Here is a 144,179-nt window from a genome sequence, read left to right on the forward strand (position 1 = left end):
GTGTATTCCTAACATACAGTGACAGTCTAACTGAACAGAAGTTTGCAGTGTTATTGTCTTTCTGAATAGGGGACAACAGGTCACAACAAGCCTCACCATGCATGTGTTATTTTTAACTTCATGTTTGGTTTTTTTTGGGTTTTTTTTTTTTGGTTTTCAACTAGATCATATGACTGAACTGTTATAAAACTCACCAATGCTGTGGTTAATATAGACTTTTTTTTCATTACCAAATCCGTTTTAAAAAGGCATTTTATGCATGAAGAATTGCTCAACAAGACATCACACTGACATTCAAAAACCCCAACTTAGGCTTTGACTAAATTTCCTCTTTGCAATGAACTTTGTATACAAAGAACTGCTTGTAATCGGAGCCCCTCCCTGCAAACCTCACTGTAGAGTGATCTGCTGAAAGCATTTAGTTTAGTACTGCTGTGACGTAACAGCGCTGTATCATTTCTGTGGTCATCTTTTTTTTTTTTTTTACCTAAGATAGAGATATAAGTATCATTAACTCATTACAAGGATGTTAGTCACTGTCCAGTTATGTAAATGGAATAAATGTTTTTCTCCCTCCCTCTTTTGGTTAATTTCTCCCCCGTTTAGTCATGGGAACAATAAGACTAGATATGTTTAACAATCACAATCACATCCCTAGATCTTAAAGTGGTTAACTATCTATTTTTATCTTATACTTGTGGAGCAACTTCTGGTTAACTCTGAGGATGCTTTTTTTTGGGTGGAAATAAAAAAATTTTTAAAAAAAGATAGAAAAGGAACAGTAACCCTAAAAAAAAGTCCATCCTATGGGGGAAACATGAGCAGTTAATGATGGTTCACGTGGTATTTCTGAAAGCATTGATGCCCCAAGCTGTTGTTCCAGATTTCATTGGTCCAGCCATAATAGCCTCTTCAGTCAGAGTTACATATCCAGCTTTAACACTCATTTAATAATGTAAAACAGATGCTTCAGCTGCTATTTGGCTCTGCTGAAAAAGATGTTGTGGGGTTTTTTTCTCACTGAGTAATATTTAATAAAAAAATGTTGCTGTGGTATAATCGACCAACTGCAGTACTTGCAGTACTGACACTATCCAAAAGCCTCTTCTTTCCCCGAAGGAATCATTGATTAGAAGATATGTAAGAACTACTTCTGCCTTATACCCGTCTTATTCATATGAGATATAGGGAAAGTTATGTTGTCTTAAGCTGCATGTTGTAAGATATACTTAAATACAGACAAAGGGCCCTGTATGCAGAGTTTTTTGTTAGAATTGATTAATTTAAAACAAATCAGACAACTACTTTCTTCTAATAGATTGCATTATCACTGTTGAAACACATTCCAGCCTTGCATTGCAACAAATCATGAATAATTTCCCGTCTCAGTTTCACAGTCAAGCCTGCTGCCCTGTCCTACCATGACCCCGTCCTTCTTAACCCAACAGTCCGATGCGCTCTTACATAATTTATGCCTTCCTTCCTCTTTTGCACCCAGCCCATCCTCACCTCCTATTTTTACATCAGTTTTACAATCCATTTTTATCTGGCAGCCTATAATTGTACTATTAAAGAATCTGTGGCTTTAGGCCACATCCTGTGATTGCAGAGTAACAGAGAGCTTCTGTTGACTTGTCAGCCGCTGAGCCTCTATGACAACACCACTCCCCAAAGCCCCCAACCCCCACCAGACCTTCACACACACACATAGGCATTCACATTGATGAAGAGGAAACAAGTCATTCATGTGTCAGACAATGTCAGACAGTAACCTGCCTCAATGAATCATACTTCAGACCTCTCCCTTTCTCATGGGGTTAGAGTTATGCTTCGATAGCTATCTATTTAATTGGGTTTGTTTGGTGGTTTTTAGTTTGTTTACTATAAAGGGGGAAGGGGTTGGGGGGTATTTCTGTGAAGTATTTCTGTGAGGTTTGTTTTTGGAGCCCATACTTCAGCTTTCAAAAAATGACTTAATGCTGCTGCAGGTAGTGGCCAAGTTCTCAGCGTATGTTTTTCCATTCTGGAGCCTTCCATTACACACACAGACACACACACACACACAAAGTACAAGTAATGTCTTGTCAATACCTTCTAAAATCCACAGCAAGTACAAACTAACTAAACTATAGTATTAAGTAGATCCAAATTGTTAGGATCAGTTGTCTACACTGTGCAATGTACACTAATGTTTCATACCTTAATGCGGTTAAAGATTCTTTTCATTTGGGGTGATATAATGTGCGTATAGTTGAGTATTGATATAGATGCATGAAAATCAGCAGCTAATAGCTTGTGTGACTATCAGCTTTAACCTTTGCTTTCTGCAGCCAGTTGCAGGACTGTAGCACTCCACCTCGTCCCCTGGCAGTCGTAAGGAGAGCGGATGTTGTAAGTAACATGCAAGGCTGCACAAGTATGGACAGACAGAAATACTCAGGATCTAGGTCTGGCATGTTTCCCAGCCACTGTGTAGAAGTCACCCCATCTGCCTGGGGGAAAAATAGAAGATGTAGTGTCCATTACTTTCCCTCAAACTTTCTTAAATGATCTGGATGATATGCCTCGGTCTTTGTGAAGAAACAGAACTGTTACTGCAATGAACCAGACTTACTAAAATATGCTAAATCCTGGTTCATGAGATGCCCCCCAGACCGCTTTCACTCCTTTGTGGTCTTATATTGGAGACTGTGATGTGGTTCAAGTTTAGCTGAGTCTAAACAGTGAAATGGCATTTTATCCAATTTTACTTTAATGAAGTGAGACAGACCTCACAGTTTTGCAACAGAAGAGGGGACATCTTCTGTTGGGACATCCAAATAGGCAGGTAACATCAGGACCGCAGACTGTTTACACTGAAGTCTGATGTTTTACAGTAAATATAATGCAAACAGCCAATCACATCTCAGAAAAATATTAGAACAGAGCATTAAGACCTGCATCTTTGCTCACTTTTGTTCAATCACTTGCTCCAAGTTAACTTTTGATGACTTTGAGCTGTCCTGATGTTGGATTTTATTTATTCTGTTGGTTCCTGTGACATTTTTTTCTGATGTCTTTCTTTTTTTAAATTTTTTTATTCTATTTTATTTTAATTCGAAGCAGACTGCTTCCCTGTGATTGACAGCCCAATAGAATTTTGGGCAGCTTTCCATTGAGCTTGTCTACAAACACAATGGCAATCATATTGTCATAATAAATATTATAAGTGATAGGATTAGCAGCAGTGCACTTAGGCCGGAATTCTTTGTCTGCTTTCTACATAACTTGACTTGGCTGACACGTATTTCCTCAGGGAGATCTAGTTTGCAGATGTATGACTCACAGCCAAGATGGAAACTGTTGCAAACTTCTTTAGTTCATCATTCTTAGTGATGGAAGACCAACTTAAAACAACTAAGCTCAGATTCTTGCTTGCAGCCAAAATATTTCTCTCCCTCCTGATGAGGTTTTTCTGTAACTGGGGTGTGTTTTTTTTCCCCCTACTGTATCTCAAATGCATCTTATGTAACAGCCAATTGTATTTCTATTTTCATGCTCACTATGCAGTTTGCAGAAATTATTATTCTTTTTTCTTCTCTTCATTCCTAACAAAAGACTATCTCTGAAAGCCATTGCAGTTTTCTTTGTAAGGAGGAACAAAAGTACTGCAGTGGTTGCAGCTGTGTGACAGGCTTAAGAATATAAAAAGAAACACATGAACACAGATGCATGCTTTTTATTGTATTTTGTTTAATGAAATGTTAACTCAATCTGCTGTAGTAATAGTGAATCCCTTTGTTTTTCAGATGTAGGTGTAATTTGTCATACAACAAAGAAAACACATCGCGATGTATATTCTAAATGTTGAGCGAACATAGGATGCTCAAATAGCAGGTCACAAATGGAAAACAGGAAAAGCTTAAACATGGTCTGGTTAGCGTGAAAATGTTGCATAACCAAATGATTGCACCAGAGTAACGGAAAATGGATAAATCCCTCGACCTTGGAGCACACCTGCAGATGCAGCTCAGTACACCTAATCCGTGTCTATTGATTAGTCTGTGTGGGCTATATTTGTATGTGTGTCATAGGTGCTGTCAGACTGAGTGTTTACACTTTTATGATTGGTTCAGGAAATGTAAGGGATTAGGTTTGTGTCATAATAATAACACTAAACCTCTCAAGAGTCAATCAACAGTTAATAAATGAGGGTGCATAAAAGATAAAATGCATGAACGGTGCCATGTCAATATGTCAGTCATGACAGAGACTTGTTACAGTTTCAAAGACACAAAGGTTATTATGGTAAATCTTATCCATGTGGTCACTTTTGCAGTTCATGTCAAAGGATGAAACACTTCTTTTTTGTTCATCTTTGTATTTTCTTTATTCTTGTGCTTTATTTTTATGGCTCAAAGTGTGACACAGTGTATTTTAAGCCAAAGTATATATACATGCACAAACCTGTCTCATTTTTAGATACATCAAGCTACAGGTTTAGACCATTTGGCTTCAGAACAGCTTTTCTTCCTGGTGGAATAGATTCGACAAGGTGTTGGAAACGTTCCTCTGAGGTTTTGGTCCATATTGACGTGATAACATCAAACTGTTGCTGCAGATTTGTCATCGACACATCCACCATGAGAATCCACTGCATCCACTGCGTCCTGAAGGTTTTTTGGTTCTATTTGGTAACAGTGAAGGCCAGTAGAATACAGTGAAATCCCTGCAATCTTCAGAAAAGATTTATTTAGATGATGTGAGCTTTGTGACACTGCGTTATCCTGTTGGCAGTAGTCAACGGGAGATGGGTACAATGTGGTCATAAAAGGATGCATTTAGAGCATTTTTTTTAGCTTAATTGAGCATACCTCAGTTGTAACTAGTAAATATCTGAGACACCGTTGCCTTTCTATCATCTATCATCCATTCTGATGTGTGACATCAAGAAGGCACTTTCACCCAGAAAGATGCTGCTCAAAGAACATGTTCTCTTTTTCGTACCGTTCTCTTTAAACTCTTGAGATCATTGATTGTAAAGATCCCAGGATGTTAGCAGTCTCTGAAGAACTCTGACCTCATCAGACATATGAGCAGCGACGTTTTTTTTCACCTAAACGCATGTTTTAGTTTTCCAGCACTCTACGTTTGGACTATGACTCTACGACGGAAACGATTGGTTTTAGAGAATTTTTTCTACTTCGAAATTTCCCAGGAGAGGGACTCCATGATTGGTCATCTTCTCTAGGTTGTGCACGTTCACAAGAAGAAAGCCACACCCCCTTCACCGCTCAGTAACTACTCCTAGCAGTTGACCAATCGGACGCAGCCTGCAGGGAAGACATAGGGCGGAGCTTTCTCTGTTAGCTTGTTTCTGGCAGAGGCTGATCTGAGAGGATCAATATAAAATGAAGGAAGGGGTTTGTGAAAAGTGCTTGATTATTTCTTGCCCTTCTGGACTTGCATATTAAAATAAATTAGACTAAAATGTGCATACTAGAGCCACTTTGATTTCAAAATTCTCCATAGAGTTTCTATTGGAGGCAGCTCAGGGTTTCAGAAAGGCCAACCCAGTGCCCCTATGCTTTTCTTCTTCCGCCTTGTAATCGTATTTAGTGCCATTGAAAAAGTACATGAACAGAAGAGATGTTATACTGAAATGTTGTGTGTTACAAGAACTAATCTAGAATCAATCTGAGCATCAATGGTTTCATCAGATAAGTGCAAAATACCTTTGACAAGGACATCAGTGTAACTCTGTATCATTTGAGACTTTGCTAGTCTAGATGGTCCTTTTGGTATTGGTTTATGTCAAGTTCTTCATAAAAAAAACTGGGAAGCTGGCTGGTCTGACCGCAGCACACATTTCCATTGCATGGTCCATCCCAGATGTTACGGAAGTCGATGCCCCCTCTAGGTAGGTTGACATAATGCCTATTTTTGCAAAGTAAAGTGTAATTGGTGTTGTGAACTCATAAATCTAGTTTGTTTTAGTGCTGACAAATGGTTTCTCAAAATAGATCTTTCCTCTCTGTGTGTCTTTTTCAGTAATTGATCATTACTGTTTATGCAATTTGATGTGTACTGCTATAAGATTCAGGGTTTTATTGTAGAGATGTGCCTTTTACCATTTCATAATTTCTCTTTGCCCTGCACCTGCCCAGACCTCCAATACAACTCTGCATCATGTCTTCTGCAAAAACACCAATCTTTGTAATTGTGGGGTGTATCACACTGAGTACAGGGAACTGCTCAAATCATTTGTGGGAGGGTACTGAAACAATCACCTCATATTGAAGACAAACAAAACAAAAGACATTATTATGTGGATTTTTGGAGAAACGGGGATCAACAAAGCAACGTTTATATTCTGGGAGAAGAGATGAAGGTGGTGGAGGAATAATGATCAAACAAGAAGTGCAACATGTAAGAACTTAAAGTAATCTAATGGATTTGACTGATATTTAGTTAAACAATAACATGATCATTTCATTTCATGGATGACATTTATATAAACATCACTTTTATCATTAATAGTTTGTTACTTTCACATATTCATCCAATCCTGCGATAGACCCATTATTTTTCCCCACCTCGCTGCCGATTATTGATGAAATCGGTTCATTTCTCATTCTCATTTTCTGCTGTAAATAAAATCTGAACTAACAAGATTATCAGATCATTGAATTGTGTTTTTATTTACATTTCATAGAAATGTTTTATTTATATCTGGGATGGTCAAAAATGTACTTACTGAATCCATTTCATAGCTATCTCTTTATTTATTTGGAATTTGTTGTAAGTTTCTATGTTGATAAAAGGAAAATTCAGGAGGAATTTCAGCCTGTGTCTTCCTGCAAGTGAACGGCCTAAATCCTTCTGCCTCAATGCTCCGTTGATTCTGCTTCAGTTCTTCTGTATGATCCCAGCAGCACTCTCAAGATAATCCAACGCCACATGGCAGCAGAGGATCGCTGAGTAGTCTGGATTTATCAGACAGGGTTAAGAGGTGTCAAGGAGCAGTCCGCATTTCACAGGGAGCAATCAGGAGGTGCAGTAGTAATCTGATACATCAAATACTGCCTCACTTTACAGTCGAATGGAAATAACTAAACAAGTTGATTCGTGAGCCTGAGCCAAGTTTTCCATCATCACTTCTTTTCTTGTGTTTAGTCCAGATGCTGTTTATCCGCAGCATCCAGCCTCCTGGCTTTGTTATGTTTCTGGGAATTAGAACAAAATGAGAGAGAGAAAAGGGGGATATTTTTACACATACAAACACACACACATAGACACACACACATTTCTACGCTCTTTCACAATAAGTGGAATATATTCAGGAGAAATGGGGTGTTGCATTATTCAAGGTGTATCATAAGGTATAAAAAAAACTGTGTTTACAATCACTACTACAGGCTAAGAGAGCAGATGAAGTGCTGCAGATGTTTAAGTGATTCATAAAATTAACTAACAGAAAAGAAAATGACAGTCTTTTACAAGCTGAGGAGGTATGAGAGAAGACTGAAGTCAGACCCAGACAAGCTCATGGTCACATGAAATAATGTGTGTGGGTGTGAGGGTCATCTTTTCACAGTCATGGAGTATCATTCCTCTGATAATGCCTGTCATTTTTTCCAGTTTCTTTTTATATCAACCACTTAGCCTCTTTTCTGCAGAAAAGGAGAAGTTTTACTTGAATATCATCACAAGAGTCGCAGGAGCTTTGTAGATCAGTTAGGGAACAAAGCTTTACTGTATGGGAAACTATGTTTATTACAGAAATTGTTTATCTTTATTTTTATTTTAAATGATGAAACAAGCAGACAAAGTTGTGATTTTAAACAACCTTTCGCAAGAACTGCACTCAAACAAACGAGTATTTCAGTGGTTGGTGTAAAACAATGGAATGCACTTAAAAGCGATTTTAAAAGTTGTTCAAATCCTTCTTAATTTAAATTGAAATATAAAGAGTACATTCTAAAACTGTATGCAAAAAACTGATTTAAAAAAAAAAAAAAAAAAATGTATTTCATACCTGTGTTTCATCCTTAGTGTTTGCCCTAGATGATGCCATCCAATTGGTTTACTTTGAAATGAGGATGGGGTAGGGTTTATAAGATTAATTCTTCTTCCTACGCCAACTTTCTTTTCTTTTCTTTACTTTTTTACATGAAGTGTAACAATGGTTGTGTAGTAGTTGTAACTCTGGAGTATATTTTCTGTTATTGTTTTTTGGATTTGCTAATATATTATGAAAAAGAAAAGAGAATAAAAAATGTTGACATGAAATAAAATTGTACAAAAGTCACACATTTGATCATTATTATTATTAGGTCTAGGTTATGTGTATGTTTTTACTGATGGTTTGTGTGAGAAGTTGTATCATGTTTTCAGCTAAAAGAAAAGATACATGTGATGAAACACATGAACCAGGACAGGAGTCAAACAAGATTAATGACAATGAGTTGGGTAGGATGAGCTTTGGTGACATCATGTACTTTATAATTTCAGTTGTTTCACTTCCCCAGTCTGCATGACACACACACACACTCATAGTCCCAGTTCACCACAGAGTCAGGAAGCTCATTACGGCGAATGAAGGAGCACTGTGAGGCAGAGGGGGAGGAAACTAGTGTAATAGCTGGTGGAGAGTGTGCAACTGCTACCACCTGACTGGAAACTACACAAAGAAGTCTGGAAAGCTTCAGGCAGGAAGCAACAATGTCCGTTAACCTAAATCATGACACAAAATAGCAAAAATAATTTGAGGGATGTGCAGAAAATTACCTGATATTTGCGTTTTTGTGTGTAATTAGTCTCAATAAGCGGATATCAGGAGGTTTTCCTTTGAAAAAAAAAAAAAAAAAAAAAAAGCAGAATTATTTGCTTCTTTTTTCTTGACATGTTAAGAAATCAATCAATTTTAGTATTTGGTCCTTCACCTTTTGATCAAATTGGTCAAATAGGTTAAAGGTGACCATTATTGTGAAAACATAACAGTAAAGCAAATGAGCATCGAGTGGCTTTTAGCCAAAGATATATATATATATCTATATATCTATATCTATATATCTATCTATATCTATATATCTATCTATCTATATATATATATATATATATATATATATATATATATATATATATATATATATATATATATATATATATATATATATATATATATATATATATGTATATATATACATAATCTATGTATAACATAATCTAAGAAAATTAGAGTAAACCATACACGTGTTCTTCTCCATTAAAACAGCATGTTTCATTAGCAGTACTGTGGGAATGCACTGGCCTGTAATCCGATAAAGTCTGTGGGCTTTTAGTTGATAACAATCCTATTAGTGAAGTGCATTATTTTAGCCTAAAGTTACTTTACTTGCCACATTCATCATTTTAAGTGTTTTGTTTTGGACAACTTGCCATGCTCCCTCTCTCCTTTCTTTGCCTCAAGGGCTTCACTTAAATCTCTGTTTTTCTATGAGATAAAGGTAGTTCAGTGCTGAAACGAGTTCCTTTTACAATGTACAATATTAATACAAGCCAACGGATTAATTAAATGAAATGTGTTGTGAAGAAAAAAGAAAAAACTAAAAAGGTTACTTTGAATAAACCCAAGCTGGTCGAATGTATCTTTATGATGCAACACATTTCAACTGAAAATCCAGAAAATGTCCTTCTGGGCATGAATTATCATTTAACCAAGTAAATAAAGAGATTCTATATCATTTAACCTCATCAAACAAAAGAACATTAAGGAGCTGAAATGCCCATTCTGCATCAGATGGGTCTGAGTGAGTGTATGAACTAAAGCAGCATAAATAAAAGCAATATTGTGACGCTTTAATGTTCATCTTTATTTTTCAATTTGGTTCTGCCCACAGCTTTCATAGGAAAAAAAAAGCAAGTCTAAAATGTTGCCTCTAAAGCTTCGCACCACCCCACCAGTAGTAAGTGTACAACATACTGAAATAACATGAGAAGATAAAGTGGTCAAGATTTAATTGAAGGTGTTGATATGGTTACTTTCATGGCAACCCCATCGGCGGTGATAATACTCTCTGAAGAGTTTTGATAGTAAATGATGCATAAGGGGGGGGGGGTTCAATTTAGCTTCAGTATGGATGAAATAGATTAAACCTTTTCATCGCAATTTGTCAGACCAATAAAGTTCTTTGTCATATATACAGCAAATACCTTTGCAACATTTATGCAGCACAAAGCTCTTCTATATATAAAGTAGACTTGTTCTGATTAGACCCCTGGGAAAAGACACACTGTTAGATTCAACTTCCTTCCTCTGTTGCTGTTTTTAAAATCCCTGTCTACCAGCAGTCATGATTGCATCCGCTTAAACCACAAGGTATAAGATTTTAAAGTACGCATGTGGACGGTTGTGTGCCACGTGAATCCCTCCCATTTCCTTTCATATTTTCACAACAGTGCCATTGGAAAAAAAAAAAAAAGTAAACCCTGGGCTGATAAGAGAGATGATGAATCCAGCTTCGCAAATCATGTAGCAAAACAATACAAATGCGGAGGATGTTCCATTAATAATTCTTTTAGTTTTCATCACATATTGTATGAGAGTCTATTAATGTCAAACCAGAGATACGCTGAATGAAGTCCATACAGCTGAGGGCACAGCAGATAAAAGTCTCTCCACAGCAGCTGGGATTGAAAGGTCCGCTGAGTCAGCAAGGGCAGCTGGAGATATGTGATGTTTCTTTTGTAAACATGCCAAGAGTTGAAAGGATAGACTGATCTGAGACTTGTGGATTAATGAAAGCTTAAGCCTCTTGCCTGCTGTACCACTACATGGGGGATGAGAAAAAAAAAAAGCCCAGATGAATCCACCATGACAGGATGGTGAAGGTTTCTGACCGCATAATTGACTACTTTTCCTTCTACTGTGGAAACAAAAACTTGGAATACAAAATAAGTGGGAAAAATGCTATCTTAGGTAAACTTTGTAATAATATTCCTAAGCTATTCTCTTATGATAGGTAATACAATTGTAGAGTATATTGATATTAACTATGATGTCATGGCCCAGGTAAACAGTATAATAATATGTTGTCTCTCTTTGCTAGTAATCACTCAACCTTCAATTAATAATGTGATTTTAATTTGCATAACATTACTTTGAATGTTGCAGAGAACTGTGGGACGACATTATCTCCTCTCACTTCCTGATGGGTGGTTCAGGAAGATAATGAAGCATGAATACTCCCCTGCTAAAGTTGACCAACTTTTATGATAGTTGTTAGAAGTGTTGGTATTCAGTTCATTTTATTTGATGCTTTCTTGAAAAAATAACCAAAATAAAAAATCAGTGCTGGAGTGTTTTTTCCTCACACCTCTTCCCTGAATAGTTATTATCAAGTTCTGTTGTTTTATTTCCTAGCTTTCATATTTGTGTATGATCTTCATTTATTCTTGTTTTGCCTTCACTTTGACACACCCGTTGTAGTCATAGTGTTTGTTTGGTTTTACTTTGTATCTTTGCTTGTCACTTCTAAAGGGAACTGAGGGCTAACTGCCTGTTAGCAATACAGTAAAACATTGTAAAATAATAATATTAATTCTACAAAAAAGACTGTAGATCTTGTTATCATGTGCTGACTGTAAAGGGGATGAAAAGCTGTCAGCCACACCTGAAACAGCAGGATGTGGGAGATGTGGGAAGGAAATGTGTCATGTGACCACTAAATTTGAAAACAATGACAGATGCTGTGATATTTTTTTCACAGATGACAGAAAGGAAGGAAACTTGAACAAAAGAATTTGGCAAAGTGACTTGGCTCAAAAGTGAGGCTATTGAAAAGCATAAAAAAAAAAGAACAAGCGTGGGCTTTCCCGACAAAGAAATGGTCAAGTGTGGAGCTAACTGAGAGGAAACACTTGTGGAAAAAGAAACTGTGTCTGTCAAAACAGATGGCAGCTGGTTAAGAAGATTAGTTACTACTAGTGCTCAGCACTACTTCAGACTGTTTACCCCCCCCTTCCCCCCAAAACACAGAGACTCACAAACACAAAACCCTCACAGACCTCCAACTACATCCTCTCATCTTCCTCCAGACACCCCAGTAACTCAACCTCAGGTAACATTCACTGGTTCTTTTAGACAACAGGACAGCTGGGATCAAGACAAGAGTCATGTTCTTGTGCGAGCGTTTCAAACACGACACCGCTCCGTCCCCACTGCTGGCAGAGTGTGAAATTAAAGCTGTCATTTTGTTTGTGTGGAAGCTCAAAGCTTCATAGAACAACTTGGACCAGCATTTTGTGGCTCTGAACATCCTTTCCAATTCAGATGAATAAGAGCAGCGTGGTATGCTTACAGATACAAGCACTTAGATTATCATACAAGTTGAAGATAAACTAAAACATTATCTCTCCATGGTCTTATTACAAGTATACATACAGTAAGTTAACAGCAAGAAGGCTGAAATCTGCTTTCTTATAGGCAAGGTTAGATTAATGGTTAAAACAAAGGATGCACAGATACCACATTTATTTTAAACTGAGTATACGACTGCATTTAAGTATGTGCCAATACCGCGTACTGATATGAGTACTAATACAATCCATTACAGTTTATTGGTAAGTAGTGTGCCAGAATGCCAGCTGCACAACTGGAGCCGTTCCATCCATGCATTTTTCTTAACCGCTTTGTCCAATTCAGTGTCGTGGGGAAGCTGGAAGCACTCCCAACAATCACTGTGGCACTGAGGCAGAGTACACCCTGGACAGGTCACCAGTCCACTACTGGAGCGGTTACTTGTATGATATAGGAAAGGGGTCATGTTGGGGTTATCCTGTAAACGTAAGGCATGAAAGCAGAAACTTCTTTTGTTTCAGAAGTTTATTTTGGGGGATTCAGTTCACTGCTGAGACAAGGCCCCTATATGCCCAAAGTCAGCTTCTTTTGCTGACATGATGCCAAATCTGAATGATTGAAATCAATGTAGAGCATCAGTTACCTTTTGTTACTGAAAGTAACTGAGTTATTGAATAAATTACAGCATCATTTATTCTTAATTACTCTGGAAAGCAATTATTCTATTTATTGTGTACTCATGTATTGTTTTAAAACTGAAATATCAGATATGACTAACGAATAAAATGGAAAGTCAGCTAAATAATATGCTGGGGTTCACCGTTGTGACAAGGCACCTTCATGCCCAAAATCAGCTTCTCCCACTGAGATAATGAAATATTGTAGATTTTGTGTTTGTAATATGGCTTAAGTAATAGTGTTTTTGTATATTTTTTATTGTATTAAAAAGGTCATGTATAATTTCCACTGCTCAATTTCTTTGCATAAACTTGTTTATTTTGACAGTCCTAGTTTCCTCATTGGTATTGCATTGTTTAGTACTGGAACACCAAGTACACACGTGGTAGGAACGTGCCAATACTGCAATATCAGGTATTGGTTGATTTGATTACCTTCCTAGTTAAAACCGTAAAAAAAAAGAGAAGTATTCAACACTAAAATAACAGCTCTTTGGAAAGGACACTAAAAGTAAGGTGTAGAGTTACAATGTAAGAAAACAAAGAAAATTCACACTCACTGTTCACAGTTTTTTGCTGTGTCAAGCTATTAATTAATTAACTAACTATTTATTAACTATTCCACTGTTTACTGCAACTATTTACTAGCTGTTAATTAATTAACAGCTATTAATCATGATCAGACAAGCTTTGTATTTCACACAATGATGTCAAAGTAGTACTGATAATCATCTATTTAAAATTGTTATTATCCCCCCCCCCCCCCCCCCCCCCCCCCCTCCCGCTAAGGCATTGGTCATGTGTTTGGTGGTGTAAGTCTGTCTGTCTGTCTGTTAGCAACACCACTCCAGAGGTTATGGATGGGTTTTGATTAAATTTTCAGGAAACTTTAGAAATGAAATAAGGAACAAGTACTTACTTTTCAGAGGTGATTCGGATTACCGCCTGGATCCAGGAGTTTTTTAAAGGATGCTTTACTAAAGCAGACAGGGATCGTTGTGGGGCCTAAGCTTCAGTTTGGTTTTGTAAACTTGTCATAAATGTAACATGTCTGTATGTCAAACCTTGGACAAGCTGGTTTGAACCTTGAATTTCCCCTCGGGGATGAATAAAGTATCTTTGATTGATTTGATTTAGTTCAATGACTTGATGGAGGTCTGTGCTCTCTGAGTGCTTCTAGTTATCATTTAACTATTTATTTTCCATCCTTTAGATCACCTTGGTTATCTTGTTAACCATTTATTTTTCTTTTCTTTTTATTATTCTCTTAATTATTTTAGTTCATCTTAATCTTCTAATGGATGCCAATAGTATGTTTACCATGTAACAACGTGGAGCCTTACAAAGCAGACATTTCAGTCCTCTGTATTTACTCTACATATTTTTGCACTGACTACAAAGAATTTAAATGTCCTGCAAGAACGTACATATTTGGCACTAATACATGTATAATGTCAGTGATGGAACCTGCAGTGATGGACCATTTGATTTCACGAGAGTTGCACTGAGGCAAATGCTTTTATCATAAACCTGTTTTATTTCTATTAACCTTTTAGAGTCTGAGTTCCCCCGACTGGAATTTGACAACAGATGGTGCTAAACTGTTCCAAAATGGCCATTTGGAGACCTCATCTGAACTGTCTATCCCTAAACCTCTTTTGTACTGCTTCACTTTATCAGAGTTAGTTTTTGCAGAGAGAAGGCTCACATTGCTTTACAATCTGGATGACTCTTTTGTTTAGTTTGTTTTTATTTTCGTTTGTGCTATGTGCCATCTTCACCAGTAACATGACTGGTATTAACACATCTTAACAAATGCCTCTTGCATTTGCAGGGATACTATATTGCTATTTCATTATGAGGCAGAGGCCTAAAGAGTAGGCATGGCAAGCTCATGGTTAAAGTTATTTTTAATAAAGGAAATTTTAACCACATAAAACTTCGGGCTGTAGTTCAGTCATCTTTCAACTAGGATGGATTCCAGGCTTCACCTGACTACATGCTTAAGTATCCTTGGGCAAGACACTAAACCCTGCATTTCTCCCCAATATGCCTATTGGGGTATGAGCGTGTGTGTGAATGAATGATTTTGAATTGTAGTGTAAAGTGCTTTAAGTGGTTGGTATGACTGGAAAAAGCACTATAAGTACAAGTTCCTTTATCGTATCACAACACCGCAATGGGAATTCTGACAGTAAAAGCTGCAGATGATATGATTAAAATAAGCATAACCATCAATGAATTCATGGGGGGAAAAAAATCGTACACACCACACATTCTTCTTCATCAGTTGGTTGGTTTATTTATCATTAGCAATGACACCAAATGTACTCTACTGTTTTCACTTGCTATCATAGGAGATGCATTTTGAGTTGTAAACAGTGAAAATGATAAAATGCATTTCAGAAAACTCCTTACAAGCAGTGTATGACCAGGGAGAAGAGCAAATTGTAACTGTTCTTGCTCACCTTTTTTTCTTTTTTTTCTTATTTTTTATCTTTTTTAAACAATACATGTTATCTTATAGCTTTGAGACTCTCATATGTACATAGATACAACTGGGTCCCACATTCATCACCAGCAGAGACCTATTGGCTTCTTGTTTTTTGTTTGTTTTTAATGTGTTATCACATACTTTTCTTAAAGAATTATATTTACAACCATGCCCCCATCCCTCCCCCAGCTGCCTGCTGCCAGGGGTTAACACACAGTTAGAATCACTTGCTTTAAATTCATTAAACTACTTATGCTTCTTGAAAGTTTAAGTTGTAAGTCAACCTTATAGCTTTAAGTATTTTTCTCTTAACAAATAACAGTAATACAGCTTGAGCTCTCAAGCTATTCTGTCTTCCCCATTAAAAATTCAAAGATACCCAAATAAATGAACAAACCAAATATGATAATAAAATAAAATAAGTAATTAAAAAAATATTGCACTTAAAGTTCAGGACAGCACTGGACCTGTTTGGTGGCTAAGAGTGAATTGAGAGCTGTTCAGCTGAGTGCTCTGAAGGACATGGAGGTGTGTCTGCAGAAGCATCCGGCGAATTAATCTAAATAAACATGCAAAACTTTGTACACAAGAAGCTTTTTTTTTCGTTCTCTGACTATGAAATGAGCAACCTCTCAGGTGTTGCCCTGCAGAACATTGGAGTGGAAGCTGAAACCCTAAAGCGTTAAAAAAAAAAAAAAAAAAAAGAGAGAAACTGAGTGTGTAAAAAAAACCATAAACAGTGGAGAAGATATACCAAGCTGCAACCTGTTATAGCAATGTCCTGAGAATGCTTCCTGATTAGTTCAGAATGAGCTACAATGTTAAAGGAGATGTCGTTTTCGCCTTGATTTTCCGTTCCATGTTGCAAACAGTCTTTGGAGGCAGGAAGCAAGTCGTCTTTTTTTCCACCTCTGTCTTGGAACATATTTAGTATCTTTGAATGTGTGAGCGACACAAATCTGCGTTTCATCACAGCTCCAGTCCATCTGTAAGCCATACTCTTTTGTTCTTTGCCCATCTCTGTCTCTGTCGTCAACCCTGCAGAAGCTGTCCAATCTTGAATGAGGCGAAAGTATAGAAGCTTTGAATGGATGCAGGGTTTAACAGATGCATGAAGAAACGCAGCCACAGCGGCCACTATAATTCAAACACCCCCCCCATCTTCAAAGCTTGGAGTCTGAAAAAAAGGCGTGAAGAGACGGGACTTCTGCGTCGTACCGAAAGCATTGAAGTTGCTTCACAGAGGAGAACATGGTGGAGCAGAAGGAGGGGGGTTAAAAGTGGGAGTCTCAAAAGGAAGGAAGGGGGGAAAGTGACAAAACAGTACCGGACTGTCTTCACGTCTGCAGGGTTTTTGGTGCAACCCCTCCTTTTCTCCAGTACAACTGGATAAACATACAAACTAATGCATCTTATTGACTTACACACAAAAAGAAACAAAACAACAGTGATGAGACAAACGTCCAGCTCCTGCTGCAGCCCCTTCTCTGGGCTTCTGCAATTTTAGTAACACTCATCCATTCATCCACACATCCAGCTTGTAACTGTAAACTACATTCCTTTGCAGTGCCAAAGCTTTGCTGCGTCCTCACACACCAAAACAACAACAAAAAAAACAACAAAATAATGGTGAGTAGGATGACACACACACATACACTCTAATAAACACACACTCAAAAAATGAAAAAGGCAAACAATGAAGCTCACGTCTCACACACACTGTTTGTTTTTTCAAGTCTGCCCCTTGTTTCTTTCATCATCTCTTTCTTATGCTCTTCCTCGTCTCTTATGATGAAGATGAAGTGGAAGTGGTGCTAGCCTTTTTTTGGTTGATTAAGTCCAAGTAGAGTTCCGAGCGCAGGAATCGGGGGTATGAATCCTTCTCCATCAGCCCATATATCCGCCTCTGTGCTAAGTCAAAGCAGGAGCGTGTCACATTCTGCAGGTTGTCCTTAGTGTGATCTCTTGTGTATGAATCCAGATTCACCTGCAGGGAGGAGGGAGAAAAAAAAGCATAACTGTGAGGGAGGAAAGAATGCAAAATGCATGTTTTTCTCTTCATGTACAAGGCTGCGTTTTCAATTGCACTCGCTCTTACCTCTTTACAAGACTGGATAGCGATGTATTCTGCAAAGATCTTCTTGGCTTTTGAGGCCATCTTGGACTGCGACTTGATTTTTTTGTATTCCTCACATGCTAGCCAGAATTCCAGATTCTCCTCGCTGAACTCCGTGCGCAGGAAAGCTCTGAAGGCTGCCAGACCATCTGAGGGAGAGCAGAGAGAAGGAGAAGAATAAACAAAGAGCAGAGTTGACTAAAGAGCCATGGCAACCTCACAGTAAGCCCTCCTTGGAGTTTCAGTGCCTAAATATAGCTCTCAGACTGCTTTTTGAGTCATGTGGTTGCAATAAAGTAAGGCACAAAAAAAAAAAAAAAAAAAAAAAAAAAAGCCTCAACACTCTTGGCACTTATCAAAGTGCAATGCCTCCTCTAAGTGACATCACCTCTGTGATTCTTTAATATTTAGCATATCGGATGCACTGACCCAATGCACTCAGTGAACAAAGACATGGCTGTTTTGTGTGAAGGAAAAACAGACTATCTTTGGCAGTCTAGTTTTTTTTTCAAGTTTCAGATCAGTTAATGATTTGAGGAAGAGGGCATCCAGGAGAAAGAATAGCAGGAAACCGTGTCCACCCACAGCTCATGTCTGCACCTTTCCGTTCCCATGAATCACCCACGCCGATAAGCTGAGCCAGTGCAGGCAGTCATCTCTTACCTCATTCTGGTAAGCAGTAATGAGGTAAGAGGTGGAAGGGAGGAAATTAGATGAAGGAGAATGAAGAGGCCAACAAAGATGAATGTGAAACAGATGTGCTGGCTATGTCTCAACCTTCTGCTCTGGAAAGGAATTGGGAGCACACTAGAGTTGTGAGATACAAAAATAGCACCAGTTTAGTTTCACCTGGTCTTGTAAATCATGAACTTTGTCCGTTGGGATTAGTAAAATGTGCTGCAAGCTGCCAATTCACATGAGCAGTATGAGTGTGTGTGTTTGTGTGTGTGTGTGTGTGTGTGTGTGTGTGTGTGTGTGTGTGTGTGTGTGTGTGTGTGTGTGTGTGTGTGTGTAATCCATATATTTTTACATACATATTTTCTGTGCTCACAACCTTTCCAGAGCTACTCGAATAGGCATTGTTCAACTGGTTCTTGTGTATGCAAAGCACGGAGAGGAGGGGGGGGGGGGGGGGAGGGCAAATAATGAAAAAGGAATTTGAAAGAAACTTACATTTGTGTGATAGAAGCTTGTCGAGTGAGTCCCCCCATTTCAGTGCTTCCTCTGGGGTGGGCCTGCAGATGAAAGCAGAGCGGTTCTTTAACAAGCCCATTTCAGCCAAGTTTCTCATTGTGTGACCCATCCGCAGGATTTAATCTATGCTGGGTAGGTGAGAGGAGATGTAGACGATGCCTCTCTGCTGTTTCCCTCCACTCTAGTCTGACACATTCAGTTCTGCCTTATGAATAGTTGAAACACTGGGAGCCATGAGTCAGTATGCTCCACAGTGGTGGGGGTTGGCTTTTATATTCCCTCTCAATGCGAAGTGGAAGGCGGTAGGAGGAGGAGCTTCAACCAGCCAATCAGGATGTGTTGTTGAGTTTTGGGGCCCTCCTACCACCAATGCTTGCTGTCTGCCCCCTGCTGCCTTTAATTCTTGCAATGAATGCCTCTTTACAGGACTGTATAACCCTCATCACAATCCACATCTTGAGCTTCAACTGTGCAATTTAGTTTGTAATTGTGGGAAAATTGTGTTGTTATTCTGTTATGATGATGATGATTTTGAAAACTTTTCTGGAATTTCAGCAATAACATTGGACTGAAACTCGAGTGTCTTTGGGCAAACAGCACACATTTTGTGTAACAAAAACTCTTTCTTAGCCAAAATGAAAAGAAGACATGACTAAAACTCTTTACATCCTTAAATGGATGAACTATATGAACAATTTACACAAACAAATTGCAACTTGCTTTGAATGCTATTCAATATATTTGTTATTTTAAAAAGGGTAATCACAGATTTTTCTCAACACATGATCCCATCATTTTCTGTTTACACATTCTCACATTCATTTCATGAATGCCACATTACAGGCACACTCCCAACTCTCACACTACCCACATGTCTGTCTGTCTTTCAACACAGGGTCATCACCAGTTATGGTGAGATCCACAAAACAGTCTCGCACTCAACGCCCACATGCACATGCTGTCAGGAAGTGGCCACTTACTTGACTGACTTCATAGATTTGTCTAACTTGCCGGCTGGATTGCTTCCTGGGGACTCATTCCTCCTCCGCAGGAAAGCCAGCCGATTCTTCATGTCTTTGGCCCTGAGTGGAGGTAAAGAAGAAAAGGAAGATAGGGGAGAATGGAGAGAATGGGGAGAGAGAGAGAGAGAGAGGAGGGGGAGGGGGTTGGGGTAACGCAAGGGAGGACAAGGATGAAAGAGTTGATGGAGTGCAGAAAGAAAGAATACAAAAAGAGACAAAGATAGAAAGTGTCAAGTCTCCAAGTCCAGAGTCCACAAATGATAAAGTCCCAGGCATGGTCACAATAAAGCTTTGCAACGCTGTAAATCCACATCAAGTCAAACCAGTAAACGGCAGAAAAGAGGAACGTAAATGTGTTTACATTCTAGTCTTCAACCGGTTATGTTGATGGGGCCTGAATTTTCCAAAAGGTGAATCTCCTTTTCCCCGCTTCCAGTCAGCGCCTCTCTTGTCAATCTAATATCTGGCACAGTAGAAGTGTCCCTGTCAGGTTCCTCGGCAGGGACTACGCGAGTGTGGCAGAGAAGTAGGAGAGAGACTCAGTCCTCACTCTTCTGTTTCATCACGCCGTTCACCATGTGCCTGCGGGGCTTGCTGAGAGGGAGCTGACCCAGGGCAGAGGCAACAGGGCACAGTGACATCCCCACTCCTCTGTGACTTTCCTTCCAGAATCAGCATCCAAAATCTTCCTGACCACCCATCTCACCTGCCTCACCTTTTCCCCCCACCAGCTCACGCACGGAGGCACCCTCCTGCACATGCGTCACATTGAAACTCACATAAGGTAATACACACGCCCGTGGTACCCTTGGGGTCCAACAGGATTCTGCGCAGTCCCATAATCCCATGGCATGTGTCCTGGCTTTTCCCGACCTGGAGCACGTGCTGCCTCTTTGGGATGTGACCTCACTCAACACCCATTTCCTGAGTCCTTGCTTTTGATTTCCACTGTGGATTGACTGGCCCGCTAATAATGCAGCACCGCACTATGCGCTAGCTGGGCCTAATCACTGCAAGCTGTCCCAACCCACAGGCCTCGGGAGAGCATGTTCACCCCAAATTAAGAAACAGAGCTCCCAATTATAGACACGTCATTCAAACATGCACACAGAAGAATGGAGCTGCAGATTAGCACAAATACTGTACATGTGTACGCATGGACATCAATGAAAGAACATCCACACATCCATTTCAAAGAGCTCCTCTGCACCTGTGCCAACTCCTGCCCACTTGACTGGTGCTTTCATGCCAGTCCCAGCTGTTAGAAAACTCCACCAGGGTGTGTAAGGGTATATGAAGGGAAAATGGGAGGAGGTAATTTATGCATGCATAAAAGTGAGGTGGTGTCACCCCAGACAGAGAAAACAGTCTAGTGTTGAGGTGAGTTTTTTCAGACTTATAAGGAGGCAGTAGAGGTAGAAACATGCCCGCACACAAGACACAACATGAATCTATGAGCTGTTGCAAGAGCAGCTGAAGAGCACCTTTCACACCAGGAAGAGTGAGACTTTCTGTGAGCAAATGTGGATGTGTTTGGGCTTGGGAGCGTCACTGAGCTGGCATGCATTACTTTTTAAACCCCCCCCCCTCTGAAAATATTACCAGTGTGAAGTTTCCTGATTCGTTACTTAAAGTTGTGTATGCTCACTGGAAAAATAATATGGCGCGGCAATTTTCTTCAGGTAACAAAAGAAATGGACATTTCTAGGAATATCTTAACCTCTGCACACCGTCAGATGACTCATCCAATGATCGAAATTACACAAGTGCCCTGCATTTAAACAGCCTGAACTCCAGAAGCTTTATAGCAGAAGAAATGTAGGCCTCTAATTCAGAAAAACAACAGGGTGCGCTAATGCAAAATCACTGAGAATAGCTCATACTTGCAAGCCTGAAGGGTATAAATACTTTTATAAAAACTCTCATGCTGTTAAATAAACTCATGACACCAGAAGAGGATTTATTAGATAATTCTATTTTTAGGCAGGTCTTGAGGCAATTAAGATGGGAGCAGTTCGGACTAAAAGACAGCCTCTGTCTTGCCAGAGCATGTGAGTTTTAAAAAAAAAAGAAAAAAAGAAAACAAGACTTATATTTTATGAGGACTGGAAAGTATGCTCCTGGCCTGACAAAAGATGCTTTATTATTTATGCCTGGTTTTAAACAAGCTTAGCCCATGTGACAATGCTGTCATAACAACAGACACTTTTAGGAAGATATATGTTTCTCTCCTGCCACCATGTGGTTGCCAATGGATACTGCAAACAGCAAGCAAGCAAACCTACATCACTCTATAAGTTATCTTTCCCATCTATGTTTCGACTTAAACACTATGCAGGTAGTATTCTTGTAAACAGTAAAGGCATACATTGATGTTTCTTTTCATTTGACACATGCTGCATTTTTTATTTTTTTTTGCAGTGAACTAAACCATTTGAAGAAGGGCCGTAAAGTCTCGTTCCTTAGCGTGTTCACATACTAAACTCGTGCCAAGCAGTCATGAAGAAGACTTCAGGTTTCTTTCACATGCAAAGGTTGATGTTTCAAATGGTTGTAAAACCAACTAACTAAAGACAAAATCCTTAATACAGTTAACCTCTTCCTCTCGTAGTGTCCATTTAATTTTAGATTTAAGTGTTTGTTTTTTTTTTTTTTATTCCATTGAGCCTAAGTTTCCTTAGTTTGGCTTCACCACTTAAAAGCTGTTTTAAATATAGAATGTTTTGCATGTAAACACTTCATAAAACAGCCGATAGCCAAACAGATTAAGAACAGAAGAAAAAGGGAATGCTGCAGAGTCACATGCAGCAATTGTCATGCCAACAAGGTCTGCTATATTTCAACATAAACACAAGAAAGACCAGGTGTACCTTTTTGTTGGTGTGTGTGTATGTGTTTTTCTTTTCTTTTTCATATCTTTAAGAGCTCTCTGTGCTTTTGCTCTTTAGGTGCTAAAATGTCTTCTCACTTCATGTTCTCCTCTATTTATAGTTGCTACTTTATTCCACCTTCCTGCATAGTGTCAGCTCCTGCAACTTTCCCCCAGTCCTAATACCATTACCATGTATCGCCTTCCACTTGACTCAATACAACCCTTAAATATAACTTGATCCTCTAAGAGGTTAACCCATGTTCTGTCAAAGATTATCAAATTAGGGTGATCTTTGATCTTCGGTAACAAGCCAGACATTTCCACTCCGCTGCTCAACAAGTATTGCAGCAGAGCATAGTATCCACACACTCCTGACTGACTGCTTGCATCAATACATAAAAGAACACTCAACGTGCTTGACCGAAGGACCAAGAGGTCTTTTGCTCTGCAATTATCTGCAGCTTTCCATGCTCTTTATTCCCTCTTTGCTTGGCTCACATTAGTCGCTCTAATGGTGCCCCTTTGGCTATTCCTGGTGTTCTGAAAAGTAGGCCGCACTCTCAGGGAAAGGCAGCATATGAGGAGGGCAGCAGACAGACATAACGCAGATCACATTGCACCATACGCACACAACTTCATCCCACATATCTCTTCGCTACCTGAGGCTTTATGTCTCACTACAATCAGAGATGAGGGGTCCAGCAAAACAACCCAAGATGAGCAGCATTCAAGCCTGTTGTTAGTCTCTCGGCCACTTTATTGACAGAAGGCCATGTGTTTGTGAAGTGAATGCAGGACATGACACATAAATAACCCTGTGCTGGTGCGAGCCTGTTTGTGTATTTGTGTTTGCAAGAAAGGGTCCGTTTTTGTGTCAGAGTTTGTTACACTGCATAAACTATTTGCAAGCATTTGAACTGAGATTTCCTCACAGACTAAACAGCTGATGAATCCATTCGTAAAAAAGAAAAGAAAAAACCACAAACACTACAGCAGCATGACGTCCAAGACAAAGCTTGAAAGTGCTTCATTACCAAGTCAGTCACTGCGAAATATTCCTAGAACAATGACAAGGGGAACTGTCCTAAATTTTGTCCATAAATATAAAGCCATTACGTCCACAGACTCCGTCAATCAAGACTAAAAAAAGAAAGACCTCTATTTCTGAGCAAACTCACCTTCCTAGCTGCAAAAACCACATGAGCAATCCTATTCTTGAAATCCAGGGTGTGTATAATAAGAAAAAAGGGACAGCCTCGAGTTATAAGTTAAAGCTACTTCTTCCAAAATAGTTTCAGAACCTCAGCCTCGCGGGGGGGGACTCTGCTCCCTCACTGCGACTGTCAAATGCAATCCAAGCAGAGGCCAGATAGCCTCACACAACCCAAAGAGCAACTATTCCGGCAAGACATGAAGTATTCCCCACAAACACCCCCTTTGTTCAAACATCAGATGAATCCACACACAGATTAGTCCACTGCTTTGCTCTTACCTTTCAAGGTATTTTTCTGAGAAATCAACCATATTGTGAAACATGGGTGCCGGCGTGAATGCAGCATGTGCTGCATGGAAGCATGTGACAGGAGTGGCGGTGGTCAGGACCCAGAGGTTTGTTTGGCAATCGCATTCCTCTAACCCCCGAGAGGATCTGGTGGTGCTTTATATAGTCCAGGGGGTCTGGAGAGGGTGGACCCTGGAATCACCCAATCAACATTGAGTGTTTAGAGCATAGATTCCTTCTTCTGAGGCCTGGAAGGTTTTAGTTGAGATAAAGTTTGTTGGTTTTTTTTTTAGCAAACAATTTTAAAGTGTAATGATTTTTTTTTCTCCTTTCCAAAGAAGCAAATAGTGTCTGAGCCTTAAAAAAAAAGTTTGGACAGGATCTGTGGCTGTTGGCATGGTACTACAGTCAGAGCAGGATTGGCAAAATAAACTTGAGAATCTGATGACTGAATTTCAATAGGTTTTGACAGAAAAAGCATCTAATCCATCTGATTAGGCTCAGGCTCTGTTGAATTCATGTTATTCACTGGATAAAACTTGTAAAAGTGCAGCAATGGCTGAAAATGTTTCATTTTAGAAATACCTTTAGAGGATGGCTACCTAATGACTCATGTCATATATAATCACTCAGTCATTGCGTGGGGGTGGGGGTCATGAACACCAACTTGTGTTGGGGGGGGGCCTTATTGCTCAATAAGTTTGAGAGACACTGCTTTGTACAGGATCAATAAATATGTGTTCTAAACTGAACATTAATTTTACAGCTTAGATCTCCACAGCCTGGAAAATGTGGAGTTCTCATATGAGCAAATGCTTCAAGGGGTTCAAAAGTGAACACAGTCAGGACACATTTATTACCTTTAAAATGATCATTTACCATGCATAACTTTTGCACAGAAAGAGCCAGATAAATATCCTGGCAGCTAACACAATTCCATCAGTCCGACTGAAATTACATCCATTATAGTCAAAACTTTACGGGCTTCCTGATCCGGTGAGACTTGACAAAATATATGACCAGACTTAAAAGTAATGTGTCATTTGATATGCTGCAAATTAAGTCAATACCTTTCTTCATAAATTCCCCTGGGGCCCCAGTTAATGTGATGTAGGTTTATAGCTTTACCGTACTTGTTGCTGAACACTTGGGCTGACTAATAAAGGGAGATAATGGATGGGGGGGCTGAGACAGAGATCATGTAGACAATCCCAGGAAAACAGCTGCGCCAGATCCAAAAAACTAAATGCAGGAAGTAAAATGTGTGCGTGTGTGGGGACAACGGGGTGTAAGAAAATATGAGAAGGTGCACTAAGTTAGGAAAAAGAAAAAGATGTGGAAGAATCCACAGGAAAGAGAGGATCAAAGTGAATAATGCATGAGTGCAGAGAAATCTATGAACAGCCACGCTGCAGTGAGGACATGGTTTTAAAAAGAAACAGATGCAGCAGCAAAATATGTTTAAATTTATGCTAAAGACCAACAGCAACCAAATCTGCATAATATGCTGTTGGTTCTTTAGAGGCAGCAAAAGCAAGACTGAGCAGCCAAGGCATGGACTCTAAAAGACCTCTGAAGGTGCCCTGTGGTATCTCGCACCAAGATGTCAGCAGCAAATACGTAAAATCCAGTGTGCTAGTTAGACCAACTTCTAATCAGACCTCTCCTGGCAAGACTAAAGCTACCTCTTTTCGAACCAGTGCTGATAAGCTGTTCTGGTGAATTCTGCTTCAAAAGGTTTAAAACCCAATCGACCGACCCATTTCTCTTTATGAAACTATAGTTACCTTCTTTCTAAGAGTCTTCTGGAAACAAAAGCCTTGAAAGCAGAGACTGAATCTGGATTGCACCTCTTCAAAGTGAAATGGTTTGCACTAATGTAAAGGTTAGTTCCAATCTGCACTCTAAGCCAGAATGCAAAGCATGAAAGCGAAGGAGTTGAGTAGAAATCTATACTGTGGCTACTGGTTACAGCCAGAGGTCAGGGAGTACATTCTTAAAACTATAAATGGCTGCATCGCAGCATGATTTCATCAGAATAGAATACATTTCTTTAACAGACGGATGTCCATCTTCTTGTTCCCATGGCTCCTTCTATATGTTCCGTATCAGTCTCCTACATCTGGAGGAAATAATTTCATTTCCTCATGCTTGGCTGAAAAGCCTGAGATTTCTTGTACCAACATATTGAGCTTCTATTCCTCTGAGTTACACAAAAAGATATTGTGTTGTGAGCATGTTTATTTCTGTGACTTATTATCACTGAGCAAAAAAAGAAATATATATATATGTATCACCTGGTTTACAACGCAGCATAATAAAAAACTGTCGGGAAACTGAAGAAAAATACAGCGCAATGAAACAAGCCACATAAAACAACAGCCTCATGAAATTGAGAATTCAATGGAAACAAGACTCAATGTGTGAACATAACCAGTTCCCACATTGCTTTAAATCCTGATGCATGAATCCCAGTATATTGACTTTCAATGACAGAGGAAAATATGAATCTATGACAGAGAGACACTTTATGAACACAATAAAGAGACAAAACTATATTCTCTTCCATGTATGCCATCAAATGTCACAACTATGACTTGTGTCACTTGGGACAGATGTGAATGTGCACTTGGAAGACTATCAGGTATTCACAAAAAAACGAGGAAGACAGAAAGAACATCCAATAGACTTGCAAATCCAGAAAGTTGCTTTATATTTTAGATAAAACTTCTGTCAAATGAACGCAGAAGCAAGAGTTTTACTTCAGCTCTTGCTGATATCTACCAAGGAGTACTGGGATAAAACAGAATAGTTAAAGGAATTATTTCATTTTATATTATTTTAGGCATTTAGTGGAAATACTGAGAAAAAACTCTTTTGGTCTATCAAGTCAAGTTTGGATGACAACAGCAAGCTCTCTGGTAATGCTTAAAGCTGAGATGTTTTCACAGCTACTGGATCAACCAATCTTATTGTATTTTGGGATGCAACATATCCTCTCTACATACAGATGAAAACATTACTTCCCTTAAACCTGTCCATCACCTGCTAACTTTGGGTTAATTTAATGTCAGTTATCTTAAAATGTTAAGTTTACTCATGACATTCATACTTTAATGTTTAAACTTTCATTTTTGCCATTTTGACTATATCCACCCATCATCTAGACCTGCTTATTCCAATGCAGGGTCACACATGGCCGTAGCCTATCCCAGCTGCTATCAGGTGAGAGGTAGTCTACACTTTCTGCCATGGAGCAGTGGAGGTGAGGACCCAAACACAGACAGGAGACAAGAGGCAAAAAGTACAAAGTAGGTGGAATGATGAGACGCTCAATTTAATTAACCAAAGGACAATATGGGGACTACAAACAATGCAGCAAATGAAGACTGAAACCAGGCAGTATATATACACAGAAAGCATAACAGGACACAGGTGGGTTGAGAAAACTAAATGAAACCAGGTGAACTAATGAACAGGAAGGGGAAGCTAAACAAATACCCAACAAAGAAACTACAAAATAAAACAGGAAACCAGAACTTAAGACCACACAAAACCCTACAAAACGACCCTTTTCGACAGGATTGCCAGTTTAGGGTCAACACACAAACAACCTATTTTCAAAATAGATTTTAAGCTTACCAGTAACTCTTACTTTTTGTTTTATTTTTCTAACTTTAATTTCATTAAGCTCCCAAATTCTGATAGTTAAACGAGCTGCTCTTACTACTGTTTCTTTCATATGGTTTCCATTGTACACATCTAAAGTGTATAAAAAATCCAAACAAATTACTGCACATTTGTTTGGACGAATCAAAGAGCAGACAAATATCTGCTGCTATCATGTAAATAAGTGTTTGTGAATCAATGCTTATCACCACAAACTCTGCAGAGAAGAGGAGCAAAGTGTGGCCATGACAGATCATTCCTGCTGCGCTTTGTGTTCTGCACAGGATCAAACTTTTCTTTCTGTTTGATGTCACTAATATATAGATAATGTGTTTCAATACAGTTTTAAATCCATGACTTAACATAACACAATTTCCTCACATGACAGACTTGAAACACTCCTAAAATAAAGAACACGTTTAATCTTTTAAATTAATTCTATACATGGTGAATGCCTGTTTTATCACATAAAGTGACCAAAGACAGCGTAGTCCCGACTCTCGTAAAAAGAAACACTGTGGAATTTTAATCGCTTAATCTGCTATTTAACTAAACAGCACAAAGAACAGTCTGAACAGGAGGACAGGCGACCAGCAGGCCTGTGGACCACCACTGTTCTACAGCCCATAATGCAAACAAAAAGAAGGTGTTTTCATCTGTACAGGGAGGAGAGGGAACAGCTGATGAATCACTGAGGCATTGAACGACAAATCAGTCACACACAAATACGCTCAGAGACACATACCTCACCCCTCTGAGAATGGGAGACACATATGGTGCCACACACCACAGCAGCACACCCACCATTTACCGCCTCATTAAGAAGATGAAGACCAGTAGCACCTGATTAGCTTTAAAGCCTGTAAGTGTGCTGGAGGCATGTCGCAAAACCATCAAGGCCAAAGAATGAACACAGAGATGTCATTTAAAGAGACTAATATTGTGTAAACATGTTCTATGATTTTTAGTCCATTAATCCAATCACATCTGTGGAAACATATTATTAAAGTCTTGATGTCTCAATAGAAATTGCTATAAAACACACAATCTACCATCTGCTTGGACAAAACACATCATTTTCAAATTGATCTTTAAATTAACACAGCCATAAAGCTAATGGCGGAACATGATCAGGGCTGTCATAACTCTGAGTTTCTTATCCTACACCTGATTTAATTCCTCACATATGAACCAAGGTTTTTTTTAAGTTGTAAATATCTTCAAAGCTTTCAGTAAATGAAAGTGAAAATGACCCCAGAAAGCAAACAAAACTTAGAGAGTCGTTTGTGATTCGTGAGGACTTACAGGTTCTTGGATTTCTTCTTCTTTGTTCCGTCAGGGCCGACCTCGCAGCTACAGGGGGATCCGGCGCTCAGCTGAGGGGACAGGAAGCAGAGGACACACTGCATCATCCAGCCTCCACAATCAAACAGGACCCCGAGGGTTCCTGTAGATAATTCAACTAGCTTCTAGTTGACTTTTAAACTAGTTAATCCTTGGAGTGTCCAGTTGAGATAGACTGAGAGAAGCCCACATACAGCAAGCCACCAAAATGACTAATCCACAGCAGCAGTCCACATTGTAAATTCCACAAAGTTCTCTGAGATGCGTGTCTGGTGTCTTGCGCAATAAAAACGGAGTGTGTGCACAGTGGATGGTGTCTGTAAACGGCGTAAAACAAAGTCAGGAAAATCTGTGAGACTGAGAAAAAGAGCGTGAAAGACTACAGCTGTTGTTTCTGTTGGCCTCCAGCTGTGCCCCAGGCTTGAATTGTTGAGCCAAGACCCCAGGTTTCACATTACAATTTCTGCCAACCCACCATTTTGATTGGTCAAGAGGAAAAGGGAAGTTGCTTCAGGGTGGGGAAAGGGTCAATCTGCACTAATCTGATGGACTGAAGCTGCCCCATTGTTTGTGTATGTGCATGTGTTTGTGTTTCTGTGTGCACGTGTGTGTGCGTGTCTGTGTGTGTGTGTGTGTGTGTGTGTGTGTGTGTGTGTGTGTGTGTGTGTGTGTGTGTGTGTGTGTGTGTGTGTGTGTGTGTGTGTGTGTTTGGGGGGGGGGGCTCTAAATAATGAGCCATTGTATTACAGAAACACAGAGTTGAATTTGAGCTAGATACTGACCACAGCTGGTAACACATGGTTTGTGTTTTCCATCACTGTGGGACCCAATCTGAGATTCAGCCTTGAGGGTGAGGACTAATTTTTCAAGTGAGAACATGCCGGTGTTGTTAAAGAGTAAAAATTAGTCTCAACTAAAAACACTGACAACCGTTGGGCTAGTTAAGGAAACAGCCTGAATTCCTCCAGGAGTGCAGCAGAAACACATTAACTATCAATATATCTCCCACGAATTGCCTTATTAGTCATTAGAAATCAATCATTCAGACTTCTAGCTTCCTAGCTAACCTTTAGCAGAAGTTACTTTCATAGCGAATACAAAAGACACACATTTAGAGAAATGTCCCTTTAAAGGAATAGCTTGGCTTTCACTTAAACAAGCAACCTTTTCAATAAAAGTTACAGTAAGTCAAATAACTGTTGCTGCAAAGCTTAAAACCTGAAACTGTACAACATGAACAGGTTTCTAGCAAGTATTAAAACAGAATAAGCTTGCTAGAGGTGTTTAATGGTCACACTCTATTTGTGGGACTATTAATTATTGTATGCAAATAAAGATGTTAAGCTGTCTTAGTACACATTTCCTGCATTATGCATCAAGGTTTGAGACATAGTAAAAAAAAAAGACAGCTGTTCAAATGAATTCCCCTAAGCTATGCTTTTGCATTATAGTTCAACTTAAGAAGACATTTGAATACATTTGCAAGTGTGAAAATCACAAAGGAATAAAAACATTACGATTTTTCATTCTATGAAAACCTGTTTTTTTTCCTTTTTAATTTGCGTCTTTGTGACATGATTTATTGTGCATCAGGTGAATAAAATGGTTGTAATGAGCCTGTTTTTTTTTTTTAAAACTTCATTTTCTTCCCACAGTTCCTTTTTGTTAATGAATTCCCTGCTTTATTAGGATTTGCTGCCTGGGTTCAGCACAGTTTCAAAATGCAATGTTTTACTGCAGGCTTATCAAACTATTCACTAACTTTTAAATCATGAAAACAATCTTCTTTGCCATGGTTGTTATGGTAAAAAAAAAATAAAATCTGTAATTATGTTGTAAGTCTGGTCCAATCCTATGTTTGGATTGTTATTTAGATCTTCCCTGGTTTCTGTCACCAGGACTGAAACTGCTCATGCTGGAGTTGTTAATTAGACCTTCCTGAATGGTGATGTGGGGGTGAATACAATGTGTTAATGTCTTTTTAACCTCCAATTTGATACTTAAGCTTGTAGTTCGTACATGAAATCCCTCCTACTGTCTGTGACTGGACATTGTATGATAAAAGTGATACCAACAGAGAGCCAGTGTCTGCTGTACTGTTCCATTCCATCACTCACTGAGAATGCCGTGTAGGAAATGTACAGAGGTGAAACCCCCCAGCTTTTTGACTGAATTCACAGTCGGCTGTGAGAGTTGAATGAGTGCAAGATATGTAGGTGACTTCTAAAAATAGGATAAGTATAGCAGCAAAATATATTTAGAGCTGCTGTTTGATGAGTACAAAGACCTGTGGTTGCCGTGACTGTTTTCTATATCTCTAGGGTCCAACAACTGGGAGCCTACTGTACTTGTGAGATCCAACTATTTGGAAACCAAAATGTTGATTAATACAGCAGTTTGTATCACGTATTGTGCACCGTATACACAGTTTTTTTTCTCTACAATCACACATCAATCAACATATAAATCACAGATCTATCCATGGAAGAGGAGCAGGGTTAGATTAAAGCAGATAAAACCCTCTAAAAGAAAAAGTACAACTGCAGTCCTCAAGTTCCACCATCCTGCAGACTTCTGAAGTTTCCCCAATTTGAAAATACCTGACTCAAATTAATGGCTCAATGGAGGACTTGTGCCTAGATTGTCAGAAATCCATTTTATTTGAATCGTGTGTGGCGCAGCAAGGAAAAATCCAATACCTGCACAGTAGTGGGTCTTGAGGACCAAGGTCGAGGATCACAACCCTATAAAGCTAAATGTATCATATTTGATTACTTAAATCCTTGTTGTACACCATGTGATACTGGTCACCTGCGCCCTGATGGATACCAGAAAGCAGAAGATTACACTACAATAAACTGAACCTATCATAAGGTAATAAACGGTAAAAATATCAAACAATAATTTGTTAATTGTTTTCAGATTTTGTTAAATCACCAAATTAACACTTAAGATAAAAAAAAGACTTTTCTGCCAAGTTGTTCTAAGGTTGGACTTATAGGGTTAAAAGACACCAACTATACCCCCCGAGATACAATCGCCAACCGACATTGATTAACTCACAAGTTGACGAGATAACTAAAATCTAATCACGAATCTCAGGAAAATCCCATTCCCTATTTCTCTCCTAGCCAGACACCCCCTTGAAACTAAACAAAAGTATTGGAAAAAGGTGCAGACTTTGTCCTCTCAGCAAAGATATCTGCTCAGCCTTGACAACAAGGTTCCAGCTGAATGAGATCCACATGGCTACATAAACAGGGATAGTGCGAGGGCTGTGGATACAGGTTTGCAAACTGTAGAAATTAATCAGCATTTGTCAAACTGGTCATCACATCTGTTAAGGTGCTAACATGGTCATGTTATGGAGCTCTATGATAAAACAGTGAAACGGAAAAACAAAAGATCAGAGCTAGACAAACAGACAAGATCAGACAAACAAAAATCTTTAACAAAAGCTGAAAAGCCTAAAGATAAAAGGCATTTCTTTCTGCCCTCCTGCCTTTCTGGCACAGATACACACAGTGCCAGACTTCCTGTCCACAACTGACAACAGAACCACAAGTCAACACATAAGGGTGTGCCTTGCTAATTCAATCAGAGAAAATGCTTTAAATGATGTCCCCGCAATAAAAAGAACTTCTAGCTTAAATTTAATTGATTTTACAAGGGTGAAATACAGTACATAGTACATTAATTAAATTCTACCTAAAAGGGTTAATTTTGGACGTAAACAAATCATTACATGCCTACATGTATATATATATATATATATATATATATATATATATATATATATATATATATATATATATATATATATATATATATATATATATATATATATATATATATATATATATATACATATATATATATATATATATATACATATATATATATATATATATACATATATATATATATACATATATATATGTATATATATATATATATATACACATATATATATATACATATATATATATATATATATATATATATATATATATATATATATATACATATATATATATATATACATATATATATATACATATATATATACATATATATATATATATATATATATATATATATATATATATATATATATATATATATATATATATATATACATATATATATATATATATATATATATATATATATATGTATATATACACGTATGTATATAAAATACATTGAAGCTCCATCCAGGTGTCTTCTAGAATAACATATTTTCCTCATCAAACAGTGGTACTTAAAGTGATTTTCCAACACATCTGAGAATTGCCGTCAATATAAAAAGTTGAGCAAAAAAAAGAAAGAAAAGAAAAGAAAAACACACATTTTTACTATTGATATATTTGCTTAGGAAATAAGCCAGTATTATCTGTGAGTGAAAACGATTGAGTCTGCCCTTGCAGCATCTGTGTCACCCCCACCCCCATCGCTCCCCTGTCAGCAATAAAGGCAATCGACTTTGCTTTTCCGTTCAATGTATTTGTCTGTTTTTTCCTTTTTGAAAACAACATCAATTTTATTTATAAATAAAGTAATAGAAACTGATATTTTAAGGACACATCAATGAGTTAATTGTGAAAAGCTCTGTAGCTTTCCATTTAGATCTGTACAACTGCATATAAACTTCGTGAAATTTTTGTTTAACGGGCTTATTCTTACATTTTTATCTGTGTTTTTTCTGGCAGTGAAACCCAGCCCTCACCCCTAACACATACAAGAGACTTGCGCGCACACACACACACACACACACACACACCCACACACACACACACCCACACAGCATGGCAATGGTCAGCAAAGTCTAAAGAAATTTGGAGAGTCTCTTCTAAAAATAACTATGGTATGTGTGTGTAACTCATATGCCTCATTGAAAACAGCAAGAGAGCAGAGAATCTGCCAAAGACCACAGGATGATATAAGCCCCCGAGGCACGAGATGCAGATGTTGACACAGTGTTAAGGACTGCTGGATAGCTGTGCACATACAGATATAGATTTGACCAGTTACATGTGTGAGGTGCACATGCTTTTGAAGACATGCAGGCATGTGTGACAGACATCATATTGATGGACACATCAATCACAGCGCTACAAAGGGTAAATGAAAACATTTGTAGACACACGTGCACACAACAGGCATCTTAAGTCAACATTTAAGGAGATTATGCGTCGATGTGGGGAACACTTGAATTAATTTCCTTCACAGGAGAGGCCAAAAGTGTCTCTCCATTTCAACAAACTGTGCGTTATTCAGTCACACTGCACTAACAAACACAACTAAACAATATTCGAAACACAGATTAAGAAACATTCTTGACCCAGTCAGTCCAGACTCCAAATCCTCCACCAGCCTAAAACCTGAGGTGCATAAATGAATCTGGTCTTTGTGTATTTTAACGTCTCACCAAATCCTGCTGCTTTTCTTCATCAGCCCTCCCTCAGGGTGCTTCCTTCCTTTTTATTCGCCCACTTCTTTGTTTATTTGAAAACAAATTGACAAGCTGGCGTCTGAACAATGTTACGGAGACCCAGACAATCTACGATTGAATTTGGAGGGGCCTTAGATTGGTGTAACTTGTTGAAGCCCAGTTTCCTGGCATTGTGTGGCTCTGCTGCTTGTGTTTGTGTGTTTTAATACATTCAGACTGATGTACTGACATCTTTCAAACCACTGTCATGACCATACAAAAGACTTGATGCAAATCAGCTTTGAAACTAATACAAATTTTGACGATAAATACTGTAAAATATTTAAACATTACAGTGTTTTCAGGCTACTGTAACTTTCCCATCAATACCTTGCACACAACCCAGTGTCAACAGATGAAATTATCTCTAAAATCAGTTTAAAGTTAACTTTTCTAAGTGTACATACACATGTAATAGCTACTTATTATCTGCTGGCATCTTATAGGTTCAGGGAGGTTATATTTCATTTAAAATTTTGTCCATTAAAGTCTTTGTGATAGTTGTATCTGCAAGAAGAAAGACTGTTGTGCAAATTCACACTTCACAAAAACTAGTTCAAAGTTCAGTGTACATTTATCAAAACTGAACTGGTTCATGTTCATAGTTCACCGTCCCAAAATGAACAAGTTCAAATTCATATTCTTACTTTTTATTAACCAGTCTCACAATAAACATCACACAAAAGGACATTTCAGCAGAGGGGAAAAACTGCAGCTTACAAATATTCAGCAACAACCTGCCTACATGTGCCTACAAATAATTACAAAATGGAAGCAGCAGCTGTGTGACAAAATCAGGTATAAAAGCACCACTGTAGACGAAGACCAGACTTAATAGCAGTGTGTGACACAGGTGAGGACAGTCAGTGAGCATGCAGCTGTCTGCTCTGAGGTTAAAACAAAAGACTAACTGTGTTTTCTTACTTTCTGCTGTGTAAAAGCCATCTCTTTGTTTGTTTTGGAACATCCCATTCTGTCAGTGTCTGCTAGTTTTCTGTGGACGTGTTGCTGCATAGTAGTACACATGCCTGTAGTTGTCCCAATCGAGCTGTATTAGCTATACATTCAGGATTTATGCATGTAATTGGAGGAGAATTCATTGTAATCTCTGTCAGAGTGCAGCCCTGTGGGTTAGCCATGAGAAAAAGCATTCATCAGCCTTGTTTGTTTAAAAATGAATGGAAAATAATGAATGTCACTCATGATGTGCTTTTTTTTTTATTGTATTCATGGTCAGCGCTTCGTCTTTCACTGCAGTCTTCTGTTTAATTTTCTTCCTTTTGAGAGAAGATCAGAAGTTGGTTCATCAAAGATTTAAGTCATATATTTAACAAAGTATCAATGTCATAAAATGCATAATAAATGCAAGAAATGATTCACATTGTTGCTTCCATTTAGTTTCCTAAATAAAACTCCATAATTTTCAGTCAGGACTGTGTGTCTGATACAAACTTTGTATGAAACATGAGATTCATATCTGCATGCTGTCACAAACACAACATGAAAATGCTAATTATGAGAGCTCCTTTTCCCCTCTATTAATACATTTTAAACTCCCATTTACTTTTTTAATAAGAAAAAAAAAATTTCCAGGAATTTATTTGACCATAAGCAGGAGATAAAAAAAAAAAAAAAAAAAGACATTGAGCAAAAGATGAAATATGAAACAGAGTTAAATTCTGAGGACTGCGGGATAAACATTAACAGCTTCTTGCAGCTAAGAGAGAGAGAGAGAGAGCGCAAGAATACTTTACAGGTAAACCAGCTTGATCTATTTGTTTTGTTTTGTTCTTTCCATATTAAATCACTCTTTCATTTCTCAAAAACCAGTTCATTAAGGAAAGCTGATTATTCATGTTGCTTCTTTTGTAAAGAAATAAATCATAAGATTGGCTAATACATCCCAAATGCTGCTGAAAAACCTGAATCTGATGTAATATATAGCCTTAAACTGGACAAAAACATGCCTCACTCTAATAAACCTGGAAAAATGATCATTTGGATTTGATGGTTCTGTTTTGAAAAATTCTGCAGCTTTTACATTTGTATGTCCAGTATTTAATCTAAAAATAACAAGGCACAGTATGCCACTTCGCAGGTTATGCCCTTGCGGTGTTTTGTATTTCTGAGCCAGATAACTGAAAGAAAATAAGAAACAGAAGACAAAAACCAGATCTGACTCCCTCCGAGGAGGAGCTGGAGAAAAAATAGACACTTTATATGAGCCAGAAGATGCTCATTTAAATTTAGAAAAAGAAAAAAAAAAGATTTAAAATAAAGGGGAAAACTCATGTGAGAGACGAAGACATGGGAAAAAGGACAACAGAACTACTTAGCAGGGGGAGTGTTAGATTATCAGCGAATCTTTCGCAAGGCTTCACTAAATATATTCAAAAAGATGATCCTTCTTTTTCCTCTTGTCCAACATTTTCCCACAAGTCTTTTTAAAGATTGTTTGATATCAAAAGCCCTGAAAAACATTCCTCGTGTGTTTTTGCCACTATATTTTCTTTCATGTGTTATTACATAACTGCTTAAGTGCCTCAGTGCTTTTTTTTCTTCTGATTGTTTGAAAAGTGACAGGAAATATTTGTCAAACTTCCTTTACAAATAAAAGGAAACTCAGGAATGGAATGAACTATATTGTGGCTGAATGATTTTGTAATGATTGCGTATGAATGCTTATTTTAAAAAATGTGCAACACAGAACTGGATGACTGATATGATCTCAAAGCCACACAGCACAGCAACTACACAGTTTAAGAATTTCTGCTGAAATGAACCATAACATAGAGGCAGGATGCCGACTCATTCCTGCTCAGACTGGATGAAATAGGTGCATTGTTTGCACGTCTGTGTGCTCAAATGAGGATGTGGGATTTTAATAGAGAAAGAGAGAGCACACAGACTGTGCGTGTATTCAGTGCTGAATCTGACTTCCCTCTGCCTCCTGTTTTTCAGCACCTCTGAGGAGATAGCTGTTTCCCGCCTAAGTACTTCCCATGTTACAGGATGTTAACAAACAATGTTGGATGAACGTCATTTCTGTGAACAGCTCTGACAAGCTGTCAGGTTGCCCTTCTAGTGTTACCATTAAAACGTTACAGACATTTCTGACCAGCGGTGACCTTTCGGATGGAATTTTAAATAACCACAAATTTACAAACTAGAACTTATGCACAGATCACCAAAAAGGAAAACCACGGTGGGGGGGGGGGGGGGGGGGGGGTATTCTGAATTTGCTTCAGGTACACTGAGGCATTCTATGAAAACGGATTCATTAACTCAGCTGTTTGCAGGTGAGTTCAATTTCTGTCAGTGAAAAAAAAATTGGTACTATCTATTCCCCGATTTTCCGCTAACAAACAGCAAAACCACACGTCACATCATATATCTCATAAAAAGTACAGAAAATAGACTTTAGGGGGCCAAGGTTTTATTATGGATATGATGCTGTCTGGTAAAATCAATATGAAGTCTGATGAGAGATAAAGCCTTGGCTATACCTTAACAGATTCTCAGACCTTCACAGGCAAGGTTGGATTATCCAGTGGGCATTAGGGGCATGGGCCCAGGGTCACCTGGGGCCCAAGGTAAAGGAAAAACATCTTCTAATCAGAGGCTCTGCTTGCCAATAGGTGTATTGCAAAAGCCTGATTGTAACACATTAACAATACAAGCAGCACATCCCATCTTTCATCCACCACATGGGAGGACTTAATTCAGTAAATGAGGGACAATGTGAAAGCTATAATAGAGAGGTGACATCACCACGCAGGATGTCATAGAGCAGATGCAAGAGAGACAGTTATGTATTAAAGTAAGGACACAGGTTAATGAGAAGAGAATGATGAAGAGATCTTCAGACAGACAGGCAGACACAAATGCAGCCACTGAAGGGTGGAAGAGCAGAAAATGACCAAAGAATTCCCTACAGAGAGGACGATGGAGACAGAAGCCCTTACAGATGGGGCTGAGGGGCTACAGCTGTATGTTTGTAGACTGTCAGAGTCAAAAAGATCAACAAGTCTCTGGCAGCTTTGCATTATTTCCCATTTAAATGTAATATCACATAAGTTTTAGTTAAGCTGGATTATGCCGTTTCCACAACAGGAGAGACGTGGTGAGGAACGATTGACAGACAGAGACAGAGGTGCAGCCGTGGAAAGTTAAGGAGCGAAAGTACACCAGGACACGGGAGAGGAGGACAGAGACTAGAGCTGCAGGAGACAGACAGGTGAGTTGGACAGAGACAGGAAAGAAACAACAGGTATTTCCAAAAGCCAGTAAGTTTCACCACAACGTCTGGTGTCTTGATATGTTTGCCACCGGCTGAGAAGTGTCATTTTACAATAACGTGGAGTAAAGCTGGGATGATGGACTGTGTACATGATGTCCTTTGGGTTGGCATTTGGGCAGGGGGGTGTTCAACATTTTGCACTCTGCATTTTTTTTTCTTTTTTTTTTTTTTTTTTTGCATGGCCAGCAGGGGAAGTCTGCATCATTATTTTCTGCATCAATACTTTGACTTTCATCCTTTGAGATTAGCTTTTAAAAGTTCAGCAGTCTGACTGTGATAATGCACACTTGCAGATGATGGAGGACTGAAATAAGCAGGAAAAAAATGTTACGAGCTTCATGCTGTCATACTAGGAGCTAAATGGGATTGAGGATAGATTTGTCACCTAAAACCATGACGCACACTTCTTGAATGTTATTTCAGGACAAAAAATGCACTTCATGACATGTTTCATTTGATTTTTTCCTAAAAACCAAACATATCCGATACACATTTATATAAAATGTGATATAATACTTTTCAAAGTGCTGCTGAGAGAGTCAAAGGATTCAGGGTTCGGACATCCATGTAGACAGTACATTACTGCCAACACACTCCCTCACAGCTGTCAATACAGAGGTAGAAGAAGACATCTGCTATTGTCTTTTTTGCCTTTACTCATTTCTACCTTCCAAACAGATGTGCTGTTGTGTTGTGTGTCTTTCCTGCCATGTCCACTGTCCTTTCCACAGGCAGATGGATTTTCCTCTTCAATCACCTCTGTTGTTGTCTTGCAGTCATAGCATCAGTTTTAGCCCCCCATCCAGCCTCTGTACCTTACAAACAAGACACCAATACACAACAAGGGTCCTTCTTTACAGGACCAGTGTGAAAAGGGATAATTTGACAAATGACACGCCCCTTCTCATTGCAGCAACATGCTGATCAGAATCATCCAGCTGGACACACAGTAAAAAAGGAAAAGACTGATAGACAGACTTGGGGTAGAAATGGCCTCCAAGCTTCCCATTTCCCAATTTAAGGGAGCATCCACATGATGATCTGTGATGGATAACCACATATAAGTGTAGTGGTTTGATGTCCTCCAGTTCTCTTAACCTGCCATTTTTCTTAGGCAAGTTGATGAACCTTTAAGTTGCTCCTGATCTGTCACATCCATGTGACAGAAAAAAAAAATCACTTTTGCTTACTTACATCATGTACAGGTCGGCCAGTGCATCAGTGGAAAGGCATTCCTCACATTTCCCTGCAGCCTAGTGAGTGAACATGTATGTGAAAGATAAGCATCGCACTGGCCAGGTTGCTTTAATCCCCTGCAGACAGCTCTGCAGGCCTGAACACTTGGAGTAAAATGTTAATGATAACTGCTTTAAGAGGTTTGGATATGTGAGTGTGACTTTTGGTCAAAGAACGGCTGTGTGGATTTTGTTTCTATTTGATAAAACTTTATATTTAGGATGATAAGAAAGATTGCCATGAATAAGATTCCAACCAGGGCAGCTGAAAAGTGATGTTGTTCAGACACCAGCTCATATAAGGGTTGCGCTTCACCTCCCAAAGAACAGAAACACGTTACAGTAATGGAATATCTAACCTTGGTGTTGACCTCAATTTGTGCACTGGCAGACAAGATTAAAGCATCTGCTCTCAGTGATTTTAAAGTCTTAAATTCCAGTCATTGCTGGCTTTGTTATGTAAGGAAACCAAAAGCCTTAAGGGTTTTAAACTCCAGGAATACAGAGAAAGTAAAAAAAATTTTAATGTTTTTTTTATTTTAACAGTGTTGATTTAATGAAAGAATTCATTTGGGTAGCAGGTTAAATGGTTTTTATGGTTGATCACCTGAACAACAGCATTGCATGAACTAACGCAGAACAACTGTTTGCTTTTGTGGCGCCGGCAGCAAAAAGCCTCGATCCAGGCAGAAAAAGACGAAGTGAAAATTAATTATTTCATAACACACACGAAGATTGAACTGCGATTTCCGTGTTTACACCTCCAGGGCTGCTTGTTCCCTTGACCCTGTTCCCATCTTGTGAGGACAGCATGTGTGCTCCCATCATCCCACCAGCACAGTTCACCCTGCCTCCTGCCTCCTGGGGAGTGTAAGCAAGAGTGTGCTTCTCCGTGTGCAGCCACACACTTACATGTGTCTATAATTTAAACCTAGCAAAGGCTGGGGGCTCATGTAGACCACTTAGCTGGCATGCAGACGAAGTACGTCAAGTTCCCGTTCTTTCACTGTGTGTACCTCTGATTTTATTTTATATGTGTTTTCAACCCAAAGAGAACACAATAATCCAAATACACTGAGTTCTTTAAAATTACATCTTCACACATAACACATGCTGAATATTTTCGAAATGACATCCTAAAATAGGAACAGGTTGTTGACTTCAGGTTCAGAGCTTTGTGAGTGTTTATAAAGGGAGCTCTCTCAAAATCTGAGTAGTTACTTATTTTAATCAGTTATGTAAGCGACTATAAACGGTATTTCCGTTTGAAATTGTCTGAGAAGATAAGGCTTTTATTAAAATTGTACTTGTAATAATTGTAAAGAATGTTCCCACTGGTATCGTAGCTGTGCTAAATACTAATAATATTTGTGTTACTGATTTAGGGCATTTGGAATTTTATTGCGCACACAGAAACATCCTGTGAGGCTTTAACCAGCCTAACATGATATTTATTTGATCAAACTTAGATTCAGAGCAGGTTGTGCATCATCTTACTTCCTCGGTGCCTTTTAACATCTAAACGCTACTAGCTTGTGCTTCTGCACGTGTGTTTGAACATGCTAACGGCCGTCTTCTGTATTCACTTTTATACAAGCATTTCCTGACTCAGCCAAGGTACTGCTGTAGCAACAAGGGTTGTAAACACATCCATTCCATGACAGAGCTATGAAACAAGAGGCCTTCTGGTTCATCTCTGGGATTAGCGCAACGTCACAAGGCGGCTGTTTTATTCCAGGGGGGGTGAATGACCCAAGAGCATACACTCTGGAGTGCTAAGGTAGGCAGGAAGGATAGGCTTGCTGAAAAAAGCTCAGCTGCTAAGTGCTTTGACATGAAGGCGTCATGTCTTACGAAAGAAAGGCATCATCAAAACCTTGAAGAGCGTTTATTTTGAAAGGTCACAGAGGAAATATAGATCACTGGCAGTAATAATAATGCACAAAGCTACTGCCCGCTGCATGCGATGTGTCATGTTTACGGTCATTATTTATATGGTTAAAAAAGTTGCTAATGATGACTCAGAGTTTCCAGGTTTGTCTTTCTCCTTGTACGATCATCATGAGGGAAAGAACTCCTGCACTAATTTGGTCAAATGTCATATAGTGTTAGAAAATATGAGGCAGTTTCCAGTAAAATGGATAGTGTTACAGTGCTTGAACCATGGACCTGAGCGTGCTTAATCCAGGGTCTGAATGTTGCTGCACTGCTCAACTGGGACACAAGCAGGATCAAATTATTTTCTTGAATTCATTTCAAAGGAAGCCATTACAGCTAATTCACATTGTGTCATAGCAATATTAGACATAATTGATGGAAACAGTACAGTATGTTCCCACACTCTTTTGCATGCAGCTCACAGCAGACACTGAAGCTCATTAAAACCACAGAGTAATCACAAACAGCAAAACAATTAATACAAATAAACACAGGGAATGCTAGCTTCATTAGCTTGGGGATTAGCTAGCCTTTATGGTGGGGATTTGTTAGAAAGTAAAAGCTCACATGCTCCCCAGTGAGTGTTTGAGAGAGAGAAAAAAGCATGAGAAAGCTGCAGGTATAAAACCTGAATCTTTGTGGTTAGGGCTGTGGGAACTTCAGTGGGAATATGGATTAGTGTGGGAAACTCTTGTGCGATCACAAAGTGAATTTCACCAAGAGAAATTGGATTTAATTCAAGAGTGAAAAATAGTTTTTCTTCACTCTAGAAAAATGTCCTAAATAATTCTACTGGTGCAGATGTCATTTATAGTATTAAAATAAAGCAATGTACCTGTGGGGGAAAAAAAAAATCATTAACAATAACAAGTGAATTTCTCCGCTCTGAGATTAAATGTAGTCTAAATCTAAGTTTAGACTATTAAAACATATGGTATAGACTAAATGTGTATGTCTAATTTACACAAATAGAAGCAAATTATCACACTTTATAACATCTCATTTGACAGGTATTGTCACTGATGTAAAATGAATTTTCAATGTTTTAGCTCCACTTTACAGTAATCAATGACATATGGAGCCATATTATCCCATGTACCTAAGCGTAGATAGATTTTCATCCAAATATGTTTGCAAAATTAAATAAGACTTTTAGAAAATCTGCTAAATATAATGCTAATAACAGTTCATGCACTAATGTTAAACAGTATAGTTTAATGAAGATAAATTGTAGGAAGTGCAAACAACTGAAAAGCAAGAAAGAAACAATAAGGTCTTGTAGCCTGCCTGGTCACAGACCTACAAGAGGGTGTCCCATGTAAATGAGAGCTTTAAAAATATAAAATATAACAGGAGGTTTGAGGAAGCAATGAACTGATAATTAAAACTAAAGTCATTATGTAATTTTAAAAGTAAAGCATAATTTCTAAGAACCAAAACTTGACATTTTTTCATCAACAACTGTTTATTTTTAAAAACACTGCACTGTATGACTTTAATCACTGCTGTACAAACACTCAGACATACCTAAAAACCTAGCTTTAAGACAAATCACATTTTATTTGTGTTTCTTCAGTAACATTGCCTGATTACCTTTGAAGAGTCATCACATCTGGTGGTTTAATGACGTTTATATCCTCCTCATAAAATATTTGAAGAGCAAAATATCATGTACACAGGCACCAGGAAGGGTAGATTACACTGAGTCTTTGTTTAGATTTGATTGTAAATTTTTGGGGTGACACCCATTGGGAGAAATTTTAAGGGGGGCATGTGCCTCCTTGACCACCTCTCTGGCCTTGGCCTTGAACAAGAGGCACATAAAAGGGGAAAAAATATTTAAATTAAAATAATGAAGAGGTTGGTGACAGAGTGAAGTCAAAATTGGGATTTTGGAACAACTAATAAAACATCAAAGGGCCTTTAAAGATTTGACAGCTGACAGTGACAGCTAAACTCCATTATTTGGGCAGATAAAAGTGTTGCATATCAACTTCATAATAGCTCTTAAAAGCCTGTCTCTTGTTAAAGGTAGGGAGCAAAATATAAGCTGTTTGGATATCAAATGCCTAAACTATTCAATGTATAGTATCAGGCAAAAGTTTGAACACACTTTTCTATTTAATCTAACAAGAAAGTGCATCTAAACCTTTGACATGTACAGTAATTAAGTACTGCATGGAATGTCAAATAACAATGGTAAAAGTAAGCTCAAAGCAGATTCTAACTACTGTACAGAGTTAATATAAAGGAGAGAAATAATGGGAATGGGCCTGGAAACTTGTAGGCAATGCACAAGCTTCTCTGATTTCACAACAGCTGACAAGAACCCTTTCCTGAGTGATATAGTTGTGTCTTACACAAGATCTTTCTCCATTACGGGCAGTCTTACATACCGTACAAACGGCTACCCTGTATAGCGCGCCGGAAACCACGTAAGTGCATCATTACAAATTGAAACGGAAAAGTAAACATAGTAAACTGGAAAACATGACATTCAGTCCAATAACTTTTTTGTTACTAGTTTGGTGATTGGATGTTGTACTGACTTGTCTGAACATTTGTCCAGTTCCCTCAGTAAATATTTACATGTCACTTGTTTAGCATTTCGCTGGATGTATCTAGTTGGGCTGTATTTTCCGTGGATTTGAACTCTGAAGCCCTTTTGTCCCACACAGGCCAATTTGTAATTGTCCAGTCAAATAAAAGAAAACTCTCATGTTTACCTGCATGTGAACTTAATGAATCACAGTGCTGACAGATGATTCATGGTGATTAGCTCTGTGGTATCCATTTCATATGGTGACAAAACTCTTGAAAGCAGATTGGCATTCACTGATTCTACGTATCCCAAAGTGTTTCTATGAATCTCCAATGTTGTTTATTCAGAGGAAAACAAACTATTTTTAGTTCTGGTCATGTGCACTGACCCATGTGAGGTAGGCTTACTATTTTGATATCAACAAGTACCACACCGATTGAATACCATAACCCTTTAGCTATAATTAGATAACCATGCACTTTAAGGCCTGAGAAAAGGTGAAAGGTTAGCATGAAAAGGCTTGTCCTTGAAGGCAGCTGATGGCCTTCTTAACATGTTGAATAGTTTTTTGAACAGGCCTTTAAAGATGACTATATAGTACATAACATTAACAAAAGGTTTTTTTTGGTTTTTTTTGGACATGAGCCTAAAGCATCAAGTTGAAGTTCCTGTTAGAGTTTGCTCTGCTTATCACAATGCAGTATTTAGAGGTCAAAGTAAAAGGAGATACACCACATCGAAGCTGCATCACTAAAAGCATGTTGTTTGAAGCTCATCAGTGTGTATTTAGCCTTATGTATGTTTTCCACTTCGAAACGGTAGATTTAAAAGGCAAACCATACATTTTAGATAAATAAATGTTCCCTTATAGCAACCCACATAATAATCAAGTCCATTTTTATACGAAAACAAGCCTAAGAGGTCAACCCAAAAAAAAAAATCATAATTAATGTACTGTTTGTATGGTTGTTTGCTCTATTTACTAATTTTTCCATGTTCCTGACTCGGCTGAATTTTTTTTTTTACTAAGATTCAAGTTTAATAATTTATTTTATATATTATATAATATAGTAATAATTTATTCAGCAGTCTCCAGGTTTGTTTAACACAGAAATAACAGACTGGCTAATTGTGCATGAGGATCGGATCTTAAATATTCTTTAGGTCAAACGACGGAGTGTATTTCGTTTTGCTTTGACAAAGTCCAGTAAGGTGTTACCACTGAATCAGTAATGCAGAAAGCAAAGGTTTAATTCTCTATGCCACAGTATAACGTTGACACAGTGTAGGAATGTAATCACAGCCATCAGTAAACACATTAAAACTGCCCCCCTAACCTCAACATCAGCAAAGACAGCTGATATTTATCCAGATTTCAAACAAGCAGTTAAACCCCATAAACAAAATGTTTGGTTGGCCTGGTGAAGAAAAAACACATGGTCAGATTCATCCACGCAAATCAGCTGCAACAACGTCTGAAACTAGGAAACTGACTGTGTGATGTCTGGTAAAAGATTAAGCTTTTTGAAGATTTATCCACCTTGACGAAATCTTGGATATATGATCTGACTGGAAGCAACAAGCAGGGGTTTAGTGTGTGTTGCCATTTATGGCATGTCTTCTCATCTTGTAATAGAAATCAGATTTTAACGTTTCCAGTGTGGTTTTCAGTTACTTAGCACATTATTCTGGAAACAGTTTGGAGCATTTAAAAGATTAATAAAAGGCAGATTTCAAATTATTTTCCAAACATTAAAAACAATATATTGCATTGTCAATTTTATTAAGTAAAACATTATAATATACAGAATATGTTCTATATCACAGATGAGTTTATCTTAAAGATTTGGGTTAATAATACATATTGCTATATGACAACATTGTAATTATATCACTAAATATTATAAATGTCAGTGCTGAGTAATTTCCAGCAATGAAATTCTTTGTGAACTAATAACTTTTATCAAATATATGCTTGATTTGACACAATTTTGTCGCTGATTTGGAGCAGCAATAGCTTTAAGCAGAGGCAAACAGAAAGCTCATAATCAAACAATATGACATTACTCTTCATGAGCTCCTTTCTAACTGCTTTTAGCTCTCCTTTCATTTCATGATAAGCCTCTAAAAACATCAAGTGAGAGGAAATAGAGCAGAGCAGAAAGAGGGGCAGAATCAAAGCTGCTGCTGTTTAAAGGCCATGTAAACATTGCCTGGCAAGACAATAAATTAGGTGACAGCAGAAGCTTCAGATACTGAAGAAGTGGCAGACTTATCCACCAGCTAACTGAGTCATGATTCCTGATATTGTTACTGGTAAAAAAGAAATTCAAGTCTAGACTAATGAGTAATGTTTTACAACAACTGATGCTTTGTAATTCCCCCGCAAAAACGGTCAAACATTTATTATATGATTGAAAAGGCCAAAATAAAGTAACTGACTGAAAATATGTTTTGAAAATTTCAAGTAAAGTTGGGTCCTTTCTAAATAGAAACCAGCAGGTTGTCATTTTGTGCTTAACTGGGTCAGATTTTTTTTTCTTTTTTTAAAGAACATATGATCAAAACATTCTTGAATATTGTTTCCAATCTCTGAGACAACTTTTACTGGAATAAAATTGCAGCTAATAAATTTTATTAATTCCCACTGCAAAGTCTTCAAACTGAAAAAAAAAAAAAGCTTTCAACACAACATTACAACATTATTTTTTACACACATGTCAGCACAGGAATCACTACATGGGTGACCTAAAAAAGTTTTTCTTTGTAAAGGGTCATCCACAAGCACATAGACTTACACTCACGCATCACCTCATCTCAATATGTCACAAGATTTAAGAACGTAAGGGGGGGTTGCTGACAAATCATTTTAAATAGTGGAAACAAAAGGCTGAAAGGAACTGTGTCCATGACGCCAATAGGTAGTAAAATTACCCTTGAATCTGCCAAGACCAACAGGCTCCAGTCCTGTCTGCTGCATTCCTCTGCTGCACTAAGCACACACACTGCCATTTAAGGCTGCCGAGCGTGCTGACAGACATGTGGAGGAAGATAAAGAGAGGCAGCACTTCTGATAGTCTATGATGATAGAACAAATGCTTGATTACTACTGTCAGTCGTCTGTCAAGGAGTCTGCTGGAAGCCAGTTCAGCTCTTATATTACTGTCTTGCACTTTTATGTGTTTTTTCTCTCTGTGTTTGGCTGCACTCTCCTTCCCTGCTTGTTAAATAAAATCATATTGAAGACATATAAATGCAGGTGGAAGAAGTCAACGCAGCGCTGATAATTTGTTTGCATTCCAGCGAGAACGTGAAGACCCTAAGGAGTATTACTGCACAGCTAATGAGAAAACAAGACACAGTATGATTTCATAAATTTCATTTCTCAACAACAGCCAAGAGAAAACAGTAATGAGGGACGGTTGGACTGCTATGATGTGATGTATGCTTCCCTCTGCTGGACAGTTACAACGATTACCACCTGCATGGCAACTGGCTGGAGTGGTTGCAGCACAAAACCACTTCTGTCATTTGAGAATATAGATATATTGAAATAATTTAGAATGAGGTTTCCTAATTTTTCTTTCATTTTTGCAAATCAAATAAATATGCAACTCAGGAAAAGCATAAATATAAAATTAACCCTCCGCAACAGTGAAGTCTTTATAAACATATTCTAATCTGTTTCCACTTTTCAAATAAAAAACTGAACATTGTAAAGCAAGAATAATCTTGTTCAATCAAATTAGCGTAATGACCATGCTATTTATGGTAAATGAGACCGCCGTCCATCTGCAAACACGGACTGAAATGTACATTATCACAAATAGACATATTACTAGTTAATTAGCATCTTTATTTAGTGTCCTCATTTCAATGCAGCACTGTGCTATGAATTGTTGACGGCGTCGCTGACTGAGAGAACAAGATGAAGCTTTGTGATAAGTGCTGATTGAGTTTAAATTTGGATCCTTTACTTTGGATTCCACTAATGATGCACAAGTAATTTGACTTTGTTCTACGCATTCTGTGTTAAGATCGTCAACAATGTGACTATGTAGTGCAGTGAAAACAGAGAGCTTTTTGCATTAATATCTTAACACCATTATCCTACAATGCATGCACTGTGACAAAGATGCATCTTATCAAACATTTAAACCTCTCATGTCGCATGTTAACCACTCTGTACTGCACCACATGAATGCACCACTGAATGTCTTTGCACGTTACACCTGCAACAGAATTTAAGTTGCTAAACAGAGATAACATTAAAATGTATGTATCTACTCAGTATGCATAGTGCTTTGGACACCTTAGTTCAGGGATGTATCAGGGATGGTCCTTGAGGGTCACTGTCCTGTCCTGGCTTCCATTAAAAATATCCAACAGCCAATAAAGTCCTGCTGATTCTTTTGAGTCAGGTGTGTTTGAACAGAAATACATGGAAAACCTGCAGGATTGTGGCCCTTGAGGACCAGAGCTGGCCACCCCTGCCTTTATCTACAAGAGTATATGTGTACTTCCACTGTTTTACCACTTGGTGTCACCATTTTTACACAACCTAGTTCTTCAGTAGTTCATGAGCAGTTCCCATTAAGTTGGGGTAAAAACAGAGAACTATAAAGCAGAACAGTGAAGCAGCTTACCTTCCTCCCAGAGAACAGCATACACAGCTGATGCATGGAGCCTCCATTCTTGGTCAGCTCTTTCTTCAGGGTTTTGGGCGATGGAAGCGTCCAGCCTCCCTTGTGGTGCGCCCCCCCGGCCTCCAGGCAGTTGATGGCATTGTCAGAGGTGAAACAGGTTTGACGGGGGTCCTGCAGGAGGCTGCCCTCGCTGTGTGTGCGCCGGCGGAGGGAGTTCTGCACGCTGAGCCCCCCTCCTCCATGCTTCTCGCACGTGGCACCCTCCACCATGCTGCGGCGCTTGCTATCACTTCGCTGCAGGTAAGCATCATCGCTGTCATCTTCATCGTCCTCATCCTCGGACTCTTCATCCTCATCCTCGTCATACTCTTCTTCATCAGTGTTGGGCGAGGAGAGGGCGTCGGCGCTGAAGGAGCGATCGAGCCGCAGCTCGGGGATGACAAATGAGGATGAGGAGGACGACGGGGGGGCGTTGGTGTCAGGCGGCTCTGAGGTGTTGTCCTCGTCGGTGTTTGACACTATCAGGTTTAAGTTGGCCTCCTCTTCATTTTTCTTTCCTTCATCTTCTCCATCTCTATCCCTTCCCTCACTTCCCATGCTCTTTCTGCTGGATCCATCTCCCTCTTCTTCAATCTTGTCTTCCTCGTACTTTCTCTCTTTCCAGATGTCCATCTCTTGTCCTTCTATACTCTTGGAATCCTCCCCTTCCGTGGAAGGAGGTGGTGTGGGAGGCACCTTGTGTCGCTCCTCAGATCCCACCAGACCTCCAAGGGGCATGTAGACATCATCTAAAGGGGTGAGTGGCTCTGAGGGGTGAGGACTCCCCAGTGTCCGGGGCTCTGAGGGGCTGGAAGGATAGAGGCTGCTGTCTTCACCTTCTGGGCTGTGCGTGGGCATGTGTAGGCATACACCTCCCCGATCTCCCACTCCACCCAGCTCACAAGAAGGGGCATCCACCTTAGGCTCCAACATCTATGAGAAGCAACAGAAAGAAGACAGAGGGAGTAAAGAAAATGTCCGATCCATTGGATGCTGCCTGTATATATACAACAACTCAAATTCATTTTGCTGCCATGAGTAAATTTACTTATGGTGGCCCATCAATATCCAGCGACTGAATTTGGTTTTGAAATACGCCTTTCATGCTACACAATAAGATCGAACTGTAATGTCAGGGTCGAGCAAGACAAAATTAATGTCTCTTTGAGAAGGTCACAATGTCAGTTTAAGTGATGATCGTCCTGCCGTGACCAAGAGACTGATGGTAGCATGCAGCTTATCATGACCTGCTAGCTCTGCCTGGAGGGGATGAAGACAAACATCCCGGATACACCCGTGGTGTCACGGAAAGAGTAAAAGCAAAACAAATTTGATATTCTAGTCTTCAAGCTGAGCTTCCACAGTGTCATAACATGACATGCAATACGACATCTTATCAAGCTATTTTGGGGAGAAAGAAATGGCAGAAAGCACTCAGTGATAATCAGAGCCAGTGACTTCATATTGTTATAAATTACTGTTCTGTTCTCTGATGCTGCTGGCTACCGTGCTACACTGGAGCATGAGGCAGTGATTCACTCAAACTAAGCTGGTAATAAGGCTTTAGACACTTTGGAAAAATAAAATAAAAAAGAAAACAAAGCTCCTCTAAAAATGTATGACTATGTTCTGATTTCTGCACATCTCCTCCTGAGTATCACAAATCATTTGAAAATATTATGCTCAAACTCTTCTTCAGCTCAAATTGTTGCATTATTACAAGACTTCCTTTTTCCCCTCATTTAACAAATGCAAAATCCAATGCCTGTCCTTTCCCTTTGCCCAGAGCAGTCTATATGTATTACCTCCTGAAATCTACTAGTTTAAAATGCTACTTTAACCTCCTTCAGATCGGAATCTAGCTCACAGAGTCCTCTATGGATCATTACAAATGCATTTTGATACAGCTAACATCAGTCAAACCCATAGAGTTCCTTTGAAATTTGACAGATGGGTTGCAAAAATTGGAAAAAGTAAGGCTGAATTAAAGAAGAATTAAATGAATCGGGTTTGGTTTTGACAGAAAAAATATATACTCCCGATGCTCCATTTGAACAATTGCTATTGTATGAACTTTTTCAGCTCTGGACTGTCACATTCACAGGCAATATTATGAACAACAGAGCTATGTAGCATGCACTAATGGTGCTCCAAGCACTTAAAAACCAGAAGGCACGCACTAAGATTTTATACAGAGCTGAGGCACCAATTTTATCAGTGAAGTGACTGAAAAACACGACAGAAAAAGTTGGTTGAGGGCGTTTTAAAATATTTGAGTTTCATCACAGGAAGTTCCACAAATAAAAGAAAAAGCTATTCTTTGACGGTATTATTAAAAATACTGCCGTGAACATTTGTGAAATCACAAGCTCTCAGCCACGTTTATAATATCAGTTCTGCGTTCTTTTGGTCTGCAAGGAGTCTTGTGAAGGGCCTCATTGTGCCGGACAAGTTAACCCACAATGACGAGCTGCAGTCACAAGATGCTTTGCTTTAATTGGAGATAATGTTGCCCCTTCTCAGGCAGCTCTCATGATATTTCACAAGCTGTTTGCATACTTTGGAAGCTCAAAATAGTCCACTCCAAATACCACTTGCCAAGTTGTAGCCCCCTCTAAACGTCCAACCTGTATATTGCATACTATTATGCAACAAATTTTCTTCCCATTTTTATTTGGCATTAGCAAAAAAAAAAAAATCTTTCTTTAAACTTGTGTCTACTGATTCCTGAATAAAACTGTGGCTGATCCAGTCCTGCGCCCCAAACAAAAAGGTTTTAAATTTTGCTTTTGATAACAAAAAAACTCCTGGATGTACGTATCAAACAGAGAGGATCCAATCCCTTCTGCATCAGTCACAATATTAAGAGCAGGATACATTCGCTTACAAATCAGGCTAAAGATTTGCATAAGTGGGTACCATGCCCTTTCACCAACTCAATATGTGACCTTCATGGATGCAGATAGAGGGATTACAGAATCTGGGTTTGGGACCTTATAATAACATCGTCTTATTTGTAGAGAAGAGTGAAGGGGAATGAGAGGCACCTTAACCATAGCTCTATTCAAATCCTCAGGGTGTTAAATCATTCTGGAATGGGTTTTCTTTCCACTCCTAGCAGCAAAGTGGCTCTCATTTGGTGCATTAGTTAAGAAGACACATGATTTTCTTTGCCTACTGAGTAACAAAGACACTTTTGTGTAAGTAGGAAGGTAGTTGTGTGTTGCTGTTTTTCTTTCATTCAAACTCATTTAGCTTCATCTTTGAGACTATAGTTTGCATTTTTCAGGAGTTCTAGACGACATCTTTGTCTTCTCTGTTGCCCTCTCACTTAATAGTTATAATTTAGAATTTAGAAACCAACACTGGTTTGGTTATGGCAAACAAAACTGGGCAATAAACCTGTTCGTTTGGGCAATGAACCTGTTCATTTAGCAAGGAAAACTTCCTGGTGTGACATGTTTCATTTAGGTGAGTCTCCAGAAGGTCTTGACAAAGTGTTTATAAGGAGTAAGACTGGCCACAAATAAGCCACGGCAGACCTTCTGCTCTTTTGTTCTGCTGTTGTCTGTTTGATTTAATAATGTAGCCACTGAGTAGCCCCTTGAAGTGAGTACACTGATGCAGGGCACTATAAAACAAACATGACTCTTATGGATATATAAACCGCCTCAAGGCAGTGTTCCTGCATAAATGGCTCAGAGTAGTGTTACAACCAGGACATCAATGCTTCTCTCTATATTTGAGAGATATTTTTAGAATGAAATGAACTTTCAGAAAAGTAGCCATGGGGAAAGTGAAAGTAAAGCCTTGATGGTTTTTTTTTTTTTTTTTTTTATCCCTTTCATTCCCTCCTTACTTTTCCTCTCCTCTTTTATGTTGGTCCATGTCAGAATAGTTATTTGCTGAATCTGATAGTAAATTGATGGTTTTGTCATAGTTTGGCTTCAAATGATATGTCACTCAACACAAGTTCATATACAAGCAACCATCATGTGGGATTTTGCCTGTGTGCCTTTTTGACCCTATCTTGCTTTCTCCGTTATACACAGACAGACCCCTCTCTATTGAGGACATGGTTGGAGACACAATGGAGCCACCTGTCCTGTCAGATACCCTTGTTTATTCTCATATACTCTCCAGAGTACACACCACATGCAAACACAAACAACACAAAGCAACTTCACATGAACTCGGTGAAAAGAATAAACCCGTCCTCATGTCTTTTTCTGAAGATACAGTAAATGAATAGAAGCAAGCTAAAGTGCAATGGGCCATGTGGGGTGTAACAGTGCTTTGTGTCTATGCATGTATTCATGTTTGTGCATTTTCAATGAAAGGCTTGCTCAAAGTCACCAGCGATTGAACAGAGTACATTATCTGCCACTGCCTCAATTAAACCAGGAAACAAAAGCAGCAGTAATACGGCAGAGAGGCTGGTTGGAGGGTAAGAGAGTGAATAGCTGGGGGAGAAAAAGTGGATAAGACAAGCAGAAGGGAGGAAGGAGAGTTGGTGAATGGCAGTGACACAGAAATGAGATGAGTAAGTGGCAGAGGGTGAGAGGAGGGGAGATGAGATTAGCACACAACATGGTCAGAAGAACAAACAACAACAAAGAGGAAGAATTATGCTGCAACTCCATGAGCTGTGACCTTGATGGATAAGGTTAGACATCGTGCCATTCGTTACATTTAATGACTGAAGCCAGCCATGCTGACACTGACATTTGCCCGACATGAGTAAATAATCCCCAAGACATTTCACTTATTGTTATTCCATACATAGAGACACATTATAGAGATTTTTTTGGACCAAATCTGGCAATGAACAAGAAAACATTCAGAGAAGCAAACAAAACTGAGGTACTTCTGACTTATGTAATTATGCAGTGGGATAAAGTTTTTTTTTATGTAAGACAAAAGTCTACTAAGTCCATGATTTTACCCCAAACTAAAATAGCAACTACTTAAGAGTACCGTGAAATTCAACTTTGGCCGTCATCTGATTTTTCTATTTGCTCCATTACATAAGCATATGGCAGAATATAAAGGGCCTAAATTGCTGTTGAACTGATTAATATCACCATTTATCCCAGACATTTGTGGTATTTGCAAGCCTTTTCATTTTTTTGATTTCTAGTTTACAATCAGATCACAGTTCACTGACTTGTGGAATATCATCATAATTACTGACATTTCCATGAACCTTCAGTATGCAGATGCAACATTACACCAATAATAACACAGAAGACATGTGGGACCGGTTTTTAGGCTGGTTCCATACTTTAATGTTAAACCTAGACTAAAATGCATGTTGCAGCTGACTTAACTCACTTGCACAGTCTTGGTTTAAATACATCCTAGTTTTATCTTATTCTGCTTTTAATTATACCAGTAGCAAGAGGGATGATTGGAACTAATCTAAAACTTAGTTGATTCTTAACCGATCCTTCAAAGGAGCAGCTTTAACTCCTGCTTAGAAATGTTTGTTGGGGAGTAGGGACTTTCTGGATTATTTAAACAAAGACAGATATGAACCACAAGACTGCCTGCAAACAGGATGAATCCACTGATTCATTTTGAATAAATAACTTTTAAAGGCTGCCTTTGTATATATTTAGCAATAACTAATAAGAATTACACACTAATTAGCATTTACGTGTGCAACATATTGTTTGCTTTTTGGTTGTTTTCTTATTTTTATTGCATTTATGTAGAATATAAAAAATGTGTTACTGAAGTGCTGAATAAGTGTCATTTAGTTTGTAGCCACTGACATACATGCATGTTGTTTATTTTTTGATCTCTGTTCCAACTTCATATTCAATTCAGTTATCAGAATTTATTTTTATTTAATCGTCTTCTTTCAGATATTCTTATTATTGCTGATTAAACTTGTTAGCCCTTTTTCCTTTCTAAATAGGATTTTCAGGTTCTTCCAAAAAGTCTAAAAGGCAGGCGTTGTTTTAGAGAAAATATACTGGAGTATTAATATGAGAAGTGTGACCTAGATATTACCGATTTACCTGATGTTGTTGTGGTTACATTTCTATTTCTGTTGTATTCACAGCAACTTTCCAATAGTTTTTTTCTTCTTTTTTTGTCAGCTTCAGTTTTGTGGTTTTTAGTTAACTATGTGGTATAGAGCATCTTGCTTTAATAACATTTTTTCATTTTCATTTTTTTAACCTCTGCCATTGATTAATTTTCTTACTCATACAACTACATGGTGTCTTTGACTCCATTCCAGGTTTTCATTATCACCAGGTTTACTTTTCTACAGTCACGTTACACGGCTGCAACGGAACGCAGCTACAACAGTACATGGTTATAAAGGTACGCGGCTATGACAGTATACAGCTGCAACAGAACGCAGCTATCACAGTATGCAGCTGCAATGGCAAATGGCGGTAAGGGTATGCAGTTGCAGCAGTACACGGTTGCAACAGTGCGTAGCTGCAGCAGTATACAGCTGCAACAGTACACGGCTGCAGCAGTGTGAAGCTGCAACATAACACGGCTGCAACGGTACATGGCTGCAATGTTACGCAGCGTCATCAGATTAAAAAGTTGTATGGTGGGGCTTTTTAGTCTCGTGACGCTAGGCAGTGATGTCTTCAAAAATGCACTTAACAGATGTCACTGTGCTTTTAAATGCATCCAGAACATGGATTTTTAAGGTCAGAAAGTTGAGTAATGTGTCTTTAAACTGAGTTAAGGAAAGTTACCTAAATGTGCTGGTTTACCTGGTACAGATTAAGGCTGGGTCCTGGCTTCCTCTTAGCCCTGACAAGAAGCATGTTTTGGGCCGAAAACTCTGAAGAAATAATGAGTAGTACCAGGTTTATGCCTAAATGTGAAGAAAACTAAAAACAATATGTGGTCTACATATTTTATTTAACTGAAATGTTGTGTATTTTTCTTTTCCTAAACTTCAGACCCTAACTAGTAATGTATATAAAATGTTGACTTTACTGCAAGCTTGATGGCAGCTTCTGGGGCACATCATATTTCCTAAATTTGGATCTGTTGAGCTTAATTTCGTTTTAGTTTAGAAAAAAGAAACGCAAACCAAAACCCAGAAAAGAAACGTTGTATATGCAGATCTGTCTTTTCCCTTGGTGCACAAAGGGAATTCCACATAGGTTTATTTTTAAAGCTAAATGGGCTGCAGAGGGAAAACAGCCTTGACATTATTTCCTGCATTCTGTCACCCAGGGATAATCATGTGACCTCTGTCCCATGGTTACCATAGCGACAGGAGACCCATCCCAGGGGAGCAGCTGTGTTGTGTGTTCTCCAAAAGCTAAAGGTGTACCTATGAACTTTGTCATTATAGCTTCCCCAAACCCTTCCCACTCCTCAATTACAAAGTGTCATCTTTCATCTGTATCTCTCTCCTTCTCCTTCCTTCGTTCCTCTAATTTCCTGTGTCCTTCTTCTTTTTAGGTTATGCATGATATTAAAGAGCATTAAAGTCACCCTCTGCTTTATCCTACTTAGTCTAATAAATGACAGTTAGTGGTTTGATGTACCTGATATTAGACTTGCCAAAGCCATCTACAAGTTCAATAAGTCCAAATCATTTGCATCAAGTGCTGTCCAGAAATAAACAAGAGGACCTGATCTGTCTTCATTGCCACTCCCTGTCACTGATTCTTCTCTTTTCTTCCCACAGACTCACTGGTGGTTCTCTGTAACTCCACCTAATTGGTGTAAATCCAAACCATCAGCCTTCATGAGTTGCTTTAACTCTGTTTTACACAGCGTGATCCCACTGATTTCTGCCGAGGATGTTTATATAGCCCAGAGGAAAAATATCAAATGAACACTGTGATGAAAAAAAATTAAAAATGAGCTAAAACAAGCTAACTTATTTTGTTCCAGAATTCATCATATCAACACGGTGATAATGCTGAGAGACACAGCACCTTCTTCTTATTTGAAATTATCAATTAGTTTGTTGCATTGAGGTCACATCCATCAATCTAGGATACATCAAGATTTTGTTGTGTTGTTTTGTTGTTTGTGAGACAGAAAATTTAGATTTTATCATTATCATTTATGCTTAATCAAATATAAGTATACAATACAATTTCAAAATATTATTTAAAAGTATTTCATCTTTACATATTTGGGATCAAAAGCACTTTATTAATCATTGAGTAAAATGATTATATTAATGATTATTCTAATTGATAATGCGTTCATTCAGTCGTTTTCTATACCGCTTACTTCAATTCAGGGACACGGGGAAGCTGAAGCCGACCCCAGCAATTAGCAGGTGAGAGGCAGGTTACACCCTGGACAGGTCACCAGTCCATTACAGCGCCCTGATTGATAATTCTAATATTTATGATGATAATTAATGGTAAATGGACTGTACTAATACAGCGCTGTTCCAGTTATGTTGACCACTCAAAGCACCCTCACATTCATCCATTCACACACACTCATACCCCGACAGACACATTGGGGGCCAAGGGTTCAGTGTTTTGCCTAAGATGTTGTCAGGAGAAGTCTGGAATCAATCCCTCAACCTTCCAGATGATAGACAACTCCTCTTTCTGCTGGGCTACAGCCACATCAAAATTATTCATTCTTATTAATAATCATATGTTTAATACTTTTAGTTAAGCACTAGTTAAACAACTTTTATTTATCTACTGTCAGTCATGTTTAACATTTATAGCTGTAGCAAACAGAAGTGAACCACTGTCTTAACCCTGAAGTCTAAGGTTAAACCAGTTACGACTGGACCAAAGATCCTGATCTTACTTCCTTTTACATAACACAGCAGCAGCAAAGTCAAACTGCGAGCAGATTTTATCTTGTAGGGAAAAAAAAACTTGAACAAAAACAGCAAATCTAATTTATAAATCTATCTTGGGAATAAAGAAGATTCAGCGAATTATTCATGGTCCCTGGTCGGAAGAAGCACACACTCCTCCTGTGTCCTGTGATACTTACACCATCATAAGAAAACATTTAGACCAAAGTCACTGCCAGAACCTGCAAGCTTGATTCTTTGGAAAACTGTTATTGCCAACCCCTTGGGGATGTGATGCTACTGTTATCTCCCTAAAGAGCGACAGCAAACTTGTTTGTGAACCATGTTATTTTCCACCAAATATAGTCATACACACAAGTTGTTTATTTGCCTTAAGTGAAATCATATGTTCCAGTCCACGTCACAGGTTGTTACATAAACTCACACACACTTACACGTACATGATTTATTTTCCACATTCCTCCAATCACATGTTCTGTCTAGTGTGGGGGGAGATGTGCATGTGCCTCATGCAGTCTTTAATATGATAACAATCCAGCTGTTTGCTGCTAATAGGAAGCATTCTATTTGACGCTCCTCAGGTGTCTATATGAGGGTCTTCTAAATATATATTAGGACTGTTTTGAAATGTGCTGTACTGATCAAAGAAAGGCCTGAATATTTAAGAGCTATTATTGCTTTGTGTAACACCAAGCCCTCTTTAAAGGCCCCAACCATAGAAGTGATCGATCTCTGAATGGCCCTATTATAAGCACTGCAATGCACCAGCCTCTCCTGCCCTCGATTTTACCCAGACTGATGAGATGGTAATAGTTACTTATCTGTAGCTGTGATCAGACTGAAAGGAAAGAAAACCAGACCATGAAAAGAGGAGCAAAGGAGCAAATGTAAAAGGTAGAGCAGATCAAAGAGGTGCACACCGGAACATAGAACTCTGAATACTGAATGACTCTAGAGACGATTGCATCGATATGGCTGGCACAGGCAAAAATATCTGTCAATACAGCTCTAGTATTCAAATGTGACTGCAGATTTATTTTCAAGTGTGTTAGACAGCATTGTGAAGAAACAAAAATAAAAACAAATAAAGCTTAAAGTATGTTTTAATAGTCATAATAATATGGATATACAATTTAAGTACGTCCTCCCAGTACCACATCTTCAGAACTGCAGGATCCTTTGGAACCAGCAAAGACTTCAGTCCTGGAGATGTCAATTAATCAGCATAAGTTTCTCTCGTTATACTTTCATAAGATTAGTGGGAATAGTTGATCAAAGAAGAATAATAAGAGAATTAGCCTAAGCTAAAAACACTATTTGCATGGTATCTACAATTTTAGGTAACTATGTTCAAATACAATGTCACTGTTAAATAAAATAAAATGAAATAAAACCTATGAGGTGTACTTCCAGGTGTTTTTGTGTTTAAGTACTGTAATTTAGTGATGATAAAAGATGGGATTTTATTTAATCATTTTATAATGAAATGTGAATTCTTCTCACATAAGTTGTGTAGTTGATGGCTTGAAAAGATTAAGAAAATACAGACAAAATATTACACAATTGTTTCTCTAATAAATTGTCATTTAATCTTTAAAATAAAGGTTTTTCTACTTACTTTAATGACTAAAAGCTGATGTTCTGCAAGCGCAGGGCTCTTAATGTGACTTCAGGTGTAACCTAATGCAGAGTAAATGCCTAAAAGCCTGGGTAAAATGAATAATTAATCAAACATAAAACATAAGTGGCATAAGTCACAAGAAAAACTTTTACTAAAATGACTGGAAATTTTGTTTAAATTTCATTGTCAATCTAAATTGTGTGGTGTTCATCATTTCTTACTTTAATGTTAATTAATTTCATTTATGTGAATTATTGAATAAAAAGTCTGTAAAGGTCCGGAGAGTGTGAACAGTGATGGACAAGATGCACAAACTAAGCTCCAGCTACAATTTAAATACCTAATCATGTTTAATTAAAGCTTTAAACAGGCATGTTTATTGCTCACTTCTACTTCTTGTTTTTTTAATTTTTGACTTTTTTGTCAGCTTCTGTGTCAAAAAGATTTTCTCACTACCTGTTTGCATCCTTAAGACAATCATAGTACCACGATAGAAACATCATCAACACATACAGGCTCTGCTCAGACTTGTAATCAACACAAAATCCAGTCTGACTTAAAAGCATAATCCTCTAACAATTATACGCCCTATATGCCCTGTGGCCCAATATAGCTATTACATATTTTATGAGAGACTGGACAGGAACCCGTGCCTAGTCACTGTATTGTAATCAAATCAGTTTAAGAATAGCAAGACTCACTGCAAAGCCTACAGATCTTTGGAAGAATCACAGAAACCAGGCACAGTCCATGAGAGCCAGAGAGGGCAAAAAAGATGGGGTTGGTTTGCAAAGCCTTTATTGATAGGAGCTGAGGATTCAGAGACAAAATGTCATTGACGTAGCTTGCCCCATGACGCCAGGCAGCTGAAGACAATGTGACCACTGAGGAGGACTGGAAAGGCCTTCACAGAAAGCGAGGAAGGGAAGTGTGTGCGCACTTGTGGGGGCATAAATCAGTTTAAACAGTCACATTGTCAGGATTTGCCTCCCATGTGGCAACGAGAAGCATAATGCAAGTCATTACTTTTTAATAGGAGGATTTTAGGCTCGGCTTTGGTTGAGGAAAGTCTCCTTGAAATGATCTAGGTGAAAGTGATGTCCTCTGGACTGATGTTTGTGTGATAAAGATTTTATAAGTCATAAGTTTTGTATTTCCTCCTACTGCTTTTCGAACACATAGATTGCTTGTTTTTTTTTTTTTTGTTTGTTTTTTTTTTATTTTCGTGTGATCTTTCAATTTTGTTTGCTTTTGTTGTTTTGCTGTTATGTTTATTTCATAATTTAAACTACTTGTTCAAAACAAAGCTGTCGTCATCATTTGTTTCTGTCTTTCAGCATGTCTGAGTGAAGGTTGTAATGTGTGTGACACTGTTTCTGAGGTTATAAGAAGAGATGTCCGATGTTAACATTGAAATGCAATATCGGAAATGATCTGTATCGTTTTTTACTTTTTTATTGTTATAACTTTTACACATCATGCACATATTAAATGTCAAACTCTTTATTGAAGTCTCCTCTAACTTAAAATGACAAAATATAAGAGATTTCATGTAAAGTTTTCCAGATATTTTTGTTTGTTTAGCACAACTTGCTCCAAAAATATCAGTATCGGTTGATATCGGTTTCAGAAATTACGAGTTGGACAAAATCGGTTAATCGGATATCGGTAAAAAAAAGCTAATATCAAACCTTTCTAGCTTGTGAAATACAGAACATAATTTGTTGAAGCCAGGAACCGTGAAACCAGCTGATAAGTCACATTCATGTGTGTTTGTATGTGTACACATATCCAGAGATGGGCAACCAACACTGTTTACTATTGATCTCATACAACGGTAAGACTGAGGAAGAAAGGAGAGATTTGTTTCTGCAAACTCTCTTTATCTAGATTAAAACCTTCTACATTTAACACCTTTACACCAGTTTAATGTAAATTCAATTCCAGCTCAAACAACCATTTACTCAACGTATTGATCATCTAGCTGGATATCAACAGGCACCAGCACAAACCGCAAACCCTGCAGCTAATTCTCTCTTACTTGCTTTTTCCATCTAAGAGGAGAATAACCCCACAACTCACCTAATGAGGAAAAAGCGAAAAGCAATTTTCTCAGTGTGCTTCCTGTTGTTTTTCCCTTGTGGTCCCTCGGTTTGCTCTCTCCTCATGTTTGTATCACTTTCAGCTTGGCTCTTACATGGTTTAGAGTACGTCTTCTTAATGGCCATCTTCCTATCATCCTCCTTTCTCAGTCTGCCCTTCTTTCCTCACAGTACAACTCCCCAAACATGTGGAAGGGAAAGTCATTGGCACATAGTCATCCAGGTATGACTGAAATATAAGTCTCTTGCTGAAAAATAAAATACTGCCCATAACTCTGTTTTATTGAGAGGGAGCTGACGTTAAAAGGACAATGATGCTGAAGAGTTATTAAAGCTGGAAGAGGATAAAGGGATGAGGGGCTGAAGTGCAGGCAAATAAAAAATAGGAAAACAATGACAGAAAATGAGAAAAAATTGAACCAATAGCAAACCACAAGGCGCAGAAGTTGCAGCACACAGCAATGACAAACACTTTTCATATGAGTCTGTCATAAGGATGCCCAGTGATAAATGGGCCTTTATTGCTTTTTCCTATCTTTCTTCTCATCTCAGATTCTTCTTTCTCCTTCCTCTGTCCATTTTTAAACCACTCCTTGCCTTCCAGCAGTGCAACCATCACAGCAACTCTAAATAACTGCACGAATCCTATAAAATCTTCTTTTTCCTTCAGTCTATTTTCCTGAGACTATTGTGTAGATTTCTCGCAAAACAGGAATGATGCTCAGAATGAATTCAAAATAAAGTGAGAGTATTAAAAACCCCTACCTGGCAAGAGGAAGCAGTTCTAGGTCACAATCCACTAAAGACAGATAGAGGCTCTCCACACATCCCCATAAAAGTGGCCTACTTCCGCTGTCAAGCTGGTGTATGAGTGTTTGTGGCTGGCTAGCTGAGCTGGTATGTGTGATTCTGTCAGTGCGGGCAAGGCCAACTGAACTGTGCAGAGATACGGAAAGAGACTCAGAGAGAGAGATAGAGAGAGAATGCCCAAGAGGCAAAGAAGGTAGACTCCCAAGCTGCACAAACAAGTGAGAAGGAAGAGGAGAGAGGGAGAAGGGGGAGGAGACAGAGATAATGAGAAGAGACTAACAAGCAATGAAAGAGGAGAGAAACATGTGGCGTGTATGTCCACCCCGGACAAACTAACTGCTCCGTAATGTTCTCTATAATTGCACGTGTTTGCCTGCAAATATTGTTCAACGTATGTGTGCACGTATCGTCTCAATTTGTGCCTCTATTAACTCCAGTCCCCCCCCCCCCCCCCACCCTGCACTTCTTTGTGAAGACATTAAGGCACTACAGCAAAGTCCCACAGGATGCACAAAGAACACAATAGACACATAGCCAGTGTAAACACAGAAACAAATGCATGTAGCATGAAAACATACACATAATGCAGCTGCACTCATAGAATAACCCCATGTAAAACAGGAATTATGTCATATTGCAAAAACTTCCTTTTAATTTCTATAGCTGCTGAGCTCACACCCCCACAGCAGCCAGTCTATAATGAGGTTGGCAACACTTTCATGAATTCCTCCTCTCTGTCATTTTAATCTGTTTTAACAAACTAACTATGCACCTTAAATACATTTCTCTGGTCATTATCGGACATAATAATACATGTCTTATTGTACAGTGCCTGAAACTCTTAATTATGTATTTAAATAAAAATCAAAGGTCTTTGTGCCACAAAACAATCCAAAGTGTCACACTTCTGTACTATTTTACACAGTAGCAAATAGTACATAGGATGTTACAGTAGCATAGCTGTAACTGATTGATATGTATTGTGCCATTGTTTGTCTCTACACACTCTTTTGTTGAATTTAAATGGATATGTTTGGACTCAACAACTGCTCTGACTCATTGCCTGCCTCATTGTATTAGACATGAATGATGTGAATGGACCTTTTTTTTGTTTGAGTCTTGATGAAAAAATATGATGAAATTATTTAACCATCAAGATTAACTGGAAGAGCTCAGCCAATCTTCATCTAGGCTAGGCTACTGTCAACCTTTTATAGACATAATGGAGATATTACTTTTCTATACATGCAAATGTTTTTGCAAACTTACCAAAGCTAACATTTCCCAACATAGAGTACTCATTTCCCCATAATGAGTAAACAAATTAAACTAGTGTGTCTAATGCAGCAATACTGGAAGCGGGACACTTTATGGACACTTTATAACTCCAGTCACTTAAATAAGTCATCTCACGTCACTTCATCTATTGCACTGCCAGTTTGTTCGGATGCTACTTTACATATCTGCATATATATATATATATATATATATATATATATATATATATATATATATATATATATATATATATATATATATATATATATATATACATATATATATATATATATATATATATATATATATATATATATATATATATATATATATATATATATAAGTAACATATATATATATGTTACTTTTTTATGTTGCACCTTATCACAGACACGTTCCTAGTCTGAATTGTGTTCACAGATAATGACAATAAAAGTTTTTCTGATTATGATTCTAATTCAGTTCATAAATTAAATATTAAAGACATATTTTACTTTAAAAGTTACCATATGTGCATAAGAATAAACACTTAATTGTTGAATGACATTTCGATCCAGTGACAACCTCTGTGTCTGGAAGTGGAAGTGCCAAAAACCTTTCTTGAATTAAATCTTGAGGCAGACAGTAAAAGCAGATTAATCTCAATGGATCATTGTCAAAAATCCAAACTTAGCAGCAAAAATAATAAAGCCTGTCACTGCTTTGAGTAAAGGATCAATGCTGTGGTCAATACAGCGCCAAATGGAAGTGCTTCATGCTCTGTGGTTCTCACAGATTGCCCATCAAATCTGACTCCATGGCTTGAGGCTGTGACGGCCACACTTAAGGCTTTAAAACCCTCGTCCATTAACCAGTGGGTGATGTCACAGTGATTCAACTTTCATGTACAGTCTGTGACCAAGATCAAAATTATTAAAAAGTACCGCAAAAGCAATTTATTGCAGCGTAGTTCAAGAAGTATCTGTCCACAATGTTACTTTTTTGAAATTGTTGAATCACTTCAATTCAGTGTGATCTGTACATTTACTAAAAGTCATCTCAGGGCACATTAAATACAAAAGAAACTCAGTCAGCCCCTTTAGGGGAGCATTCAGTAACAGGGCAGGGCTACAAGTCGGTACTAGTTCCAAAGTCTAACTTTCAGACGGCTGGCATGTTCAAACTGAGACAAAGTTGTTTCTTAACTGGAACCAAAACAAAAGAAGTTTTTATAGATTACCTAAACAAAGATAAGAAGGCTGGGTTCACGGCAGATCAAAGATGAAGAAAGTGAAGATAGAATACCACAACAGTAATTCCTCTGCAAAAGCAGGCTCTGAGTTGGACTCAGACCTGTGCTGACCACAGCCAGGACCTCCTCCTTTACCTGGGAGTCATACAGATGTTACAACTTACTACAAAGTTTTGGTCTCTTGTGTTGCTTAAATACATTTTGCTAGACTGATAAATAAAAATTTCTTTGAAAGGTCCCATGTGACATCTGTTTCAAATATGTTGCAAATATAAGGTAAGCCTTATATGAAGCTATTATTCAAACTGTTTTAGAGAAACAATTACACCACGGTGGCTAACTGAACCTCATTATACTATCTGATCCACATCCGCTCTCTAATCTCTCTGTCACCTGAGGCTAAAATTCTTGTCAGGAGCAGGGCTTTTCTGCCTTTTCTCTGTGTGACAAGGAATATTTGACACTGAAAGAAAGAACACACCTCTGCTGTCTCTTCACACTTTGCTCAAGTCAACAACTATCCATCACAGACAAAACAGTTCAAAGACAGTTTCATACAGTATGTGACACTTCAACGCTAGTTACTGTGGGAAGAAAAGACACGTGAGCTGCAAAAAGGAATGAAGGTTTTACATGTTCTCTAATGACAAAGACATGGATTCATTTAAAGCATAAAAGCAGCTGTTAGCCCCTCTCCCCCTTAAAACTACATGTGCAAAAGAATGAATTAAAAATAAATCGGAAAAACGTTGGAAACAAAAGACAGAGACAGAAATATCCGGTTGCTAATTTCAAGATTTCCCTTAAAACCTCTTAGGATCAAATATGACAACCCTCACAGGACACAAGTAAAATGTGCTTAAAACATACGTAACTCCAAAACAGTAAAATAACATCACATGTAAAGATTAGAAAATCAAATTTAACATCCATGTACACTTGATAAATCCAACCTCTTTTTCAGAAAAGCAGCAAAAGTCCCTTTAAAAGAAGCCTTTGGTCTCAATACAATACTATAAAAAAGGTAATATATATTACCTTAGACACCGGCATCTGTGCTTGCGTTTTTGACTGAGTCTGTGTGTATGTGCTGTGATTTTTGTGTGCCCCAGAGTGCGGCGAAGAAAAGCACAGTTTATCCACTCATGAAAACACTGGAGCATGTGTGGAGGCTATTCCAGTGCTTTTTGGTTTCCTGTGCGTTTTTTTTAAGATGTGTCAGTGTTTCTTTTCTTGTCCTTGTCCGGTTTGTTGTCTGTGCTGCTGCTGCTGCAGTCCCGGCTCCTGACCCAGCTCGGTGGTAACGTGCATGCCAACGTGTGTGCGAAAGACAGTGAGAGGAAAGAGGTGGGTGGGAGAAAAGGGGGGGAATTGGTGAAAGAGAGGGGGAAGACAGATGGAATCGGGGAGGAGAGGCAGAGTTGTGAGCTTGAAAGGAGGAGTTGTGAAAATGTGATGTACGAAAAGCGTAGAGGGGGATGACGGAAAAGCTCAGTAGCAACTAACTCTTGGGAGTCCAAAGCAACCGGCGTCCTTCATTCCCTCCCTCTTTCTACCAGTCTGCCTTTCTATCTCTTCCCCCTCTTTCTTTCCCAACGTGCTATTTTTAGAACTTGCTCTGTCGCAAATCAAAGACCCGATTCAAAACCTATCAAAGAGCAAGATGTTAAGGGCCATGTCTTTCACACCTAATGAGACACACATAGACACACACCGTCCCGGTCTATTAAACTGACCATGTGTCTGCCTCAGACCTGTAGAGAGCAAGCTATTCATCAGGCCTTATCTAATCATATCATGTGCTAATAAATAAAGGGCTTCATAAATAGCTGTTTCAAACACTGTCAATTACACTGCACAGACGGCTGTTTCTCTCTTCATCTGCAGCTGAAGGTATTCTAGAAAAAAAAAAAAAACACAACCAGATGATGCATAAAGTAATAAGTGACATTTAAAAGTAGAATATCAACTTAGAGCAAACTGAACTGTTTGCTTTCTTTGCCTGCTTATTTTTTTTCTACTCTCATTATTGCTTGGCAAAATGTTTAAGTTTCTCAGCGTTATAGTTGTCAATCAAACACTGTTTTCAAACACTTAATGAAAAATGTCCTCATATCAAAAAGAGCCCTTTAAAGTGGGAATTAAACTCTTATCCCAGCTCCATTACATGCTCTGTGGAGCAGATGCCATTTTTCAGGGTGAAGAATGTGCATAATTAAAAGTGAGGGGGGGAAAGGATTTCATGCTCCGCATTACCTTCTTAGGAAGCTACGAAGCTCTTATCTATCCTACCTTCTGTGCTGATGCATTGCCATTATATAACCCAGTTATGAATAGTTAAAGGTGAGCTAAAATAAAGCCAAACACAATTTCATCGCAGGAAAATCATTAATTCTGAAAGAAAGTGAGAGGGAACGGCTCCAACAGTACAATCCACAATGATTAACATCATGCAGACTGGTATGTGTGTGTGTGTGTGTACAATGATTGTACATGTGTGTGATGAACACAGAGGTAAGTAAAGTTCATGATTAAAGAAAAACAAAGGCACAGAGGCACACTGCTAGTGAGGGTGGAAAAGATGCTCAAAAGAAGCAAAAGTGATGAAAGACAAAGTAAGATAAAAAAAAGTTTTAATGTTGGATTCGAATAAAAGTCTCAACTAGGCAGCATTATAAACGCTTGTGAGTGAAGTAATTAATAAATGAGAAATATTTCCTCGTTGGCTTAGTGAAATTAGAGAACCCTAAAGTGTTTTAAAAACTATTATATAGCTGTTTCCTAAATTTGCCCAAAAAAAAAAAAAAAAAAAAAAATTATTCAAGAAGTTTGACACGGAGCCAGACTGACTCAGGAATTTAATTGTAAAACCGAGATTTATGCATTTGATATTAGTGAACATACAAGCATCTGTTTGCAGAAAAGCAAACCTCATCAGGGAGGTTCAAGCACAAATGCAGTCCCTGTAGCTGAACATTTACTCTGTGCAAGCACTTGCTTCCTTCCTTCACAGGATTCTAGATGAAGCAAATGACACAACTCTCCCTGGTGTCCTCACAACTAATATAAAGTCGAGATTAATCTGGTTCTTTTCAGTGGATTTTTTTTTATCACAATTTCTCACATTTTAAGACTCATACTGGGAATTACTAATCATCCTGAATATTTCAGAACTTGACAATTTAAAAAAAAAACAAAAAAAAAACATTGTTTAGGAGGCAGGAACTTAATGAATAAAACACCATAGACAAGTTACTATATTACATAAAATATTACAGAGATGTTCCTCACATCTGCACCATTTCAGTGAACCAGTTGTAAAACCTGGATGTCAAGACAACACACCCCAGAAATAACATGCGGTGTGACTGGTGTGTGAGTGTGCATTTGTGTGTGAACAGTGGTGATGAGCAAGAAGACAAATGGAATCCATCCATGACTAATAAGAGGCAAAGAAGGGAAACTTTGTTTTGTTGGATAAGAATCAGAGTTTTACTGAGTTTTGTTTATAAATACTGTAAATTTCATTTTAATTTAAACGTCGCTTTACATGATGTGTTTAAAAAAAAAAAGGTACTTGTGAGTGTGGCCGCATGTCTCATCTCGTAACTATCTTCACTGGATAGCCCTTAAAAAGTCATGAATAAAAAAACACACTCCTCCAGTTGCTTGTTAACTTGCTCCTCACGTTCTCCTGTGTCACTCACTGCTTCACATTGTAACCCAGAGGAAACACCTGTCTCCTCTCAACTAAATCCACTTCCATATCTGGACTAATGTCACCCGACTTTTCTGATATACCTCCTCTACAATCTTCAACATCCTCTGACAATCCACCCTCCCTGGAAATCCCTCTTCTTGCCACTTCTTTTGTCCAGTTTCCAGATTTTTTCTTCTTCTAATGACATTATCTGAACAAGCATAGCGTGTCAAGATATGCCGAGTTTTCTGCTAATAGCTCTTTTGGGATTACCTCGTTGGGACAAAACTACTCTTCGATGTCTGTCAAACTGCGTGCTCTTAGAAATATTTCCACCAAGCGAATCCATAGAAACACAGTTCAGGACAATATTTCATTTAACCTCAAATCTATTCAGTTTGCCAGACAGAATCCAGATAAGATTTTTTTTAAAAATTCAAGTTCTACGTGCAAACTTCTGCCGCATTATTTGATGAACGTTGCTCACGTGGAACACTTTATACAGATTAAAGAAGCACAGCAGAAAGATTAGCTGACATGTGTCAATCAGAGTAATAAATGTAGCAAAACTGGGAGAAAGACGGGCAGAAAATGCCTCAGCATGACAAGCTGATGCTGTCAAGATGCTGCCAGTGTCAGTTTTCCTCAAATATCTTCGATGACAAGACTGAAAGGTGAGATTTTTTTTGTCTCTTCCAGAGAATCTCAAACTGATTCAGAGCAATCAGTTTATTTTTTACTTGTTATTTTTTTTGCTGATGCTTAAAATACTGTGTTTCCCAATGGTGAGATAGGCTGCTCAACAGTTGCACATTCTTATCTGTCCCCAAGCTTGATTTATCTTTTTCTGAGCACATACGTGCTCGCTTGAGGTGGACTGATGTGGTGGTCTGGGGGAAATGAGAAACGACCACCACATTCTTTCATTTCATCATGAATCAATGGTTTGACATATTGGGAGAAAAAGTACCAAAGAGAGTAAATGAAAGTGTGTCTTCGCCACACCGCATCAGTAGGTCTCCCAGTAGAAATGCTGCATCATAACCAGTGCTGCAGCTAAAACTGATTCTCATAAATGTGAAATGAGAAGAGAACAAGCTGCCCTCAAACCTCAACAGACTGACTTTGTTCATGAGCAGCGTCCATCTTTTATAATGTTCACGAGCACGCCGTACGCACAGATGTTAAAAATATGGCAAATATGGCAACGAGCAAATAGTTTGCTTTCTTCTGACTCGGAGAAAAACGACAAACATTACACATCAAAAGCTGCCTGTCTGGAAGTGTGGTTGTGATTTTTGAAATGGCCAGCCCTGCTTAACTTCCAATTTGAGTGCTTGTATGTGAGTGTGTATGTGCAGCTGTGCAAATTTATTTTTCCAGCAGCTTAGTGGCTGATGATGCCCAGACGAGAAAACACCGGAAGCTTTTCAGCGAAGGAGCTCAGACTCTTAATGGCTTTGGAGCATGCTCCATAGGGCCAAATGTTTATAGGATAAAAACTCAAATGGAATAGTTCAAATACATATTTTAAGTGACTACATGACTGCTCACTGTGTTGGACTGGTTAAATGTTAGCTGAAGTGTGCCAGTTGCTGGGCATTTTTAGCTGTTCTTAGCACCACATCAGTGTAAATTAACACAATTAACCTTGTGTTTGGAATGTAATATCACTGATTGTGATCTGATTGTGTGAAATATTAGATTTTTTTATTTTTATTTTGTTGAAGTTGATATTAGAAAGCAGTCAGACATAACAGCAATACAGCAAGATGTTTATGTTTTCATATTATTCAGAGGTTAAAAAATATTTGTATTATATGAGTTCTTCAAATGTTGCATCAGTTTCACTTATCTTTATCCAAGGTCTGTCTCCTTTATTCAGAAGGGTCCATGTTAGATAAAAATATAATTATTGTATTAACCAAAACAGGTATTTCACATACACTTAGACATGTTACTCTCTCTCACACTGGACTAAATCAAATTTTTGCGATGTACAGTATGTATGTTCAGTGAGACTCAAACTGGTCGCATGTCTTTTTGAATGCTCCACAGTTCAGGTCAGGATCTTTGGACCACAAGTAACAGGATAAGTTAGTACACAGAGGGGTAAATAATGTCAAAACATACAGACTTGTAAAGCTGTCTAATCCATTGTTCAACCTGGCACTACTTTGTTGCCAGCTAAACTGATTATCACTTGTTTTGGTTTGTGGAAAAAACTGAAAAAAGCCCAGCACCAACAACACAGAACATAAATTCACCTATCAGAGTAGAGCATTCTTCTGTCAATAAATTGATTCCTTTCCTGTGCTTGTATACCCAGACAAGGACAGTTGTCCAAGTAAATTTAGCTAATAAAGCAACATGTAACTACTGCTCAGCTTAACATGTAAACATACTGAGGGATACTGATGGTTTACAATGTTTTGTTCAGTTAAAGAACAAATGTGTTGTGTGTCTATTATCAAACACAACTTTCATGGCATGTTGGTCCTATGTAGCAACTGGTTGAGAAGTATGTTTGGTAATATTTGTCTGTATCGATGTGTTAATTAGCTAAATGTGGCTAATCAGAGACGGTCTGGGTGTAACTGTTTTTCTGAGACTTTTCCAGCTAATATTTATTACAGCGGTCAAACCATAATTAACACACCATTTTCTCTGCTATTCTATTTATAATTTCACAATTTTCTGTGCCAGGCTGACAGATGAGTGTTTAAACCAGATTGGCAGCAGCTGTTCAAGATGAGGTTATTCATCAAAACCCTATGCCTCAAATCTTCTGTATGACATCTGCTAGCGCTAAAAGAGGCTTCCCACCAACATAAACAGGCAAACCCTCATCATGCTCCACTTCTATGGTGACGAGAAGATTAGTGGCAGTTCAAGTTAAAATGGGAGCATGTCCAAATATTTTCAAAGAGATGCAGTCACACTGCTAAGGGATGGAAAAAGCAGGGCATCTGCTGACAACACTGTAAAGGTATAAACCCATTTTCTGTAAAAAAAAAAAAAAAAAAAAAAAAAAACATGAATGAAAAACATAACAAGAGTCAGTCGGTGTATTTTTCTTTTCGAGGGGATTCTGCTTCCTCTGCACTAACTCTCGTGTGAGGTGCATACTTCAGCTAAGTGTGGATTTACTCAGCTTTGTGTACTAAGAGCAGAAATACAGTATGTGGCACAAGGAAAATGTGTGAATCAGTGGGCAATTTTTCTAAAACTCCTTCGCAGCAGTTCTTACTCACTGGCAGAAATACGTAACATACATCAAGTATATAATCTCATCAAGAAATAGGGTCTGGTTTTGGGACAGCAGTAACAATGAAGCAGAAATTAAGTTTGTCAAGTACTAACAGAGGAATAATGTCAGCTTCATAGAACAGCTCCTAGTACATGTAAAACTCTAAGTTACACAAAGTAATGACTCAGGGGGGAAAGGCAGTTACACTGCTTATTGTGTTTTTGGTGTATAAAATGAAATTGCACATGTCTGCAGTTATCAAGAAAAAGATTGTCTGCATTTTAATGCAAATCAAACATTAAATCTTGCTTTTATGTTTAGCTTAAGAAGATCTTTTTAAGAGGAAGGATATGACCCCCATGTGTCTGCCCATGTCTATCTATGTGTGCCCTCTTTTCTCTTAGCCAAATTTAAGTTACCCACACAAACTTTTTTGCTTGCAAAAGCTTCATCATTTTATACGGTCTTTCTCCTCTAATAGCCTATACTTGATACAAGCGATTTGCTTATAATTAAGCACACTTGAAAGTGAATGAATATAAACCATTTGCCTCTAAGGTCCTCTGGAAAAATGCAATCAAATGTGAACTAATTTGTCAAGATGTAAAATGTTATGATTAAGCGTGCATTTCCTTGCCTTCGGGACAGCTTTTAGATTTCCATTTATAGTTACAGGAGACTGCAAGAAAGAGTCTAATAACGGTACAAAGAGCAGAAATAATATGACTGTGCATGAGATGTTTGAGATTTTATCAACTGCAGCTTATTAATGAAAACAATGTTTGCTCATGAAGATAAAGTGTCTTGCATTTTTGTATGATTTTATAAGAATGCATGTCAATACCAGGCTACCTGAACCAAAGGAAAACAGTTAGTGTTTTATTTCTTATGTAAATAAGCAAACAGCAGCATTTTGACTTCTACATGACAAATTTTAATACATATTTGACTAATTATATTTGGAGCTTCTATTTTGCCTGTAGGTTTTGTAATTATTAACTTTGGTGATGTAGCAGATTGTAGATGAGGTGAGTTTGTGGCCAAAACTTGCCAACATGGTTGTTTTCCCATTTCTTTTTCTCCCTTATCTTCTGCTGCCCAAGTTTTCAAAACTGGACAGTGAGATGTAGAAACTTCACTTAGACTAAATCACTCTCACTGTGTAAACATTGTGAAAATGCCTTTAAAAAGCAAGAGACCATTTGTTTTAATCAGACTTTTGGTTAAATGTGCCTCATTTAACCTGTTTGATTGCACTGTGAGATTAACATTAGTGATCGAAGAAACATGTTCTTTTTACTTTTACTCAGTTCACTGCAGCGACTGAAAAGACGTGTGTTGTTTTGTTTTTTAGTCATTTTTACAGTTGAATTCTCAATCGGTGCAAAAATAAATGGCTGCTCATTTTGATTTCTCTTCTTTTGCAGGCTCATTTTACAAAGCTTCAGGTATACACTGACTTAAAGAGAGACAACAACGTGTATAATTTAACAGAGTAAGAAAGGACCAAGTCCCTGTTTTGTACCTCTTGCACATGACTAGAGTCAGCACATGGTTTTATATCTGTTTGTTAAAAACAAAACATCTAAAGTTGAAAATTGTTTAAAATTATGGCACAGATTCTTTAAAAAAAAAAAAAAAACTAAACAACATAAAATGATAAAAACTACACAAGTAATAAAATGGTTTCTGTAGCATGTTTGTGCTGAAACAAAAACTGGTTTGTCAATAGTTTGCGTAAATAGCATTGGCTTACGTGACCCGGCATGCTTCCTAAGTTGTTTGGTTATTGATCAAGCTGAGCACTGCAGTGTGTGTATAAATGTTTTCATTCATTTAGCTGTGTGTGCCTAACTGACACAGATCATGGGTGGTCACAAAGAGAGAATGCAACATGTACATCTCATGATCTTTGTCAATGTCAAACACTGCAAAATATACAGACAATTTTGCAAGGAAACTTTATAGCAGTGAAATATCATCTGAAAGCTTATCTATGAAACTGTGTTTAAAAGGTAACATCTGCTAAATTCCTGAGCAAAGTTCGTGTAGTTTAACTCAGTGTAGGTCAAATATTGCAGAAATGTTTTGGATAATCAGGTTCCCTTAATCTTTGGAGATTAAGCAAAAGTGCAATAAAGCACTTTAAATAATATGTATAGAAATGGGTATAAATACACACATATTCAGAGTGAAAAGGATGAAAGACATTTGGCTTTTCTTTCTCTCTTTCATGCACTGATGACGTGAAGCCCTAATGTACAACAGGTGTGCCATCTACACAAGGCTATTTATCCCTTTTAATCACCTTTCGGTTAAACTCAAATGAACTGGGAAGTGAACGGGACGTGTCTGTGCCTCATTCAAATTTGAAGAAGTATAGAGTGAAGATAAGGGAAACCGTTAACAATTAAACAAGCAAAAAATGGGAATGGAGTTCAAAAAAATGAAGGGGAAAAAATACACCTTACTTTAAACAAATATACACTCAGTTCAGGCAAGATTATATCAATTTTTCATAACAATAAAACTGATTTATAGGGCATAAATAGATCTATTTGGTCCAAAATTATAACAGATTGTGAATCTCTCTATTTAAAAATTAAAAAATAAGTAAGTAGGAAATCTGAAAGAAAAAAATAATAGTTTTCAGTAAATTTGTATGATGAAGTGCAACAAAAAAAAAAAAAAAGAAAAGAGAATGACCAGGCTGGGCCACTGTAAACTCCCTCAAACATCCTCGACAACTATCCTTATTTTGGGCCAGGTGAAACCAAGTGAGCACTCCTTTACGATGCAAACTTAAAGGGGCTTTTATTTAACACACATATATCTATCTCACCCCACACAGTGCAAAGAATCTGAGCAAGCTAACCACAACATGTGTACAGTTCACCCAAAAGCTAACACCATGTAGCCATCAGAGAGGAAATAAAACCAGTCAAATGTTGACTTTTTTGTTTTTTTAATTAGCTTGATCCAGAAAAGGTTCCCTTGTGACCAATACTATCACAAAGAGAGGTAACAATAAGAAGAAAATGTGAAGAAATGCAGGTAAAATTTTAGAAAATCATTACTATTTTTACCACTGAAACTGAGTTTAAAGACTAAAAACAGGCTAAATAGACAAGCAAAATAAATAGACAACACTTTCATATCCGATTATGATACAGTTTATGTAGACTGGTAGTCAGAGACAACTAAATACTAAAGGTGGTAAATGTCTTCTCAATGCTGTGCAATTCACTCAAGACCTTCATGCAACTTTGAATTAATCCTTAGTCTCTTCACATACCATAAGTTTTAAAGGGAGTATGCATGAACACCCATGACTTAACCACCTGCTAAAATTTAGATATAAAATAGTGAAGATAAGTTGACAAAACTTTAAATAGCTTCAGTGTTTGATGGAGGAAGTCTACAAAGATAAATCATAGTAAGTTAGGAAGTACTGGACAAAACCAGAATGTGCATGGATAAATGAGCTGCCACATGCAGAAGGTAAATTAAAATTGTTGGAGCTGATCTAAACATTTTCATCCAAATCTTGAAATGTACTTAGCCAGAACCAGTTACAGCAGTTCTAAGTTAAAGCAGAAAAACTGCTTGAATGGAGCAAATAAAAGGCATGAATATACTTGACTTAGGAAATATAAGAGATGCTGCTAATAACAGCATGAGGTGCAGGAGAGTGTTTTATGACACTGAAGTGTGTGGTGTTCACAGGGAACCTGTGATGGGGGTATGCACAAATATATGCATTCCCATGTGTTCATGTGTTTACTGATTCATCATGGGTCTCAAATAAAATTGGAAATGCTCCTAGATGTGTGCGTCCGGGTTTCATACCTGTTCAAAATGCGGAACGGGAGGCTCCCTCCTGTGAAGCTGGAGCTGCTTGTCAATGTTGTCCTTCAGGCACTGACACACACGGTGCTTCTGGTCTGCCGAATAGGCTTCCAGGCTGAGCAGGCAGTCACACTTCTAGAGACAGATAGTGGGAGAGAGAGGAACAAAAAGGGGTGGAGGAAAAGATAGCGGGCAATTAGGCATCTCCTGTCAAAGAAATAAAGACAAAGCAGTTTCTCCTGACGCCTGCATGCAGAGCCGGTTAAAAAAAAAAAAAGACAGTAAAGCAACACTAGTATTAAAGTAAAAGAATAAATGAATGGCAAAAAAAAAAAAAAAAACCTTGTACTTTTTTAATAAAATCCTGGCTGTCTTTGTGCACAATAAAACAGCAAGTGCCTTCAGAATGGACAGTAGTTAACAAAAAGCAGTGAATTCATTAAATACTAAAATCCTTAAACTCTACAGCATGATTTTATACAGTTTCCATGCACCATTTAACTTCCATTCCCATTCAGTTATTCTTTTTCTAATCTACAGATTGTGAAGTGACACAGGACCCTGCACTGCAAAATGCTAGCATTAGTGAAATTGAATAATGGCCTGCATCCACCTCAGGCAGAATTTGATATGCTGACAGAATGATTTTGAAACCAGCGTCTACGTGACACTTACCAAAAGTGTACAAATCAATACATTCTTAGGAAATATATGAGAGAGGACATCTGACAACCAGTGCTAAACTTGTTAAGAGTTGGCAGAAGCTGGTGGAAAAATCATTTTTTGCACAAGAGGACAAAAATATCACTCTGCCTTCTTCAAAACATTAAACACTCCGACTTGCCTGATGTCAGCGATACCCAGATTATGTGTCGTTCTTTATGGCCGCAATTAAAGTATACTTATAGATCTAATTAAAAGCCATGTTTCCAATGACAATAAGTTACTGTGGATAACTTGTAGATAAATCTGTTGTACCCAAACACATATTTTACCTGCTGTTCCTACTTCGTATTCAATAATCTCTGTTCTACCATGGCTGCTCTGTTTCAGGCAGTGTCAGTGAAAAACATTGGTCCTGACATTTTTGGTCATGAGTTAGGCTATATATAGGACATTCCCATTCTGTGCAAGTCTTCAGAGATTGACTGAAGTCCTCTGGGCTTGTCTTGACACTCGCTGGCTTGGTCAGTGGTGAGTCATGTAGCTAGTTTATTTGCCTGCTTTCTGGCGGCAAGGGCTTTTACATGTCCAATTATGTTGGTATCACTTGGACTGTCTCTTTCAATGTCACTTTATGTGCTCTCAAAAAAGGGCACACTACTGTGGAGGGGTTTAGCAGCACAAAGTACTTGGCAGTTAAAGCTGTGTCATTGTTCAAGTTGCTGATACGGGAAAATGCAGTTACACCCATTAGTGGTAGCAGTGTCGAGGCTGTGTGTGAGTGTGTGATACAAAAGACAGGGCTGATGTAGAAAAACAGGGACAAAAGGAAGACAACAAAAACAAAAAAACAAAGTATTAAGTAAAGCATAAAATAGAGAAATAAAGACATAAAAATGAGACAGAGGAACAGGTTAGATATTGTGACAAAAGCATTTATATTATTGAGCCTGACTGGTCAATGGCAGCACTGGATGATGAAATAGGTGTCTTTTCAGAGCAGACAGAAATCAATGCTAATGTTCTTTGATATCCATCATTTGGACTGAATTGGAGTCTGTAAGGGTACAACTAAGGCTGCAAGACTTACAAGACAAACAACTGGCCTCTGGCAAAGCGGCATCACGTTGCTCACAGTGAAAACCTCATAATTCATTCTAAGGTTATTTTGGAATTCTCCTGTGAAGCATTGCGTGATGTGCTACATGTCGGGAAAGGTTGTAAGAGGTTTGCAAAAGCTAGTCAAAAGCCACAGGATGAATGGAAAGAAGCATCATCAACATGCTTAAAATAATCCTGTATCCACTGGGTCCTGTAATGCTAACATTTTAAAATAAGCCTCTATACCATCTTATTGTTCTGTTGCTTACTTTGCTAACAGTTTTAGCTCACTTAATAATTGCCTTCACTTGATTTCCTGCTTATCCGAAATGACACACATTTACACCCCAACCTAACAATCCTTTAATCATGTAATAACACCAATCAATACCAGACAAGGAGATACCACCACCTCCACATGCATGGAGAGGCAGAGACATGGCAGGAAATAATTCACATTTACAACATGACTGATTGTGGCTGATTAGGCTAATATTTGTTTCTCCATTTTTCATATCCTCTCTTTTTATTTGGGATAATTAAACAAACCAAAAACAATGCAAGGCTTTCCTGAAAACACTGCCTCATATGGCCAAGGCTTTCTAGGCAACTCCCAAGTGTCCAGCATGAGAGAAAATACATCTGTCTCAAAGAGTTCAGGATTCCACAAGCAGAGATGCACCTGCACATTCTAATATACACAAACAAATACGCAGACACCTCCCAGCATTGCAGTCTATCCACGGCAGAAGTTTGAATTCATGACTATATTCATACTGTTGCTCCATATTTAGAATACATGAGGATTTGAAAATAAATAAAATTGAAAAAAAAAAGAGACGACAACCAGCTGAGACAGTGAGTCATGGCGAGGCACAGGTCCCAGAGCTGCAGGAAGGATTGCATCTCTAATCTCTCAGAGAGAGGAAATGTGTGTGTTTACACTTTCTCAGTAGTGTAAATATGCAACACACTTTGTGTAGAACACTGTAAACCACTTACTCACATCATGCACATTTCATGATGCCATGGCAGCACACTGTAGTTTATTTCCTTTGTGGATCCTATTTAAAAATGGCCAGTACTCTGATGAGGGAATACTAAGTATTTATTTGCCCCCAGCTATGAATTTTAAATACATTTCCATTTCTCTGGTTGATTTTCAGATTACTGCTATAGAAGACTTATACTGGTTAATTGCACTCATGGTGCATATCTGAGGAGGTGACTTGTAAAAGTGGTCCAAAGTAATCTTTTTGGATCATTTACGTTAAAATGAAAAACTATTTTATTTCTAACAAGCCATATAAATTATCATGCATCGCACTGTCAGTGCAAATTTGCCATCAGCATTACCTATAAGAGGTAATGAACAAAACCTCCACATAAATTCACATTATAGAGTACAAATGACTAAACAAGCTAATTGGATTTAATTTACTGAAATCAAAGGTCGACATATTGTTAGTTCAAGTTGGTGCACAATAAAAAAAAAAAAAAAGAGCTGTATTTTTTTTTAATTTACTTGGCAACCAGGTAGTGACCCCAACTGATTTAGTCGCCAAAGCCATCACTGCATTATTTCAGTCAATCAGGACTGTAATTTTTGACAGACGTTATCAGTGCAACAGTCATGCTTTTTGGCATTAAACATCTCTCAGTCCGTGTTTCATGCTTCTGCTCCTGCAACAACATGCTAACATCTTCCAGACAATCTGTTATTAGTCACTTTCAGGAGCCAAGTAAGTTCGCATAAGAATCCCTTTGTTAATTTAATAACAAAGTGACTTGTGTTATTCATAAAATGATAAAAAACAAAACCCATTTTAACTAAAATAGCTCATAGTTGCCTTGTTCCAGCTTAAATATTTGTTCAAACCGTTTATAAATCCTCCTATCCATGAGATAAACATAAGAGCTAATGAAACAAAATTCAATGAATGGCCACTGGTCTGCCATGGAGTGGCTAAAAATACAGGCAGCATTTCCCCTTAATCAGATTGATTAAAGTGCTCCCTGGTTGAAGCCCTCCCCCTGAGCCATCTGGCAGATGAGTTTTCAGTGCGTCTGTTGTCAACACAGCTCACCTAAACTGCCTCAGCACAGGTTTGCATGGCTTCAGTGCCCCCCCCCCACACACACACACACACACACTGACTGGTAATAATGACTCAGTTGTGTTTTGCGATCATGTGGCAAAGATTGCTTGATTGCTACTTTGAAAGCTTTAAGGCACAGATGGATATTTTAGGAGGTTGTTGTATTGAAACGAGCTAGAAGAGAAGAATTCATGTGCCAGCAGTTTGATTGGGACAGCTGCTTCTCCTTGTTTCCAGTCTAAACACTTGGTGGGGTTAACCCGCCGCTGGGTGAAGCGTAATTGTTACAATGCAGACACAAGTGTGGAATCAATCTTCCAAATTAGCCACCACCAAAATGAAAAATAAATAAATAAATAAATAAAAGATATTGATGGGTGAGATTTGCGGTCAGGTCCTATCTTTGATGTCCATCTTGTCACTAGATGCTCAGTACCTTTAATCCTACCGTCTCACATCTAATTAATCACTGGACTGAGCACCCATTGCCGATGGAAATGCAGCGCTTGGTGATTGCTCAGGAGCTTGTCTTTTAGAGTGCAGAATCAAAGCCGACATTGCTCAGTTTTAAAAGTAGAGCAAGAGGGAGAAACAGTAAGTAATCCACTGCAGAAAAAAAAAAAAAAAACTTTGAAAACTCACACACACATGCCCTAAATATGGGAACAACCATTTCTTTTAGGAAATAATTTGGGTCTGCAGAAAGACTTACTGTCACCAACCCGAATCAAACAATTAGCTACCAAAGAAAAATCTGTAGCTTATGTTTTGCTCTTGTTAACTTTGTACATGGAAATGAAACAACACAGCAGTGGATTGTTGAGATATAAATTAAGAGCCATGGTCCCCAGAGACTAAAACGTAGGTCCACATACACTATCGCTGCAAGGAGCGTCATACGCATTAGTCATAGCCTGTATACTGATGCTGAGAATCGTGTCATGACTCACTCTTCCCCAATGGAGATTCATACTGCAAAAGTTTTGTTTCTAAATCCTACAGTCAAAATCTTTTTCTCTACCATGTCATAATAAGTTTCCTTCTCTTTGTAACTGTAGAGTTTAATGGCTTTATGGCTGCCAAATAAATGAAGACAAGTAAACAACAGCTAATGGTGCTGAAGCAGCTGGCCAAGTCTTGCAATATTCTCATTAATGTCACTGGATATGGAGGCAGGCTCTGTTTTCCTGCTCCATGTCTTTCATTTTTAGATAGATGGAGAATAGGAAACTACAGCCACTATACAGCCATGCTTCTGACAAGATGCCAAGAGTGGATGTTCCTGACTGAAAAACTGTATCTACTGGATGGATTTGCAGATAGCAAAAACACAGACATTTATGGCTCAAGCTAAAGTAATCATGCTAACTTTGTAAGGCCTTTCAAGTAATACTACTATGAGTTTCAAATTTCTAATTTTGAATGAGATATGGTGGGAGAAGAAAGGTCACCTCCCCTTTTTCTTCTGCAGTATGCAGGTAATGTAAAGTATAAAGGCACTAGTTACAAAATATAAATGGACTGAAGTCCCAAAAATAGTGAGGGTGGAGAAAAATGAGTCAAAGAACAAAAAAAACTCTTAATGTGTTGCTAATGTTTTAAGCTAACAAATGCATTCAAAATCAATACTAATGATGCTTCCAAAATTTAGCTCCAGAGATAAACAAGATGGTCAGTTTAAAGGATAATGACACCAGTGCAGAGCCAAGATGAAGGCTGATTGAGGCAAAGACCACAGTTGGCCTCCAACATGGACGAGTAGCTTAACATCTCAGCAAGTAATGCTGTATATGAACATCAGTCAAGCCTCTGTCACTTTTTTCCATCCCACTTCACTTTAGGCAAAATATTTTATCCTTGCATTTTGGTGAGCTCATAGTGGTACCCATACATAAATTTGAAGTCATAAGAAGCATTTGATGTTGGCAGAAAACCAGTGGTTCTATGTAGGATGTGGATTTCTGCAGTGCATCTGATCTCTCTTTCACAAATAGTCCTGTCTCTATGAAAACAGCTGCAATGTCAAACATAACAGGACATATAAACCCTGGTTTAGCTTGTTTTTAACTGCTCTACACAGTAATGCAAAAATTGCACAGTCCACAAAAAAATTGCAAAGTTTGATTTTTTTTTTTCCAGTCAAACCCTTCATAGATTAGCTCCAGCTAATACATGTCTTCAGACTGTACTAATAGTCCCATACCTGGTTCACACTCGATTCTTGGAGAATAAAGATCATGTACCGCGACCTGTTCACTAGTATAAGTTTTTGCTTTTAGCGAGTGATCAAACGTCAAAAAATTGCCCCCCACACATGCTAAATATTCCACATAGAAAGCTTCCTTTTCTTCTGTGGCTTTCCCACACTCTTTAGTCTATTTGTAGTTTGTTTGTCTGGTTTTCAGTTCCAAAACTGCCTTCAGTAAAGTGTGTAAACTGGAGGCCTTGGCACGTGGCCTTTCCTGTAGCCACCAGGGAGAATGATAAGCACATGGCAGAGCCTACGGGACATTTTCTGAACTCAAGTACCGTTTCCAAAAACTTCTCTCTCTCCCAGTATTTTCGTTTTTAAAAAGTAAAAAAAAATAAATAAAATGTACGGTTGCACAATTTCTTTCATTGTGATTATTACCAGGCGAGTTTGTTGATAACAAATCTCTTTTGATTTTTTTCCATAACTGTCTGTTTTCCTTTTGTTGATATGTCAGTAATATAATGCAAAGTGTTATAAATCTATCTATGATCACCTTTGCATGTAAAACCAGGTAATTGATAACTGGAGACCTTTTATTGTTACATATTGTTAGTGTGTGCTCCTATTTAACTAATACCTATGACAAATAAATCAATTATTTGGGAAATAGTTCTGAAATGTGTCCCATTAATCTATAAATACTTCCGATGCAGATCATAATTTGCCCTGCACCTGATTAAATAATGAGATAAACCGCAGTTTTGTACAGTTTATGAGAGCACTTTGTCCTTGTCATAGATCTCAAAGCAATAATTTTACTTAGAGAAATGGCTTTAAGAGATTAGATTTAGATATATAGCCAATAAGTCTTGCCAATCTCTGCTGGCAAACAGCAAAGCACATTTTTGGTCGTGGCTCAGACTGAGAGAAGAAGGTACATCTCAGATCAATTAGGCCCATGAGATACTGGGTCTGCCCCATGTTACAGATAGCTACCATAAAGTAGGTATTTTGCTGACAAGAGCCTCGCGGGTGCATATCATTTACTCCCAGCCTTGAGACTGCATGTGACAGCCTGTTTATCATGCACTCAATGATGCACCAGAAAGCAAAGTGAAATTGAAATTCATGCAGAGCGTCTCAAAAGAGCACAACCACACATCCTGCAAACAAGCATCCATAAGTTGTCTCCTCTGGGAAGTAAGCCAATGAAAACTTCACATGTTTACTGTGTCCTAAAACTTCAAATGGTCACCATTTTGAGCATAATAATCCATGAACACGAAGACCTCTTGCAAAAAATACTATTTGTATGCATAGTCCTGTTCCTATGTTAGCTTGGTGACACTGGGCCCTTGCTGTTCCACAGCTGGAACACAAACCATCACACTGCGATTTCACCTATTTTGGCAGAGTGCCTGCTTATCTCACATCCACACAATCATCACATCTTGATGCGGCAACAAGTGCACAAAAGATAATTAATATTTCAAAGTCAGCAGCTGCTGACTTAATATCAACTACAATTTGCATGAAAGAAATAATTCATTGTTGACCAGTGAAGATTTGATAAGGAGGATAAATTCATGCGAACCACAGGATGGTTCGCATGACGGTTGAGTCACTACTAATCCTGGGTTTTTTTTGGTAAGAGAAGGTTGTTGATGATTTCATTGCCATTAGTCAGGACTGCATTGTGGCAGCTGTATACTAATGGCAATTTCTAGGATGTTGTGGTAAATGAGTGGCCACACACTTAGCAGTATTCTCAGCTTTCACTGGTAGAAAGACGCATTAGGACCCATTACTAGAACCACAACCACATAATGTAATTGCATGACCTTACCACCTAAGTCTTACAAAGCTTATTGCAAAATTATAACTATCCATCGTATAGCTGGTGACTATTTTTTAATTTAGCTCAAATCTAGCTTGTAACAAGCAAAATATTCTCAAACATCAAACTCAAAGTCCATTGAGACTGCAAAAACTTAAATCATACTGGGGAAAAGCCACAGTGATAAATCACAATAAATTTTTTCTTATATATTGCACATAAGGAAATATGTTTCTGTACAAAGAAGAATAAAAGTTTAAGTCTCCATCTCTAAGTCTCTGTAATTATCCTGTGAGACTTACATCTCTACCGTCAGGTAGCAGGTGCTGCTGAAGAGAGCTTGCCTCTCTGACAAACCGTCTCTTAGGCCCAACTCGGTCAGCCAGGTTTCCCATGATCACTCTGCGATGACCCAGATGGACTTCACCGGTCAATAATCACCTAGTCTGTCTCCTTTCTTTATACTTTTTCCCGTTTACCTACACAACGATCTCTTTCCTACTCTCCTCCTGCGTCACTGACATACTTACACACACCCAACAGACACTGCGCACACTGGACCTTCCAGACATAATTGCAGCCCCCATCCCTCCATAGACACACACACACACACATACACACTTCTTTCACGGTTAAATCTGGGTTAGATCAGTGCTGTTCTGAGCCAGTGCTAAAATAGAATGACCTCCAACTATTGAGGAGAAGAGCAGGGTTAGACAAAAGGAGGAGAGACTGTTCACATTGAGAATTTATAAGAAGGAAAATATTATTTATCAAGATATCCTAAAGAACATTTAAAGTTAGTTCTTTAACATAAAGTTTCTTTAAACATGTAACTCAGAACATGTCAGATACTAGTTGTGAGAGTTCCATGCAAGTTGCAGTTTTGAGATCCTTCCATCCATCCATCCATCCATCTTCTTAACCTCTTAGTCCAATTAAGCGTCACACAGAGCTGGAGCCTATCCCAGTGATCACTGGGTGTGAGGCAGGTTACACCCTGGACAGATTGCCAGTCCAACACTGGGCCAGTTTTGAGATACCTAACCAAATAGGTGCTTGCTTAAGTAAGGTGTATTTTCTCTACATCATACTGAGATGACCTATTACAGTTGGAGTTGCTCAGGTGTTAATGCACTTTTGTGCCAGACAGCAAACACAGCAGATGCAATGGGTTACTGGGTTGTGGATGACTCCCAAGTCGGCACAGGTTGAACAAAAAAACAGAAGCTTTTTTGCAGAACAAAAACTGGCTCAGGGGAGGCTTTCCTTCCACCATATCGGCCTCATGCAATGTAATGTCCAAATCAGCCAAAACATTCATAAAAAGAATAAACTATAATGCCAAGCAACTGTAAAGTGTGTATCGTCATGGTGACACAAGGTCTCCCTATGTTAATGAGCTGTAGTAGTGAGGTCTGTTCCCAGATGAGAGTCTGCCGGGACAAGGTTCTTCTTGATGTGTTAATATATTAATGTATGCACAATGTGTTTTGTGTGGATGAGTATGTTCAATTATTTTTGGTAGGGCTATATAAATGCAGAGTTTTGTTTACTTTGCAGCATATCTAGTCTAGTCCTTTCTGTATTTAAAAGGCTCTATAGAGGAAAGAAATTGAACAGTTTGATGATAGAAGATGAGGAATCCAAATGAAATGAACTTAAAAATCTTGCATTAACGAACTCCTGACAGCTGTCCACACGCATATAAACAAAAAGCAATCAGGACAAAGGAGGTGGAATAAGAATGAAGACATTTAAATTTAAGAAATGATGTCAAGTAATTCCTTGCTTCTTACTGAAATTTTTCATGTCACTGTAACAGGACCAGACACAGTATATCCATTAACAGAACAGGGACCGGATGTCCTTCAGGCAAACACAATGTTTAACTAAAAACAACCCCTTAGCAATGAGAGGACGTCCTGAATCTTTCTTGATTTTCTTTTTCTCTGCCTTTGTTAGTGTGTGTGTGTGTGTGTGTGTGTGTGTGTGTGCATATGTGACCTTTGAACAGACAAGCCAGAAAGAGCAATTTAATTAGAGACCATCACTTTACACACACACACACTTGGCTTAACACAAACAAACACCACCATGCTCAGCAGCAGCAGCAGAGACGGTGAGGGTCACTTAGCATGTTTCTGTTGGATTTGAACATTAAAGCTTCAACAATCTAGCTATTTAAGAGATCTGCCTTGATTTCCCCGTCGTCCTTTATCCATCCCTCTTTCCACTGGCATCACGCTTCTGCACGCACGACCACGTTTTCACTGAAGACCGAAGACAGGCTCAGGTGCTCTGGAAAGCCTGTCATCGCTTAGAGTTAAGGGAGAACCGTAGTTCGGCAGCGGCTCATGTTTGACTTACAGTTCTTGAACCATATAAGATACACAAATTTCATGTTTTTATCAATTAATAAGTCTATTCTCTTTTAAAACGATATAACGTAAACCGTTAAGTAGAGTGTGATGGTGTAAATGGTGATGTCATCACTAATTATTCTCAGTTTTTCCAACAGAGTCTGTACAAAATAAAACCTGCAGGAAGAGTGAAGAGTGTGCTCGGTTTCATTGTGGCGAGCATTTTGCTCCCCGAGGTATGAAATGAACCGCTGACGGGTGTATTAACTATAATAGATGACTCCAGATATTGTGTGCTTGTGTGTGAGTGATTGTATTGGGGCATCTGACAGGAAGGTTGGAAGAATCAGTCTGAAAGGGGATAAAGGAAGCTGGTGGTATCTCTCCGCCTGTGCTCTTGTCTGACACCTGTCAGATAGTGTGCAGCATGTGTTTGCTGTGAGGGTTGATGGGAGGCTTTCTCAGCTCACTGCTGTGCTGGAAAATTAAGAGGTCTTGTCAAGTTGATGGTGCCAAACTCTCACCCACTGCTATAGCTCGACAATGTATGGCAATTGCAAACAGCCTAAAAATAAACAGTTTGATGAGAATATGATAAATACTTATATATATTTTTATAAAACGCTAAAAAACTAAAGAACAGATGTGATCATTTTCAAGACAGTTTTTTTTCTTTTACTTACTCAGACTCCAATGCACTCCCTCATCTGTGCTGTCTTACATTTCTATTTATATATTTTGCCTAATTGGACTGACTGAATAATATTGGAGCCTTTAACTTCCTGTCTTGCAGCCCCGGGACAGATACCAAGTCCTTCTCATTCTGTCTGGAAATTCAGAAAGAGGCCCTCTTTAAAAAATTCATAAGCTTCTAATGAGGTTACATACCACATTTCAAAGCAAGTAAAAATGTGTCTGAAAAAGTTAGCTCATGCATCTGCAGGAGATGGACTCCTGGGTTTATACACTATAACTGTACGGTGCAGATTAACCATATGAGGAGATGTTTGTCGCTTAAATGGTCTGTCGAGACAAACCACTTCTCGGGCCTTTAGTTTAAGATCAAAAAATACAACAAACAGACCAATCAGTAGAAATGCTTTTTATAGAGGCAGAAAAATAACAAAATAAAGTGCTGCACGATGGGATAGTAGTTAGCACTGTGGCCTCACAGCAAGTAGGTTGCTGGTTTGATCATTGGCTGGGGCAAGGTTTGTGCAGTGGCCTTTCTGTGTGGAGTTTGCATGTTCTCCCCGCGTATTCGTGGGTTCTCTCCGGGTTCTCCAGTTTCCTCCCACCGTCCAAAGACATGCATGTAAGTTAATTGTTTACTCTAAATTGCCTTTAGGAAGGAGTGTGAGCATGAGTGGTTGTTTGTCTCTGTGTGGCCCTACGATGGACTGGTGAGCTGTCCATGGTGTACCCTGCCTTTCACCCAAAGACTGCTGTTATAGGCTCCAGCTTCCCATGACCCGTCATTGGATCAAGTGGTCAGGACAATGAATAAAATAAAATAAAATAAAATAAAATAAAATAAAATAAAATAAAATAAAATAAAATAAAATAAAACAAAACCAGTCTGACATTTGCTGCAGATCATGCAAAAGAAAAAAGTAAAGTAATAATAAAAAAATAAAAAATAAAAAAAAAACATGACCACTAACACCACTAACTAATTCTATCATGGTTTAAAATGCATAATTAGATCAAAAGTATGAAAAAGTTATGGATTTTCTGAAAAGGAAGCACAAAAGTCTGGTTCTTTACAATGTATGATATAAAACAGGCCCAACAGAGGAGTTTTTCAAACCCACCTTGGCCACAGTTTGGTAAAGTCAACAGTATAGTAATAACTTATCTGTAAGGGTTCACATATAAGTCCTTCATTCGTTTTCCAAACTTGTTTTATCCTGTTCGAAGTTGTGAGGGTCCAACAGGTGAAATGACACCCTGTACAAATCACAAAATCATCACAGACCTAACTCCAAGACAAGATACTATGCACTTTCACACCAGCTCTTGGGGTAATTGTTTAGCTTACTTATACGACTTTGGAATGATGCTCAAAGTTGGAGATCACACACTGCCACGGGGAGAACATGCAAACCCCAGTATCATAAACTGGGATTTGGGGATATTAATGTCCTTCATTCTGTGAGGTAGCTGCTTCGCCACCATGCAGCTATACACTGCAGGGCTTCCACACAATGTTGGACAGACTGCCTGAGTATATCAAAGGCTGCTCAAATATATCCAGCATCTCACTAAGTTATTATCCATATGTTATCCATATGTCCAGTAATCTTGTTGTAAAGCTACATGTAGCTACACATTTTACCTATCTGCAAAGTAGGAGCTTGTGAGCTTCTTACTCTTTGATAGAAAGCAACAGCAAACACACATCTAGTCTGTGTGTGTGTGTGTGTGTGTGTGTGTAGGATCTGGTTGAAAATGATGTAATCTGATGAGGAGAAATGGTGAAAACATTAAAACCTAATGGAACCTACAGTTTCATTTCCTTTCTGTGGTTTATTCATGTTGGGGAAAAAATCCACTCAAATGGGCATGAGGAGTTAGAGTAGAAAGGGAGGGGCATCCGTTAACACGGCAGAGAATGGTTGTATATACCGCCTGCATATAAACAACAGGCACAGCTACAGTACAGCTGCAGAAAGAACATTTCAAGACTTAAAAAAAAAAAACTGCTACAAAACTATTAGATTTTTTTAATAGCATTTGTCAGAGAAATATCACATTTTCTGTCTCAGTATGCTTTCTGAGCTCTGCTCTGTTTGATTGTAACACTAATTAACTCCTTTATTAACCCTAAAAACAGCAGTTTAAAGACTGCAATGACTATTGGGAGTGGGGATGGAATTCTAAATGTAGAATCCTGCTGGTTTTCATCAGTGATTTTTTAGATTTATAATGGAGAGATGCAATGGAGTAAGAAATCGAACTAGCTGTAATGTGTCAGCCATTAGAAAAGAGAGAAAGAAAGAAAAATAGACACAAAGAAAGAATGAAAAAGAAAAAAAGCAAGAAAGTAAAAAAATATGAATCAATATTGTGCCACAGGTTTGCTTGCTTTTGATTTCAGATATAACAGCCTGAGAGGTGTCACAGTGAATAAAAGATCATAACAGCAGAGCAAATAGTAATTAAGACAGATGAATAATATTAACAGGTTAATTATATTTACATTTTGAATTGTGTTACACATCTGGTTGTTTACGTCTTCATGTGTCAATAGCGTGATTATGCAACAGTTAAATAAGTCTGTCTGCTTCAGTATGTGCAGTGAAGACAAAGATGGGAAATATTTTGTTCCATGTGTGAAAAAGGAAGACCTAAGAAGGGCAGAATAATTCATTTCCATTAGTGCTTTCTGCTAATCTCCGAGTCTTCTCTGTAATGTGATTTCCACCAGAGTTTATTGCCCCTCTGGCTCACAGACGGAATAGGCTGTGCAATTTTGACCCTAGGTTTCCCTCTTTTCCCTTTTTCTTTTGTCTCCTCTCCCATAGAACACGCATAACAATTTGTCTTACCTCTGTCATGTGGATAAGGTAGAATCTCAGCTCTTCTGAATAATCTGCAACAGAAAGTAAGGAAGAGGTAAAGTTTACTTATTTATTTACAACATCTCTCCGTCACAACCAGATTTATTTCTGGTGCCCGTCTCTCCTGCACCTACTCTCTCCGTACAAAAAGGCAGCACTGTTCATTTCTGACTATGATTCTGCCAAAATAGTTTTATCGATAGGAAGCTTTTACTGTGGGTCAGCCTTGCAGACATCCTCCCATAATTCACTGAAGAAGCGCTCTGGGAGGCAGGCCTGTGGGTCTGGAGTCAAGATAAATGGTTTTAATCCAGCGAAAACACACACTTAGAGCTAGAATCACATAATGATGTTCAAAACTGTATTTCAAGTACACATGTCGTTCTTTCTATCTATGTATCTATGTATCTCTGTGTCTATCTATCTATCTATCTATCTATCTATCTATCTATCTATCTATCTATCATTTTTCTCCAACATATCTTCCAACACATTCCAATAAATTAAGTTCTGAATTCTGTGGGGACCAGTCTTTCACAGCTTCACCATGATGAATCCTGGCATTATCATCTTGGAATATGCTTGAAAAATGTAATGCTGGGAAAACCAAAGAACAAGTCTTATTCTGTGTGTCTGTTAGTCTGTTTGCTTCTTTTTTTTCTGGGCAAGTGAAGGTGCTGAGTAATAAGTAGTTTGCTTAGTTGCAGTCAGGTTGTGATTTTCTGCCCATCCATCATAAAATACATGAAAACAATGTAAAGGATCTTTCTGTCATGTCATATAATTTTGCCATTGTAGCAGCAACTAATACCTTCTGGTATTTTACAGTTAGAGGTTAAATCTCATTAAATCTCAACATATCTTTTTATACTCATTTTTTATTCTCATTTTTTATACTCCAATCTGGATGTAAGTGACCAAACTCTCATCAAATATTTAACTGCTGCTGATGGTTGACGGAGGGGAAATATCAGATTATTTTGCCGTTGTTCCTTACTACTTTAAATTTATTAAAGGTACAAAACAAGAAAGACACATTTATTTTGAAAAATGGCCTATACATTATGTTTTCAAGCAATTTAATCAAAAAGTGAGGTAAGACTTTTAAGCATGTTTCAAGGATGATAAAGATAAAGTAGAATACCTTTCTTATACAGTGTATTTATGATTTCAGAACTTTCTCAAACCACGCCAATATCTGCATAACCAAGTCTATGGTTTGGGAGAGGGTACATTATTCTGTGAATGTTTTATCCAAGTTTTCTGGCATACAATGTCAACCAGAATTGTCTGACCATCTTTAAAAGTTCAGCAAACTGAAGCTGAATGTGCAACATTGGTACCAACTTTGCAGGGTGAAACTGTCAGAGCTATGAGTGCGGCAACTTCTCTTTCAAGACTTATAAGGCAAATTAGAGGGTGTACAATGGACGCAGGGAACACTTACTTTGAACAATATTAAATTCTTACTTTTGCCAGATTTGTCCACTTTTCACCCACATTTAGGTGATCGGTTTGACCTTGTAAGACTAGTCAAACTATTTCTACTTTTTACACAAAGCAGAAGGTTGAAACTACTTAGAGCATTTATAAATCCAGATACCCTGACAGCAGACAGTTACACTAAAAGAGGAGAAACAAATCTTGCACCAGTTTTCAATCATGTTTTTTGTCATAACTAACAGCAGAGGTCGCTGTTGGATAACTCCGATTCTCAAAGAGTCGCAGCGTGGTCACAAAGCTTTTCACGCTGATCAGCCCTGATAAGGAATAACAAACACATGGCCACCTACTAAAAAAAAAAAAAAAATCAAATAATATGAATGAAATAGGTCAGCCGAGTTTATTTCTTAGCTGATTTTTAGACCCCAATCTTGTTCACAAAACAAGAGGTTTTTTCTGTTGCTGAAGATGATGAATGGCGTTTATATTCATACAATCATCATTACGATGGTGTTATCTCCTGACAGATTGGGGGAAACAAACAGGCAAGTATGGAGAGTTCGCATTTCTCCTCTGTTTTATTGCTGTTCAGGCAGAGTAACAGATACAAAATGGTTGAAACTGGGAATTCATTCCCTGAGGATCCTAGAAATCCATAGACAACCAGAACATCCCCATGAGCCTTGTTTATATTTTTTAAGCATTTTTTCCTTTTTTTTTTTTTTTTTTAATAAGGCGGTCAAGTCTTAACAAGTTAAAGCTGTTGTAAACATACTTTTTTTGTACCTTTAAACATAATTTGTTTCTATTGGTTGAGAAATTTGACAGCTGTTTAGACACTTAAAAAAAACTACAAACACTTTTTCTGACTTTCTGAGAGTGTCATTTCAAATATGGATGGTTTGTCCAGATATCAGTAATTCAGTATTTTCCTTAAATTGTTTTAACTCATTCTTAATTCACAATATTCCACTGAAAAAAAGGTCTAACTTTTCTGAAGTGTTCCCAGTCCTTCATTCTTGCTATTCAAACATTTGATGCAGGTACTGCTCACAAGTTTTGCCATGAAGAGTAAAGATGAGTAAAGTTTTGGATTTTAGTTTATTTACTGTATAAATACAGTATTGTTGTATTGACATGAGGTCATTTTGTTTTGAGTGTATTCTACACCTTATTGTTTCCCACGCTCCTCAGCCTAGTATTGGGGTGACAGGAACACAGGAAAGCCCCTGTATTGAACTTCTACTGTGCCCTTACATGTGCACATGCGCACACACACACACACACACACACACACACACACACACACACACACACACACACACACACACACACACATCAAACACGCCCTTGCTGAAACAAACACAATCCCCCGGCGCCTCTTTCCTGAGTGACGCTGCTGAAGCAAAATAACAATGACAGGCAGGAGGGTGGGGTGTGGCGATCTGTGTCTGTGTGTGTGTGTCCTCTCATGAAACACACGCAAACATGCAACCCCTTCTGAATCCCTGATTGTTTGGGTGCAGGATGGAGGTCAGAAGTGGCCCAGAGGAGATCAGTGGTGTCTGGAGAGGATTCAACAACTCGCTCTCACATCAGCGGGTTATATCCTAAATTCAGCTGTCATTTCAACTCACGCTGAAGTGTTTTCTGGAGGTTTTTCTGAACAATGGACTTAGCTGTGGCCCCTCAGCTGCACAAGGAATACTACTCCGATAAGCATGTCAGTGTATGTGTTTTTAATGGAAAAATAACCAGTCCATGTGTCCACAGTCTTAATGAAAAGTAAATAAGAACATCCACTTAGGAAGAAAATGTCCAGGTCAGCACTCTATATCCGCATTTGTTGTTAAAACACTCAAACTGAACAACAATTTGTCTTATCTGACCTTTCCAAACAATAGCTGTGAACAAGCGTCAGCGCCAAAAAGCTAATTAGATGCTAGTAGTTGTTGTATCTAAGTGCTCAGTTTCTAGGAGTACTACAACTTTAGTCTGGGCCTTCTTTTCTACGCTGAAATGCCACAACTTAAAAACTTTAATCTTTAGCCTTTAATGCCTTTTGGGTATTTGATCTTATTATTTTCCTTTTTTCCCTTTCCCTGTTCCCTTCAGGAATTGCAACAGCAAATCATCCATATATCCTCTGCATCCTCTACACCAACTTTGTGTCCTCTTTCACTACATTCATAAATATCCTCTTTGGTCTTCTTCTAGACCTCCTGCCTGCTGGTTTCAAACACCTTTCTACTATTATATTTACTATCCCTCCTCTGTACATGCTCAAACTATCTTAGTCTGGCCTCTCTTTGTCTTAAGTCCAGCCCTCGGCTGGTATATTTAAGTCATTATACACTGAGAATTAAATTGGCCTGTTTTCATGTTAATTCTAGTGGTTTCAGAGCCACAACTATCTTTATCAATCTCCAACTATCTGCAAAGACAACTCAGCAAACAACTCTCCCAACATCAACCACAGCCCACAGTCTCCTCCAGCTGAGGTCCCACTCAGTATTAGCCCACTCAGCGATGATGACATTTATCCACCATGCAGTTTGAACAATATGAAACTTATTTATCAGCTTATGTTTTGCACGGCACAGTTATCAACTGATCTGTTGCAGTCAGCTAGAACAAACTTTCTTGACAATGCACTGATCGGCTTTCATTATTCTTGGTCCAATGTGCCCTCTCTGCCCCGGCTCTGTGATTCTCATGCCTCCAGATCCTGCTGCTGTCTCCACCCACAACTCTAAACACAGATATTTACAAAGTGTCTTATTTATTTGATTTGCCTGTGGTCTGCGCAGCCCTGATGGCCAAGCTATTCTCTCCATACTGCCAGAGGAGATGGCTGTTTACATCAAGGTGAAATAAGAAGACAAAGCAACAGGAAATTGGGCACTTGTTCCGTAAATATCCTTTAGTCAAGTTCGACTGAAAATATCTGCAACCACAGTGCTGTGTGTTTATTTCTGGTTGTGTAGTTTGTGTTTCCGATTCGTATTCAGTGCTGAACTGGAGAAGGTCAAATGTGGTTTAACATGGTTGCAAGCAAATAAGATTGTTTGGAGATACACAGTATTTATGCATTTATATTCTGGCAATGTTTTGCGAGATGAACTCTGGCTTGATGAACTTGAAACTTCCTGTTATTCTCATTAACCGTAATAAAGCTGCTCTTACAGATTAAAACCACAACATATTAATCCCCTTTTTTAATCCTTAGTTAAAAAACACACACACACTGACATCTAGAAAGTCAGTAGAATGCACAATTATATAATCTGCAGTCATTATCATGTCAAACGACTTCACAAGTCATTTACCTGCACAGCTCTGATGTGGACACATGACCCAGGTGTACATGCTTACAGATCTAGCACTTTTGGCAACAACAACAGGGACAGCTAACTTTTTCTTTTCAGAGACATGTATACCTACCATCATATCTGGAAAAAAGGATGCTTACCAACTTGTTGACCAAAAGCATGAAAACTTATTTAATTTATACTTAATAACCGCATGCAAGCTAGCTGTCAGCTTCCTTCAGCCCTGCTTTGTTGACTGACATCCAGTTAAAAATTATTAACTAGTTTAATAATCTGAGAAATTAATGTTTATCAGAAAGTGTTGTCCAACACAGCCTTTCTTTGAGGGCCCTTTGCTTTATGGGGCCATGTCATTGGCCAGATGTATAATCGTCAGACATGTCTTATATTATTTATTATCTATATTGTAATGATTATTCTACAGCAAACAATTCAACTTCAGACACTTCTTCCCCAACGGTTAGACTGTGCTCAAGATCGGAGGAATCGCACGTGCTTAATGCTGGAAATATAGAGGTATATAAAAAAGAGTCCCTTGACAAAAAACATCTGTAAAACAGTATTTTCTGCCAAAGCGTTTCTATAATGTTGATTGCCAGAATGCAGTTCAGTCCTGAGTATGTTCATGAAGAAGGACTTGACTGTTTCATCTATACTTTTCGCTCCCCATCAGATCATTATTTTTTAAATCTGCTTTTGAATCTGTACATAAAGTCTATCTGTGGAGTGCGTCATGCTCGATTCAGAACTCTGTGTTACAATTTTAATTCAAGCTGAAGACTTACTTATTTAGATCAGCCTTTGACTTGTAGAAGTGTTGTCGCTCATGTGCTGATCCTTTTAATTTATTTATTATTTGTTTTTTAGTCTTTGTTCAGCACTTTTATCAACTCTGTTGTAAAGTGCTTTATTAAAAAAATTTGAATTATTGATTAGTTGATTGATGGATAGATCTGACTATAGGGCGAGGTTCGTTGACAGATATGCTATGTTGAGAGAGTCGGTTGTTCCCGCTCTGATAGACTGAGCTATTTCAGTTTTTCTTGCATTGTCATAAAAATGCAAAAGCCATTTGTTTTGATAACAAACTTTCCGACACCTACTGGGCAATGAATACTTTTACACGTGACACTTTCGGTTGACAATTGGCTTAACTTCAGGTGGGTAGGTGTGTTGAGGCTCACGTACCATCCTGGAGCCGAAGATGTCGAAGGTACAGAGGACTCTGGAGGACATTACACCTGCCTGGCTCACTTTCTCTTGTCACGAGCATCAGATCGTTGTAGACAAACATTGTGACCTGAAAAAATCGGGGGAGGAAGATTACAAAGACAGACACAAAGAATTTAGAAGAAAGAGATAAAAGGGCAGAAGGTGCTGAGGGGGTGGCGTCGAGGTGGTGGTACTTTTGTGTTACACAGTTTCATTGTGGCTTTACATCTTCCAATCACATCTGCACTTCTGTGTCTGATACAGGTCTCACCCCAAAGAAAGTCTCACTCCACTCTTGTGTGTTTGCAAAGGAAATGTAGATCACACATGCATCACTTTGACCAAAGAACATGCATCCTCCCACACCTTGTTTTATAGCCTCTTCAGTTTATTCCTTCATTATGTTTTATTCTGCTGTTTAAACATGTTACTTTTTTTGTCTTATGAACTTAAAAACATCTCTTCATTTCAACTAAGATGTCACTAGAGTTCATTTTGTCACAATTTGGCTTAAAAAGTAGTAAAATCCCCAAAAGTAAATTGATTTTCCCGGAGGGTCCGCCTAGTTTTTGGCTTAAAACAGTCAAATATAACTGAGCTTCAATGTCAGCAACTGAACGTCTGATTGCTTAAATTTCTATGTTTCTTCCTCACACTGCTGACTCTGTTTTTAGACTTTAAGTACCTGCTGATTAGAGATGATATAAAAGAGAAGTTTAATATGACCATGCATGAAAGGAAAAACACAGCATGAAGAAAAGAAGACATGAAGTCAGGGCTTTAAAAAGACAGAAGCATAAAACAAAAATGGCCTAAAATTGCTGATCTGAGTCAGTGCTTTCATGCAGTGTAACACACCTCCAGCAGACAGTAATCGTTCTAGATGGGCAAAGTTTCAAGACACTGTTTTTGCTTTCATGGTTTCCTCTGAAGGGGTGAGATAGCAGAGAGGGTATTTCAGCTCTAGCCAGTGTGTGGTTAAATGCATATGTGTGCGTGTGTGTGTATGCACGCGCACATGTCTGTGTAGATGGAAAAGATTGTAAGTAGACAAATTCACAAGAGTAAGTCATGCACCTACAGAACACACAGATACAAAACAATATCTATCAAATATTTGTGCAACTCAAATGCTACCATTAGTCTCAACACACACTTTGAGCTTTGGGTCTTTCTCTTATTCTGATTGTCTGCCATTGCTTCTTTGTAAGTGTGTCAACACCGGTTTGATCAACATCCTAAAAATAAAAACCATCTTGATAAGTTGTACAATCAAGCATTTGTGCAATAAACAAAATGCTTCAGTCATCGCAGCTGAAAGAACACACTTTGTCCATGAAGTCATCTTACTTTTGTTTGCCGACTGATAAGACCGAAACGTTTGATTTCAGTGTAATTACTGTTCGACAGCTGCATTGTTGATTTGTAAGCAACAGGATAAAAAACAGCTTTCTGATTCTTTGAATTATTGACTGATATTATAGTTTGTTTATTTATTGGATTTAAAATGACCTTTTTTAACTTTGAGTTGGATTAAATAAATAAACGTTATTCAAACCTCTGAAATCTGTTGGGTATCTCAGTTATGATCAAATTTCATTTTGGGTATAATCAAATTTAGACATTACAATGTGAGTGGTCCTGAATGTGTTTCTGTGAATAGTTCCCCCCACCACCCCACCCCACCCTACCGGCAGCAAGTTACAGTAAAAGCTGGAACAACAGAGTTGATGAAAAACCACCCATTTAAAGCAGCACAGTGGAGAGAAACTCCCTCATGACAAACACTGGCAGTGAAATATTTGTTTTATGACTGACCCCAGAACTGCTACACCTCGCTGCACTGCACACCAAAGACTACCTGACAAAGCATTTTAACAAACTGCAGAAAAAGCTCCATTTAGGACCGAAAATGGAGCTTTCTCTCTCCACATATCGCTCAGCTTCACATCATTTGAAACACTGAGAGGCCAAATTCCAGTACATATTAAAATATGCCAGTCAAGCACACCTTAAAATGCGTATAGGTTATCATATGTAGCACAATGGATTATTTGGGGTGCAATCAATGCTTTTATTGTAGAAACTGAAACTCAGCTATTCAGTGCAGAACTTATTACAATACTTCAGACTATTCTTGTGTTGGGAGATTATTGTGCAAAGAGCTACCACTTCTTCAGATACATGAAACAGAATATCTGAGTCAGATCTTTGGTCCGCTCCTCCCTCATCTATTATTAACTCTGTTTGACTCACATGGACCTGATGGTTCAAATTCATAGATGTTTTCAGACATTTCCCTTGTCCCTCCCTTCCTCCTGAGATGTTACATTTGTTATCCCTTTCTGTATACATGCGTCCATACCGACCTCAGACTGAGGCAATGGACAGTCACTTCTAGTTTGGTCAAATAAGCAAAGCACCACAGGTTTTGTGATAAACCAACAAAAAATATCCCCTGCAGTTTGAAGAGGACAAAGCACAGAGGACAAAACTTTTAACTTCTTATAATGACTCAATTCTATAAAACATTTGAAAGAACAAAAATTGTGAATCATTTAGAAAACATGCAGAGCAGTATTCCCTAACACTAGTCTTTTTTTTTTTCTTCTTTTTTTGATCTTATAAATGTGCAGTCTTGGTATTAAACTGTAATTCTGCATTATTTGATCAAGGCAACATACCTCTCACTGGGAAGGAAACAAGATAACTTGACTAAAAGCAAAATCTGAAACATAAAACTAGGAAAAGAATGAACCCTTCCTCAGTTTTTCATCATGAATTTGCCTCAGTCTGGCTCTATCTACGACCATCTATCGTTGCTTTATAACTGCTCGACTGAAGGCACAATATCTGAAGAGACTACTACTTATTAGGATCATGGTACCATGAAAGCTGTACGTCATACTCAAAGCAAATGCAAACCCCTTCTTCTGGGTCGTGTTTTTTTTTGCTTTTTATATATTAAATACGTATTAACACATATTTTCATATTAAACTCAGGCAAACATACATATTCATAAAGAGTTCAGGTTCTAAATATAGGCTACTGCTGTCACTCACCTTGAGAGAGTGATGTTTACTCTCATGTAGAATCATCTCCTCAGATATGATGAGCGTTCGGCTGCACAGGTCAAGAGGCTGAGCATAGAGGGACAGACAGAGCAGCGTGCAAAGTTTTTAAAATGTTATTTTGAGGCTCAATAATTCATAATAAGCATCTTTAAAATGTTTAGTGCCCACTTGCTCATATAATCACTGAAGATAAAATCATAAAATATGTCTTTTTCATTGTAGATTTGCCAAAGATTCTAAATAATAAAATTAATAAAATTACACTACCAAATCCATTTTGGCTCCCAAATCCAATCGATCACGTTTAGAGGCACAGAGGAGGTCTTTTTCTGCTCAAGGTGTCTGAAAGTGACTGTGCTAATGCTGAAAGTGAATTGCAACTAAGAGGCGAGAAGTGTGGCTGAGAATGACAAAACACTGACACGAACTCGTGCCACAACGTAGGAGGAGGGGACTTCCTCTCAAGTCCAGATTGTGACAAAGGGCTGATTCAGTCCTATATATCTATATATATAACTGTGTGTGAGCAACATTTGCAATAGTGTGGAGTAGGGTCAAGGTTGCAAGTTTCAATGTAATTCTACATGAATTCAGAGGAAGTACTGCCACATTCTCTGTAGTTTCATGGAGGGAAAGTCTAAAAACACAGAAGTTGTATTTGGCATTTCTGTAATTTTGCTATCTCATGGGGACTATTTATTGTTCCAAGACACAGAAACTTGTATGTATGCCAGATTATGTTCACATTTAAAGTTGACCATTTATTGAGCAATGAATCATGACTGCATCCGAATTTGTGTCAATCTAATCCCTATTATGTCAATAAAGCATCATGGTGGAAATAGTTTTTCTTTCTGTATACAGAAAAAAATCCTGAAACTGATCAAACACTGATGTCCTGACTCTGTATCTCCTGAAACTGTCTCCTGCAGTTGGATATTTTTACCCATGTGTGAAAACAGATAAGCCCATTTTAAATACGCATCATGACTTTAAAAAAATTAGAAGCCTGGACAGAAATTTCAACATATTTCCAAACTGTAAACCTCAAAGATATGGTTCCCTTCAAGCCAAATGTTTAGAGTGTAAAGCCATCAGATCTATGTGTGTATTGACTATGTATACAATATACCATGTTTACATGAAGCTTCCAGATTTTCCCTCTTTCGTAAGTCTCTGTTTGTCTTTTAAAAAGCTTTATTACTATTTATTTATAATTATTTTTACTCATTAAACTAGACAATATGTCACCATAGCAAAACAAAACATGTATGTTCACACTGAATTATCTGGAGTATTCTGACTTAGTGCCTATTTAATGCATCTCGAGCAGCAATGGCAGCCTCAGGTATCCTTGTGCAATTTACATTTGCATTTTCTTAGCAGTAGACTCAGGGTTGGTCTATATTTTGCATAGGTCTATAATCCACTTAAACTGAGCTGCTATCATGATGTCTGATTAATGGACTGATAAAAAAGAAAAGAAATGATGCTCACAACTTGGTACCCTACAAATGTCTGTTAAAGATGTGCCAAAATTGTTCAATGCTCACTTAATCTGGCCAGAAAGTCCAGTTAGGTCTGAATGTTTTAGCAAACTCTCAAATAAATCTGTTCTCAATAATCAATACACTGTGTGTGTTTAAGTAGCATAAAAGCTAAGCTATAAAATGAATTAACATGAATTTCATGACATACCTGAACAAAGATGGGGAAAATAAGGATCTTGGGTGCCACTTTTACATATCCATAATTGGCGTGTGGAGTATGTGAGCGGACAATGGTGCAGTTCTGGTAGTTGGCAAAATTGGCGTTTTGTTGCTGGTAGTTGGATACACCAACATTAGAAGCGGTGGACGATCCCTTTGATATTTTGGAGTTGTTTGATCGACGCAGGAAACCCGTACGACTGGAAAGGCCTCCACCTCCTCCACCACCACTGACCCCAGCAGAAAAACCACCACTGCCACTACTCTGAGGCTGTGGTGCAGAGGCCTGCCGTGTGGGATATAACCTGCTGAAACCGCCAGCTGTGAAACAAAAAGGAGAAGCTGGGTATTCCAAGAAAGCAATGAACTTAATGGAGAAACTGCAGGGATAAAAAGAAAAATGTTATAGTAAATATTTAGAAATAGGCAAAAGATCACAATAGATTTCACAGACATGACTTGTTAAGAGTAAAAGAAAAGTGTGTAAAACATGTTTTGCTTTTATATATAAATCTGAAGTTAACAGATTGAACATCTTACCTAATGTTCCTTGATTGTCCTGATACACAGGCCTCAGGATCTGAAAGCAGAGCAGTATAAATGGACATTGAATGAGCTTGTTTCACAAAAAAACATACATCCTTAATGAAGTTATATTAAAAGGTACTTAACATACTTTTACTAAATGAAATGCAAGCAATTAATCCTCTCTGATGATAATGTACTATGCAAAATGTCTAGAGACTAATTAGCTTCAGCAAGACATAATTTCTTTATCATGAAAGCATAAGTGTCACTGCAAAGAATGTCATACTGTTTGCTGCTCAGTCATAATTTGCAGGATTTCTGTGCCGCTTCTACCATTTCCTGCAATCAGGAATGGCTCATCAACATTTTGGCTTGTCTGAGTCCACATTGAATTTCACATTGGACAGTGTTGCTCTCTTCTTGTCATGACATTATAATATGGAAGTCCGGATATTCAAGTTACTAGATCATGTGTTCATCGGACTAATGTAATCGCTGAACTTAGGTTTGAGACATTCCAAAATGTTTTGGAGCAACCAATTGTTAGGACCCAATTCTGTCAGATTCTTAGGATAAATATTTTCTGTGTTGTGTGCTTTTTTTTGTTTGTCCATGTGAGCTGCAACAAACATGACCCATTTCCGAAGGGCTTTCGTTATGTTTAGTACTGCCAAAACAAAATCCTAACAAATTCCTGTGGTTCTTTTGTTTGCTATAGAAGCTGATGCTAGTTCAACAGGAAAACTTGTTGCTTTTTAAAAGTCTTTGTCTCGAGTCTATTCCTTCATTCTTTAAATACACAGTCTGTCATTTCCATTAATTTTGCAAAGCTTTTTTTTCCCTAACGTTATTCTTATGTCTCAGACTGTTTGCAGCAAACATCTTTTTTAAGGACTTCTGTGTTCCTTAAGTCACTCCAAAGCAGAAAAGCAGAGAGATGAAACAACCACATGAAACACACAGTCATGCATCACACACTTACACACACATCTTCAAAACAGTGAAGAAAAAAAAGTTAGGTTAGTAGGTTAAAAAACATAATGTATCAGCTGCACCAGACATCAAATGGATCTGGTTAGAAGTATTCCATGTGTGTGGAGCTGCTGTTCTACACTGCTGCAGGATGCAGCTAATCCTGAATCTTCTGACTCAACATGCTTTCCTCCCTGTGGTGGTTCACAGGTTAGTATTGAGTTATTAATAGGGTGTTAGCTAAGGAATTCAGATCAGTCTTTTTGATTTAATGACTTCACTTTATTTTATTTTTTATTATTAAAAATTCTTAATTCAGATACACAGCAAAATTAGAAAAATAAAAAAGTATGTGCTTGACAGAACGTCAAATACATGTCATGATGTGCATGTGCGTGCATCTTATACAGAGAATGCAATTTGTGCAATGAATCATTCTGGAAATATGTGATGTTTCATAAAGTATGCATTTAATTCAGAATTTTCATTTCATTATGAAATGCCTGAACTACTTTTTTTTTTTTTTTTTTTTTTTTAAATAATGTGCACAAGCGTTTTTCTATGAACTGTGTTTGGTTGGCAGAATGTAGTTAAACTAATATTACCAAAGCTTTATGTAGCACAGGTATAGAGTGTATCGTTAACACCTAACTTTTTAGTCAATTACACAAAATCTACAAGACACTGAGCCGTATGTGCGGACTGTTATGTGTTGTGTTGAAAGCATGCTCAAATCAACAAGACAGCTGCAACCCAAATGACACAGACATACTATGCATGCAGTCCATCTAGCTATCAGCGCCAGGGATGTAAGGCAAGGACACATATCTAGGATGAGCCACCATATGACCATGGTGAGGGTGAGGAGGACGGAGAAGATGATGAAGATGCAGCCCTCCACCAGTCTGTGGTACCTGGCTTCCAGGGTTGATGGGCGCCAGGATGATGTAGTTGTCCCCATTGGATGCCTTCACCCTGGTTCCCTTCAGTGTGGCAGTGGGAGGGTGATGGAGGAGTCGGGGTTTCCCATCCAACTCCTCGGCAGACCCTCCTTGAGCCCCCCATGCCAGGGTCCCCCTGCCGATGGCAACATTGTTTCCAGCTTCAGAGCCATTGACCAGCAGCCGACGAGCGGCAGTGGCACGGTGGTGGGCTGGAAGAGGTGGCACAGCTGGAGGCGCTTTACTTGTACCAACATCTGGTGCACGCCTGCGGGTAGGAGGCGAGGGGGCATCATAGTTTGAAGTGGATGGTTTGTAGGAGGGCCGGTGGATGAGGCCTTCAAAATTAGGCTTAGCTGAAGGGCCAGTACGCCACACCACCACTGTGATCTCACTGGCGCTGTTCCTGCAAGAGCAAAACAATATTATAGTAAAAATTATGGAGTGTATCAATATTTTGTGAAAGGTTTGTTGACAGTAATCAATGTAAATGAAATTCAGGAAGCAGAACAAATTCAATACACATGGGTCAAAACAATAAAGAACATCAGCTGGATATCATTGATAGATATCCACCAGGCCCCACAGCAAATTGCAATTCAACCACTAGGGGCAGATGACAAATCTCCACACAGACATTTCTGATTATCCAAGTTACAATTACAGTTGAATTACACATCATAATGACTCGGGTTAATGTGTAAGACAGTTGTGCTGAAAATATACCATGGGTCATAAGTTCTGGACATGTATGCTTTGTAAATAAGGTGTAAAGTGTGCTGGACTCATTACCTTATAGCATGGGCCAAGTCCACGCATTTCCACTGCTCAACTGGCTGACCATTTAACTGCAGGAGAGTGTCCAGCTGCTGCAAACCAGCCTGATCTGCTGGACCACCTGTCGGGTGAAAGGACTGTTTAAACACAACACTATTCCAAGCATCATTCAGATAATTTATTACTATAGCTCTTTATTGCAGACAGACATGTAATATATCCTTTGAGTAGGAAATGGTCACGTGAATGCATGAAAAAAAAATCTATTGTGTTTTAATATTTTTAATATCCCCAACCTCCCCGATTTCTGCATAGCAGTTATAAGCTGAATGCGCAACATCTTTTTTCAGGGACATGGCAACTGGGAGGACAGTGATGGGTTTTTGACTTCAACTTCTCCATCTGAGACTAACACTGTAACACAGAGCTGCATAAGCAAGTGCTAATTGTAACTTTCCAAACTACCTGAAAAAGAATAATAAAATGCAGTCAGGTCAAAGGTTTATATATACATATTAGGCCCATCTGGTATACCCATGCATATTAGGGCTGTGACAATATGCTTTTGTCCCGATTCGATTCAATTCCGATTTTCTTCGATATTGCTGATTTTTATAGATTAAAAACAAAAAAGATTTATAAAACTTTTTTTTTGCTTGTCATATTTCTTGATTTCAATTAGGAAAAAACAACACAGTAGCCAGACCATCATTCTGCTGCTCTCATGCCCAAGAGTAGAATAAAAAGATCAATTAAAAACAATAAAAATAACAAAAGTATTATAATTGTTTATTTTTATTTATTTGGGAAATTTTTTTGAAAAAATTTAAACAAAAAAAAAAACAATTTTAAAATTGTGGAAAAATAAATCGAATCAAAAAATCTTTTTTTTTAATTCGATTTTCCCACCCCTAGTGTATACCAACAACCAGTGTTTATTTCGTTATGATATTATTTTTCATATATCGCTATACCGGCTCAAACAACGTCCAGAACGTGCGCAGTGAGAAAGTGTTTCTCTGGGGACTGATTTAATTGCTGGACACAAACACTTCAGCTTGTGAAAAGGAAAGTTTAGAACAGAACAGAGTGCCTGATGCCGAGATCTCCCAAGACGAAGCACACATTGCTAATCCAGAGGAACTAATTCCAAAAAGAGAAGCCACGTCTGGGGTTTGGAAGTTCTTCAGTTTTAAAAGGTCAGACATGGACCAAACAACAATTTTTTGCAAATGCTGCCGAGCAAAAGTGGTAGCCGGCGGTGGTAACACGAGCAACTTGCTTCACCACCTTAGCCGAAAACATGTTTTAGAGTACCAAGAATGTCTTAAGCTAAGATCCACACCATCCACATCCACAGCTAAATCTGCAAGTAGCAGTTAGACATCTATTCAAGACGTGTTCGCTAAAGCGACTGCCTATGAAAAAAAGCAAGCAATTGGTTGAGATCACTAACGCAGTCACATTCCACCTTGTGAAGGATATGGTTCTTATAAATACAGTGGAGCAAGACGGCTTCAAGACCATGGAGAAAACTTTGGATCCCAGGTATGTCTTGCCAGACCGCAGATATTTTAGCAACAGTCCCATACACACCATGTACTCGGAACACAGGGTAAAATTACAGACCAAGCTAGCAACCAATCAAGTGCCGTCAATCTTTTCCTAATAGAAGATAATGAAGGTAAGAACACTTGTATAAAAAAAACAATAACGTCAAATACCGTAAAACCGATATGATTTTTAATAAAACTGTGATATGAAAACTTTGCCATACCGCTCAGCCCTAATACATATTCTGCATGTATCACACTGCCCTGTTCTCTGTTGTATCCGTCGCCATTGTACTATTTTTAAAAACGTTAAATATTAAAATGGGAGAACTCTAGTCAATCAATTTGTTTTAAAAGAAGGTCATGTATATTTTCACTGAAACACTGAGATGAAACAGTCTAAACCTTTTTAATGTGATATTAAGGTATAATTGTGATATTAGTAATATTTCTGCAATAGTTTAGCAGAGATTAAACAGAATATTTATTAAAACATGCAATAAATATTCAGTTTATTATAATAAACAGAATATTTATTATAAGTTTTTAATTATGAAAAACTTTAATGAAGAAAACTTGAACATTTATTTACAATAATAATAAAATTTTATACATTAGACCCCATGGATGTCCCTGAAAATGCTGTGTCCTCATTTGGTTATGCTACCAAAGTAACTCGAAATAGACTAACCAATCACTAGCTCAAGAGCAGACCTTTTCTTTTTCTATTAGCTCAGGAGTCATTTAGTTGGTTGCAATTTACCATTTTTACCACTAGATGTCACCATGTCCAACACACTGCACCTTTAAGTAAAGTATTTTGCTAAGATTACAGCTACTTCAAAAAGAATTCCATTTGAATTTATTTATCTGACTATATATTTATTGCGTTGTAGTGAGAACATCATACTTTAAGCTGCTGACCAAATACTGACATATGTATGCAAATCTTACCTGGATCAACAGCCTGCACCCTCACGGGGGAATCTGAGCAGATGGTGAATCCATATCCATCCTTTCCTCGAAGGATGGTCACCTGAAAAACACACAAATACACAAAAAGTCATGCTGTGATACAAAGATAGGAATTCACTCCCACTACCTGAGGAACTAAGCGTAGGATGCTGGCAAAATAATCAGCTTCCTTCCTACAGGACGATAAAGTAGATTTGTATTCTGTTTCAACTTCCCATCAAAAGTGTCTTGACAGCAGTTTCCCGGTGAACCCAATTAGCTGACTTAGTTGGGAAAAAGCTCCAAAGATAAAAAAGAAAGATTCTTCTTTGTCTGATGACTGGGGGAAAATGGAAGAAACTGAATCTACCAGAGGCAGACTCGCTGTAATCCATCTAAACTGGGTTATTTTCTGATAGAATGCTGTTTGCCTGCTTTGCTGCAGGGTAATTCAACATTAAACACATGTTGACATGAGGTATAGGAAAATAAGCTTCAAAATTCCCATTGACAAACTTGCAATTTGTTGGAAGTGTTAGAGGAAGGAGCAGAAGGAGCATCCTGGATGTATTTGTGAGTACAATCTGCAGAATAAAAAGTATATACTCATCATTATGATTAATCATAAATAATCAATCTACTTAAAAACTATTTAAAACAAAGGTAATACCTGGTTATTTATTAGGTTACTATGAATTGCACAATTTTTAGATATGACACTTCTGCTATTGTGTAACAAGTACTTCTACAGTCTTAATCCAACTCTGTAAAGTAATAGATGAACATTAATACATTTAATGACAATGCATTTGAATGCATCACTGAACAAAAAGGCACAGTATTGTTTCGCTCACTTTTATCACAGCCTTACACACAAACACGCTCACAGGGACAATGCTGATGGCACTTCCTTACTATCTCCCTTTCTTTTGTATTGCCAAACATGTAGTACCTGCACCCGAAAGGCTGAGCCAAAGTCAACAAAGTTCCATCCAAAACATTTCACTTTCCATCTCATCGGTTGACAGCCCGGGACCCAAAACACATAGACAAATCCTGTTTCTCCGCCGTTTCCTACAGTGGAGCAAAACTATGTGTATATCATGCTAAATTACAAAGTCCGCCTACAAGCGAAATGCAACAACTTGGAGATTATTCAGAGGCCTGCAGCTCACGATGACCCTAAAATGTCGGGTACAATTGCAGTTTCTCATAGTCCAACGATTTTGTGCGTCCTGCGTCTCGATTATTTGTTGTTATCCATTGCTAAGCCTCCATCTCTTGAATCTATCTATGCTTCTGTTTATCTCCAATCTTACATTGCTTGGAAAATAATTACAGTGCTACAAAGACAGTGACATTGTCATCTTCAATAGAAAGGCACTGTCATGTTCTGTCCCTGATGTAAAAAAAAAAATTGATTTTTTTTTTGGAGGGTTTTTGGGATTTTTGTCCTTGATCCCTGAGAAGAACAACAAATTATTCAAGCTCTAGCCATTGGATCACCCACACACTGGATGATTAGAAAGGGCATGCAATATGCCAGGGCAACATTTATAAATCAGAGGTCGACCTTCTTCCTCACAAGCAGAAGATACACTGTCACACAGTCATCAGAGTGACTCTGGCAATTAATTACAGACTAAGATGAATACAAAGTAATGATGCTAAAGTTTAGCTGTTCAACAAATGTGAAAAGAAAAAACAGGAGGGCTGCAGGGCTTTGAAACTACCAGAGACAGAGTGGATGACAAAGACGAAGAGAGGAACAGATGGCATAAAAACAAAACCTACCAAGGAAATAAGGACAACAAACTGTCGTAAAAATTTAGACAAAAACAGATTGATGTGACATAAATTTGAAAAGATAAAAAAAAGGCTGAAAATGAACACAGGACACACAAGCCAGAGAAGGAACATGCCTTACCTATGTGTCTCTAATAACATATGTATAATTCTATCAGAAGTTTCAAACTTGTGTCTTTTTTAGGATAGATTACAGAGCTGCCTGATGTGGATCATTTCCTGTAAAAAAAAATTTCAACATCGAAAAAAACTTGATTACCTCCTCCCTGCAATCAGCAGTGTAAAACCCCATTTTTACTCCTACAAGACAGCAATAATTCATCAAATCAGAATGAACCGTTTTTACTGATTTTTTTTTTCCCCAATGAATTAGTCATAAGACAAATTAAGATTAATATATTAGATACATATATTAAATATTCAAATTGTATGTGCAATGCTTTCATGATGCATGAATAATTCAATCACACATCTAAAACTAAGATTTTTACTCTTTGTTGCCCATTTAAGTGCAATATGTCGTCTTTTTCTCCATGCCTCAGTAGTTAATCAACATTTTGCACACATCTATTTTAAGTAGGGGAATGCATCCTGAATGTACCCATCTGATTGTTACAATGCATGTCTTTTCTACTTTGCTGGAAAGAAACTACTTTAACCCCTGATGATCGAACCCACGAATAATGATCAGATAAGTCCAATTCTTTGAATGTGAGGTCTTCATTTGTCTCTTTAACAAAACATAAAATAAAAAGAACCAAAATATTTTTAGGGATACTTACCATTTATTACCATGTGGTATGTCAAAAATTTTTATAGTGTAGTAATCGGCTTTCTGTTGTCCATTAAAGGAGAGAAGACAGAAATTTGATTGTGTTCCACAGGATTTTGAGCAAAGTTTGTATCATAAACTGAAGCCAAATGTCTCAGTAACTGTACGTATCATATGTCACGCTGGGTTCTTATAGGTTAAACACACTAACAAAAGCAATTTGAAAGCTATATATAGGGAAAGTGGCATCTTTTTATGTTTCAAATATTTTCTGCTCCCTTCCTCCATCAGATCTTCCTTTCACAATGGAGAGGGTTGAATAATTTACAGGACAGTGAGCTAGTTCAACCCTTTTAAAGTCGCACATCCTTTACGCCTCTTGCATTCACCTGCTGGATAATATTCTTTCTTAGAAGAGTTGGATGAGCAGAGAAAAAGGCTTTTGCTCCTGTACAGCAATAAAAGGATGCACCAGTGTTTTAAGTGGTGTGACACACATTGATTCTTTGTGGCTGATGCAGCTTTTATCAACATCCTACTTTTCCTCCACTTCCATTTTCTCCCTTGTTTTGAATTTTACACACACACGCACACACACACACACACACACACACACACCTGAGGCAGCCTGCATCCAATGCAGAGGCGGCACAGCCCGTGAATTGTGTGCACCACACCACCGCCACCTCCTCTTCCTCCGCTTTCCCCGGCATTCAAGTCTGCAGTCAACACACACACGCTACGACGGTGACTTTCCACCTGGCTGCCACCTCTGCAGCCGGAATATCGCCACAGCTTTCTTTGTGCAGCCGAGCTTGTTCTCCTGGGGCTGTGCTCTAACGGCTGAGTGGACTTCAGTGTGTTGTGGATCATCTCAACAGTGTGAGTTATCCCCAAAGTGGACAGGGTGATTTCAGCCTTGCAGTTTCCAGGTGTAAGTCCGGTTTAGGTGGCTCTAGACACCAATAATGTTTGTAACCTAATGGAAAGCATGCAGAAGGCTGTCAAGTAAAACAAAAAATGGTCCTTTCGGAGATTTCTTTTCAGCCAAGCTGGCTTTTGTTCCACATAAAGTTTCCCCCAAAGAGTCTTGATTTAATCTTCTTTAAATCACTTTGCCACTGACCTCCAGCAGCAACTCCTTTCAAAAGTTCACAAGTAATGACTCCACTCATCAATGGACTTTCATTTGTGCAAGCCTTTGGTCGTTATATCCTCAATGCAGCTTCATACGTTTCCACTTTCAGTCCTGAAACTTCGGTTAAATCAAGCCCCTTTTTTGTCTTCTCTTCTTGCATATGTCCTGTCCAGTCGTGCACTGTCCCGCTCCTCGCCCTGTGGCCTGAACAACAGAAGCTGCAGTAGCGCCTGAGATCAGCTGTGTGAGAGTGCGGTGGCGTCATCCAGGCGAGACTGGCGCTGACTCGGCCCGCTCAGGCCACACTGTAGCTCCTGGCAGGGGCGCTCATGGGAACTCTTCAACAGCAGAAGAATAGGAGGAAGTGCCTCCCACCGCCACCCCCTCTCTCACATCACACACACACACACAGAGACACATACACTTACACATACCTCGCCATCCTACAGCCAGAACAGCTTTGTGTGTCTGCCCCGATAAGGCCAGTTTGCTTCCTGAGTCCACACTATGAGGTTTCGAGAGGTGCTGCAGTTCTCTATAGTGACTAACTTAGGTGGCACAAGTGAAACATGTATGAATAAAGGTGTCAGAGGCAGGACCTGAACGACAAAAATTCAAAGGGTCTGAGTGCGGTAAAAGACTAGATCACGTGTTTTGTCAACAGAAACATTTCAGAGTATTTGGAGGATTTGGAGTCTGCAGATTTTAGTGACAGAAGTTTACCAATAACAGACTATAACAGCTTTTGCTTTCACACACACATAGGTGCCTCAATCAAACTTCACACCTAGTCTGACTGTTTCCACTGTGGTTCCCATGCTACGCACTCTCAGTCCAGACATTATGCTTGTTTGTTATGTTTTCAACTTCCATATTTCCTCTGCTTTTCCTTTCAGCTGCTCCCTCTCACCTCAAACCGCTCAGGACGGAAATTCACAGGTCTGTGTGAGCTCTTAACAACCCCCCCTCCCCTCCGATTCCAGTTATCTAAACATGACTTTTGTTTTTGTTTTTCTATATCCATATGTCTGGGACAGAGGTGGGAATCTGGAAAATAATAACACCAAACACCTCGGCAGCACTAAAAGAAAACTCCTGCTCAGTTACCAATTAAACAGTGTCCTGTCTAACCCCAGCAGGCACGTCAATTCCCAGCTTGCCTTTTTTTTTTTTTTTTTAAATCACTCGAATGACTGGCTCATGGAATGAATCATTGACAGAGAAGTGACAGAGGACCAATGGTGCACTTGTCTCTACGATGTTAATAAAGTGGCAGAAAACATCATTGTCTTACGATCCCTTTATGCCAGCAGTAATGGCAGCTTTTCCATGTTTGCCTTTTCAAAAGGGCGAGGGTTACCCATCAAGCACACAAAAACACTTTCTCTCGCTTTCACGCTGTGCGGTTCACCTCTAAATGGGCAGAAGGACGGATTAGAGGGACCGAAGAAAAGGAGAGAAGAAAGCATGTCTTAGGGAGAGGAGTGAAAGAAGAGTTTTGAAAAGCTTGTCTTGGAGCCAGACAAGGCCAATCTGGTTTTTCAGCAGTGTGGGATCCCTCTCTCACTTTCTGGCTCGCTGTCTTGCTCTTTCTGACCTGGATAAACAAGTATCAAAGGAGGAAGCCTTTTCCAAGCAAGTGAACACACAAGATGGGTCCAAGTTCAGGGTCACGACTCTAGCTACACTTAATATTCAAATAGTGAAGCTCAGCGTACAGATTTACAACTATTCCAGAGATACGACATCGCTCAGGGCGACATTGTTTATACTGCAGTACAAGAGAGCAGATGGCCAACCAGAACCAGGTCTGGACAGATCAGCTGCTTCAACATTAAGCCTAATGAGACAAAGTTTCTGCAGATTTAATGTAACTTAGCAGTCATATCAATCATTTGAAATTACATTAAAAACAAGATAAATAGATAGATACATATTAACAATAAAACCAATCATAATAACAATACTCATAATAATAAATCAACCATACAAAGACAACAATCTTGTGTATAAATAATGTTTGTTAGAACAAAGAATAAAAGCTGACTGGGTATCATTATTAAGGATTCAGCAGTAAAAATGAGGGAATTTTTGTGCAATTATCAAACAGAAAATGTTGCAATAGGCCCTGAAACATAAATAAAATGATAGATTTTTAACATCTCTATGTAAAACTGTACTGTAATAGGTAATTGTCCAGTGATTTCACAATCATACAGATTTAGCTTGCACTAAGAAGAAAAATAACTTTTTTTTTCTTAATGAGAAAAACAAATTAAGATACTTTTGGTTAATTTATCATTTATATTATTCATAAATTAACCAATTGAGAAAATGTTGAGGGGAACAGGAGTAAGTCTGCACTGACTCACTGACAGACCAACACTGCCATCTCCAGAGCAGCTGTCAAACTGAGAAGGATGAAGTTTTTTTACATAATTAACCTGCATTTAACACTCTAACACAGAGAAAGTAACATAATCAAACAAAGCTGCAACACAAAAGAGGGTCAGAGACACTCTCAGGACATGAGAGTGAAAAGCAGCAAAGTCATGAAATATCAATGAAGAAATACAACAATGACAAGAACTCATCATCAATCCTCAGACGGCAGCATGAACATATAACTGTTCTGTTGTCTGCTAAGATGACTTCACCCTTCTTCCCCATCGGTCCCCCGACAGACAGAAGTGCCAGACCCATTTACACACAGGCAGTTCAGGAACTAATGCTAGCTGACAAGTAATGTGATGCTGCGAGACACTGTATCCAGGGTGCAACTATGGTTAATATTCACAAACTCTCTGACCCCATCAATGACATAATAGCATTTTTTTTTCTTAGCTTGTAAGCAGAATGCCAGCATGGAAACTAAATGAGTGAAATCTTTTGCCCTGCTGCAGTTCAGCTGATCATTGTAATGACGTGCAACAACCATCATACTTTTTAAAATAAACATCAATAAAACCAGTGATCCTTTTCTTCACAGTAAATTGGAGTTTTCACATCTAAATTTTCAAGAGGGATTTTCAAAAGTGTCAATCTTTAAAGATAAATTAAACATTTCTCAATATAAAGCACCGGCTTTATCATTTCACAGTAGTAACCGCACAACGCAGCATTTTTTAAGGAATTTATCATCCAAGAAGAGGTCACAGACTCAAGACAAAGGAAAAAGTTGAAACAAAATGCAGAGAAAAGTAGTAAAACTGTAGTCAGTGGGTAGGAAAATGCTCTTGAAATAGCCTTGTGGTTTTGTGAGGGACATTCCTTTGTGGATATCAAGTATTATCTTCATCAAAATTTGAAGTCTCCAAAGGCTTTAATGAGCCCTGTGTAAATCATGAGCCACGATCTGAAGCCGTCATTAAACATTGGAAAAAAATTGTTTGAGTTTGTAAAGAGTGGGCAGATAATGATACCACAGGGCTCTTTGTCTAGCAAGGTGATGGCCATGGGGTGACAGACAGAGAATAGACAGGGAACAGAGAGGGAAAAGAGAGGACAACGAGGTGGAGGAGGACACAGCAGCGAGGGAGGAAACCTACAGCGGTCTGGAAAGAAACAAGTTAAAGGCAAAAAAAAGAGAGAGAAAGTAAAACAGAAGGAAATCTAAAAGGTTTTCCATTTGGCCTTAATTTAGTCTGTGAATGTGCTTTCCTCTGCCTCAACTCTCCCCTGAGACCGTCCATCACAAACCACACAATCATATGTTACTCTGATTCAGCCAGAGATAAAGACGAGGCGGGAGGGGACGGAGAAAGGAAAGGGCCATTCACAAATACGGATGTGAAACTTTTTCACATGATTACTGGATTCCTCGCCACCTTCTACACCAATAAAGACTCTTAAAATTCTTGACAGTCTGGTGTAGGATCATTATTCCTCCCTCACTGTAAGATGATTGAAATCATACAAATGTTCAGCTTGTTACGCCTATGTACTAGTTCATATACACAATAAGGCACGTTCAGTTAGTACACATGACATAAAAAGGATTTTTGTGATATAATGGCTAAAAACTGGACTCAAAGTTCAGTTTACTTGAAAAATTACATGAAACTTTTTTAAATAAGTATGTTTAACTGTAATTTCTCAAAGTTGGATGACACATCCTGCTACCGCAATTATGAGTATCCTGAAATGAGGACAATAGTCCAATTAAATGGCTCTAGTGTGTGCGTGTGCTTGTGTGTGTCCTGTTTGTGTCTACACCACCTGCATTATGCACACAGAGGGAGTAAAAGTGTGTGAAACTTTAAAAGGAAACTCAAAGGAAGACCTTTTTTTTTTCTAATCCTGCACAGTAAGGTTTATGAGTTATGCACAGAAACTCAAATGGTTTTCACATCCTGGAGTGTTTCCAAAGCAACCTGGATGTGTTTCAAAGTCCTACTGGTCAGATGAATGGGTTTAACCGTCAAACACTACGGGAGGCTAAATCATAAAGGTCTTAAGTTTGACTTTCTGCTACAACTGTGTGTAAATTTCATTAGTTTGTAAGTTGCCTAAATACTACATTTCCGTTAGTCTTCCAATCCAAATAGTCATTTATAGCAGAACACTTGTTCATTACTTTTAACTGATGGGAATTGCTGCCCCTATGATGGGAGGGTTTTTGATGTATTTACTTTGACAAGCTACAAAATCCTCATAAGAAGGCAATGTGGAGGTTAGAATGATCATAAGGAGGTTAGATAGATAGGTGAGGATGTTGTGGCTATGCATCATGATGACAAACATTTAAGATGCGTGCGTAAGATCAAGGCTGCATATTTTCTTAATGCAATTTGGCCTGTCTGAGCAAATGACCCATGGTGCTTCATTTGAGAGTATAACAGTCTCAGTTTTTGACTTTTTTATTTAAAAAAGTTATTTTTACACTTATATATAACTTATATTTACACATATATAAAACTTATATTTACACATTTATATAAAAAGTTATATTTACACATTGTTAACACTTGCTATTCTAATTATTCTCATGCAAGATGTTGAGATTCTGCTTCAAACAAAAACTATAGTAATGACAGCTTTATTTAGTGCCCCAAAAACAGCATATGTTGGAAAGCAAGTGACACGATCTTTTGTGACAGGAACACAGGAAGAAGTCAACTGGTGTTTTGACAGTGACGGTCCACTGTGGAACAAGGTCAGGTTGGAAAAAATGGGTCCACAGAATAATTCATTCAGTAGACGAAAGACGTTTGTTTCTACTTCCAACCACAAATCCTAATTTGAATCTACAAATCTCCATAATCTTGAATGAGTAAATTCTGAATGGGTCAGCCAATATGTTTTCATAACAACTGCTTAGGTAGAAATAATAAGTTTGTTACAGAAGCTGTGCAATGCCATGCTTTAACTGTGATTAATTAGGTTCTCCAGCTTACTTGGTCATTCTAAAAATATCCCTAGCAATGATTGTGAGTGTGAATGTGTGATGGCTCTGTGATGGACTGCCGACCTGTCCAAGGTGTACCCTGTCCCTTGCCCAACAGAGAGAGAGAGAGAGAGAGATAACAGAAAACAAAAACATGGGCAGCCCGACTGCATGCCGCTGTATATGTAGCCTCTGAAAAGTCCCCCCTACATCTTAACTTCCAGAGGTGAATTTGCTAAAGTACAGCTGTTGTCAGAAAACACAGAAACAGCCATCTTGGAGGGTATTTCGCTGGTCTGGAAGTTTTCCAGCCCTGGACCCAGTAAGATTAGAATGTCCTGAAGGAATAAATCTTTCCATACTGTTGTAGTGGAAACAAAAGATGCAACATTGAAAGCCAACCAGGCAATCCTATCTCTCTGGAAGAAGGGTCAACAGATGACAAGAGGCCCCTTTTGACAGCAGGGACATACTGAGAGCATTTATAACATCCATATATGAAATTTTGCTTGCATGAAAAGAGCACATTTGTAAGTATCTAAATACTGATACTACAGCACAGAGAATTTAAAGGATGAGAAATCAAATGAGACACTAATGTTCATTTTGCACTTTGAACTTTGCAAGAGATTTGACATTAAAGTGTGCTCTTCTTTAACAGAGTAAAGACTATTTATTGCCCTTCAGTTTTTAAATTAATATATTGTAATGAGTAGGCTTAAAATGTCTAAAAGGAAAATGTGTCTAAGAAAGAATCTTGGTTTTCATGCCTCTGGGGGGGGCATGCCTTTTGTAATCTCTGTACTGACAGCTGAGACGGCTGTTGGACAGAAACATGATGTAAGCAGCATGCTTTGTTAGCGCAGTTTAAAAGCCAGGGGACATAAGTATATGTAACATGTCATTTCAGCTGGGAGAGGGAAATGCTTCTCAAATAGCTACATCAAACAAATTAGCTGCGAGTGCAGGTTGCCTCAATGAGCGGTTGTTTAAAAGGTCTGGATGTAGACATTTGTAGACTGCAACCAAGCTGTTTAAGTATCCGTTTTAATGTTAAAACACCTCACTGAAGTTCAACACTATGTAATACAAAGTTGCGATGAGCATCTATGTACAAAAACCATCCAGCCAGGAAAGTTGTGAACAGAAAAAGCATTTATCTGCTCATATTAACTCATAACTGACCTGCAGAGGACACCGGAAGTTATTAATCTAATAAATGCCGAAGGTTTCTTTCTGTTTATATCCTGATAGTCTTTAAATACTCCACGGCCCAACTATGTATTTGAACTTATTTAAGGCCTAATATGATGTGACTGAACTGAGAAGAAACTGACTGTAAAGGAGAAGCGAGGGCACAGGAACGATCTGAGAACAAACAAGAGAAACTAACTTCACATCTGACAGCACAATTCTCTTTTTCTGCTTCACATGCTATTCACACACAAGTAAGCCTTTTGACAAACACTGTCTTTCAAGAAATGACATCTTGTTCCATTCACCGCTCAAAGCTAAAACGAATAATTCAATTAGTTGCTATGGCTGCTGAGGATGTGCAACATGGAATTTGTGCAGTCACTATATTACTGAAGCCATGCTTTTGCATGATGACTTTGTTGAACAATGTCACGGGTCAACTGCTTTACGTCTAAAACGGGCCTATCCATTCTCTGCATATGCACATTATTGTATGATGAATACAAAGGCATAAAAACATGCACGCTGTTTCCAAAAAGATCAAAGAAATCAAAAGTTATAGTAGACAAGTACTTTTCCTCCCAAATAAAATCTTCAGCAATGATAATAGTGGCTTTATTAACCATGTTTACACATACAGTCAATAGTTCTGCTGCTCAAGTTCAAATGCATCCACGCAACAAGCAAACTAACAAAAAAAAAAAAAAAAAGCATGGCTGATTTTGTAAACTGACACAAAAACATTAAAAATTGAAAAAAATAAAATCATTACACTTACTGTTAAGCATTGCATATTCTCAGGGCGATGGGTCTCGGGGGCAGCACCATGGTTTGACAGCACAGCCTCTGAAATGTAGACAAAGGAATCACGGGCTGAGACAGTGCCTTTGGAGCACATTTCTCTCTTTGCCAATGCAAAACAGCTCTCTGGTTGCACAAAAATAAAGTCCTCAAACAGTTCTGGTAGTCCATAAAAGTGACTCGCGATAGATAACAACAGGCAATTATGGCAACAGTTGTTTGGAGCAGCCTCTACGGGGCTGGTGTTCAAACTTCAGACCGCACATCTGAGATATAAAAAAAAAACAAAAACAAAAAAAAAAACTAACAGGCCAGCTGCAGAAAGAAAAATCCTGTAAGATGTGAGAATCCCAGTAACTGCCCAAGAGAGAAATGGAAGTGAGAACAAGTAGGAGGGAGGGAAGACGGGAGGGAGGGGTAAAGAAGAGAAAAGGAACTCCTCTCTCACTCTATTATCCGTCCGTCACAGGGCTCCTGGGAAGTTGCTATGGTTACAGGGACTCACGCCTCAGTGTCCTTTTAACTATCGCTCATAAAGGCAGCATTCAGCTTTGTTCCACAATGCAGATCTCCCTCTCTCTCTCTTTCTCTTACCATCTCTTTCATTCTACTGTCTGTTTTCATACGGTCTCACCTCATGTTTGTACCTCTCCTTCTGAGTTTTCCTCCTTTCCACTGTCTCTGTCGCTAAACTTCCCACAGAGCCACCCGTCCGTCACCCTCCAACTCTCCGTCTGTTTGATGTGCCTGTCCTTCCCCTTATCCACTCTCTTCTTTACTTTTCCGTCACAACCCTATCTTCATCGCCATAGGAGAGGGATAATCCTATCTCAGACTGTGAAATTTTTCAAACTATGCCAGCCAAGTCCAAAAGAAACGCCCCACATGAGGTAAAACAAGGATATATGGAAAAAGTAACCATCTGTTAACCGTGTGAAAAGCAGTAATAATCAAATTATACATACACAGAAACACAAACAATTTCTATTTAACAGCTTAACTGTGCGTTACACTGCTGCTTACTTTAATTCTGCAATCTGAATTGTCATCTGGAGTAAACAATTCCACTTGCTTTGCAAATAATATTATTCTCTTCACTAAAAGGTATGCTAAATGTAGGCTGAAGAACACAGAACAAAGCAGAAAATGAAAGAAAGAAAGAAAAAGATTTTATCTTTATCTGACACGCTAGAATAACTATGTGCTAGCACTTATGAAGACGGGAACAAAACATAAGGCCATGCAAGATGATGTTTGTTTCCTGTTTCAGTTCCTGTTTAAGTTCCAGTAAACTCTGACAACAAACATTGAATAACATTGACGACGGTGTCATTATTGTATCCACGCTAAGAAAAACCCGAAATCTTTTGTTAGGCTCAAGGTATGATATTTCACTATACAGGACAGAGGTCATGTTTCTGCCCAAAACAAATCTAAATGTTTAAATGTTTGGAAGGTCTTTATTGTATACGTTTTGAGACATTTAAAATTTTTAAACAACAAACAATCAAAATGTATGTCGCTTTTTTTTATGTTTTCAGGTTTTGAAAGCCAACACATCTTGTCAAGTATATAAAAAGGTCCACTGTCTGAGTCTAGCTGTAATGATGCTAAACAGATACAAATCTCAAGGCAGATTTACAATAAACACAGAATATGTAAACCTTCAACAGATGGACATGGGAACCTTAACCTCTCAATTGCTGCACATACATAAGTATGGATCAAAGTCCAAGTGACATTCATCAAAACAGCTTATATTTTCAGAATGAAGGGGACTTTAATGTCCGTAGTGTATTACTGCAGCCCTCAACTGTGTCCACACTCTGGACACAATTTCTACTTGTCTCTGTAACCCTGCTTTAGATAAACCCCATAGTTTATCTGAGGTAGTTGCCGTAGTAACCTAGCCTGTTCTTGGAAAAAAAAGATTTGTTTGTTAATCTCAAAACCTCCAGGGGGTACAACAAAAGAGAAGGGCTAACCTGGTTGGCACCAAGCCCAGTAGCAAGTAAGCCCAGACACAGTCCAGACACATGTAGCAAAGGGCATATGAGGGTAGAAATTTAAAGCAGCCTGCAAAGTGGAGATCCAACATGACTGACATCAGAAATGGGAGAGAGAAAAAGGAATAACACACAGCAACAGTGTGCAGAGGGAAAAGTATACACAAACTAAAGGAAAAGACAAAAAACGAGGAGAGGAGCAGAAAAAGATTTACATGACACTAGCAATCACACTGTAAAAGAAAGAAAGAACACCAAAAAATAGTCAGAAAAGAAAAGAAAATGAAGATGATAAAACCTTAATGTTGAATCCACCAGAACATAAAAACCCCTTGACTTGCCTCTGGCTGTACTGCTCATTATACTGACATCTAGTTGCTTTTTCACCTGCTGTTGTGAACAAAAACTTAATAAAGAGAGTAGAAAAGCGAAGTGAGAAGAGATGATTCCACTTCATTTCCATTCGCAAGTATCAGGAAGTGAATGGTTAACCTGCAAACCTTGGCACAGTCTAGGGGGACCTAACCTAACAAAGCTCAAGGACTAGCACAAGTGAGCTTCTGAAACATCACATTAACACTGTTGTGGGTGAACACCAGTCTTCCATGTATCACACTGTGGCTTCTGGCTGTCAACAAGCAAAACGATTATAATATATATTATCTTGCTCAATATTGGAGGGGAATACTGAAATGTATCATCAAAAGTGTGGAGAATTTTTCTATTGTATCTATCACTTTTTTAAAATACCATAGGGAATTTAAATTTAAATACAATTTAAAATCCCAGGGGAAACGTAGAAACAAATATATTTGTAATATTTGTAGATTTGGAAAAAAATACAATATTGGTATATTTTGGATTTTTTTTAAGAAAAAGTGAAAAGGTTTTTTAAAACGACAGTCAGACACTGCCCTGAAAACTTTCTATTACCACCCAGAACAAAACTTTCCACAACTATATTGTACTGAAGCCAATGAAAAAACAGCAACTATGGTACAGAGTCATTCACCTGAGACTGTAAACGAATTCCAACTGTGTCCTGATTTTGACGAGGCCAGAAATGTGTTGGTGTGAGCAAGTTTTTATTCATTTCGATTTTAGACGGTGTCAAGTTTTCAGCTTTTAACTTAATATTGTTTGATGAAAATATTTTAAAAAATGCAGGACACCTCTTGTACTTCTAAGGTTTTACATGTCAGGGCTTAAAAAAGGCATTATCAGTCTCTATTTTGTATTCAGGGTGTGTAGGCACCCCTCTTTTAAAGTCCAACTGCAGAACCTGAAACAGCTTGAGGTTTAGTATGAGATGGACTTGGACTGAACCACTGCAATGCATCCTTGTTTGTTTGTTTTATTTTGTTTTTTTAAACATTTTCATTTTACTCACTGCTCCAAAAGTATGCCATTCATTCAGATGGAACTTTGCAAACCTGAGATGTATAGGTAACACTTACACAACACAATGTAACACCAAGTCAACCACACTTCTGTGAAATCGAACTGTCCACTTAGGAAGCAACACTGATTGACAATCAATTCCACATGCTGTTGTTCAAATGGAAAAGACAACAGGTGGAAATTATAGGCAATTGGCAAGACACACCAAATAAAAGGAGTGGTTCTGCAGGTGGTGACCACAGACCACTTCTCAGTTCCGATGCTTTCTGGCTGATGTTTTGGTCACTTTTGAATGCTAGTGGTGCTTTCACTCTAGTGGTAGCATGAGACGGAGTCTACAACCCACACAAGGGGCTCAGGTAGTGCAGCTCATCCAGGATGGCACATCAATGCGAGCTGTGGCAAGAAGGTTTGCTGTGTCTGTCAGTGTAGTGTCCAGAGCATCGAGGCGCTACCAGGAGACAGGTCAGTACATCAGGAGACGTGGAGGAGGCCATGGGAGGGCAACAACCCAGCAGCAGGACCGCTACCTCTTTCTTTGTGCAAGGAGGAACAAGAGGAGCACTGCAAGAGACCTGCAAAATGAGCTCCAGCAGGCCACAAATGTGTCTGCTTGAACAGTCAGAAACAGACTCCATGAGGGTGGTATGAGGGCCCGATGTCCACAGGTGGGAGTTGTGCTTACAGCCCAACACCGTGCAGGACGTTTGGCATTTGCCAGAGAACACCAAGATTGGCAAATTCACCACTGGCGCCCTGTGCTCTTCACAGATGAAAGCAGGTTCACACTGAGCACATGTGACAGACGTGACAGAGTCTGGAGACGCCGTGGAGAACGTTCTGCTGCCTGCAACATCCTTCAGCATGACCTGTTTGGCAGTGGGTCAGTAATGGTGTGGGGTGGCATTTCTTTGGAGGGCCACACAGCCCTCCGTGTGCTCGCCAGAGGTAGCCTGACGGCCATTAGGTACCGAGATGAGATCCTTAGACCCCTTGTGGGACCATATGCTGGTGCAGTTGGCCCTGGGTTCTTCCTAATGCAAGACAATGCTAGACCTCATGTGGCTGGAGTGTGTCAGCAGTTCCTGCAACATGAAGGCATTGATGTTATGGACTGGCCCGCCCGTTCCCCAGACCTGAATCCAATTGAGCACATCTGGGACATCATGTCTCGCTCCATCCACCAACGCCAAGTTGCACCACAGACTGTCCAGGAGTTGGTGGATGCTTTAGTCCAGGTCTGGGAGGAGATCCCTCAGGAGAACATCCACCGCCCCATCAGGAGCAGGCCCAGGCGTTGTAGGGTGGTCATACAGGCACGCGGAGGCCACATACACTACTGAGCCTCATTTTGACTTGTTTAGAGGACATTACATCAAAGGTGGATCAGTCTGTAGTGTGTTTTTCCACTTTCATTATGAGTATAACTAAAATCCAGACCTCCATGGGTTGATACATTTGATTTTCATAGATAATTTTTGTGTGATTTTGTTGTCAACACATTTAACTATGGAAAGAACAAAGTATTTAATAAAAATATTTCATTCATTCAGGTCTACAGCGTGTTACTTTGGTGTTCCCTTTATTTGTTGAGCAGTGTAAATGAAGTAGTTTTTCTGTACAACCCTCCAAACTTGATCAGTCTTCCTCTAAATGTGCTGTCAAGAACTTTAACATTTAACACACTGACTGAGGCCTGAGTCGAACAAGTAGCTGTGTTTGGTTTTTTCTGCTTTGTATTTTAAGCTATTTAGGAGACTTTGAGTGAACTTTTCTAAAGTACACTCCTCAGTTGCAACAACTAGATTAAATGTTTTCCACTTGTGAATAAATTCTTTCTCTCTGTTGATTTTTATAAACCCATATACCCAGTTGCTTTTTTTCAGTAAAGGCAAAACAAAGCCTTGAATTCATTTAGCAACTAGAGTGGAATGGCTTTAAGTAGAGTTCAGTGAGCCAGCAGATTTTGTTATGCATAGGTCATTTCCAATGAACAGCCACGAACAACAGATGAGTTGATAAAAAGATCAGAAACTGCACATACAAAAAAAACCACATGTCTTTCTATGCATCATAACTGAGAGTCAATGTAGTACAGCTTGCAACTTTTCAGAACTAAAAGGTGACATCAAGACAATAAGTTCTACAGCTTCAGCCAAATATTTTCTTTGATCGGTATGTTTTTTCATTTGATGGGAATTACAAGGCTGAGTATTCGTACTTTGGGTTAGGGAGGTTAGGTTTTTTTCTTTTATAAAGACTCATTGTATATTTTTCAGTTGTTTCGCATCCATGGTTTGGTGAACATAAAGAACTTCACAATTTAGAAAATCCTTTCATTCTATGTCCTTCTTCAGCCTGTAGCCACAAAAGAGAAATATTGCAGTTTTTTAATATTGTAAGTAAACAAAAGTCTGACTCATCACAAGGCCGACAAAATGAACTTGTGCCTGAAGATGTTTTTGTTAGTTGATGATTAATTCAATCATTGATTTCTTTAATACAGTCTTAGTCCATGGCAGCTCTGAATATCAAGGGAACAATTTAAAATTTCAACATGAACAAGTAGTATTGTAAAGAACCCTTCATTTAAGCGCCCAAGGATACTGACAACAATTCATCAATGGTTTACGTTTGATTCAGTTTACTGCCTGATTATAGAGCCTTGCAGTCCACGACAGTGGGTGCTTCTTGCATTTTCATGCTGGTAGGTGCTGTTAAGTCTCCTACTGCTCTGTCTTTGTGCTCTTAAGTTTATATCAGTCTTTTACCAATGACAGATTTTGGGTCTAAGTACTACATTTTTGCTTTTCAAGTATTATTTGGTGCTGCAGGGCATGCTGTTCTGCTTAAGACTCAAGTCCTTCTTCACAAATATATCTGGAAATTCAGCTTTAATTCTCCAACAATGGTTTGCATGAAGATGAAGGGAAAAGACAAGGACACATTACAGCCTAATGTTTATTAGAATACAACAGACTATAGATCACCAAACTGCTTATGCATTCCTGTTGTACACTCATTTCATGAAGTAAAAGGCACTCCAGTCATTTCTTACCCTTTTTAAGTCACGCAAACAACAGCATATAAGTGGGACATACATGCATTTTGCAAAACATACATCAAGCCTGTAAAAGGATGTGTATGTAATGTTCATGCTCACCACACTGTCATTCTGCAGGGGCATGCCTTGAGGGGCATGTTTTTGTTTCACAGCACCACCAGAAGGTGTATATATTTATGACATGCCACAAGACAAGGATGTCAATATGAAACACAGAACAAATATAAGCATAGTTGTGGTCATAGTCTTCCTCACTTCAGCAACTACCCTGTACAAACAAACAGACTAATTGATTGATTGCATAATGTGACACGGAACAAGACAACCTGAATACTAAAGGGATTCTGGTTAGACAGACAGAAGTGATTGACACATTTCATTTCCTGTTTCTGTCCTGACAAAGACAGGGTAGACAAAAAGGATTAAGTCATCAGTACCTTGTCAGAGCACTGCATGACTCTTTCTGACAGAGAGCAACAAAAATGATGTAAGAATAAATAAATAAGGTACTGATGATAGTTAAAGAAAAATATTTCTCCCCACTTTATGATAAATTTGGAGGTTTTTTTTCATTTATTAATTATCAAATCCTCACCAAAAACTGACGGGTATGGTTCCTCACATCTCTCCCGCTATGATCACACTATGGCATTGTTTTTATGTGAAATAAAGTGCGCTGACGGGGGCCCCAATTCCTTCATTCACACATTTTATTTAATCACCTGGGTATCAAATCCTTAAGCTTTCTGATAACAAAACAGTCATTTGATTCAGGTGTTTTGGAGCAAGGTAGCCTATAAAAATACAGTCCATATGGCAAAGCTTCTCTTTTTATTATAAAGCACTTGTCCTGAGGCAACAAATTAAAAAGTGAAAACAGAAAAAGAAAAAAAAATCTCCTTGCATATCTATGCATAAGCAAAATTGTTAATTTCATTTTTTATTTTAAATTTTAAAAGAAATTCTGTATAAAAAATCTTGGTGTTTTGTCTTATGCAGCTTTGGTTCCTGAAAGCACCTCTACTCCCTCAGATTAAAAATCAGTCTCACTTGGAATCCTCATTTTATTGTGCAATGAAATGTTTATGTTGTTACATTTTTCTATAAAATTTTACAGGGATTGTGCAATAATAACATTACACATGGTTGTCTGGGTATGACTAGGAAACAACAGCTACATGAGTGGAGGCTGAGCTGATCTCCAAAAGGCAAAAGGTTAACAATAAAGCACTTGTGTACTTTATTTATTAAAACAAAAACAAAAAAAAAAGTTTGGGCGGTATAAAATCTTTGAAGTCAGTAACTTTAATCAAGGTCTGAGAGTGTAAACAGTTTGTCAAGATAATGGCTTGTTCAAAGTCATCTTTAAGAAAGAAGCTAAACAAACTACTTGGCAAAATTCCCTCATTCACCAGCTGACTACAGCGCAAATAAAGCAAGAGATGGCTATTAAAGGAAAGCAAAGCATTTTCAGGAAGTCATTTCCTCAGCTTGTAATGCAATTCAGATGTGACATTTATCTGGGATGGTGGAGGTCACGCAGAGACCTGAAAGGACTGTGAAATATTACTGTTTGAAAATCAAGTTTTCTTGTATTTACAAGAACAGTGAGTTTTTATTCCATCGCAGAACTGTTGTCTGATGAGAATATGTGAAAACAACGATCATTGTTAGCTTCTTTTATTTATTTTTTAATTATTTTGACTAAATCTCCCACTTATTTCAGACTTGCCTTCTTGTTTTGTTTTGGGTTTTTTTTACCCTCTTGATTAGAAATTAATTCTAATTTACTGAGAGTCCGTGACAGCCTAAGTCGTGCAGGTTCACTGCCTCTGCCACAAACACATGTAACTGTCCAGCGCCTCAGATTGGAGGCCATGGTGGTTTGCAGTTCTCAGTGAAACACAGCGAGGCCAATATAACCAGCCAGAGTGTACCGGGTCAACATCTGTCTGACCTTCTTATCAGCTTTATTGATACTGAAGCAGGGCGGTCTAGAAAAGTTTTTGATTAGGCTGACCAGGCAGGGTCGAAGACTGGAAAATGGCCCATGTAAATGGGCTAACTAATTATAATAACTAACATGGTAAACTGATTTAATTAATAATTATATTTTTTGTTATCAACAGTTATTTACTTAGTCACATTTCCAGTTTCTTGACATGGACTCATAACTTGAAACTTTATCTATTTATTCATTTATTTGTTTGTTTATTTATTTATTTACATGGTCTTTTCCCTGTCCGATCTCCTGTCTGTGTTGTGTGCTCTAATTTCTCCAGATGTAACACTGATGTGACGTCACACAAACACTCAAGCACGAGCAATTACAGTGCCGGAGAAGACGGCTGTTGCTGTCGCATCTTTGTCACTTTTTAGATGTTAAAAACTTATAAAAGGACCAAAGAGCGGCAAACTCCAGGATGCTGGAGCCACCATATCCACCTTAAAACACACCAGTAAAGGTTGGTCACTGTCGCATAAAAACTTAATGTTTGCATCAGTGTAAACAACAAGCTGCAGCGGCGTAAACATTAGTTTGTTACTTGCTTTATACAAAATAAAAAATGTCAGCCTGGCTTCACTGAATGTGTTCAGAAGAAGAATGGCATTTACTGAACAGAATTTCCATGGACTGTGACTTTGCTGAAGTTGGACTAAACTGGGATCCGACCTACTATAAACAACATACCGTTAGTTTTACATGAGTTTATTACAAAACTACATCTGCTTATGTAGGAATAAAAGGAATACTTATGGGGCTTTTGAGTATTGTATCAAAGTTTATTGAAATTTTTTTTCTCTTTTAAGTTTTTAACAGTTTCTTTTTATAAATTTGTATTTTCTGCCCTCATCTGTAACATCTGCAAGGTGCTTGGGCAGAACTTTATAACAAGTTCATTTGAATCATGTGGTATTGCAGCAAGAAATATATAAATCCTGCAGGAGAGTTGGTGATCTCTGCACCAAAGTGTAACCTGTTGGACATCCTCTCTACATTCAGAAAGAAAATGCTAAGAATTGCAGTATTACTACGTATTTAAATGTAAATTGTCCAAAGGAGAGGGACAGAGTATTCCTCAGTTTAAGGAAAAAAAATCTCTGCTGTTGCATAATGCTGGTAAACAAAGGCTGAGTACAGATTATAAATTATATGAATATTATAATGTAGCTCTCTAAGTAGACCAGTCGTCAGTGGATTCATGGGAAATTACTTGGACTTGAGCTGTTATACTTGAGACTTGGCTTAGACATTTCTGTCCTGCATTATATGGCTTCTCATACTTCACTGATAAGGATAAAGACCCACTTTTCACAAGCTTATTCTGTGTTTGTTTTTCATCATTATCGACCGTTTAACTTTGCACAGTCATCACATCTGGTGGTATTACATCCGTTTCATAAAATGTTAGCGTTTTGGACAGACATTTAGTATCAGCCACATAGGGAGTTTACAAGATGTTGACATAGAAGGACATACATTCAAACAATAAAACTGTCTTTCAATGGAAGCAAGATTTTATCATGTCATGAGATAGCTGACAGAAGAGCAGAATCTGTAATGGATCAGAGTTTACGACTGGGTCAAATATTTCACTTCAGATCAAGTGTATGCAAGCCTGGGGTCAGCGTTACCCTTAAAAGCATGCACAAGATCCATGGAATGTCAGACTTGCATATACTCACTTACACATTATCTCACATGAACACATTCTCGCACATCCACATTAAATCATAGCCAGTTAACAAGTAGAAATTCAGCATATATAAATACTTTCCCCTCCCCCACGTCTATGCCCAGCCCCTCCAATATAAATTAATCACATGGTGTACAATCTAATCTGCTGATTTAAAGGCCCATGCCATCTGGACTTGGCAGTGATATGGTTGTACAGTGTCTGGGTCCCCATTCGTCCATTATGAAAATGTGAAACAAATGTGTGTACAATGCAGATGACACACTTTTTTAAGCTCAAACCCGGTGGGTGTTCTGCTATTTTTGCTTTCACGCATATACGGACCACATGACCCACATCGTAAGCTTGTTGGAGGGAAGTGCATTAGCCATGGTCAAAAACACACACACGTACATGTCACTGTGGGTCAGTTGTCTCCACAGGCCGGGATAAAAAAAAAAAAAAACAGAGCTATGTCTCACACTTATTTTTCGTGTGAGGTGGATGCACAGACAGAATATGCTTCTCATTAATAAGAAACAGAATCATTCCTCTGCTTCTAGCAACTTTCATTTGTAAGTCAAAAAGCAAATAAGCATCTTGAATCACTGTAAAAGCAGTCAAAACTGTCTCCTGCAGATGGTGTTACATGTCAAGCAGTGTTTAAAGAAGCGAGACCATCGTAATACTGTAGCAATAGAGGTTGCTCAACAAAATGTACCATGCGAATCAACACTAATTGCCCTGCCTTGCTTATCTCAAAAAGGGTTGTTTAGCTGCCATTCATGCACAGTTTTTCTACTTCAGCCCCTCAATTCATGTTAAGCAAAGTTAAGATGGCAGCCTTTTTATTACAGCCCTAGAGTGTAATTAGCTGTCAACACTCAGCAGTAAGTTTTCTTGCTGCCACAGAAAGCCTGAACCATGCAAGAGGGACATTCTGTCTCAGCCACAATGGCACTTGAAAGTAAAGAGAAGCGTGACTAAAGACAATTTGAAAGTCAGAGAATTTACCTATTTCTAGATTTGTGTATTTTCTATCAACTGCTTTTGTTCGCTTCCTCAAGTCAACCTTTAGCATAAAAAAGTAAATGTTTCTACATGTAATGTATGCCCCAAAACCAGAATACTTTTTCTCTTTGGATAAAGCTGTTTCAACATCATATGCACAGTAGATTGGCTGCTAAGTTTGCTGTCAAACGGCGTTCTGCCAACGGAGATTTAACCTGGCATCACCAAGACTCTGACTTGGCACATATCTCCCAGTTAGAGATAAGCCAAACTGATCTAAATAGTATATTTCTAGTGAGCTTGTTAACATATATGGACTACCAGACATGATGTGATTTTAAAGATAACATTTACTGATTCTTTCATTAGAAACTGGATGTGTCATTAGAAAGCATATAAGTGGAACTGTTTAGACACATTTTACAACTTTATAAGGCTAAGAATAGCTGGACCAGAGAGACATAGAGCTTGAATAATCCTGAATAGGAAAATTAAGTCAAGGCTGAGATGGAAGTTGTTCAATATGCCTAACCTCTCTCTCTGAAAAAGAACATATTCTACTGAACTGGGGGAATGCATTGCATGCATGCATTGTAATGCAGTTTTTCTTTTAAAACACAAGCAAACAAAATAAGCCATCTACACATCCTTTCCAATGTTTTCAAGTTTATAATTCATATACACAACAAAAACAAAACTATCTTCAAGCCGGTGGTTTATGACAATAAGCACAAGTATTGCAGAGTGTATATTAGTGCATGCTTTGGCAATAGGTGTGTGTGTGTGTGTATGTGTGTGTTTGTGCTTCCTGCGACAACCAGATTGTTTCTTTACAGTGGAGAGCATTTAAAATAAGCTTGCATCACTTCATTTATACAATAAGTGTTTGTATCAACGACCAGTTAACTTTTAGGCCATGTTATTTAGGTTGTGCTGAGGAACAGCATGCAAAGAAATGAGGCTCGAAATTGTAACTATTGCTCTGAACAAAACCTGAAATAAGAATAAGTCACCGACATGCACAAGATTACCACAGGGGTGAATGTTTTGCAAAGATCACCTTGTGACATAGTTTATTTTTGTTGTGACGCAGTGCCCTAAAATGAAACTGGAAAAGAAGTTGGTGATGTAAACCTAGAGATGAATTAATGTTTTAAAACTTATTTGAGCTTGACAGCCCTTAACTGGAAAAATGGGTTAAGAAAATTAATAAATGAATGAACTTATTTGACTGAAAAAATCTCAAAAACATTTGAGTGAATTTATTAGATAGTACTGGTGATTCTGCACATGCATCATTCATGGCCTTATGAGCACTGTAGCTCCAGCTCATTCTCATCCATAGGGAACTGGTCCTGTGTGTCCAATTCTAACCTAAACTGCCTGGAGGCATTCCCATGATCAGTGTTTTTTAACTCTCCCATGGCACACTAGTGTGCCTTTAGAGATTTTCAGGTGTGTGCCAAGGGAAATTATCTTTTTGAAGAAATTTTGTCAAGAACAACTTATTATTGTTAATATTGGCTACAGAATTTTATTTTTCCAACATTGTTGATTTGTAGTGTGACCTATGATCTTTTCAATGAAAATTATGTACTTTGGCTCAGAAAAGGTTAAAAAAAAACACTGCCCAAGATTACTGCTGAATGGTAAAAACATGCCTCCTGAAGGGTAAGGGTAGATGTTTTTGTTTTAATCTTCAGGTCATATCATTCTGGGAACACTGCCACTCCAGTAACAATACCTACAACAGAAATGGATTTTACTGCAAGAGTTCAGCTTTTTAATAATTTGATTTTTTTCCTTTGTCCAGTCAAAACAAAATAAAGTCTATCCACAGCAAAATGGTCTAATATGTTTATCAATATGTTCTCTTACCTAGACTTATTCTTAAGGCTGTACTTGCTCATACTTTACACAGAAGAAAGACACCATCTGAGTCCCTACTTAAATTGCATTAAACGTATATGTCTGAACAATGCATGCAAACATGCACAAAAATATTTAAATAGCGTAATTAATCAATCATACCTTTGAATTAAGAACCCTAAATTCTCATGCTGGGTAACACCTACTGAGCATCTGATGATAACACAAATATTACCACAAGTTTTATGGTAAAATGTCAGAAATCGCATTAATGCTGTCTTTACATTTAACTTGAATTTCCCGAATGAATGGCTTCTAAAAAAAATCAGCTGAAATCTGCTTGCTAAATCAAATTGAATGCATCAACACAATAAAATCAGAGCAAAAGATACTACATCTAGAGGTCAGTGCTACGTTTACAGGAGCTCTCTTTCTTTACTTTTCTTTTTTCTTAGTGCTGCTACCACTTTTATTTAAGTGCAGAGATTCAGACAAAAGAAGTAATGGCATGCAGCTGAATTATAAATTGGCCTTATATCAACAGCATTGGGAGAACATGGTATCCATCCAAGCTCTGAATATAACCCTCACATCTGATATTGCAAACTGGAAGAACTTAGCTTAAAACGTTTTTTGTCTTTTTTTTAACCATATAATTTTACTAAAAGATTATTAAAGATTATTAAAAATTAGTACACAAAGACTTTTTACACCAACTTATTTGTTATCAACAGATGTAAATGTTGATTTTGAACAATGCTGCAACAGCAACATATATTGCAGAATATAAAGAACCAAATAGGATTAAGTTGCTCTGATTTGATTCATTAAAGTCACAGAAGGTATGGTGGACAGTGATGGCCACAAACACGCACACAAACACACACACACATTTAAATAATTAATCGCCCACCTGGCTGCTGGTCCTAATTTATTTATCTGCCAAACCAAAGCATTTAACAACATTGTTGGGTATTAATTTTAGACTCTCCAATTTCAATTGCTGGTCTGCTAAAAACGTTATTGCATTTTGAAACAGAGCCAAGGAAACAGAAGCAATATAGAGACCAGTAAGAAAGTGTGACAAACATGTCACGATGAATAAGTCACAAGGATACCTGAGTAAAAACACAGAAGATGTGAGTAACAATGCAGGTGAGAGGAGTGTGAAGTGGGCATAGAAGAGAAAATCCTGAAGATTACTCAAAAACATGCTAATGACCACTGTGAAAGACAGAATATAAGTGGACAGAGACAAGAGGGGATGAAAGTGAGAGAATGGATACATATTGAATGTTAGTGTCATGACGGAGCTTTTTCTCATTTCTATGTTAGTACATGTCATGTTGCAGCAGTGCCTCCATGGCCTAAATTTTGCCAGCTGGCAGCACACGCGTGCATGCATGAGTATGCATTCTCCACTGACACATATACACACATGCATGCGGATCAGATGAGACAGTAGTAGGATGGTATTGCCCCCGGAAAAGATGAAAACATTTTGCATTTATTAACACAACCAAGCATGCAGCTTTTTCTTTTCTGCCATGGCATGCTAACTAATTAGAGATTGCAGAACTTCCCGTATTAGTCTTTCTCAGTACTTGGAAGCACTATGTAAACACCTTCCGACCTACCAGCTCTAACAGAAGAACTCTTTGGCAATGCAACCCCTGTGAAAAAGTCAGGGTCTCCTTGTGCAAGCTTTGCAATTGTTTCCTCCTGACTGAGTCTTGTCCAATTTGATACCTCTGCCCCAGTTCCATCCACAGAAGCATAAAACTAATTTTAAAGTTGCATGAGGCAGATTAGCCTAGTTCAGCCAAGCAGTGTAAATTGGGATGGGTTAGCTAACGTCTTATGATATCAATGTCATTCTTATGACCATGAATGGTACAAAGCACTGAACAGTTACTTAGAAGATGAGGAGTTGATATACGGGGGGGGGGTAAAAAGGAGAGCATGCGGGATTGTTTATATGTCATGGGGTCATATTGGTGCTAAGAAATCAATAATCTACTCAGTGGGTATGCTAAGCCCCTTTAGGGGTGAACCATGGAAAGCATTTGTGACCAATTTAGCCCAGCATGGCAAAATCAGATGAGGACCGACAGATAAGCAGCATGACAGCGACACAACAAAAGAGAGATCAAAAGTAATATCAGCTACAGTGAAAGTACTCAAAGGGAAAATGAGAGGAGATTAAAAAAAAGATGGGAGAAAAGACTTTAATAAAGATAACACAATGACGTAGAGAGAACAAGAGTAGCACATTTGATTAGCAATTTTAAGACCAACTATCTCCGTCCACATTGCATGCTGTTGCCTCACAATGCATACAACTTCTGAAATATAACCAGTGCAGTGCAGTGAGTACCGTTAAGTATAATACAAGCATGTTACTCACCTAGTCTAGGCTGCCCTTATGGCTGGCACAGAAAAGCATAACTCCAACACACACACACCGCCACCAACTACGAGTGAGCAGAAACATAAGTAGGAAAAGAAGCAGTACAAGAAGATGGTCAGAAGAACCAAACAGCTTTCCAAACAAATCTGTCTGTGTGTGATGTGTGTGAGTTGGGTGGGTGTGTGTGTGTGTGAGGGGGAGATCCGCTCCAGTGGCGAATGGTATGGGAGAGCGCCGTCTCTTTCTGCTTCTCTGGCAACTGTGACGCGTCAGGGATTCATCCAGACCCCTCCCTCCCTCCCTCCCTCCCTCCAGTCTCTCTGTTTTCACTCATTCGCTCTCCCAATCCCTTTCTCTTTCCCTCTCTTAATCCCTCGCCTCCCTGTCGCTCCACCTCCCAATCTGAGGACTGATAAATACTTTGGAGCCAAGCACACACAAACAGGAGATAATACTGTATGTTTACAGCACTTATTTGAAAAGGTTGAATTGATTTGTTTTCTTACAAATGTCATTTTTAATTCAAATATGTTGTAGTTTCACACACTGATGCCCATTCGACATCTATTTCCAGATGCGTCCTCATCTGACTTCATGTGCAAAGTGAGCCAGTTTACTCAACAAAGGGAATTCACATATAATCAAGCATTGCTGGCTCATTGACTGCGGACTGTTTCTCTGTCTCAAAAACATACCTAACGTATGTAAAACAATGTAGAGCTGAAGTCCAGAGAGGGGTAAACATGTTCCATTTAAAGATGAACTAAAGATACGCAAAAACACAAATCTATAGCTAGGATTAAGGACAAGTGGAACCCTCATAAACATAGATTTGCAGTGATAACTTTGTATTTGGTTTTGTTAGATTTTGGAGCGAAAGTCAGACGATTTAACACCTGCAATGGTTTTGTAAGTGACAACACAGGCATATGATGCTTCATTATATTTGCACTGTATATTAAGGTTAACCTAAATGTCAAGCTTGATAAAAACAAAACAAAAAAAAAGCTGGTAGGCTGGAAATGAAATTTAGTTATAATGAAGTTTATTATCATCATTTTGACAGTGAAATTTCAAACCCGCTGTTGTCGTCCTGATCAGCAGTTTCACAACGCTGATGTTTTCCCAGTATTATAAACTACTAGGTTGATGTAGGAAAGATTATTAGAAACTTCCGTAATGAGGCAAAAAGCGTCCCAAACACACACATTTTTATCTGTGTCCTGACTCCACTCTTATATGACATGGGTCGAATACGGATTCTATGCTATAATTTCATAATTGTATGTTTTAATAATGAAGTTTAAATAAAATATAAACTGTTGGTAAAACATGTCTCTTTGCTACGTGCTTTCAGGATTTTGTTCGTGAACTTTCCTGCCACAGAAACAAGGTATTTACAAATATCACAAAGCAGGAAACCCCTAAAACTCTACTTAAAGTTAATTATATAATCTAGCTATGCATCTAGAGCACTATGGTCCCATAGCTCTAAAAATGATCCCTCCCTGGAGAACAGAATGAACCACCACATTGTCAGAGCTGAAGACCACTATTAACTGACTAACATTCAACCCTGCCGTGAACTTCTTCCACCCAGTAGTTTGCCAGACATTGAAGGCAACCAAATTAAATGCTGCTACTGGTGAACACTGAATAAGGAGGCTCTATTTCTCTTTCTCTCTCTCTCTCTCTCTCTCTCTCTCCCTGGGAGAAATTCCCTCCTCTCCCTTCATCCTCTTGTCCAACCAACATATGGTGCAGCATTATCAGCAGCACATGCACAGCAGTGAGTGTAAGTTGCCTCACACACTTGCTTATTTTAGGCATCTGAGCCTGCAGCTCTGACATAATAAAAGCATTTTATTTCCAGAGTGTGTGTTAGGATTTCACATCAAGCCTCATTTGTTCCTTTAAAAAAAAAAGCTTGTGTCCATTTGCTCAGGTAATATGGTTCATCTGGGTTAATGACAGAGCAGTCATTCAGTCTCTTCATCTGACACGTATAAAAAAAATCAGGCTTTAGAAATCAAATTCATGTCAACGGTTATAACAGGAGTTGTTGGTTAAAACCTTTTCTGAGGCATCACATACTTACAATACATAATCAACATTTTTTTTTTAAGTCTGAACAAGCATTTGAAGCTATTTGCTCACGTTTCCAAACAGCAGCGTTCCAACCTGATTATACCTACCACTGATGTGATGGTTGTGTTGTATGGGTACTTTAAGATGTTTCGTCCTCCCCATCTCTTCCCCAAGTAGGTAGTACCATCCTTGAACCTCCTAGAACACAAACAAATGATAAGCGTTTGTGTGTATCACATGAAAAAGTGAATGCTTTTTTGAATGATTTTCAGGATTGAAGCGCATGCCGGCTAAATTAAAGTGAATTGTCTCAGTAATCATATAAATATCTCATGTAGGGAAACTTAAAATCACACACACACACAAAGACACATACACACTGAGTTCTGTTAGCGCTTCAGGGATGCAAACTCTGAACACACACACACCGCTCACAATGCTTATTCCAGCAGCTGATGCCCCTGCCTCTACACGTCTGTCCTATGAACCAGATGGTGTTTTTGTATTAGGATATGTACATTCACAGTTTTCTTTTGTACCTACAACATGTGCATAAAATGACATCCTAATCTGTGGAAGATTTTCCTTAGTTGTAATCCTAGTGGACACAGCTAGACACAAACAAGAATTCCAACATGATTTTACTGTTATTCATTTTAAGATACACAAGAACATTACTAGCCTCCTCTTTTGTACTAAATAACGTGGTGCTATGGTCAGTGACAATAATCTCCGTTTTAAAAGCATCTTTTCTGAGTGGAGAGATTTCTGCAGGCTGTGGGACAGGGGGGAGGATAGGCAGTGAACTTATTTAGTAGAGGGGGGGAAGGGAGGGAAAGCATCCTCAAAGTCAGAAAGGGATTTATGCCATCGTTCAATATCCCCCAGCACATGTGACAAAGCGGGAAAGAAAGGGCAAAAGGTGGAAAAAGGAAAAAGATGAAAAGAGAAAGAAGGGAAATCAAAATAATAAAAAGCACGATGCTGCAAAAGGGTGTAAACAAATGACAAGATGTGACAGGGAAGGGCAGCAGTGACCAAATAAATACCAGCACTCACGAGCCCAAATGCCTCTGAAATAACACAAGAAGACAGGAGAGGCAGACGCTTGTAGGAATGGATGAATGTGAAACAACAACAGGAGAGACCAGCGGATGTAGTAGGGAGGATGAGGAGACTGTACTCCCTGTGACTCAAAGCTAAATCTCACTAATTAGCATATTAAGCCAATAAAATATTCATTGAGATAAATGTTAAAGGAAGCAAGCTGTAAGCCTGAGTTAAATGTAATTCATTGCTTGTTAATGTTGTTAAATGAAACCACGTGGAACTTTTTCTTACTTTTTTTCTAAATTGTATTTCAGCTTCTCAACAGCTTTTCAACTCCCTTTATATTCATGTCTTGTTTAACTTTGGATCAAAGAGTCCCATTTAAAAACACATGGTTTAAAACAGAGAAGGTAAATGGGTATTTAGGCCTTGTGTAAATATATATATATATATATATATATATATATATATATATATATATATATATATATATATATATTTTTTTTTTTTTTATATAAACGTGATAAAAAAACGTGACGAGATCTGTTTAGTTGATTATTTCTCCACTTTATAAAACCACTTGGTGCAGTGTTGGAATGCCTGACTCTCCACCTTCACAGTGTGTTATAACTGGTTATATGTCGTAAGTCCAAGAATCTGCAGGATCACCATTGACTCAAAATTGTCCTTTTATAAATATATATGCATGATAAATGACGGACATAAACTAAAGCTTTCCATGGCAAGAATTTGCTTCTCCATTTGCTTCTACACTGGCCACTAAAACACGGATTTCCTTTTTAAATGTGAGTATGCAGTATGCTTCTGGAAGAAAACATGCACATCTGCAAATGCATTGGACAGACAGAGGGGAAATTAGAGCTGAATAATTAAGCAGAGAAAGCAAAGAGCTAAGAAAAGCAGTTCGAGTCTTATACAGCACAGTGCAGAACTCCTGAACTTTTGGACCCTTACAATCATCTGCTATCACCAGGGACCTTATGAGGAAAGTATTCAAGTGGCTATGTTTGTGTTTAGGCTGAGTTTGTCTTTACTATAATGTAAATTTATATATAGTGTGCTGTAACCCCTTAAAGTTCTTTAGTTTGTTATCTTCATTTACCTTGCAAAGCATTCATGATAAGCATCTTTTATGTGAAATGTTTCCATTATCTCATCTACAGCCACTCAGTTTGAGGTTACCATATGGTCATATGACTTGGAGATGTTTCTGTTTCTTTTTTATGCAACATTTTGTACAAGATAAGATTAAAAATTAATTACCATTAAATCTTTAATCCAAGAGAATGAACTGTGCTGACTTTGGTGACCTCCATTGTTTCCTACATCACTAGCAGCTGGACATTTTTGGCTTTCTGTGAAGTTTACATGCATCGTAGCACCTTGATTTAGTTGCCTTATATGTTTTCAACAAAGGTTTAAAAGAACAAACACTGTAATAAAACTAAAGACATAATGAAACTTAGAAAAAAATGCAAAAATTGATACACTATTAATTAAAACAGTGAATGAGTTGGCCGTTATAACCCCTTGTTTAAGAATTTAAGCTTTGCCATTGTGAATATTCCAAAGACAAAAGCCTCTGTGTGCAGCTTCAGATTGTATGCTCAGCATACTGCATTAGCACCAGAAATATATTTACTCTGGTTGTTTTTACCTATAAATACTTAAAGAATGTGTGTATAGTGTGTATATGTATGTGTGAGAGAGGGACCAATAACCTTCCAGTTAGATTCTGACTCATACCATGTTCCTCTCCAGTATCTAGAGGCAACACTGCTGTAACACTGGTAACCCAAAAGTGTTTCCTCCAAACTATTGAGGTCAATGGAATTCATTCACACTGAATTAAACTCTTCATGGTCTGATGGATAAGAAACACACCAAAAGACACACAAGCACAGGGAGTTGAAAAGGACACCGTTTACAGAAAACCCTCAGACCTGTAATCTCTGCCTTCAAACTTACCTTGTCTGCATCCATAAGGGAGCGTACGCCAAAGCTCATGCAGCCAAGCAGCACACTCATTCTGTCGATGTTGAAAGAAAGACAAAGAAAATAAATCAGTTGAAAAAAAATCAATAAACACCCGCGAGCAAAAGCGATGTCTTGTGGAGTTTGGGTCAGACACTTGAAATTGGTTTTCGTCCTTTTAGAAGTTTGAAATGAAAAAGACTAAATAAAAGATTTTTTTTTAAAAAATCAATGAGATATTTTTAATAACTTTACTAAGTTCTACATTTGTGTTCTTTATAGCCCCAAAGTGCCAAACAGACCATTTACAGAAAGCATGAGCATTATACTTTATATGGCATTAGAAATGTTCTCAGAATAATAGGTTAAAAAGCAAATATCAGACTTAAGAAATACTTTTTTCTTGAAATAAAACTTACTTTTAGTTATGGCTCTCTGTGTTTACGCATGCATGGTGGTGGTAGTTGAAGTGGGGACGCGCAGTTATGCATACATGAGGAGGATAGTTCCTGACAACCTCACAGCTGGACACAGGTGATACAGCTACTGATTGTGATTCAGATGGCAATCTGGCCGTCAGGACAGATAAACAGCCGAACCTCCTCCTGCTTCCACTTAGTGGAATGATTCAGCCACCGAAGGGAAAAAAAAAAAAAAAAAAACCTTCAAAAGCACTAGATAGATTCTTAACTTTTCAGCTTGTATACTTTTCTAGTTTAAATACATAATATGCCATTAAAGTAAAGTGATATTAATTTGGTGAATAAATATGTTTAATGTTGGTAAATATGAACATTTCAGTCAAGACAGATGCCATGGTAACATAAACATGGTATATTGCGTCTCTTGGTTGTGTCTCATATTGCTTGTCACAGAATCATCAGTAAAAAGATAAATAACTCTTTTCCCCGAGCTGCAGGAAAAGCAAGATCAAGCTTCTCCACCTCTGGAACCACACTTCAGATCCTCTTGAAGCCTAGTTGCTCCTAAACCAGCTGGAAGATTAAATCTCTCCAGCAGGTTCTGAGTCAGTCTCAGGGATTTGACTAAAATCAGCTGTGGCTGGTAACCTCTAAATGAAGGATCCCATCAGGCACCTTTAGTGATCGAGATCCCCGACCCGGTTCCTGTCACATGGAGGATGAGGGAGATACTCCGTTTAGGAAGCCATCCTGTTCATAAAAACTACATTACAGTTGCTTGTATTTGTGATTTATAGTATTTTTTTTTATCTTTATTCTTTCCAGAGTTTATGGCCCTGGGGGCCTGGACTGAAAACAAAAAGTAAATCATTTGTTTTACATTATGACCCAGGACCTTCTTTACCACTACAGTGTTGTACATCCACCAAATCCCAGCAGAGGTGCACCCAGCCTGCAGTCCACCTCATGACTGTTTTCCAGTAGCATACAAGATCCCCATACAGTTTGACCCCTCCAGACAGACACCCTTTTTCAGGGTATCTTAGATTTAACGGTGATGATCCAATGCAAATGTACCATAAAATGTAATACATGTATAAGTTCACTGTACTTTGTCTATATAGCGTCCATAAACATCTGACATCTGAGTGAAAATCTAATCAACCTCCAGTGTTGTCTTTTATGTCCGTACATGACAGAGGTGCAAACAGATTAATGAAAGGATCAGTTGAGTTTGGCTGCAACAGCATTTTGGCCAGTGTCCAGTGGTGTTTAAGAGGATTTGCTGAAGAGGCAACACTTCCCGCAACTTCCCCGACAACAGCAGCACAACAGGAGGGTGTGTTGAATAAGCACATTCAATGGCATTTTCAGCTGAATCTTATAATTATGTTCCAGATTAATACAGGTGCCTCAGGGCTAAAAGGTCATCCATGCAGAGATCATGGTTATGATTCTTGGCAGTGCTTGTATGTTGACTTTTGCCAAAAACCACAACACATCACACTGAAAGCTCATACGGTGTACTTGATTCTCCTTTTAGCAACGGGGTCCAAACCAGCCTTTTCCTATATTACAGCTCATGTAGCTTTACATGTGATGTAAGGGTGCTGTCCTTGCGTGCATAAGACTGGACTCTACAGGTTTAACTTAAGGCTTTTTTTTCACTTGAGCTGCTCCAGAAAGCAGCTGCCGATGGAGTTGCTCAGATGATTGCTGTTCATCAGAAGTGACAGACTGTCTGCACCGAACAGATGCTGCCTTGTTTTATTGTGGAGAATGCAAATATTGTCTGCAGAATCTATAGTGGGATCTGAAATAGTTTTGTGTGGAAGTATTTGAACAAAACATGCTTTGACCGTACAGTGAATCTGCTTCTCAATTTTTTTACTCAGCATATATAAATTGAAATATTGAAAACATATTTAACTAAAAATCCAGTTCTTGGAAACTATGCTTAGATTCATATAAACATGATGGAGTGATTAAACTAATATGCCACCAGACACAGGCTGAATCCAGCAAACAAATGGGAATATTTCAAAGTGTAATTCTACTAAAAACATTAGCTGCTACTGGATTTTCCCAATTAATGCCATGCAGACATTTGGTGTGAATGAAGCTTAGTTCTGTACCAAAATCTGAAAATCGCTCTTAATCTGTGTCCTAGAAACTGTCCCAAAAAGGTCTTTATCTTTATAATCATTCCATGATCTTAACTTTGCTGGTGTAAGACAGTCCACATGTACAGTGTCTGTAAACACCTACCTAAAAACATGCAGTATAAGGGATTTTTATTCTAATCTGCTGAGGACAACAACAATTACTTATATTGAAGTAAACAAAAGGAAATCTAGTGAATCTAACGCATTCATGGAAAAGATGCTCAAACGGTATAGAACTGTGCTCTTCAGTGTTGCCAACACACTGTAATGCTTCTTGTCTGTCCCCTCAATCCAACATACCGCAGGAAAATCTGTGACTCATTCGACCAAACATCCAGCAATGACCCTGTTTCGGCTTAAGTCTGCTGAGGCAGGGAAGCGAAAGTAACACATTCACTCTGCCAGATTCAGAGACGAGAATACAAAGAAACTTGCACAGAGACAAATACGTACAGCATGCAGCAGCATCAACTATAAAATGTCATTTAGTGGTCCAAGTAGGAGGCTTTGTGTCTATGCAAATGTTGTATACTTGCTCTGTTTTAACAAACAACTTATACATCTATAAACGTTTAACAGGAAAACTAATTACTGTTTGTAATTATGAGAATTTTCATTATCCTTTCAGTCGTCTAAATATACACACCACCTTCGTCGTCAATGCTCCCAGCATATACAGTACCTTGTTGTTGAGTTAGAGTTCCACACTGTGAACAGCAGTCTCTTATGAAGATCCTCTTCATGGACTACACTGCAAACAAGGGACAGAAAAGTGCAAAGGTGATCAAGTTTTTATTCACAAAGCAGATTCTAGGTGTGGCGCAAAGGCATTGAAAGTAAATGCAGAGAAATGAGTGAATGCAGATTTGCCTGTGGGCAGTAAACAGATACAACTAGGCATCAAAGTTAAAATTTTAACTTGAGGAGAAAATTGGTGCTCCTCTTGAGGCCTTTTTTTTTTTTTTGGTTGTTTTTATAATACCACACAGTTCAAAGTTCTGAGATCTGCTGATCTGAACAAGAATAGTGAAACTCCACTTTATTGTTAGGGTATCTGTTGCTGAGTAGCAACAGAAAACTGGGAGTTAAAAGTTATGCATGCATAATCCAGGGCAATAATTCACCAGTTCTCTACATTATTTTTTTCTCAGGCACAATAAGAAGACTTTGGAAAACCTTCCCTACATATTTACTGAAACAACACTAAATGGTGTCACCTTATAAAATGGAGTATCATGGTGGAGGAATGAATTATTATGCAAACTGCTTGAATGCTTACATGTAAAAAGTCTCTAAAAATATGGGGTTTCTACAGCGAGGAACCATTTGGGTCTTTTTGGTCTCTTTGGGATTGGAGTCAGGAAACAAGCCAACCTGAAAAACAAAGCAGAAAAAAAGTGCAAACCATTGTTTCACTGTGCTGACGGCTGGTTTTTGTGTGATTCTCAATTGCTGCACATACCTTAACATAAGAGTCACATGGCCCCTGGCACTCACTCAGCATATCCTTCGCCTCCAAAACTGTGAACACACGTCAAAGGATGCTCGAGAGTCTTTATGTTTTCCACATGTTGTTGTTTCAGTCTCACATTAAATTACAGTTTTCCTCATTAATCTATTTATCACTGACTTGTTGGTTTCCTGCCTGTCCAAACACGAGAAGTCAGATCAATGAAGATAATTGATGGTTTCAAGCTTTTATTTTTTATTCTTTTAGAGTGGTAAATGTTATTGTGCTTTCCATTCTGCACAAAAGTTCTTATATCATTCCCCACATCAGTGCCTGTTTAAAAACTGCTGATTACCATGTCACTTTGATAAATTGTGTGAAATTTTGGTGTAAAAAGGAAAACTGACTGAATCGAGTAAAACTTAGAAGCTCAAAAAACCTTTTAAAACCTGTACTGGGTGCAAATGACAAGTTCCTAATAAAGACCATAAATGCTACCCTCTAGGGGTGTGTACTGACAAGAATCTGGCGATACGATATGTATCATAATACAGGCCAACAGTACAATATATCGCAATATATCAGGATATTAGAAGCAAGACATTATATTGCATTTTTTCTTTACTAGTAGTAAACACTGAACGCTGTATAATACTGTCACACAAAATATTGTGATATTTCAATATATCAATATTTTCTTACACCCCTACTAGTCTACTAATAAGCTTACATTGGCAAGAAAAGGGTTTGTTGACATTGATCTGAATTTCTCGGAATGTGCTATAGCTATACTGTAAAACTTATAACAGCTTTCTTGCTTTTTGTTTTAGAAAAAAAAATGATATTGCTATTTTTTTTCCAGTTTCAAAATGATAATAGATAAATGAGCCAAAGGAAAAGCTGACAAACATCACAGTGTGAGAGCTGACCTCAGAGCCTTACAGCTATTCTGCCTCTAATGTTTTAGATGATGTCTCTGTCAGGCGACAATAATGTTGTGGCAAAGCCCTCAGCTTGCCTCTTGAACATTTCCATTTTCTATTTATAGGTTTTTGAAGTTATCTTTAGTGTTTACTGTATAACTTCTTCTGGACTTCGCCATCATTTAACTGAACCAGTTCTACACTGAATCAGTGCTGATGACTGCAACAAAACTAAAAGCATAACTGATCAAACAGCTGATTAAAATTTAGAGATGTTCCATTTAAATCATGCTGCTTTCAGTTAAAATAGAAATACACTGTAGTTTATCTGTAGTTTATAGCCTTCCATTTGCAAACAATAAACATTTGGGAGAGGGACTACAGCAACAAAGACCCCCAGAGTAAATAATAAAGGAGCACTACTGATAAATATGATAATATATAACGACAAGTCAGGAGAGGTTTATTAGGAGATGATGATGGGTTGTAAGATAAAATAGTCTAAAGCTTCTTCTTTTAAAAACATAAAAAAGAGGCTGCTCTGTTTGTGATTTATCAGTTGGGTCTCTATAAGGCAAGAAGCTGATAATTCAGCTGATCAGAGCTGAGATTATTTTTAACATATATTAGGCCACTACCTTCTTGTGAGAAAAGGAGTACTGCTACGTTTGGCATGTTTGACTCTCATATTTTTCCTTCACATTGACACATGTAGAGCAAGAATGAGAGGGTGCCTTACTGCAGACATAACTAGCTTGTGATAAATGCTTTAAGAGGCCATTAAGGGTTTTCAGAGGGTGGAAACTCAAGAGGAACTTAATTAAAAAATCTGCAAATTATGTAAGTACAACAAAACATGCCAGATTGGTCTCTGCTTTTATCATCACTGGAACAGATACTGTAATTCAGGGTATTTGCAAACAAGTATGTGAGTTGATGTGAGACTGTAGTTGACAGCTATTTCTGATCAACTATGGTTTCTCAGTTGAAAACTTGAATGAAAATGTAATACCTGAGAAAAATCTAATTAAAAAAAAAAAACAGGCTTTAGGTGTTTTTCCAGCTGCTGCATGTAAATAAACAGGATATCTGTAGAAACAAACAGTTAATGATAAATAGATAAGATGCCAGCTTTATGAGTTCCATGTGTTTTCTATATTGGTATGGTTGTATTAAC

The 144,179-nt window shown here is 38.3% G+C and overlaps 1 protein-coding gene across 2 annotated transcripts; it reads right to left on the reverse strand.

Annotated features, from left to right (window-relative positions):
- Window positions 1-15,293: 15,293 nt before the first annotated feature.
- Window positions 15,294-109,822, reverse strand: rgs3a (regulator of G protein signaling 3a; the record flags this gene model as incomplete). 2 transcript variants are annotated; one of them, XM_079257094.1, is made up of 16 exons in its annotated part: window positions 15,294-17,498; window positions 17,610-17,776; window positions 18,801-18,862; window positions 19,802-19,903; window positions 29,191-29,261; window positions 49,385-50,356; window positions 76,056-76,190; window positions 89,864-89,907; window positions 95,839-95,950; window positions 98,926-99,003; window positions 100,636-100,967; window positions 101,187-101,226; window positions 103,061-103,493; window positions 103,880-103,985; window positions 106,372-106,453; window positions 109,568-109,822. In XM_079257094.1, the coding sequence occupies 16 exons, from the start codon at window positions 109,820-109,822 to the stop codon at window positions 17,298-17,300; spliced, it is 3,192 nt and encodes a 1,063-aa protein (XP_079113220.1). In that variant the 3' UTR covers window positions 15,294-17,297. The 2 variants fall into 2 exon arrangements, with proteins under 2 accessions (XP_079113220.1, XP_079113221.1); XM_079257095.1 differs by lacking the exons at window positions 29,191-29,261; window positions 49,385-50,356; window positions 76,056-76,190; ... (7 more) ...; window positions 106,372-106,453; window positions 109,568-109,822 and adding an exon at window positions 24,208-24,335.
- Window positions 109,823-144,179: the final 34,357 nt, after the last annotated feature.

This window comes from Telmatherina bonti (assembly GCF_933228915.1).
Source record: "Telmatherina bonti genome assembly, chromosome: 17".
Taxonomy (NCBI): Eukaryota; Metazoa; Chordata; class Actinopteri; order Atheriniformes; family Telmatherinidae; genus Telmatherina; species Telmatherina bonti.